The 144179-nt window shown below is 26.9% G+C and overlaps 16 protein-coding genes and 1 pseudogene across 20 annotated transcripts; 6 read left to right on the top strand and 11 right to left on the bottom strand.

Moving 5' to 3' along the window:
- Positions 1-10158: 10158 nt before the first annotated feature.
- Positions 10159-15174, bottom strand: LOC132926788 (uncharacterized). Its single transcript, XM_060991190.1, has 5 exons — positions 15006-15174; positions 13468-13674; positions 11933-12087; positions 10862-11098; positions 10159-10465 (listed from the first exon to the last, which is right to left on the bottom strand). Exons 1-5 carry the CDS (start codon positions 15079-15081, stop codon positions 10460-10462), a joined length of 681 nt encoding a protein of 226 aa, XP_060847173.1. The 5' UTR covers positions 15082-15174; the 3' UTR covers positions 10159-10459.
- A 6595-nt stretch (positions 15175-21769) lies between these two features.
- LOC132927990 (uncharacterized) lies at positions 21770-28688 on the top strand. The gene is made up of 13 exons (XM_060992538.1): positions 21770-21946; positions 22042-22109; positions 23169-23240; positions 25981-26171; positions 26235-26468; positions 26532-26573; positions 26658-26759; positions 26826-26972; positions 27046-27225; positions 27295-27471; positions 27585-27832; positions 27901-28078; positions 28529-28688. The coding sequence occupies exons 3-13, from the start codon at positions 23191-23193 to the stop codon at positions 28645-28647; spliced, it is 1668 nt and encodes a 555-aa protein (XP_060848521.1). The 5' UTR covers positions 21770-21946; positions 22042-22109; positions 23169-23190; the 3' UTR covers positions 28648-28688.
- A 3085-nt stretch (positions 28689-31773) lies between these two features.
- On the bottom strand, positions 31774-33685 carry LOC132927251 (uncharacterized). The gene is made up of 4 exons (XM_060991750.1): positions 32687-33685; positions 32384-32482; positions 32124-32320; positions 31774-31987 (listed from the first exon to the last, which is right to left on the bottom strand). The coding sequence occupies exons 1-4, from the start codon at positions 32738-32740 to the stop codon at positions 31843-31845; spliced, it is 495 nt and encodes a 164-aa protein (XP_060847733.1). The 5' UTR covers positions 32741-33685; the 3' UTR covers positions 31774-31842.
- Positions 33686-36171: 2486 nt separating this feature from the next.
- Positions 36172-40451, top strand: LOC132927248 (uncharacterized). Its single transcript, XM_060991747.1, has one exon. The coding sequence runs from the start codon at positions 36179-36181 to the stop codon at positions 39710-39712; it is 3534 nt and encodes a 1177-aa protein (XP_060847730.1). The 5' UTR covers positions 36172-36178; the 3' UTR covers positions 39713-40451.
- A 2074-nt stretch (positions 40452-42525) lies between these two features.
- On the top strand, positions 42526-43158 carry LOC132927250 (uncharacterized). The gene has a single exon (XM_060991749.1). It carries the CDS (start codon positions 42526-42528, stop codon positions 43156-43158), a length of 633 nt encoding a protein of 210 aa, XP_060847732.1.
- Positions 43159-44290: 1132 nt separating this feature from the next.
- LOC132927249 (uncharacterized) lies at positions 44291-45176 on the top strand. Its single transcript, XM_060991748.1, has one exon. The coding sequence runs from the start codon at positions 44291-44293 to the stop codon at positions 45032-45034; it is 744 nt and encodes a 247-aa protein (XP_060847731.1). The 3' UTR covers positions 45035-45176.
- A 3994-nt stretch (positions 45177-49170) lies between these two features.
- On the top strand, positions 49171-54915 carry LOC132926662 (uncharacterized). Of its 4 annotated transcripts, none has more exons than XM_060991039.1 (12): positions 49171-49329; positions 52308-52536; positions 52611-52733; positions 52929-53108; positions 53194-53274; positions 53369-53419; positions 53513-53593; positions 53667-53732; positions 53897-53962; positions 54043-54287; positions 54346-54505; positions 54669-54915. In XM_060991039.1, the coding sequence occupies exons 2-12, from the start codon at positions 52338-52340 to the stop codon at positions 54797-54799; spliced, it is 1383 nt and encodes a 460-aa protein (XP_060847022.1). In that variant the 5' UTR covers positions 49171-49329; positions 52308-52337; the 3' UTR covers positions 54800-54915. The 4 variants fall into 4 exon arrangements, with proteins under 4 accessions (XP_060847022.1, XP_060847025.1, XP_060847024.1 ...); XM_060991042.1 differs by having other exon boundaries at positions 53369-53410; XM_060991041.1 differs by having other exon boundaries at positions 52318-52536.
- Positions 54916-55517: 602 nt separating this feature from the next.
- On the bottom strand, positions 55518-56158 carry LOC132925752 (gastrula zinc finger protein XlCGF49.1-like). The gene is given in 1 exon segment (XM_060990119.1): positions 55518-56158. A coding segment is annotated over 1 exon segment (630 nt). The 3' UTR covers positions 55518-55528.
- An 8867-nt stretch (positions 56159-65025) lies between these two features.
- On the bottom strand, positions 65026-81795 carry LOC132927748 (protein crumbs-like). Of its 2 annotated transcripts, XM_060992335.1 has the most exons (23): positions 81425-81795; positions 77339-77697; positions 77059-77245; positions 75903-76028; positions 75733-75834; positions 75536-75652; positions 75332-75449; positions 75120-75258; positions 74836-75046; positions 70466-70585; positions 70005-70213; positions 69409-69577; positions 68322-68555; positions 68016-68252; positions 67873-67953; positions 67654-67803; positions 67443-67591; positions 67292-67373; positions 67105-67218; positions 66880-67039; positions 65879-66064; positions 65589-65808; positions 65026-65334 (listed from the first exon to the last, which is right to left on the bottom strand). In XM_060992335.1, exons 1-23 carry the CDS (start codon positions 81444-81446, stop codon positions 65113-65115), a joined length of 3714 nt encoding a protein of 1237 aa, XP_060848318.1. In that variant the 5' UTR covers positions 81447-81795; the 3' UTR covers positions 65026-65112. The 2 variants fall into 2 exon arrangements, with proteins under 2 accessions (XP_060848318.1, XP_060848319.1); XM_060992336.1 differs by lacking the exons at positions 74836-75046; positions 75120-75258; positions 75332-75449; positions 75536-75652; positions 75733-75834.
- A 6572-nt stretch (positions 81796-88367) lies between these two features.
- LOC132924536 (THAP domain-containing protein 2-like) lies at positions 88368-90073 on the bottom strand. Its single transcript, XM_060988904.1, has 3 exons — positions 89872-90073; positions 88901-89100; positions 88368-88597 (listed from the first exon to the last, which is right to left on the bottom strand). Exons 1-3 carry the CDS (start codon positions 89934-89936, stop codon positions 88497-88499), a joined length of 366 nt encoding a protein of 121 aa, XP_060844887.1. The 5' UTR covers positions 89937-90073; the 3' UTR covers positions 88368-88496.
- Positions 90074-96158: 6085 nt separating this feature from the next.
- On the bottom strand, positions 96159-96954 carry LOC132928074 (uncharacterized). Its single transcript, XM_060992641.1, has 2 exons — positions 96663-96954; positions 96159-96263 (listed from the first exon to the last, which is right to left on the bottom strand). Exons 1-2 carry the CDS (start codon positions 96877-96879, stop codon positions 96178-96180), a joined length of 303 nt encoding a protein of 100 aa, XP_060848624.1. The 5' UTR covers positions 96880-96954; the 3' UTR covers positions 96159-96177.
- A 9675-nt stretch (positions 96955-106629) lies between these two features.
- On the bottom strand, positions 106630-108649 carry LOC132925753 (uncharacterized; annotated as a pseudogene).
- A 6825-nt stretch (positions 108650-115474) lies between these two features.
- Positions 115475-116236, top strand: LOC132925754 (uncharacterized). Its single transcript, XM_060990120.1, has 2 exons — positions 115475-116005; positions 116138-116236. Exons 1-2 carry the CDS (start codon positions 115475-115477, stop codon positions 116234-116236), a joined length of 630 nt encoding a protein of 209 aa, XP_060846103.1.
- Positions 116237-117001: 765 nt separating this feature from the next.
- On the bottom strand, positions 117002-118238 carry LOC132925755 (uncharacterized). The gene is made up of 2 exons (XM_060990121.1): positions 118233-118238; positions 117002-118000 (listed from the first exon to the last, which is right to left on the bottom strand). The coding sequence occupies exons 1-2, from the start codon at positions 118236-118238 to the stop codon at positions 117002-117004; spliced, it is 1005 nt and encodes a 334-aa protein (XP_060846104.1).
- Positions 118239-131020: 12782 nt separating this feature from the next.
- On the bottom strand, positions 131021-132424 carry LOC132925756 (uncharacterized). Its single transcript, XM_060990122.1, has one exon. The coding sequence runs from the start codon at positions 132422-132424 to the stop codon at positions 131021-131023; it is 1404 nt and encodes a 467-aa protein (XP_060846105.1).
- Positions 132425-133189: 765 nt separating this feature from the next.
- LOC132923978 (uncharacterized) lies at positions 133190-133946 on the bottom strand. Its single transcript, XM_060988020.1, has 3 exons — positions 133707-133946; positions 133418-133577; positions 133190-133352 (listed from the first exon to the last, which is right to left on the bottom strand). The coding sequence occupies exons 1-3, from the start codon at positions 133905-133907 to the stop codon at positions 133222-133224; spliced, it is 492 nt and encodes a 163-aa protein (XP_060844003.1). The 5' UTR covers positions 133908-133946; the 3' UTR covers positions 133190-133221.
- Positions 133947-134430: 484 nt separating this feature from the next.
- LOC132928061 (uncharacterized) lies at positions 134431-139671 on the bottom strand. The gene is made up of 6 exons (XM_060992624.1): positions 139494-139671; positions 135699-135880; positions 135450-135629; positions 135308-135358; positions 134623-134736; positions 134431-134555 (listed from the first exon to the last, which is right to left on the bottom strand). The coding sequence occupies exons 2-4, from the start codon at positions 135874-135876 to the stop codon at positions 135309-135311; spliced, it is 408 nt and encodes a 135-aa protein (XP_060848607.1). The 5' UTR covers positions 135877-135880; positions 139494-139671; the 3' UTR covers positions 134431-134555; positions 134623-134736; position 135308.
- Positions 139672-144179: the final 4508 nt, after the last annotated feature.

Raw genomic sequence — 144179 nt, forward strand, 5'->3', positions numbered from 1 at the left:
GTCAATTCTATACACAACACAGTTTTGGTAAAAACTAATATAATATAATATATAATATATGTATTATTTAAACATTAAACTATAGATAATGTATTATGAAAATAACATATTTCATTTAATCAATGAATTATTATTATTAGATAATTATATTACATAAGTATATTATTCATTTAAATTATTTTTATTTTATTTAAAAAAAATTGTTGATCCCTTATATTAATGATTAATATTAATTTTTGTGTGTACACTAAAAACCGATTTCTGGTGTATAAAAAAAAATGTTTAATTACTAATTAGAGTGGAAATCAATCATTTACCATGTATATAATTGCAATGAATGAAAATAGCACTATAGCGAACACGAGCGAGGCCTTTATCAAGGTATAAATGGTAAAATGTTATAAAAGTTGTTAGGTAAAGTAATAAAATATTTTATCAAAATTATTAACTTGTAATTTTTATATATCTAATATATCAAAGGTGCGCCTACTATATAATGTTATTACTGCATATTGTTATATTGACTTTTATAGTCATCCCAATGTTATATTTAAATAAAACAAAATCAACATTATCAATATTCACCAATATCAATTATTAATTCCGATATTTTCTAGTGAATGTTTATAAAGAGTACAAACTTAATGTTAATACGTCAACATTCACCGCGATTGCGGACATTCATAGTAAAATATATATTTTATAAACATTAATCACGGTTTCCGAAGAAATATTTTGAATTTTAACTAATAAGTAAGATGAAACAGCGTATAAAAGTAAAAATTGGTGTGCAAATTAAAAAAAAAAACCAACTATTACTAATAATACATTTTTACCATTAAAATAATAGGTACTTTTTGAATGTATTTTGAGTAACATTTCAGATTTTTATTATTCGCATGATATATCTTACGTTATTTTTGTTGTAATTTATTACAGGGAAATTGGTCAGTCTTTTTGCTATCACCCGCATAGTAAAAAGTAGGTACTTTATTGTGCATAATATTTAAGTAGGTATTACATTAACTCTTTAAGACTATATTATGAGTGAGGAAATTAAGAAGAAACCTATTCACGTACGACAGGTAAATGGCAACCGTTCGTTTTTAACTGTATTTTATTACACCGAAACCTATGTCGTATTGCGGAAGATGTCGGACTTGAAATACACGCGCGGTAATTTACATACAATATTTAGATATTAAAACATGAAATTTATATTCTGTGCACGTGCGCATTACTATTATACATAGGTAGTATAGGCAGTATATTACATTCAAAAGTTGTCACTTGATACGACTTGTGGTGACATTAAAAGTTAATAAATAGGGAACGGACTTTAATGCCATAAAAAATAAGAAAAATGTCTAAAAATAAAATACGACTCAATGCCTTAAAAAATGCAATTTTGAACTTTTAGATAAATTTAGATAAATAGCTTGTCTAGCTTGTCTTTACCTAATTGCGTGTAATAATATGTTGTAAGTTGTATGTATGTGTGTCCATACGTGTCAACAATAATATCGTCTGGGTTTATCTGATCGGTAAAAACATAATAAATATTTATTTTTTATTTTTTTAGAATGAATGTTCATACATTTTTATCGAATTTTATCCATTCCTGTATACAAATGACTTGGAAACATCTAAAATGCACTAAAAATGTCAAAAAATGCAAAATAAAAATTACATTTTTTAATTCCTTGATGTATGAAATGAACTTTGTGATTGGAAAGCAATTGTTTTCGGACATTCGGGAAAAAAATGAAATTTGCATTCAAATCCGTTCCCTAGAAATAAAAATCGTGAGCGTGTAGTATAATATAGGTACGAGGAAAATAAATATAATTTGCGTATGGTTTTAGCGACGATGAAGAGCTTTGCCGGATGGGGCAGCTAGTGTACATCATAACCCCGTGACAACGACATTTAGTTATTATACGACGAGCGTACTACTTGTGTTTTTGCAATACGCGGGTGAGATGCTTGGTTTCTTTTCCATCCACAAATGAAGCAACGGCGTATCGGCGAGTGTCCAGTCGTGATCCATGTAGGCGCATCCGTACATCGCGGGCGCGTTTTGTATGAAAGCTACCTCATATTTTTCCCTGTATCTCATCGGAGGACATAATCGGCCACTGCGTCTCTCCTTGTCTGCAACACACGGGTAAGCAAATTATACTGTTATTATAATTTATTTCATCATCGCGTGCACCACATACCAGTGGCACAACTAGGAAAAAACGTCGGTGGGGTAGGTATTATTTATTCGTTGTACATAATTGCCATATTATAGTAGTTTTTTAGTAAGATGTTAAAAATTCAATCAGTTTTACATCATATTTTAAATATTACCTATATATTTATTTTTCCATATTTTGCGTTCATTGTTTTTATTATTTTATTATTTTGTACGTAATTTTGTCTCTTATACATTTCCTTTTTTTACAGTTAGATCTTTGTAAATTATCTCTAGGCACTCTGACAAAACATGTTTTACCCCCCCCCCCCCTCTCACACCATTCGCACTATCAACTGCTTATTACGATCCATTGTTTTTTTTATTAACATACAACCACAACGTCCACATTAATTTCAATAACTTCGGTCCGACACGTTAAACACATATGAAATATAAAAAAATTATCTTCGAGACTACTCATCCGATCTTGCTGCCTGTTAGATAATAATGATTATTATCATCAGTCGGTTCGAAAATCGAGCACGAAAGAATGTAAGAAAACACGACATTCGTCATATAGGGGGATATCTTGCACTTATGTCTTGAAACTCTATAGAAACTTTAATGTAGCCCAGTGTTTCTCAACCATTTTGGTATGAAAACGCTCAAATTTACTTTTTGTTGGATAGGCGCCCCACGACACAAAAATATCAAGTATGCGAGTATGCCATATAATATATAGTAGTAATTTGTTATATATGCTTCTATTATTGTTGTATATGTCTATTTTATTTGTTTATGTCTCATATTGTTATTATTATTTAATCAGTTCACTGTTACTTAAATTATTATTATAGTTACGTCAATTAGCGTAACAATCACTAATGTATATATTGTAATTGTAGATAGCTAATATTCTATCTCACTAGTTAAATTACTTATCTTAATTATTAATCACGCTCAAATAACCAAAAATGTACATTTGTAAATATCAATAGATGCAGATAGCCAAGGCTAGGAACATCTTATTTTTAATAATAATAAATAATAACAAAAAAAGTAATATTAAAAATCATATTTATATCTTGTGTAATTTTATCATTACATTTTAATTTAATGCTATATACTTATATTTTTTATAAAGATTATTATTTTTAAATTTAAATCGATTTTATGTTTATCTTGTTATTTTATGAACACTGACCCATAAAAATGTTTTCAACCTATAGTTAGAATAGTTACATTAATACTAAATTATTATTATATAAAATTATCTGTTCACCCTAATATACACGCACAAACAAATTTACGAATACACACACAAATATATATATATATATATATATATTACATAAAAGAGAAAAATAAATGAATTATAATTTTGTCGGTTGCCACTTGCCACCTCCGCCTCCGCATACCAAACCCACCCGCCACTACAAATACACAACACCCTATTATTATTTTCTGACAGTAAAACTCGTTTTGGTTTTTTTCTCAACAAATCACCACGATCACAAATATTCACTCTATCGCTCCCTCTCCCTCTCACTCATTCATTCTCTCTCTTTTTCTCTCTCGTGCATATACACGTATACAAAAACTGTACCATTGCCATAGTAGCATACAATATTAATATGAATATTCATTGCAGTGAAATATTTATTAAAATAACTTTTATCACGAAATATTTTATGAAACCATACAATTTTCATTAAAAAATGTTTTTATTTAACATATTATTTTTGTGTTATTTTTCTACATAAATTTAAAAACTATTGAATTGTTTATTCCATATTTATAAAATACACATTCGTCGATTAGACTTATTTAAGTAAGTATTTTTATAGTTAGAATGGTACAAAATCTGTTCAACAGGATATCAGAAAGTTATTCGACAATAACAATAGATACATATTATACTGACCTTGTTGGTTGGTACGTGTTTCGAAATCTCTGTTCTTTGTGGCAGCCACCAAGGAGTACGAAATTATAATTAAAATTAAAATTCGTATTATAGATTCCATCGCGTTTTGTGACTATTGAGAAAATGTGCTAATGTGAATAATAAGTAAAAAAAAAATAAAATGGATTTTTTTAACGGACGGAATAAAGTCAAAACGGCTGTGATTAAGACTGTGATGGCTGAGAAGAACGCAGTAGAGCACAAACCTATTGTTGAAATATAAAATGAATGTTACTGTTTGCTCACTGATGGCGAGCTACACTCTGCATGTCGTCTTAAGTCATAGCCGGGTAGTGGCCAGTTGTCGTGCCGGTCGTGGAGGGGTCCTACACATTAGTTGTGCGTCGACAGCATTATCGTATTGTATGTATATTATTATACATTATAATAATACCTAAACATATGTACACGAACGGGGGTGCTATATATATCGAACACCAAAACATGCATGAAAAATATATGTATATATAAAAAACAAATAACATAATATAAAAAGGTTTTATTTTATTAAGATGTATTTATACAATTTTAATTATTTTTTATAGCAGATTTAGGTTTTAGGGATACCTAGACAATAACGTATTATATATTTTTTTATTTAGTTTATAATAATTATATTTAATTAATAGGTTCATGGGCAAAGGTATTAAAATACCTATATTAGATATCCGAAAAGGGCTTCCATCAAGAATCCACGAAATTGTTTTTTGTACCTCGTTTGAAGTACACTGAATAATATCACTTAATTAAATCGTATAATCCATGATGGGTACCATGATTATGTCTATAGATTTATTAATTATTTCAATGGGTTCTTAATAATAAACAGGCCATCACATGTAGTAAGTAACAAAATATAAAACACTAAGATTGTAAAAATAATTATTAATATTATCACTTGAAGCATTACATTTTGACGAAAGATTTAATCAGATTTAAACATTTTTTTTTATAATTATTAACAATTTTATTATTACCGAGTTAGGCCAAACACAAATCGACGATTAGTGTGTAAAATACATTTATAACTTTGTCGTAAACAGGAAGGCCTTACCTCCCGACTTTTTTTTTTTAAAGGCTATACTGCTGTAGTTTAGTGTATGGAAATCACTTTTATATTATATCAGTAATATATTAATATTAATATATATATAATACAAGGTAAATTATTGATAGTTTATAATCGTTCAAAAAGGTTTATTTTTTGTCTAATTTTTAAGTTGTTTGTAACATAACGAATAACATAAATCGTAATTCATAAATACGTAATAGTAATGATAAACACAGACTTAAGATAAAATAAATGAGTTAGGTTTTAATAAACAAATATATAATTATAAAATAGTAGGTATTCTAGCATTGCAAAAACTATTGGAAAAATAAGTATTAAATTGGTGTATAAGTCAAAGATAGAAACGGAGTCAATAATCTTTATTGCCATTTCATATTTTCAATAGCTTTTATTTACTCATTATATCATAACCTCCATCTTTGAAAAGTTGGCCGGCGATGTACTTGTATTTATAACAAGGGTATGCTTTTAACGTTCTTCTCGAATATTCCGATAACATCTTGTGGGAAATAAGTAACATTTATTACATTTTTAAATCATCATTATCAAAATAATATATACACATATATATATAATACAAATATAAGGATGTTTCTTGAACAAACATTCTTAAGATATTTAAACATATTTATATATTGGCTTGTATCAGATTTAAAATAGTGGGTGGAATATAATAATTTTTAATGCGATATTCGTGCTGTATACGTAATCTAGATTTTTTTTAAGAAAATTGATTTATTTTACTGTTAAATTATACGTATTTACTAAATTTAGTTGTTGTTATTCAATACATACAATATGAAAATATCGTTATAATTACAAAATATAAAATTGTTTATTTGATTATAATATTTTATAAATAATATTATTACACAATTAGATCTATTGATATTATACACAATACAACACAAAAACTAATTTTTAATTATATTGTTATCAACCTCATATAATCATTTAATGATATAATTATAATTCATAGTATATGAAAAATGATTCTGAGTGGAGATAGTCTGTCAGCGTACGCTACGTAGTATATTTCATGATACGTTTATTAAAATTGCTATTAAAGTAATTTTAACATAGGCGTAACTAGTAGGGAGGGAGAGGGCTAGGGTAGACTTCAGCCACCCCCAGAATTTTTGGGTAAATATATGTGTTTATAAATATGTAAGTATTAACTTTATTTTCGCATACAATATAAAAAAGTATAATTTTTACGAATAATCATTGAAGTCAGTTGTAAACAACATTAGAAATAATAAATAATAATCTAATTAAAAAATATTTGCTATAAACATTTTAATCTAGCTCACCCTAACTTAAAGGACTAGTTATGACTATGGTAATTTATTTTACTATTAATGATACAATAGGTGGAATTAATTTTTTTTCGAAAATGACTTTTTTTTTTATAAATAATGTTCTGTGGCTAAAGACGGATTATTTACTTTAAAATGGTTCATAATATGAATAAAAAGAAAAATCGTACGAGTTCAAGATCCAATCTGTATTAATATTCTACCTATCTACCTTTATTTTCCTGATACATATTATTTACTTTGGCGCCCAATTGAACGATTCTCTTGTTTAGCTGAACGACGTGTATGGTTGGTCACACCATATAATATTATACACACGGTGTATACGCGTATAGTATACCTATTCGACATATATATATATATATAGAGATTACTGCTACCGCGACTAAGAATTTATCGACGAGGGACGAGGGCGCAAGCATATTGTATGTATGGTGTATACGTTATCGAATATTCGTATTGTTCGGAAATTTTACCCACTTCCAAGGCCGTCATTCGACAAGAGGGCGTTTACAAAATATATGGTGGTATACTATAGTATATTTCTTGCCGTTTCCTTTGTCCGCCGTATAACCGAGCGAACCACGTTTTATAATAACATGTATACGCATACACCTAACGTTATTGTTACTCATCCTCCCTCAGCCCTCCGTGCTCGTAAAATGACCGCGAATATGCAGAAATTGTTTTCACAGGATCGTAATTAATATGTGTTATAGATTCAGGTTTCGGTTTATTTTATTATTTATTTTAGTACCTATGGATAATTGTATTTAATTAGTAGGTTAGTATATGCTTACATAGATAAATATGTTATACTGGACAAGTATAATCATTTGTGTGTGTGGTGGGGGAGGTCTCTGTGTTAACGTATAGGTACTTGTTTCTCGTACAGTCGTACACCGTTTAATGTCCGCTGATAACGTTTCGACGCTAGTCAATTATCTTTTAGTTCAGTGGTCTTCAATCGGTGGGTCGCGTAAGCTTTAAAATTGTGTTGCGATAAGTCTTGTTTTTAAAATAAAAACTAAATTTATAAAATTATTTAAGGTAAAAAAATATTTTTTTTTAATTATTAAACTTCGAAAATTAATAAATGAAAATACAGTTTGAAAAATGTATTGTATTCATTTTAATAGTATTACTGCAAAGAATTAACTAATTTTAGCTTTTTTACAAAGCTTACGTGGGTCGCGAGTCCAAAAAGGTCGAAGACCACTGTCTAAGTATACAGTAAATTCATAATATAAGGTAATATACGATCCATGTATCGCTTATGATAACAAATAAAAATATTCAGTTAGGTACATGTAGCTATATAGATCTAACTTCGATATGGGCAGTAGTAAACACAATGTTTAATATGGTTTGTTTAGCGGAGCATCGCGTTTTCGAATTTTCTAAGGGCGTTCGTCGCCGACGCCGACTTCTATACATCTGCCGACATCGTACGATACGTTGACTCCTAAAACCGCCTACTTTTGGTAGGTAACCGCACATATTTAAAAGATTAAAACCGTACAATTTTTAAAATTGTTGTATACTTGTATCCAAATACCGCATCACACTTATTATTTTGACTACAAAAGGCTCGATAGACAAATAGTATTTAAAAATTCTATAATCTATTAATTATTATATAAATAAATAAATAACAAAAACAATATAATAATAATAATCTAAATAAAAAAATGTTTATAGGTAGTATTCAAATTAAAAAAAAATTTAAAGATTGATCGGCTAAAATCTATTACCGACATTTTTTTATCCGCTATTTAGCAATAAAAATATAGTGTGTGGTTTTAACCACTACCTACTAGTTTGCAGTATTTTGTTATACAATGACCGATAAGGTGTGCGATTTTTGTTTATTGGCCTTTTTGGGGTCGAAATCAAAAGTGTGCGATTTCGAATGCAACTATACGATATACATATACATATAATGTAATATATACTAAAAAGTATTATTGGTTTTAGTTTGAACTTTTTTTGAAGAACTTAGTACCTATTAATTAATTAATTTCATATTTAATTCTCAAGCCTCAGCTTTAAAAACTGATTATTTTATAATAATCGTAATAATAATAACAAACCAACAATGATCAAACACAGGTTGGTTATCTTTACAATATAACTACATCCGAATTGGTTCCCATACCTGAAAATTAACATCCTAAAAAGGTTCCCGATATTCTAGGTAAGCATCGGAATTGATTTCGGATAAAAACTTTCAAAAACGACGAAGTTTAATCTAATAATATTTATAATAATAACAGCAAGTTTAACAGTTGCTTCTATTCCGCACATCCAAACATCTTTCAATTCATGAATGTATTAAAAAAAGTCCAAATTGAAGCATATGTAAAATTGCAAAGTACAGAAAACTACAAAATTTTAAATCCAAAAATAAGGAAATATATTTAAAAATAATGAAGTATATAAATTAGTTTATTAAAAATGTTTTTTATACTTTTTTATTTCAATAATACACAATACTTATATATAAAAAAAAGAAATGCATGAATTAAAAAGATATTATGTTTATTATTATTAATTTTATATTTTTAATTTAAAAAAAAATTATTATTTTTATTCTTACTTCTTATCTACCACAATAAAAAAAAATATAAAAATAAAAGTGGCAAAAATCATAATTTTTAACCCGCATAATATTATGTGGACAGTACTACTACAGTAGTCTATATAAAATGAGAAGGAAAACTGAGAATGCTTTGACCTGGGAACTCGGGAACAAACTCTGATTTACCCTTCATGACAACACGGGAATTAATTTGGATACACCGTACAAAATTACTATATTAGTGTACCCATATTATAATCAATGACCGAGTTTCATTACCTGTCTGAATTAAAAGTTTCTGAAAGTATAGGTATAATAAACTTATAATAATAAATTCCTCATTATTTTTGTTATTAATTAATAATTAACTTCATAGAATTACATTATTTTAAAACTATAGTATTAGTGCTTTTTATCTTATATACATTATATTTTATTAACAAGGTTATATACTTATACCATCAGCTTTATTAAACAAAGATTAAGAATGTAATACTTGATATTCATATACTTTTAAATTAAACTCTTTCTTCTGTCGTGTTTCACCAACAATAATGTTTATCAAATCGATTAATAATAAAATTAATAAGACTAATAAATCGTTGATATTTTTTAAGTACTATAAACATTGTATTGAAAAAAAAAATACTTCACCAATACCAAAAACCAGTCTGGTGCTGAATTGGGCATGTTTGCTTTACATTATATTTTGGTAGACCACATATCAACTTAAAGACAGTCTATTATTCTTAAACATTTTTTTCTAGAGAGTTTTAATAGTATTTATTCTATTCAAGCATTGTATTTTGCCAAACAGGCAATAGGTGAAGTTGTATTAGAAGTCACCAATCACCATAAATAATTTATCAATTATAGGTTATAAGGTATCAATTAAACTAAAAATACACGAAGAATGCCATAACACTGATAACAATGAAAAATACATTATTAATAAAATTATATTTGTACCTATAAAAAAAAAAATATTAAAAAATTGATTTTGTTATGAAAATATATTTATTCTCTTCTCCTCAAAATAATTCATACAAATTTGTTTTGAAAAAAATAATCATATACTCGTAAGAGAATAAATCATAAAGGTAAATCAAGTAATAAAAAGTTAAGCAGATTTAATTATATAAATGCCTCTATTAAAAAAAAATATATTTATATATATGATGAATATGCAATTTTTAAGATATATAAATATAATGTATAATTCACTTATTGAGTTAGTAAAATATATTAAAAGTGATCTTCTATAAAGGTGGGTACCGTTGTAGTTGTAGTATCTGGTTTTAGTTGTTGGACGACTTGTTATAACTGTGCAGCCATCCTCTTATTAGACCTAAAAATATTACAACATAAAATTAAGTTTTGGACAACCAAAATTAAAATATCTATATATTTTCTGAATTACATTGCCATTAGCAACACAATAATTCTAATGATAACACTATTTTAAAGCCCAAAACAAACTATTTGTTTAATATTATAATTTTATTATTAAAAAAAACCGAGGAACTTTAAGAAAGTGTCAAGTATACACTGTCATTAAGTAACCACTGTAATTGGTGTTTTAAATGTTTGAATAATTAATAACAAGGACCTTAAGTGAACAAATCGTTATTATCTATACGAATAAATATTTAGGGTCATCTACATTTGAACTTTGGTCACTCATAAGAAATAAATATGCCTTCACACTAAACCTTAAACATTGAACAACTGGTAAGGTACTTACTTTAGGTTCTTCTTTTTTTGGGGGGGGTTCTATTAATGGTTTTCCCAACAGGTACAAGTACAACGAGCCATTGGGCCATGTTCGTCGACCTTCGGGAACGTAAGGTAAGTTATCCTGTCCCATAGTTTTTGATAGGCCGTCGCACTGACTTTCATGCATCATCCCAACTCTTGGTGCGCTGATCGCCATTCTAATTATCTTCACTCCCTCCGAAGAAGCGTCATGCACATCGTAAACCTGCGGATCAAAAGGCATAACACAGATAAAGAGAAAAAATCAATCAACTGTAACTTATATAAATAGTACAAGTACACTGAAATACCCACCCCCTCCCCCAATCAAAAACCATAAATGACATTCTGTTTCACACCTATAGATTCAACTGTAATATTAATGTTAATTACGAGTAAAATTCTAGTGTAAAGAAAACGATAACGTGCTATCAGTGTTACCACTAAAATTTGAATGATTTTTTTCATTATACGAGTATATCTCTCTTTAAAAGACCCTTGAATAGTTTTTAATTAGTATCAGTTAACAATTAAACGTCATGTTTAACATAATATCATATTATATTTATTTATTGTAAAAATACCCACGTATTGTTATTATTTGGATAATCTAACCATCAAATAAAGTTTTGTTAATAATTTACAAATTGATACAACACGAGGAGGACCTCATTAATTTGACTGTATGTCTGCATATACAATATTATGTTGAGGGAGGTGTCAGGTAAATGAGCATATATATCGTTTTCCGGTGGTATCTATTTCTACTATTTTAGTATACCTATGCCTAGCCTATTAGACCTATTGTTTGTTTATAATTATTTTTTAGCTGCTGAATATACATTTTTTTTTTTTATAATGATCTAATAGTTACCAATAACAAATATTGTATCAACAATCATCCGTCTGAAAAGTCAAAACCTATATTGTATGTATTATAATGATCATCAATCGTGTGCTTTCCCCTCTCCATAAATAAAATAATAAAATAGGTTGTTGACGAATTTGTCTATTATAATAATATGTAATATTAAATAATACGTAAATATTGTATACTCACGGCACATCTGTAGAACAATGTCGATTTGATTTCAGTATTATTTTTCATGTATGGCCTACGTTCTAATAGGGTTAGATAATGCCAGCCTTGAATAAATTCGTCAGTACTGTGCGGAAAGTATTTTGTAATACATTCAAAAACGAAGTGGTCCATAGCTGATAGAGCATAACAACAGAACAAATTACACGAGTATGATAAGTATATTTGTCTTTTATTTCTAAATTAAAATAATGTACCTTAAATTTAGGTTGGTATTTAATTAATTATTGTCATATAATATGTTCTTATGTATTAAATATTATGTGAAATATTCATAGTTCATACATTGTTTATTACTGTTTAGTGTTTATATTGTACTCTTATCCCACCGCATTATTTAATAAATAAATAAAAATGTTATTAATTAATTGTCTTTAAATACATATAGTAGTTACTAGTTAGGTATAAAATTATTAAATAAAATGCTATTCTCCAACTAAGAATATAAGTTTTAATTGCATTTTATTATATACGGAGTCAGTGGCAGATACAGGTTGGAGGTTGCACAAGGGCTCCGTCAATGGACAACATAAACATTTTGAAATGGTCATTTTTTTTATTTATTTATAAATATGATTTTAAAAACTAAATAAATACCTATATAATAGTCGGACAGTCAGTATTGAAACTTTATTCGTGTATTTTTTTTATTAATTTAATAAATAATTTGTATTAATTTTATGTGCCCTTCCCCTTAACAAAATTACTAGATCCGCCGCTGAATAGATATCTATGTCATATTACGGACAATATTGAACGTGTACCTAAAACACATAGGTACATGGTAAATTACATACAATTTAACTATGTAAATTATATATGCCATGTGTGTGCTTAAAGTAGTATATATATCTATATTATTTATTCTAAAACTGTGAAAACGAACGTGATAATTTAACAACAAATTGTAGTGACGTCAATTGGTAATTTTGCGCTTATAATCTATTTAAACACCTATATATCTAATACGTTTGGAAATGATAATTAAACTAACTCGTCACTGATAATGTGATACCTATATGTAATTAACGAGGTTATTAAATATTTTACATTATAAATGTACAATAGTGTTATCTGTGCCTATATAAATATTTAAATATGCATACAGTTATTAAGAATTCCTACACTTACTGCACACCCAAAACCTATATACCTATGTTACTGTGAATGTTATCGTATTCCAAAGTCAGTGTTGACATAATGATTAGATTTGTACTGGTTCACTAGTAAATGTCTACATTTTTTTTTTAATTTTTCAACATTCGCCAATTTAGAATTTATATGTGATATTCACTAGATGACTGTCAGCATTTATCAACTGTGGACATTCACAGTAACATAATGTACAAGAAATACGCTTAGCCCATATATTATAAATTATAATATACACATAATTTTAGCCAATGAGATCTTTACCGGAGACGCGGACCCGCACTATACACGTAACCTTTCACGTATTTTGATTTGTGACAATAATAATGATGTGTTATACGTACAAGTCAGGTCATCGCAATGTCCGTGTACACTGATTTCCACGGGACGTTCAAGCCACAAATTCAACAGTGGAGTTCTGCTCAATACCGTATCTTTTTCTAAGTAAGCGCAACCGTACATTCGCGACCTTGTTTGTATCGTGGCAACCTCAAAGTACTCTCCTAGTCCAAGTGGAGGACATGATGGTTGCTGGGCATAACCTGTGGTTTCTAGACACAAAACACAAATAAAGCATTAAACTATATGCGTATTTTATTGTTTTCATAGTTTTGTTTTTGTTTATTTCACATGCAAATATAGCTGTTTAGCGGAGATAATGTCATCTCACCAATATTATTACAATGGTCAAAGAATAGGTTATAGCATAATCAACTGTATGCTGTTGGCATTAATATTAATGTTAGAGTCGATTTATCTATTATTTATTATCTAGAACATGGATCACCAATTAGTATTTTTTTGAAGGGCCACATTAGGAATCTAAAAATGTTTCGCAGGCCATTAAAATTCTAAGTACATGTTTACATAATTTAATAATAATATATCATTAATATTTAACAAAAATAATAACAATATAATGTTGTCGTAATATTTGTTATTTATTCTTTGTCTGCGGGCCGGATAAAATGTGTTTGCGGGTCGCCATTTGGTGACCCATGATTTAAAACATATCATACGCTTTTATTGATATTTTAATTTTTAAGTAAATTATGGTTATGTACTTATATAAAGTATTATAACTTTAAAATACTCGTCAAGTCGTAACAGTCGTCAATAAAAACCTATGAGATTTTGAGCCTACATAATTAAAAAATCACTTTTACAACTAATTTTAAATTAACTTATATTTGTAAATATATATATACTCTTGTACAGTTTTTTTATATTTTTAAACAATGATTCTATTAAAATGTTGGATGGATCGCTGGAGGCAGTTATATATAAATGATCTTAATCAATATCAATTAGAATAATATACCTATATACAGTAATCATATCTGATACATAAATATATATAGACAAATAACTATGAAATATATGTTAATAAAATGTATGAGTATATAATTTACTAAATAGATTATGGTCATCAAGAATCAAGATTGTTGCTACGAGACATACTGTAATACAGATGATATTCAGATATTCTGTACACTATTTCGTATAAATTATATAAACCGCGTATTTATCAGGTATTTAAATCCATAAAACAATATTTAAATATCTTAAACATAATAAACCTTAACTTAAAAATAATAATCACAAAATCCAATTAATATTTGCTATGTATATTATTCCATTATAAAAAAAATTATTATTATTATCATAAATTAGTGGAGTAACATTGTAAAATACTGATTAAATAACTAATAACTATGAATTATAACGACTACAGAGTGTAAACTAAGTTTAAAGCAAATTAAAATATATTAAAAATATAAATCTATAATATTTAAAAATTAAATAATAACAAATCGAAATTATAAATGAGAGCAAATATAAAATAATATTTATAATAAATAAATGTATGCTCATTACTCACTTTGTTTTGTCTCGGCTGCCACCCAGGAGGATGTAATAAAAAGTAAAATGTAGAATGTTCTTGATATTGACTCCATCGTTTGTTGTAAACGACCGCGATTAAGTTTGTAATGGACGTGAATAACGTTTAAAGATTACAGTTGGACACAAACCAAAGAGTGAATTAAAAATCTGACGGTAGCACACTGATTCTGAACCGCTCTCTACATGCATTTTTATAAACTATCACGGCGGCGATCGTGCAGGTGGTGGTCCCTACCACCGATTGCACGTCAGGAGCATTGTCATATACATAATATACGAATGATAGGTCGAACAATGTAGGTACGTCACTGTATTCGTTTATTTATAAATATGTTTTGTGGCTAAAGACGAATTCTTTACTTTTGAAAGGATTCATGTACGTATGTTATTCGTTGACAACATAAATATTAGGTATAAATTAATTAAAATTAGGTAAAGTCGAAAAAATGTAAAAATGTATAATTTACAAGTTTAAACTTTAAAGTACTATAAAAATAAAATAACTATATTTTAAAATTCATAGTAAAATGTATAAACTATTTTTGGTTTACATCTCACTATTGCATACAATACCGTTAATTAGTTATTATATTAATTTTATTTATAAGATGAGTGAAATTCGTTGAATTAAAACTCTTATCATTGTTTAAAAATAAATTTAAAAAAATCAGTATTAACAAATTTAAATAACTCAAAATAAGTATAGTGCACAAATTAATTAAAAATATTTCTTACAATTTTTTCAGTTAAAATTGAAAAAAAATCATCTTTAATATCCAGAATGTTTTATACTTTGAACTAAGCTCTTTTAATAAAATATAATCAATGCAATCTGACCGCACGTGTAATAATAAAAATAAAAATAAAAATCGTACAAAATCGAAATCCTATCAGTAATAATATTCTAACTAGATAGTTAGAACCTTTATTTTCCTGATCCTTGTAATACTTATTATTTACTTTGGCGCCCAATTAAACGATTCTCTTGTTTAGCTGAAACGACGTGTGTGGTCGGTCAAACCATATAATATTATATACGCGTATAGTATACCTATTCGACATATATATATATATAGAGATTACTGCTACCGCGACTAAGAATTTATCGACGAGGGACGAGGGCGCAAGCATATTGTATGTATGGTGTATACGTTATCGTATATTCGTATTGTTCGGAAATTTTACCCACTTCCAAGGCCGTCATTCGACAAGAGGGCGTTTACAAAATATATGGTGGTATACTATAGTATATTTCTTGCCGTTTCCTTTGTCCGCCGTATAACCGAGCGAACCACGTTTTATAATAACATGTATACGCATACACCTAACGTTATTGTTACTCATCCTCCCTCAGCCCTCCGTGCTCGTAAAATGACCGCGAATATGCAGAAATTGTTTTCACAGGATCGTAATTAATATGTGTTATAGATTCAGGTTTCGGTTTATTTTATTATTTATTTTAGTACCTATGGATAATTGTATTTAATTAGTAGGTTAGTATATGCTTACATAGATAAATATTTTATACTGGACAGGTATAATCGATTTTGTGAGGATGAGTGGAGGGGGTGTCTACATGTTAACGTATAGCGGCGGTCGTCATAACCGCACACATTTGATTCACCATTAAATACGCTTTAGGAATCAAATGTGGCAAACCAAAACAAAGTTTTAATCATAATCCAAATTGTGAATTTTTGTTAGGTATCGTAATTTTTTTTGATATTGGAATAGAACTGATTTTTATTTAGACCTAATCTCGAAAGTTATTTTTATGATTTTGTGACCTTGATAAACATGATTAACTGCAAGTGTGCGATACTAAACGACGTAATGTGTGCGGTATTGAACGGTTTGATTTAGGGTAAATATGTTCATTTTAAAGTGAGTTATAGCTATGTAAAATAATACAACATTAAAATGTTCATAACTCACTTTAAAATGATAATATCAAAAACAGCATATGTCATTGTCTAGATAATATTCTTACCTTTAAATTTGATAATAGGTAAATTTACTCTAATATTAAAGCTAACATCATAAAATGTATCCTGCCGAACGGAAATTTGTTATGATGTACGTTAGTAAGACAGAGACAACACGTGCTGGTATGGCGTCCTCTTAAGGTATATTAAGTGTGCGGTTTTAAACGATGACCTTTTTTTGAAAGTGTGCGGTTATGAATGACGCCCACGGTAGTTGTTTCTCGTACACCGTTTAAAGTCCGCTGACAGCGTTTCGACGCTAGTCAATTATCTCTTAGTTCACGATAGGTACTACAGTCAATAGTCAATTTATAATACCTATTATGATATATGATCCGTGTATTGCTTATAAAAACAAATAAATAACATTCAGTTAGGTACCTACAGGTCGCCATGTAGACTATAACCTTGATATGGGCAGCAGTTAATACAATGTTTAACATGGGTTGTTTAGCGGAACGTCGCGTTTTCGAATTTTCTAAGGGCATTCGTCGCCGCCGCCGACATCTATACACCTGCAGCTGACACCGTACGATATACACACATATAATATACATATATACAAAAAAGTATCATGAAAATATTTACGACTACAGCCCCCGACGAACGAATACAACATTCCACGAAACACCGTCCGAGTTGATTTTTTTTATACTACACGCGTTGGCGCGTTGCCTGCACCATATATTATAATAAATGTATAAGCCCAACGCCCCCCGAGTGTGTTCATAAAGATAAAGGGTATAGGGATTAGGATAGGTGTCGGTGTATCGTCCGCGTAAAATTAAACGACGTGTGCTGAACATTTTAGGAGTAAAAACAGCTCTACTTGCACCGCAAAAAATATTTAATTTAATATATATTTGAGTAGAAAATTCAATCGAACGCCGCAAACCCAGTTGGATCGGATTTTTTTTTTAATCGTTAAAAGATCCCTGACTGGCCCGATTACTTAATTACTTTGCGGTGACGACTTGAGACGTTTGAACATACTTCAAATAGCGACTTCAAATTGCAGGACTTACACTCACAGTAGGTAGGCGATATAATATAATATTATTATCGTCATCATGACGTGTGCGTACATGTATTTTATTGCAAACATATTATGTGTCGAGTGTCACATGAGAAACGGTGCACATTATTATCGTCCGAGATTATTATCAGTAGGTGTCAGGTGAGTTGCGTCCGGCCAAAAAAGGTTACTCTTAAATACATTTGATTAGTTCATTTGAAAAAAAATAAGTTCATTAGCAGTTATTTTATTACGTTAAACCAAAAATGGATAAATATAAGCAAAAGAAGAATTGTTGAGTTGGCTGGTCCTTTAAGTCCCAGTTTTTAATAGCATCATAAATTAAGTATTACAGACTATTATAAAACCGACTATATTAATTACATAATTTACATATGATTCCATTTTATTGTATAAATTGCATTCCATTATTATACCACATTATAAATACTATTATACTAATAATTTACAAATTATGTAATTCAACATATTAAAAAAATTATGCATGATTAAAAAAATAACAATTTTTATTTTTAGATTTATTTCGTATAGTTGTGTAGTATTTTATTAATCATCAAAATTAACTATAAAATAAACTAAAAAATGTATTTTATATGCTCAAAAATGTAAGGAACATCACGAACATTATTGTGATACTTACTGACAATATAGACAATTATTAATTACTAAATTAATATCAGCTGATATTTTAATGAAACAACTTCTAATTATATAAAAACGGAATAGTTTTTTTTTATTATTTAAATAATCAACTGAATTTATAAAGAACGCAATGCTGAAAATATTATTCTATTATTTAAAATAATCGATGTATAGATATAATATAATGCTAGTATATAAGTATTATTAAATATTCTAGTCTCACAGTTTCACTATTTACATTAAAATAATTTTATAAGAAAAGGAAGCACCCTTTACAAATAAACTATATATATTTACATTATCATATTTAAATCAAATAGTCTGATTGAACATTAAATTATATGTAGCATTAGAAATATCATCAGTGAATATGTCAATAACAAATGTACAAAGTATCAAGATAAAATATAATTTACATCAATGTAATATTTACATTAAAACAATATTTAATTATACTAATATCTGTAAAAATTGTTTTCAATTAATATACTAGTGACGATTTAACTTATGAAAAATAGCATTAAACGCCCCTCCAAACAGATCATCGACCATAGATCAGTATACATTAATCACTGGCTCACACAGACTTATCATATTCGGTAAGCCATATTTGGCCTATAAGCTCAAATCGTCAGTGTCAATAATTTGTATAAAATAAAAAAGTTTTCATTTATATTCCTGAAACTCAATAGTTTACATATATGATTAGCAAGGTTTTGCTTTATAGAGGAATAATTCCTCTCTTGTCTTGTGTTAGAAATTTACGAACCCCTTAATAATAATTCTTCCTGCAGGAGAAGGTAACATAAATAATATATTATGTTAACTTACTGTCCTCTAACTGTTACCTAGTTTTATTTTTATTACAATTATTGCAACACATATAGTGAAACTTCCAATTAATGGTCACCGAAGGGACCGTAAATAATGACCGCTATTAGTGACAATACATGACATAACACTTGATGAGATCACGGAAAACTACCGTTACACAAAGATAACCGTTAACGGAAGTTTCACTGTAATATCTATGGATGCAAGTGGTCACGATTATTATAGCAGGTAAGAAGAACAGTACGCAATGTCAAATGAAATTTTGAGTGAAAAAATCGCACTTTATTTGTAATCGATGGATATAGATTTCGTTTCCATAAAAATTTAAAAAATAATATATATTATATAATATATATAATATATCGATATTGCTGTACTAAAAAGACTTATATATTATTCATTTAAATAAAAACATTAGAAATTATATGAAACGGTTAGAAAAAAACCAAATTGACATAACTGAATTTATACAAATACTATTATATAAGTTTTTACCATTGCCATAATACCTACGACTTTTACTAAATTATACTAACATTTTTAACTTCAATAAATATCATACCTATTCGTTTTTACCAGTGCCAACATTTTTTAATAAAAACCAAAATTTTTAATAACAGATTTTAATATCAAAAAAACATTTTTAACCTTTAGAAATATCATATACGTTTTAATCATGTGCCAACATTAAAAAAAAAAACAAAACATAATTTTTAACCTACCTGTATAAAAATGTAAAGGAAAATTAAGCTTTTTTAATTTTAATTTACGTATTTCAGTTGATTTAATTTAAAATTTCGGGCCGCAATTCGTATGCACCTCAAAATATCTCGGGCCGAAATTCAGAAGAAATTTTGACCGCGGGACGCAACTATAGTAGCCACCAAAAGTATGCAGTCTTGTGAAAACCCAATAGTATATGGGTGGCGGAGTCCGGTAGACCTTGTAAAAACTAATAATTATTAACATATGATCCTGGTAATACATTATGATGTTTGGATTGTATGTTTATAAGGTCAACTTGTGCCCATGAGTTGAAAGTTGACTCTAAAATTGGTTTGGATTCTAATCCTATTCTTGGGTGCATTGCGTTTTTCTGGCATTGAATACATTATTTTAAGTAAATCATAACTGTTTCGTGTGTTATATTGCAATATTTATTTTTCAGTTCAGTCTTCATACGATTTTGTCCTCCACGGCTTATAGCAGAATGTGTTTCGTGAAGAATATATCAAATAATTCGTCAATTTTTACGCAATACAATACAACATTTGTTTCGTTAACTGGTCCAATAAGGCATTTTTTTCTTTTTTTTTTTTTAAATATCGTACTTATATACTAAAAAATATTCCTTCATTGTTTTACTTACATCGATAATTTTTAAACACGTTTTTGATTTTTTAACTTGTTCAATAACATCATCAAAATCACTGAACCGTTGTTCATAAGAATACTTTTCATTTTTTCGTTGAAAGTTGTATGAACAGTCTGTACCCTAACAGCACAGACCTTCCCGGGTACCGCCTATATAGAGCCCAATTGATACTTAACAGGAATTTCCTGATGGGCTGCATTTCGACCTCTCCGGAACCTCCCGTGTAGTACTCAATTGATACCTAACAGGAACTTCCCGATGGGATGTATTTTAATCGTCCCAAGACTTACCCAGTAATTCCAGTTAAATTGTAACCTTAATGTATTTACATTTTATGTTTAATTTATAATTGCATTAGTAAAAATCATATAATCCTTGTAATAATATTATATACTTCTAAATTTATTAATCAACAATAAATAATATGTTCATTGTCGACGTTTGTAAATAGAATAGAATCTGCTTAATATACTTAATAATTTTAATGTGATTTTTATACGGCTATATTATAGTATTAATCATTTATTTATTGCAATCAACTTACTATATTATTATATTAGGAATATTATATTAAATTATAATATTATGATTCTAACATATAAACTGTAAACATTAAACAATATTAAAATCTATAGAATAATATTATGGCGGCATGGCTCATTACGCAATATGCGCCGATATCGCGGAGTATGGATAGTTTGATGTTTACTTGGAAATATAAGCTATTTTTATATTTTTCATGAATATTCTTAGAGTATACTTCTGCACCCTACCCACATGATAGACGACGCCGATACCATGCAATACGATAAGACTGACCAATGCGTATCTACTATTCTATTATATACTATCTAATATATATATTGTTTATGGTGTTATAACTTATCGATTATTGAATAATAAGTATTGTTATTTGTTAAGATTATTTGACTTTTATTTTTTAAACATTTACATTTCGATTTCAACCGTTCTTGGTGCTTGTCGTTTCAACGTTATTCATTGCGTCACTCCATGCTTATTGCTTATATCCACGTGGTTTATAATTTGTAAGTATAATGTATATTATTGCTATTATACTAAGGTACAATATATTATGTATTTATTGTAATATAATTTATCACACTATTTATTTTTATTTTAGCTGGCTGTTGCACAAACCTGAACAGTGAACTGATCACTGCATAAAATATAGTTGATACTTGATAGTCTGTAAGTCATTTTGTAATTATATTTATTTACAAAGTTAAATATATATATTAATATTAATAATTATTTAAAATATTCATCTATGTATAACCATAATATTAGTATATCTACTAAACGTACAATATTTAAAAAATAATTTATCTACTATATATGTAACAAAATAACAGTCGATAAAGTAAAAAAGTTATTGATACCAACCTGAATTAGGTCTATAACCAAATAAATATCTCATCACATTTTTGCTTAGACCTCTAATAATCTTTAAAATAAACTAAACATTTTTTCTTTAAATAAATATTTTAATGTTATACCTAGAAAGAACTAATTTTAAACATGGTTTTTTTACAATCATTTCTTATACTTATACTGATGAATCTTTATGTCATGAAATTAATATACTTGATATTATTTGATGGATAACAATCCATTTTAATTTCTTTAGCTAAATGGAATGTGAATTATTCAATTATCACCAAAACTAATTCTAGTTTGCAAAAAATATTAAAAAGGTATAGTTGTTTTGAAATTTTGAATAATGATTGTAGTGTTGGAGTTTTCAATTAATTTAATTCTTTATAAATATAAGCTAATATAGTTTATATAACAATATCGACTAAGGTTTACATTTTATATTATATTAATTGCATCAAAGTAATAATTAATGTTTAAAACTAAATACTAGTAAGTACATACATATTATTAAATGTTTATGGTACAGTTGACTATAAATTAGAAAAATATTGCCTGTTTATCTATCTCAGTCTTTTATAAACTGTCAAGACTTGAAATGGGTGAATTCATTAAATTTATATTCAATGGTGTGGTGAACTCAAATATTGTCAGAGACTAGCATTTTTTTTACAATTACCAAAATACCACCTTATCTACCATATACACATTACACTTCTATTAAATAAAAATGATGATTAGTTTAGTATATTACCCCACTCACTCACCCATCAAGAAACTCAAAAACAGTCTTTCGATTATTCTTTTTGCCATCTCGCTGCTTATATTATTTGTATTTTACAAACAAGTATATTTTATTGTTTTTATATTTAGCTATATACTCAAGATTAAAACCATGTCAGATTTAAGTAGCACTGAAGACGATGTAGGAATTATGGAATTAAAGTATGTATTTAATAATTATTATTATTTAGGACATAGACTTCATACAATTGATCATTTAGTTATTACATAATATATATGCAATTAACTCTTTTTGTTTATAATAAAGTATGTATTTATAGTCACTTATCCCAATATGGCAAAATATTAACAAAATATAAATTTGGTTACATACCCTGAAAAATGATGTTTAATAAAAAAAAATGAAATCTATTATGTTCTATCAATATTTAAATTTTATAATAATAAATAATCAGTTGGTTTATCTTATCTTTTTTTTTGGTAGGCATTTGTTTGTAGTAATATTATATTAAGTATAAATTCATAGTAGGTACCCATATGTAATGTAATTTTTCTAATCTAACAACATTAGGTAATTACAAAATAAATAAATGATTAAATATATCAATATAACCGAAAAATAAATTTTAACCAAGTATTAGATACTATCTAAAAATTTTTATTTAATTTTTAGTTACACTATAAATATTATTAATTTTTACATAGACTTAGAAGACCAGATAATGAAATATCAGCCAGACAATTAAGACGAAGAATTTGCTATGATACACAACTTCTAACTAAAAAATTATTTCCAGATGTTTGTACTAATAAGTCTTCTGGAATATCTGTTTCTCCTAATTGTGACCAATATATTGTTCCCGATTCATTACATGACTCAAACAATGATTTAGAGAAAAGTTATTCTTCAGAAAAATGCACAAATTATATTACAAATAATAACCAGTTGTTACAATCAAATAGTGGTTTTTCTTTGCCATCCACATCTAATCAAAACGATTTCTTGTCTGAAAAAAATGAAACTTCTTTCAGAACTAAAATAACAACCTGGGCTGTTACAGAACAAATAACTCATAAATCTTTGAATAAATTACTTCAAATTTTAAAGACTCATTCTTGCCATAGTGATTTACCATCCGATTGTCGATCTTTATTAAATACCCCTAGAACTACAGTTATAAAGGAAGTTTATCCTGGTTACTATTGGCATAATAGTTTGGAAAATGGAATACAAGATTTTTTGAAATATAAAGGTCATCTTATAAAAGAAACTATTGAATTGGTTATCAATATTGATGGGCTTCCTATCAGTAAATCCTCAAGCAGTCAATTATGGCCAATTCTAGGATCAGTTTTTGGTTTTAAAGATATTTTTATTGTTGGAATCTATCATGGAAATTCTAAAAAACCTGAAAATGCTAATTTATTTTTAGAAAGATTTGTTGAAGAATCGAAACATGTTATAGAAAATGGTATTTTTTTTAATAACAAAAAGTTAAGTTGTATAATAAAACTCATCTGTGCAGATGCTCCAGCAAAATCGTTTATTTTAAATGTCAAAGGACATACTGGGTACTCAAGTTGTACAAAATGCTGGGACGAAGGTGAATATTATGAAAGAAGAATTTGTTTTTCAGATACGGCAGGAAAAGAAAGAACGGATCGTGAATTTTTTTTAAAAAGTGATGAAAATTATCATTTAGGTGCTAGTGCTCTTGATGAAATTCCATTATTAGGCCTTGTTACCAATGTGCCATTGGACTATTTGCATTTAATTTGCTTAGGTGTTATTAAAAAACTTATTCATTTGTGGTTTTGTGATAGCCTTAAAGTAAGATTGCAATTTCGAAAAATTAAAATAATTTCTAATTTATTAAAAAACAATATATACCCATATGTGCCTTTAGAATTTCAAAGAAAACCTAGAGCATTAGAGTTTTATAAGCAATGGAAAGGAACCGAGTTTAGACAGTTTTTGCTGTACAGCGGTCCAGTTGCCTTAAAAAATGTTTTGTCTGATGAAGTATACAATCATTTTATGACTTTACACGTAGCGATCACTATCCTTTCTTCAAACAATTTATGCACTGATGAACCAAATTTACTCTATGCCCATCAACTACTTCAACATTTTGTTACATCTTTTAAAACTATCTATGGACATCACCATGTTTCACATAATGTTCATGGTTTACTTCATATAGTACAAGATGTAAGAAATTTTGGATCATTGGACATGTTTAGTACTTTCAAATTTGAAAATTTTATGCAAAAAATGAAAAAACTTTTACGGAAAGATGACAAACCTCTTCAACAAATTGCTCGAAGGATTCATGAGATCATATGTTTTCGTGAAGAAGAAACTATGCCTTTTTTGTATAATGATAACATAAGTTTCAAAAACACTCATACCAATGGTCCTCTTTTAAATAATTGTTCAGATTTTCAGTTTTCAACTTTGTTATTTAAAAATATGACATTTAAAATTCAAACAAAAGCAAATAATATTTGTGGTCTTACTTCAGGGAAAATAGTTATCATCGAGAATATAATATGCTCCAAAATAAATAATGAAAGTTACATAATCGGCAAAGAATTTTTAGAAATGAAACCATTGTATACTAAACCTTGTTTATCTTCTCATTTGGGTATTTATAAGGTTTCAAATCTTTCTATAAGGGAAATGTTTTCCTTAAATAATATTATCACAAAATACTTTTTGTGTAAAATTGATTTGGAATGTTATGCCGCCTTTCCACTTTTACATATTGACAATGATGAAAGACCTAGCTTATAAAATTTAAATCAATAATACAAGCTTAAACCCAATAGGTTAGATAGAATTTTAATTTTATTTGTTTTTCAACTATTATATAACCTATGGTTTTTAGAAAATTGTTTTTGTAAAAAAGACATTAAACTAATTTAGAAAAATTTGTAGGAAATATGTGATTGTAGAATTTATTGATGGGGTTCAACTAGTTCCATGCAATTGGATATCGTCAAACCAAAAAGGAACATTTTATCCAGAAAATATAAACTCAAAGCAATATGACAAACTGGTTCTTAATACTGTTCCATATAAGTCTTCATGGAAAACATTTTCTATAATAAAAATTTGGGGTTCTTCTGGTATTTAAAATTATATTATTGTACGTTATCAAATAATGAATTTTTATTTTTATTATTATTTAGATAACTTTATTAGGGCAAAACAAAAATTAAAAATTGCCTTGCAATTATCTGAAACTGAAGACTTAAACTCTGAGATTGATGAAGTACTTGCAAAAAAAAAACGCAGAGAGCTTGCTGCTAAAAGGGTTAATAAACAAAATATTTTATCACCAAAAAGGATCAAAAGTCAAACTACAAAAGTATCTAGTTTTTCTATTCCACCACTACCAAAAGATCCATTTAAGTCATTACCTGGTAAGTATTACTAAAAATTAAATTACTTTGTTTAGTTTAATTATGTTGTTTTATACTATAAAGTGTTAAATGCTGATCACAAACATGTTGGAAAGAATACTAGAGGTAAAATTATATTTCTTAGTAAATATCTAAATAAACAAATTGGGTACTTTTTATTATAAATTTAGTACCTATCAATTTTTCTAGATAACGAATCTTGCAGAAAAAATATTGCACATTTATACTCCCCTTCTACAAGTAAGCAAGATTGTTCAGTTGATAGAACTTATATTGAAGAAAATACTGAAGGTAAGACAAGTATTAAAGTTTAAAAATCTAAATTCAATTTTTAATATGCATAATTTCTGTTTTTAGTTTATAAATTGCCCAAGCAGAACAAACATATTTGTAATTCTCCTTCATTTACTCAAAATTCATTTCTAAATAATAAAAACAATTTGTACTTAAATCAATTAAAATTATACTCGCCTATTAGTGAAGTTAATATCACCAAAAATACTGGTATGTCTACATTATCAAACGGGTAATATAATACCTGTGATATATTTAATTTATTATTAATTACATTTTATAGAAAATGATCTGATGGCATCTCCTCCAATGTTTATTGATAGTCCAATTAAAAGTAATCAAAAAAGGAGCTTTTTTGATATGACACCTGAATCTACTAAAAAACATAAAAAAAATGTTGCAGTGAGACAACTATTTTCTTCAACACAGTCAAATATATCAGAAATAGACAATGAAGTTAATGGTAAAGAATTATAATAATTTTAAATTATCCCTTAACAATATTTGATCTAATATTAATTAAATTGTATAGACAATTATTTGATGGCAACTCCTTCAATATTAAATGACAACCCAACTATAAGTGGTAAAAATAATCTTTTTGAAAGTACACCTGAATCTGCTCATAAACATATAAAGCATGTAGCAGTGAGACAACTAATTTCTAAGACAGAGTCTGAGATATTAACAAATGACAGTGAAGCTAATGGTAAGAATTAGTATCTTAAATCATATTATACAGCTGATCTATTCTAAAAATAAAAATTGTTCTGGTATCTAAATAAATATATATATTTTTCAATTGTAATTTTATGTTTACAGTAAATCATGGTTGTATCTTAAAATTTATTACCTCAACATTACCACAACTTAATTCAAAACTCAATAAAATAATTTTAAATCAATCTAAACACGAAGAAATGCTGAAAGATATTTTAAAGAATAATTTAGTACACGATGATAGCTTTCATGACAATACTGATTTGGAAGGATTCCCGTTGAATAATTTGAATTCTTTAAAAGAAGTAGATTCAAAACTAAAGTCTGATACATTATATTATAAATGTTTGGTATGACAGTTCATAAAATGTTACACATTACTTTTGTTTTATAAAAAAAGCATACATATTTTCCCTAGGTAAAACGATTGAAAGAATTTGGTGGTAATAATGTATACATGGTGACTAAATGCATAATGGAATTTTTGATAACGGATAATTTAGGGATGCAAATATCATTAACGGGACGTGGAACAAATAATAAAAAAAATGAAAAAATGTCTCTGATTTCGTTAACAATATTTAAATTGATAACACGTAAGTAGAATTTATTAATGAAATATATTACTTTTATTGCAAAGATTATGTTATTATTACTATTAATACTTTATATTGAGAAATTGATTTATCATTTCATTTTTAGTTACATTATTAATATTGGTTTTTAGTTGTTAATTATTTAACTTGATAGCAATGAATTTGATGTTAATATATTTATGAGGATGAGAATATATAAAAAATATATAATTGAGTTCTATATGTGAAGTATATTGGTTGTGTATATATTATATTACATAGATACTTCATTTTCATATCATTAGTTTTTATTTTAAAACTTTGTACTTGATTTAAAATAATAAATAAGTGTATATTTTTAGAAAGAGTTGAATTAATAGTATGCTAATTATTTCAGTGATAGTCTATTATAATTATAATTTAATTTATTACACTTTCTAATTTTAAATAAATATGTATTTTAAATTGCAGGAGTTATAATGAAAAATGTATCCGGTTCAACGATAGTTGATGTAAATAAAGCCGTTACTGGATGGTTAAAACATGCCAAAGAAAGATATGGAAGACGAGATTTAATACATAATACCTAACATACATTATTTGTTACTTTTTTGAAAATATAAATTTACAATTATAAAAATGCATATATTTTATTTCTATTTTATTATAATACAGCATGGTAAAGCTGAATGTTGTTATTATAATATTATTAATAACATAATAACTACAATAAAAGAAATATTTACAATTTATTTCAATTTCAATAAGTATATTAAAAATTAGTTGTGATTAGATTTGCTAAATGAAGTATTTTTGTTTGAAAAATCTTTGAAAGGAGAATTATAAATAACCTCATGAGGGGTATTCCAGTATCTTTTTTTCAATCTAAAATTAATCCTTCACAAGATTCATTTAGGAAACATTGAGACCTAATTGGGATGTATGTATAACATTTTCAGAAAGTTTCTGGGACCTTAACAGACTGTTTTCAGGAATATAATGGGATACATGGAGACCATAATGGGATACATGCAGACCCTAATGGGATACGTGCAGACCATAATGGTCCGTGTTTAATGCTTGGTCCAGTTGGTTCCTGGCAGGCAGTCTTGTGGAAAGTCCGAACTCGGACATTTGGAATCCTACAGACCGTCTTGGACTTACCCAGACCGGTCCGGGATTTAAATAGGTACTTCCTATCAAGAGTCTCAGAGTCTGAAAATACAGTCCTAAGACCTTCCTGGGAGGGTCTATGTGCTGTTAGGGTATGTCAATAGCCATTTCAAATAAGTGTAGTACATACTACATATGACGATAGTTGTATACATACTAAGGTAATTATTTATATAATTTTTCGTTAGGCATGTTATTTTTAAATGTAACCTCCACCGACATTATAATAAATGTAGGTATCAGTAGTATGTATTTGTATGTTCTGAGCACTTTTGGGCAGGGAGATTTTAAAAGTTTAAGGGGGACTTTCCCCCTCAAGCCATTTTTTTTTTCCCTGTAACACGAAAAACACTGTTTTTTCAAAAACCATAATGTATGTTCTGAGCACTTTTGGGCAGGGAGATTTTAAAAGTTTAAGGGGGACTATCCGCCTCAAGCCATTTTTTTTTTTCCCTGTAACACGAAAAACACTGTTTTTTCAAAAACCATAATGTATGTTCTGAGCACTTTTGGGCAGGGAGATTTTAAAAAATCAAGCGGGACTATCCGCCTCAAGCCATTTTTTTTTTCCCTGTAACACGAAAAAACACTGTTTTTTCAAAAACCATAATGTATGTTCTGAGCACTTTTAGGCAGGGAGATTTTAAAAAATCAAGCGGGACTATCCGCCTCAAGCCATTTTTTTTTTCCCTGTATATCATACATATTGGTTACACTGTATCTTTTAAAAAAATGTTATAAATTGTTTATTTAATCCACTTTAGTTCAGTTAGTAATAAACCTTCGTTTGATCAAGTTCTGTTATTTTCTGTTAAAACATTTTTTTTGTAAGTGAATATTTTCAGTTTTAAAAAATGAATTTTCGAAAATTTAGCAACAATTTTTGCTCACTTGTTACTTTAGTACGAAACAATGTATATCCTGCACATCCACAATATACTACATTTTCATCAAGATTGAAAACATTCAATTTATTTCCACTAACTTCATCTCAAGATAAATACTCATTAGCTGAATGCGGTTTTATATATTCAGGAAAAAAAGATATCGTTGAATGTTTTTGCTGTGGACTTATCTTACATAATTGGGAAAAAGATGATAATCCATGGATCGAACACTCAAGATGGAATCCGAAATGTATATATGTTCTATTATCAAAAGGAAATCAGTTTATTGAAAATGTGATAAAAAAATACGGTAATATTAACAACATTTGTGAATGTAATTGTGAATCTAGGTCATATGATACTGTTTTCTGACAAATTGTATGATTCTAACTTCTAACTTTTTTATGCTATGGTAAATAAATATTTATTATTATAATAAATAATTTAATTGTGTTAATACATGATATAATACCTCGTGAACATGTGGCCTAGTGGGATAACGCGTCTAGTTTAAATTAAATATGTTAATGTTTATAAAATTTCAGGTTCTATGGTTAGGTAAGTAGGTAAGTATAATAGCCCTTTACTCGTTATCTGACTTGGCCACATGTTCACATTTTTTTTTTTTTTTTAAATGTCTAGACCCCCCCCCCCATAGGTTTAGTATATAATATGTAGAAGTAAATAAAAATTACTAGTTTAAGCTAAGCTTCCTACTGATCATATTCATACTTAAAAACAATAGCTCTTTACTACATTTTTTTTTTTTAATATTTTAGAAAATTATTGTTGTTCAAAAAGTGTTCACCATTGGTAGAACTCATCAACATATAATATGAATCCATCACTCGTTGTATCAAAATCAGTGTTCGATATCCGTCCTTTTAGCAAGAAAAGTGTGACGGTTGGACTTCTAGTTAATAAACAGATTTCAATTATTATATTATTAGAATGTAAATTAACTAAAAAAGTTGTAACGCTTGATCTAGAACAGTGGTGCACATTAATGTGTGAAAACAATTTTAATACAATTATTAATAATTTACATACTCGATGTAAACGTGTTAGAATTTCAGACAACTTTTTCTACTCTGTTAACGTAAACCAATCAACTATTGTTTTATATTCTAATGATAATTACATAACATTATCTCATGTTGATCTTCATCGTTTAAAACAATTACAACATTGTATAGACTTGTATATAGTTGAAAAACAGAAAAAGTTGGAATCATACCAAAAAACATTCGATACAGCTTACGCGTTAATCAAGGCTGACGTAAACGGGTTACCATTGTCTTGTCAACGAAACGAGTTTACAAACCAATATATTCAAAATTATGATTTCAGCTATAGCAATATACAAAGTGATGATATTTCATTCATGTACGAGCTATTACAATTTCATTTTAATTCTTTATCAAACATGATTTTGCAGGATTTAATAATATTGTAATAAAAAAAATATATATATATTTATGAATTATGACTTTTTCAAAATATTTCGCTATCGAAAAAAATATATCATTATTTATTAATACTGCTTATATAGTTATATATTAACTATTAATAATAATTTTTATATTATTTTTTTTTTTTTATTTTAACCTATGAATGTATTATTTTTTTTTTTATTTAAATAAAATAGACATAATATATTGTAATTAAAGTTTTATTATTTATTAAATGATTTCCACCACTATTATAAACATAGTTTATTACATATCAAATACGTGTAATTTTTTTCTTTGAATCCTTCATAAATCGGTCGAAAAGTGTTTGAACCAATTCATTTAGTTCACTCGATATGGCTTGGTCCTTTGCCTGATCGGTTATTGAAAGTTTCATCGAACACTCAGCATGTTTCCATCTATAAAAAATATTCATACAAAAATTATTTTTTATAATAATATCTTACTTTAAAAATAAATAACTATAGTATTAATGTATACTATAGTTATTTAGTTATATTCGAAGCGCGATAGTAAAATAATATTATATATCACCTGTCCTTAGAATCAACATGCTCAATGTTTTTTGTTTTATAATGCGACAACGTCCAATAGTCAGTCGATTTTTCGTCAGCAGGTGCCTTTACAATTAAAATCCCATCGTCTTGCCGAATGCTCATTGAATTTCTGACTTCGAGTGCAATTTTGTGATCTTTCATCATTTTCCCAATTTTATCTCGATAAGAAACATTCTTTTAAAAAAAATAATTTAATTATAATTTTGTTCACCTGATGGGTTATGTAAAATCACTCACTTTTTTCGATTTTTTTCCATTATTTTTTTTCTCACATACCCTCTTTTGACCACCCGGTTTTGTTCCAGTTTTTCTATCTTGCGCTTCTATCATATCCACCTATAACAATATTTAAGCGATTAGTTAATGTTTTTTAGTTTATACACAGTTTTAATTAAATGTTTAATAATTTCAACATTTAAAAAAGTAATAGTAACGTTATATTTATCTTTACCAACTATGGCTTAATATTTGATTCTATTTAAATATAAAATAATATATCTATATAAATATATAGACATATTTTTTTTTTTTTATACTTACATCGCTTACAGCAAAGGATTCTTCATCATCACTCCTAAATGAATTGACCGACATTATTTAGAATGAGAAGTACTTAGAAGTACTTAGAAAAGTATTTTAATTTAATAAAAAAATAGAAAACTATTTGTATAAAAACATGGACTCGCTGTAGACTCGTTGAAGTAGACTGAAAAAGTTATATCAAAAGGCTTCCTTATATATGTGTTCTCTCCCCGGTCACAAGTAGTCTGAGTTCATTATACGACCTCACCCTCGTTATTACATTCTTCAAAACCAGATTTCTTTTTTTTTTTACCTATTTAATACATTAATCAATAATAACCTTTTCTTATTTACAGATAAGCAGATTTCATAGTTTAATATATAATATGTAAATAACTCAAATTAATAATAGTTCTGAGAATTGCCAGTATTTTCGAAACGTGTTCGACTGTTTTTATTTAAAGTTCATTATACGACTACGACCTCGCCACTATATAATCTTTAAACCCAGGGTTTTTTTACCTATTTACTATATTTTGACATTTAACAATAATAACAGGTTCTTATTTGCAGATATACAGATTTCATTTTTTTTTTTTTAGTATATAATGTACAAATATTTCAAATTAATAATAGTTCTGAGAATTGACAGTATTTTCGAAACGTGTTGGTCAATGTTTTTATTTAAAGTTCATTATACGACTACGACCTCGTCACTATATAATCTTTAAACCTAGAGTTTTTTACCTATTTAATATATTTAACAATAATAACCGGTTTTTTTATAAAGTTCATTACACGACCACGACATCATTACTATAATCTTCAAACCCAGGATGTTTTTATCTATTTAATATATTTTGGCATTTAGCAATAATAACTATTCTTATTTACAGATATACAGATTTCATATTTTTTAGTATATAATGTGCAAATATCTCAAATTAATCATAGTTCTGAGAATTGACAGTATTTTTCGAAACGTGTTCGTTAATGTTTTTATTTAAAGTTCATTATACGACTACGACCTCGTCACTATCGTTATATGATATAATCTTTAAACCCAGAGTTTTTTTTTACCTATTTAATATATTTTAGCATTTAGCAATAATAACAGGTTCTTAATTACAGAAATGCGGATATCGTATTAAAATATAACCTCCGACTCTGTAAACATAATATGAATATCATAAAAAAAATAGTATACTTTCTATTAACACAATTGATTATAAGATTTTTAAAGAGATGGAAAATTGAGTACTATATAATAAGGAAACATTTTTTTAAAAACATTCAGTTTTATTGTGAACACAAGTATACGCAGAACACCAACATTTTTTTTTCAAACATCTACAGAAATTTAAATGTAAGTACTTATTGTTATTATTTCAGTTTTTATTGTATTATATAAAATTATTTATAATGAATCTAAAATTTTTTTTTTAAAAAATAAATAAATAGTTGAATATAATACCAACTTTTATCATAATAACGCTACAGTAATGTAGCCTATATTATACGTCAGGTAACATTTTATTTAAAACAAAATAAACGATAATAATATGATAAAATTCAATATTTTCGTTCTTAAGGATAAAAGAAATATCGATAATATTATAACCATTAAAAGAATATTAAAAATGATCTAATACAAGTTTTTTTTATTTTTTTAAAATTTTTTCTATCGGTCTATTTTATTTAAATATTGTCTATTAATGAAATAAATTAAACATTTTTTTTTTAACCATTTTTATTACTAGTAATAGTCCTAATCTATACTTAACAATAAAAAAAATATATAATATAAATACTTATAAATTAAAGAATAATACAATGGAATCTCAAATCAAATATGTCAACACATTAATCGAGGAAAAATTAAATCAAAGACAGCAAAATGATGAATTTTCAAATAGAGAGGAAGAAATTAAAAAAGAAAAGATTAGAATAATAAATAAAAATATTCGTCAGGCATATAAAAAAAAAAATACCGAACCTAGTAGAAATAATAAATTTAAGAGATGAAAAAAATAACATTTTTAAGCGAGTACAATTATACTAATTATATTGGTTTACAATGCGATAGACGCATACGCAAAAATTTATCAAATTTGTATGATCAACTAGACGATCTAAAAAATGGTAATTGCGAATTTGTTTCTATATTAAATTATAATCGTCCGATTTCAAATCACTAGTTATTCAATTAACCATATTTAATTTAGTTTTATTTTAATGTTATTATTGATTAAACTATTATTAATTGTTATTTTTATAAAATAAAAAAATAAATATATCAACATTCTGAATTATTTTTTTTACTTTAACAAAAAAATAAAGAATATTAGGTATACACTGAACCTAAATAGAAAATAAACATTGCTAATGATATGAAACTGTTTTAATATAAATAATTATAAAGATGAAGATAAAAAGTTTTTTTGAAAAGCGGAAATTTAAGTTAATCACAGAATAATGAGTACTATTTGTATCAACAATAAAATAAATATTAAATATTATAATTATGTTTTTCAAAAAATACTGTCCATTTATAATAAATAGCATGTAATACATTTGGTTAACATTAATTTTCAATCTTAACTCGTCAACTATTGATATGAAATAAGACAAGTATTGTTTTTGTAAATAGTTCATATATTCGTAAAATTTTCATAGAAAATGACCTTCTGTAGATGTGGTCGGTTGTATGAATCAATGAATCTAGCGTACAGATGGCAAAGCTCCAGTGACTTTTATAGTTCCACATTACACTCGTTTTGTGTGTCGCTTAGACGATTCGTTAACATTTATAACCGACCCGAATCCGATAATTCGGTGGCTACAACGGTGTGGAATAACATATGAAACTATTTTAAAAACTAAGTTTTATTCGAGTCAATAGTTGGTTTGGTAAAATATATTTAAAAAAAATTTTTCATATTTTTTTAGATAAAATATATAATACAAAAAAATATTTTTTATAGAAAAAATGGATTTAGAAATGGATTATGCACATCCATTATTTGATCATATCAAAAACGAAATCAAAAGACTAAAAAATGAAATGGATAACAACGAAAAACAAGAAATACTAGATCAGAGAGAAAGAAAAACTGCGCTAACTTTAATTAAAAGAGACATTAAAATGTTAAAACATGAAAAATTTTTAGCAAAAACATACTCATTTGACACAGAAAAAGAAAAAAATTTAAAAGAAAGAATAAAAAAATTAAAGGAAACACAACAGCTTGTGAAAAATTATTATGCCCTTTATTCGTATACAAGTTTTGAAAGAGATAATTCAACTCATAACCTATGCAATAAATTTTATGTATTATTACGCGACATGAAAGCACTAACAGAACCTATTGATTTTATTAATTAAATTTATATTACTTGAAACATTAGATATTATTTATTTTACTCAATGATTTTTTTTATTTAATAAAAATAAAATATTTATATATATTTAAAGAGAAAAAAAAATGTTTTTTTTATTATAGCCTTACTATGAAAAGAAAAGTAATTACAAAATATCAGCGTATGAATACGTCGGGAACCGGAATGATTGAAATCGAGAGATTTAAAAAATGTTCAAAAACTTTCATCATCAAGAACAGCAAGAAATATACAGACTATAAATCATTTTTTAGTTATATTTCAGATAAGCTAATTTCTAAGTTGAAAAAATCATGTTTAAATACATCGATAAAATTTAATATACATGTTGACACTGTTTACGAACGTCCAGTAACCCATGATATTCAGGATATGGCTTTTAAAACTTCAAACATTTTAGCATGTAGTTCATCTGATTTTACTATTTTATTGAACAGAATGTTTAATAAAATATTAACTGAGGAATCAGAATTTATTGCAAAAGGTTCAGGTTGGTCACTTGTATCAATAGATGGGTTACAATTAAGAATTAATTTAGTAAACCCTTTGAAAGGAAGTTCATATATTGATTTACCTATATTTATAAAAAAAAAAAAAGCCATTATAAATGTTAGAAATAAAGATGAATATTGTTTTAAATATTCTATACTTAGCAAATATGATAAACGTTCGAATAAATCACGATTTAACCAAACGTATTTCAATATTCTAGAAAAAAAAAGTGGATTAAATTTTAAATGTATTGATTTTCCGACACCAATAAAACAAATAAAAAAATTTGAACGTCTAAACAATGTTTCAGTTAATATTTATAGTTTAAATAATAAAAGTAATATTTTTCCTTTATGTATAAGTAAAATAGAAAGAAAAAATCATTTTGATCTATTTTTATACAATAACGATAAAACATTACATTATTGTTATATTAAAGATTTCTCAAGATTTATTAGAAGTCAGAAAACTAAAAATTGTTCTAAGTTAATTATTTGTAAGAGATGTTTTACAATTTTCGGGAATAAACCGTGTAAAAGTAAACTTTGGGGTGAAGAAGGATTGATTAAACATAAGCAAATGTGTGATAAGAATGAATTAGGAAGACCAATAATGTTTGAAGAAGGAAAAGATGATGAATTCATATATTTTAAAAGTTATAAAAAAACCAATAGAATACCGTTTGTTATTTATGCTGACTTTGAATGTATTTTAAACCCTAAACAGACTATAGAGTTGAATAAAAGTAGTAAAAAATCTAAGGTTTCTAAAACCCATATTACTCATTTACATGAAATTATGAGTTATGCGTTTTATGTAAAAGTTGACTATGACAGTATAACAGAAAAGCTATTGCATCAATTTAAAATTCCAACAAAGATAATAATGTATAGAGGTAAAGATGCAGCAAAAAAGTTTATGGAAAATATGATCGATATTGGAAAAAAGATAAATGATGTATATGAAATTAATATACCAATGACTACATTGACTGAAACGGAAGAAAAACAATTTCAGAGAGCGGAGGTTTGTGAAAAATGTTTATTATCTTTTAAAAAAAATAATTTATTAAAGGTTAGAGATCACTGTCATTTTACTGGTAAATATAGACAATGCCTTTGTCTTAAATGTAATTTTGTAATAACTAATCCATCATTTGTTCCAATTTTTTTTCATAACTTATCCTACGATAGTCATTTTATAATTCGAGAACTTGGTTGTGATAATAATGATATCCATGTTATTCCGAATTCATCAGAAAAATATATATCCTTTAGCAAAGAAATTGCTCCCAGATTTAGTATAAAGTTTGTTGACACATTCCGTTTTATGGCCTCCTCATTAAGCGAACTTGCAGAAAATTTGTCTGAAGATAAATCAAGGTTTAGAGAAACTCTAAAAATATTTTCTAATAAAAAATTAGATTTAGTCACACGAAAAGGGGTTTTTCCTTATGAATATATTGATAGTTGGAGTAAATTAAATGAAACTCGTTTGCCTCCGAAATCTGTATTTTATAACTCTTTAAAAGATGAAGAAATTAATGATGATGATTATTCTCATGCTAAAAAAATATGGAGAGTATTCGATTTAAAAACTTTGGGTGAATATAGCGACCTTTACTTGAAAACTGATGTAAGTATATTAACGGATGTATTTGAAAATTTTAGAGATTTATGTTTATCTACTCTTAAACTAGATCCTGCTCATTATATGACTGCTCCAGGATTTGCTTTTGATTGTATGCTTAAATATACTAAGGTTAAATTAGAAAGATTAAAAGACTTTAACATGCTTTTGTATTTCGAAAATTCGATCCGAGGTGGAATAACTCAATCAACTAAAAGATATGCTAAAGCGAACATACCAAACATTAAAGGTTTGAACTATAATCCGAATAAACCAATTACATGGTTAACGTATCTCGATTGCGTGAATTTATATGGAAAGTCGATGTTAACTGAACTACCTTTTAAAGATTTTGAATGGGTTGATGACTTGGATATAGATGTTACAAAAATTCCAAACGATTCAAAAGTTGGTTATATATTAGAAGTCGATATTGATTACCCTAAATATTTACATAAAAAACATAACGATTTTCCATTTTTACCTTTAAACGAATGTCCTCCAAATTCAAAAGTTAAAAAATTAATTACTACGTTATCACCGAAAAAAAATTATATTATACACTATAAAAATTTGAAACAAGCAATTGCTAATGGACTTAAATTAAAAAAAATTCATCGAGCTATCCGATTTTCACAAAGTAAATGGATGGCCTCATATATTGAACTCTGTACAAATATGAGAGTAAAAGCTAAAAACAACTTTGAAAAAAATTTTTGGAAGTTATTAATTAATAGTGTTTTTGGTAAATGTATGGAAAATGTGCGTGCTAGAATTTCTTTAAAGTTGGTTTCATCAACTAGAAAAGCAAGTAAATTAATGATGAAAACTAACTTTAAAGATAGAACTATATACTCTGAAAATCTTATGGCTATTCATCAACATAAGGAAACTATTAAATTTGATAAAGCAATTTATGTAGGATTCGCAATTTTAGATGTTTCAAAAACATTTATGTATGATTTTCATTATAATGTAATGAAAAAAAAATATGGTAACAAAATAAATTCTTTATACTCGGATACAGATTCTATGGTATATGCTATTCGAACACACAATTTTTTTAATGATATAAGATATGATTTATCACCGTTTTTTGATACATCAAATTATCCTATCGATCATTATTGTTTTAGTGAAATTTATAAAAATCAGCCTGGTTATTTCAAAGATGAAATGGGTGGAAAAATTTTAAAAGAATTTGTTTCATTAAGACCGAAATTATACGCTTACAGAACTGTGGACGACATTGAGGTAAAAAAAGCTAAAGGTGTAAAAAAATATGTAATTGAAAAACATATGCAATTTAGACATTATAAAGAAATATTAAATGCATATATAAACCATAAAAATGTTGATGATAAACAAACATGTAGAAACATGAATTTTATTCAATCGAATAAACATATCGTCCATTCTAAAACAATGAATAAACTTGTATTAAGTGCTAACGATGATAAACGTTATATAATGAATGATGGGATTAAGACACTAGCGTATGGACATTACAAAATTAAAAAATAATAATAATAATAAATAAAAAAATAAATTACATACATTAAAAAAAATCTTTATTTTAAAATATCTGCTGACGATATCCACGAATTATGACTTGAATCGAAACCCATCCATTTAACAAGCATTTTATCTTTAACTTTTTTTATAATACGCTCAATTAAAAAGGTGTTCGGGAAATCAGTTAATTTAATTTCTTGTTCATAAAAACCTCCTAGAATTATATTATTTGATTCATCCTTTAGTTGATAAGTTATCGGGTTTGTATGTAAAACTTTTGTTATTGTAAAAATTTCCGTTGTCCAATTCGGTGTATATCCTTTACTAAATATATGTTTGTATTTTGATATTCTCACTTTATCATTAATTTTAAGTTTTGGTTTATAAAATGTTTTATTATCTATTTGTACATTTGATTTAATTTTACTTGTATTCATTCGAGCTTCATACGGTGTACACTTAATTGTTCTATGTTTTGTATGATTATAATTATAAATAATTTTTGTTATTGTATTATACCAATTCCATGTACCTGTTGCAGTAAAATGTTTATATATATTATTTTTAAGTGTTCGTATAACACGTTCACCAATTGAACACTTGATAACGCTATACGAACTGTAATGTTTAATTTTATATTTTTTCATTAAATCTTGAAATTGATTGTTATAAAATTCTGTACCATTATCTGTTTGTAATAATTTTGGATTAGCTTGTTTTAATATATTAAACATACCTTTTGTACATTCTTTTCCTGTTTTATTTTTCAATGATTCTACCCATACATATTTTGTGTATGTATCTATAACAACTAAAATGTATTTAAAACCAAGATTTTGATTGGAATGAGATTGCATGTCCATTAAATCAGCTTGCCAAAGGTCATCCTTAAATCGTGTTATTACACTACGTCTAGGAAATATTTTTCTTGCAGGTCGATGTAGCTCATTGGCTATACACTCTAATGTAGACATTATACTATTATATTCCTTTCACGTAATTCTTCTAAAATAGATATGATTTCATTATTTACACCAGTATTACCAGCAATTCGAGATGATGTTATAAGATTTAATCTAGTAACTAATTCATTCGGATCATCATAGTACACTAATTGTGTTTGAGGTATTACATCTTTATATAAACCGGAACCTTTCTTAGTCGTTGGCGATAAACTAAATTTAAATAGCTGACCTGTTGGAGGTTCTGTAATTTTAGAACTATTCGTAGGAGAAGAAAAATCAAATGAAGCATTTTTTATGTTTGAATCATCAATAACGTTTCTTCGTTTAGCGCTTGAACTAGATAAAAAGTTATCAAATTGTTTTAAATTTAATCGGGAATTTGGAGTTTTAATTTTTGCGTTATTAATTTTTAATATTTCCTCGTTTAATTGTTTTTCTTCAATTTTCATTCGTTCATAAAGAGGTTTTACAACATTCATCCATTTGAAATATCCTGAAGTTTTAGGTTTCCCGTCTGCTTTTAAAAAGACTTTAGTTATTTTTAAAATATTATAATATGATTCCATGTCTTCCATAGTCATATTTTTTGGTACTTTTTCACATAATAAAGACCAAAGTCCTTTAGTCCAAGGATAGTAATTATCGAGCAAGTGTAATTTACCGTGTTCGAAAGTAACAGGCATATTTGATATTTTAAGTTGATTATTAACCGCATCGTAATGCATACCATAAGATTTATCATAACGTTGTGATTTAGGATTTGAAATTAAAAAATTGTCAAACGATGAATTCAGTACACTATCGCTATCTTCATCACTAGCGTACACGGTTTCTTCTTTTTTGATAGTGTCGGAAATATGTGAAGTGTTTTTTTCTGACAGTGTACTCAATGGTTCCAGTAAAGGTTTAAATGTATCACGAAAATAGTTATCAGAATCTATAATACCACGCTTCATATCCATTATTTTACGTTTGATATTTTTTTTTGATGTTACCAAATTTTCTAACAAAACTTTGTCTTTATTCATTGCAAATAATAAACTTGATATAACTGCTTCATCCGACTTTAGATAATACTATGCAGATTTTAATACTATTACAACTGTATTTATATTATTATTTTATTTTAATGAAAGAATGGAAACCACATCTATATCTACCTTCATTCATTTCACGTGTTTTATCGATAACCATAAATCCATAATCATTATGATTCCAACATAGATGAGAAATTTTCCGAAATTCAGAGAAATCCATATCTGCTGATGAATGGTCATTGAATATATGGCGTAAATTCGTATCATCTTGTTTAAGTATTATTAAAAAGTTTGAGTTATCTCTTACTAACTGTTTTGGTATTTTAGAATATGTTTGTGCTAAATAAAATACAGAACTAGCACCTGAATGTCTACACATTGAGAAGAATTCTCTAATTACAGATTGTGGATCACAAATCACGTCATCAAAAATTATGATAGAATTTTTCTTAGTTAAGTTTGGTTTTATAACTTTATCAGCACTTGAAAAAATGAAAAAATTGGCACCTTTTATATCATCTATTATTTTTTTTAGTAAAACATATTTTTCTTGATTAGAAGTTTTAGAGTATAAATAGATATTCTCAAATCTTAATCCGTTTTCATGCGTGATTAGGTTATACATTATATTTGTTTTACCTGAACCACTAGGACCAACTATAATAGCACGTATAGTATCAGGTAATAATGGTCCGTGTCTTGATGGTTTCTTTATTATTTGAGCATCTACATTTAAAATATCTAATTTATCTTTCTGTACAATCAAATCCATTTTCTTATAAATACTCTAGAATTTTCAAATTATAATCAGTTATAGATAATGCGTTCAACACGTAAGTGGGAATCAGATAAGACTGGCAAAGGTTTCGTAAATTTCCTTATAAATAGTCTCCCGTTTGAAGCCCATGTTCCAAAATATCAGTATTGTGGACCTGGTACGAAATTAAAAAAGAGGTTAGATCGTGGCGATAAAGGAATAAACCCATTGGATACTGCATGTCGTGATCACGATATTGTGTATGAAACTAGCAAAAATTTAGAAGATAGACATAACGCTGATAAGGTGTTAGAACTCCGTGCTTGGGAAAGATTTAAAGCAAAAGATACACCTAGAAAAGAGAAAATTGTAGCGTACGCAGTAGCTAACACAATGAAAGCTAAAAGAAAAATAGGTATGGGCTGTAAAGGTAAACGGGGACGTGTTAATAAAATAAAAAATGGGACACGAGCTGCGATAAAAAAAAAAAAGGTTAAGAAAAATTATAGAGGTAAAAGAATGATTCTAGCACCGGGTCAGACAGGTGGTGCAATTCCCTTAATACCTATTTTCGCAGGATTATCAGCACTTGGTAGTTTAATGTCTGGAAGTGCTAGTGTATATAATGCAATCCAAAATTCAAAAAGAAAAAAAGGTAACGGATTAAAAAATAAAGGATCAAGAAAAAAAAACTGATGAAAACGTTACCTAACAGACCACTTACATCTAGAGATATTATAAAATATGTTACAAAGTTTAATATCAATCATTTCCGTGGCGTCTTTTCACGAGATGACTTGCCTAAAAAACCTCATCAGATTGAATGTGGTATATTAAACTTAGACGTATCTTCAGGTGATGGAAGTCATTGGGTAGCGTTTTATAAAAATAAAGATAAAGTTATTTATTTTGATAGCTTCGGTGATTTACCTCCACCAATTGAATTACAAAAATACTTTAAGGGAAACAAAATTATATATAACTATTCAAATTATCAAGATTATAACACATTTAATTGCGGACATTTATGTCTTGATTTTTTACAATGTATGAATCAATCACATTAAGTTTGACAGGTAATGATACTACATTATCTGCAAATTATTTTCCATCTCTAAACGTCAACGAGGACTCGGAAATAGCTTTGATATGTTTACAAACGTTTAATTCATTTCCGAACATAAATTCAACTAATAACAGATTGGAAATAGAAGTTATCGGAGACACAGATAATAGATTTATTGAAAATGCGAAATTTGTATATGAATTTGAAGAAGGTTATTATGACATTGATGATATTAACAATAAAATTGGTAAAGAGTTATTAACCTTTAATAAACTAAAGAGAACATATTTATCATTCAGTATGATTATGGATCATATAGATTTTAGAACACATATAAGATGTGATGGAAGGCTATATTTTGATATTCCAAACAGTATAGGCTCTGTATTAGGGTTTGAAAAAAAAAAATATTTTTCACGCGATGATCTTCACCGATCAGAAAAAGCTGTAAATTTGAACACAATTAATTGTATAAAAGTATTGTGTAATGTTTCACAAGGTTCATTCAACAATCATCTTCAAAGTCATTCAATTTATGAGTTTTTTCCGACCGGTAGAACAGGAACAAAAGTGACTCAATCACCACTAAACCTTATATATTATAAACTTAACAAAATAAATATCGATTCAATAACTATTCAATTAGTTGATCAGAACAATAAACCGATTGATAATTTCAAGGAGACATTAACAGTTGTTCTACATATTAAACGTCATGGATCTTAAAACTAATTTAAATTTAAAGTTTTTCTAGAAATAAATATGTATGAATCAATCACATTAAGTTTAACTGGGAATGAAACCACACTATCTTCAAATTATTTCCCGTCTCTAAACGTGTACGAAGACTCTGAAATAGCTTTGTTATGTTTACAAACGTTCAATTCGTTTCCAAACATAAATTCTTCTAATAACAAATTTGCAATACAAGTAATAGACGAGTATAATAATAATAATAATGAAAATATATGTTATATTGCATTAAAAACGGGATGTTACGAAATTGTAGATATTAACCGTCAAATTAAGAAGCAAATAAATTCTTACAATGAAGAAAATGGTACAAAAATAACATTCGATATTTCAGTTGACCATAATGATTTTAGATCATACATACAATGTAATGGTATAATTATGTTTAATATGATTAATGGGATAGCACCCATATTAGGATTTGAAAAACGAGACTATCCTCCGGAGTATGTAACTCATCGATCGGAAAAAGCTGTAAATTTAAACACAATTAATTCTATAAAAGTGATGTGTAATATAGCTCAAGGATCATTCAACAATCACCTTCAAAGTCATACGATTTACGAGTTTTTTCCGAGTGAAAAGACTGGGACAAAAGTTGTTCAATCACCGCCAAATTTAATATATTATAAATTAAATAAAATAAATATTGATTCAATAACTGTACAATTAGTTGATCAGGATTTTAATCAAATCGAAAATTTTGGTGAGACATTAACAGTTGTGTTACATATTAAACGTTACGGTTCTTAAGATGGGATTAAAATTCAATATAAACCCATTACTTCACGTTAATCGAGCTAGTCACACAACTAAAGTGTTACCGATAACACCGACTAAAGTAAAAAAATTAACGGTGAAAAATAAAAAAATTTTAAAGGCTCTTGGTTATAAACTAAATCATAATGCCTGAAAGTGATATTTTGGATATAAGTTCACGGTTCGAAACGGATTCTAAAATTACGAAAATTGAATATCATTCATATACACCGTATACAACTTCATTTAATAATAATGATGAAATACGTATATCAATCCAGCAAACAGATGTTTATCCGTATCTGCATGAAAGTTTTATATTTATAGAAGGTTCAATATCAGATGCTACAAAAGTAAAACTTTCTAATAATGGTTTTTCCTATCTTTTTGAACAAATACGACTTGAAATCAATGGGATAGAAGTAGATAGCACACGTGCACTTGGTATTACAAGCTCATTGAAAGGTTATCTATCAGGTACGCCAGATAACTTTAATTGTTATGAAAATGCGGGTTGGATTTTTAAAAATAATACAAACCCTGTAAATGTTAATGGTGAATTTAGTGCCTGCATTCCGCTGAAATATTGGTTAGGTATATTTGAAGACTTTAAAAAAATATTAGTTAATTCTAGATTAGAACTAATATTAACTCGAAGTCATAGTGATTTAAATGTGCTAAACGTAAAAACTAGTGGAAGTGCTACTTCTGGAAAAGTTGTTTTGAATAAAATTGTTTGGAAGGTACCACATATCACTGTTGATGATGAAGAAAGGTTGAAATTATTAAAACTTATAGAAAAAGAAAAAAGTTTGTTTATCCCGTTCAGATCTTTTGAAACCTTTGAATATCCTGAACTCGGGACCACTAAAAAAGTTGTATGGAACCTGAAAACTGCTTCGAAATTAGAAAAACCTCGTTTCATAATAATTGGGTTACAAAAGGGGCGTAAAAATTCAATAGAAAAAGATTGTAGTGTATTTGATCATTGTAATCTAACAAATGTAAAAGTTTTATTAAACTCAATAGCTTATCCGTATGATAACTTAAATTTAGATTTTTCTAAAAATAATTTTACCTTATTATATGATATGTATACATCATTTCAAGAATCATACTACGAAAAAAATATTCGGAACCCAATATTAAGTCCTTCTACTTTTCTAACAAACGCTCCAATTGTAGTTATCGATACTTCGAAACAGAATGATTCAGCAACAGCTTCATCAGTAGATGTTCAACTAGAAATTGAATCATCAGAACCTCTTACAGGTGTAACTGCTTATTGTTTATTAATTCATGATCGTATTGTAGAATATGTACCTTTCACTAGAGAAGTAAGAAAACTAGTATAAATAATTTAGAATTAAGGATGTATAATATTTGATGAAAAAACATATTATTAAATTATTTTTTTTATTTTAATCAAACAGTGTTCTTATTCAATAAAAAAACAATTATTTTTTAAAAAAAGTGTGTAAAAATCAATTCTAGATGTGTTTTTTCGTGTTACAGGGAAAAAAAAATGGCTTGAGGCGGATAGTCCCGCTTGATTTTTTAAAATCTCCCTGCCTAAAAGTGCTCAGAACATACATTATGGTTTTTGAAAAAACAGTGTTTTTTCGTGTTACAGGGAAAAAAAAAATGGCTTGAGGCGGATAGTCCCGCTTGATTTTTTAAAATCTCCCTGCCCAAAAGTGCTCAGAACATACATTATGGTTTTTGAAAAAACAGTGTTTTTCGTGTTACAGGGAAAAAAAAAATGGCTTGAGGCGGATAGTCCCCCTTAAACTTTTAAAATCTCCCTGCCCAAAAGTGCTCAGAACATACATTATGGTTTTTGAAAAAACAGTGTTTTTCGTGTTACAGGGAAAAAAAAAATGGCTTGAGGGGGAAAGTCCCCCTTAAACTTTTAAAATCTCCCTGCCCAAAAGTGCTCAGAACATACAAATACATACTACTGGTATCTGCGCCTTATCAGCTAGATATCTGTGCCCGATAAAGTTTTATTGGGTTACCCATTACCCAATTAATGTTATTCACTAAAAAAGTACAGATAATTTCCACATTTGTTGCTAAATAACGTTAATAGCCGTCGAATAACGTTATTTTCTGATATAACACAATTTACCGTATTCTATGTATTCAATAATGCTATAAATACGATCACTATATTGATCTATTCTATTAAAATTATCATATTATCATATTATTTACTAAAAATTAAATTAAATAAAATAAAAACCGTTTATTATACTACGTACTGAATGTAAAGATTCATTAAAGAACGGGCATTTATGTCACGAGTCAAATAATCATTTAACTGTTAAACATTTTCAAATTAACCGGTTTTTTGTTAATGCATTATTTATTTTTATGTGTCTAAAAAATGTGTACTTATATTCACCCACACGGCATTTTTCAATGAAAGTATTTGAATAAATATTTGTTTTAAATTAAATTTTAAATATTTAAATTTTAAAATTTATTAAAATTTTAATAAATATTAAAAGAAAAATATTTAAATTTAAATATTTAAAAGCATTTAAAAAAATATAAAATAATTAATATTGAATTATCGTTAAATGTTAACATTTTATCAATTTATTAAAATAAATATTTAACAAACACAATTATTATTCAATGTTAAAAATTAATATTGATTTAATTTTTAAAATATATTATTTAATAAATAACAAAACCCAATTTGCATTAAATATATTAATTATATTTTCTATGCGAGTAGGTTTTTTTTTTCAATTTTTTATTGCAAGAATTTATAGGAAGTGTACCGTAAAAAAAATAAGATGTATGTATTATAATATTCAGTATTGTATGAGTTATATGACTATTTGTCATCTATTTAGTCGTGTACTACGCATATATTCCGCTATATATTATTGTACGTACAGGTATAATATGTTTGTAGAGTTTACTTTATTTATTAAAATTATAGAGCGATATGAGCGAAGAACATATTGCGTATCCATTACATTATATTGTTATAATATAATAATTTCGTATATTATATATTATTATGTCCCTGCAGTAGTGCAGTTTTCATAATTTTAATTTAATATTTAAATAATTAATTAACAATGATATATTATATAGGTAATAGGTATGGTTATAATAAGGAGTGAATGTAATAAAAATAACTTAAAATTATTATAATTTATTGGTCGGAGGTTTTATCTAAAGTTTACGTGTAAGACATAAAATATGGGTATGTACCTACATAGAATAGGTATTAGAATATACTAAATTTACCTAATCGGATTGTTTGCTCACAAAATCTCCTTTGTAAAGTCGATAACATAATATATTAGTTGTAAGTGTAAATAGTGTAATAGCTAGTGTACCATAAAAATAGTATTTAATATTTATAATCAATGGCAATATTAAAATATCCACACTAGTAAGTAGTAAGAAATTGGAATTGGGAAAAATATTGTTTAATTCTAGCTGAAAATCGCTACAGAACGCTCAACGTTAACTATGCGTAATGCCGTAATGCCGTAAATCATCGTAATGCCGTAAGGATCGAAGACCGAACACGACCAGACGCAAGCAAAAGCTGCCGCCTGCCAGCTGGTCTCATTTGTATCATCTCATATTATGTGTGAATACAACTACCCATATAAAACTGCACGTTTAATTTTGAGCGATTACCTATATTGTATTTAATTACGTTTTAAAAACGAAGATTCGAATCGCCTAGTGTGTAATCAGCTCTATTATAAATTTAACCGGGTATTTTGTCTGATATTACTTTACTTATAATAACACACTTTGGGCATTACTATTAATATTATATTGCATGTTTTTGTATAATAGTAACTATTGTAATAATTATATACGATAAGACCGGTTGGTATATAGATATAAACTTCAACGGTTCGAAACCATATTTATATTATTATTATTGGTCTTTCCCCGAAATACGAACACAGTATTATAATATTACATAGCAATAGCTAAATTTAAGTAAATGTTGGTAATTCTTCAGTTGTTTGTGTTAGTTCGTGGCTTCGTGCACTCGTCACTCGTGTCCCTGGCCTCTGCGTACTTGCTAGGTTTAAGTAATAATTTTATTGTTGTTCGCGTGTATATCGGTATCAACATTTAACACTATATTGTAGGTATATAAACGGTTTTTCTTTATTTCACTACGTCGTTGTCGTCGTCGTATAAGTGTACCGCGTCCGACCCGTCGTCGTCGTATATTAACTGCGTTTAGTGCATTATTTTATTTTTTTTTTTTGTGAATTTATGTCATTGAAAATAAGGTAAGTATTACTGTTACTAAGTAATAAGTATTATACTTAGATACCTATAATATAATGTAATGTATAGTCAGTACGTAAAATACTCAAATGTATTTTGATTATTGGCAGAAGCTTATTTATTAATACCTGCCTATAGCCTATAATAATTTGATTTTTAAATATATTATACTGTTGGTACTTAATACTTATGCATTTTAAGTTGTACCTACTTGTATTACACTTTAAAATATAATATTATGTACTTATCTAATTTTTAAAGTGGTAGTATAATAATTATTTATTCTACCAGTTTTGTATTATATTTAAAAATGTTTTTATTATCTGCTGTGTTTGTATTTTATTAAGTCTAATAATTTACCTATTGTTTGGTATTGAACCCTGTATTCTATATTTCTCAATTCACTATTACTTTTACAGTTTATTTGAAATTCATTGTATTAGAACTTCTAATTGTATTCTTTGAAAAGCATATTCTATACTTTATTATGTCATATTCAACCATTAGCAAATCTACTAAGCGCAGAAGGTATTTAGAGGAATTAGAATTGATAGAACTGGATAATGAAAGTATTCATAGTGAACCAGAAAGTATAGTTCAACCAAATGTATCTAGTTGTAGTGCCAGTTTAAATCTAAATTCCGAATCAAACTCTTTACTGTTACCAAATCTAATTCATAATTTACCTCACTTTGATAGTAATAATATCTGTGATGATGAATATGATGCAATTAGTTTTTCATCCAATTCTGATATTGAGGATGAGGATAAATTAAGTTTTACTAATGAATATCCAAATGAACATCACTCCCTAGATAATGAAACAGATTCATCAATTTTAAACAATTTAGCTAAATGGGCCGTATCTTATAATATTTCTCAAGTTGCTTTGAGTGCATTATTGAAGGTTTTAAAAATGCATAAGTGTCATAATTATTTTCCTGTAGATGCCAGAACTATATTAAAAACCAAGTCATCTGTTCAACCTTTGCAAGTACAGACAGTGACACCCGGTAGTTTTTATTATTTCTCAATATGTAATAGTTTGAAGAGTATTTCTGATTCTGACTATGAATATTTTGTTGAAGACAAAATCAAAATAGTTGTAGGGATTGATGGTCTGCCCTTGACCAAAAGTTCATCTAGCTGTTTTTGGCCAATACTTGGATATGTTCGTCATCCTGTTTATAAACCTCATGTTTTTTTAATTGGGTTATATTGGGGTAAAGATAAGCCTCTCAACTGCAATCCTTTTTTGTTAGAATTTGTGAATGAAACAAAAGCATTATATGAAACAGGGTTTCAAACAGCATTTGGTATAAAACAAGTAATTATAGATACTATATGTTGTGATTTACCAGCAAAGAGTTTCATCTTAAAAACTAAAGGACATACTGGTTATTATTCGTGTACTAGGTGTTTAATAAGTGGTTTTTATTTTGAACATAGAGTCTGTTTTCCCGATACAGATTGTATTACTAAGAGAACTCACTTAGATTTTTTAAATAGAACTGATGAAGAATTCCATATGACTGATGAAGTTTCTATTATCACTGAAATACCTGGTATAGATATAGTAAATAGTATTAGCATTGACTATATGCATCTAGTTTGCTTAGGAGTGACAAAAAAATTAATTTTGTTGTGGCTTGGATGCATTAAAAATGCACCTGTTTCGGTTAGATTGCAAAGTAAAAAAGTCAATGATATTACTAAAGAACTACTTTTAGCATTGAGACTTTCAGTATGTAGTGATTTTTCTAGAGTTCCTCGGGGGTTGAATGAAGTTAATAGGTGGAAGGCAACTGAATTTCGTCAATTCCTTCTTTATACTGGCCCAGTTGTTCTACAAACCATTTTAAATAGTGAATACTACTTACATTTTCTTTCTTTACATGTTAGTTTTCGAATTCTTTTAGCACCAAATGTTAGCACAGACCTTGTTAATTTTGTTGAAAAATTATTAAAATATTTTGTAGACAAATTTCGTGAAATATATGGTAAAGAATTTATGTCACTTAATGTACACAACTTATTGCACATTGTTGATGACTATAAGAAATTTGGTGCCCTCGATAGTTGCTCATGTTTTCCATTTGAAAACTACATGAAAACTCTTAAAAAAATGATAAGAAAACATGAGAAACCATTGGAGCAGGTTATAAAACGATATCATGAATTTCAAATGTTTGGTGAGTATGAATTGAATGCAAGGTCTGGGTCTAGTATCAATATAAAATATTTAAAAATATATAGCGGTGGACCATTGCCTGAAGACTGCATAAAACCGGAATTTAAAATTGCTATAAAAGATAATATAAAAATTAATATAAAATCATTTTCTGATGCTTACATAGGTTATACTTTTGAAGGCAAACTTAATATTTTTAAAGTTGTTAATATATGTGTTCATAAAAGTAGTAAAAAAAAAGTATTTGTAGCTCAATCATTCAATACAATTCATCCGTTTTATGAAAAACCAATTAATAGTATGAAAATAGGTATAGCTATTGTGAATGAACTGTCTAATCACCTTATTACAATTAATATAGAAACTTGTGATTTTTCAAAATATGTTATTCTAAACAATAGTCTTGGTAATAAAGTTGCTTTTCCTATTTTACATTCATCTAATAACTAGTACAGTAATTAAGAGGTTGTAATTAAATTGTCTATATTATATAATTTAGTTTTTTTGTAAATATGCTCTTAATTTTAAATATTAATATATATAGTAATATTGTAATTAAATTATTTTGAATACCTATTATAATATGATAAAATACTTTATTACCCTATTATAGTGGTTGAGCTTGAATAGTTACTTATTATGTTTTGTTATTTTAAACATTTAATTCTTTAAAATGATATTAGTATTTTTAATTTGTTCCTGATATTTATATTTTAAAATTATGAATTTTGTTGACATAATTTATTTTTCATATCTGCCACTAGTTTTGTTAATTTATTAAAACTTCAGTTGTTTTTAGTTTTTACAAGCATTGAAAAAATGGCCACATATTCTGTTGTTCATTTTTTTGGAGATAATAGTGTAGCAGCCGTTCCAAGATTTTGGTATTCAGATAAAAAAAGTACTTGCGCATGGCCAAAAAAACCTCACAATACCAAAAAATTGATCGAGCAATGTAGCATACCCAACAAAATTGAATATGAGTATTTAGAAGCAAGAGTAATGAGCTCAGGAATAGGTAATAATTGTGTAATTACAAATATAATGTTTATAAGTTAAAATATTTTATGTGTGATTTTTACTTTTGATTAGAATCTTTAGCAGCTGCAAAACAAAAAGCTAAAAAAGCCATGTACATTTCCGATCTTGATGAAGATGAAATTAAACCTAAGACTAAAAAACTTAAAACATCAATTGATTGCCCCGTTTTTTCAGGTAAATATAATAGTAAATAATTAATTAATATTATTTATTAACATATATACTTCATTTGTACAAAGTTATCTATGTATTATCTATTGAAAAAGCTATATAGTGTTCTAATATTATGTATATCAATAGAATATAATATGATTTATACAGTAGGCATTTTAATTACTAATTAAATTTCTATGAATAAATGATTTATAGAAAATTATATTGCTCCTGAAAATCTGTCCGAAAATTCTCTACATTTACCTGGAAGTAATATAAAGAAATGTGAAACTGTAGTCAGTCAACCTTTTGCTGCTTCAAAGCAGCCTTTAATTGATAAGTCACCTGTTTCAATTAGTGGTTGGTCACCATCACCTCTAAAAGCTGCTGCTAAAGGTAACTTATTATAAAATAATAACTAATAAGCATCCCCAAATAAATTGTCTATAAATAATTACTAAACTTTGACTGATTAATATAGACCACATAAAAAATGCATCTACGGATAAAATATCATTAAAAACAATCGATTCATGTACTAAAAAAGTTATCTCCACTACAGGTATGTTCCAAAATATCAGTATTAAACGATAAACAATATATAGTTAATAAAGTGTGCAAATGGTTAATAATATTTCAATTGATTTTCTTTTTAGTTTCAAGAAAACTTGAATTTGGTGATTATAAAGACAAACCATGTAAATATTGTAAATATATTTACAAATATTAGCGTGATATATTTTTATATAGTATAAGATTTAGGTGCTTACAGTATATTACATTTTTTTTTTAATTTACAGACAACAAAAAAATAAATTTTGACATGCTGTCAGATGAAGAATCTTTTGGAACACCAATTATGAAAAATAAAGTTTCTCCATGTACGTTTATGCGAATTATTTGAAATCAATTATTGGATATATAATAATAATAATATTTATTTATTGTTTCTAGTTATAAACAAAGTTACACATAATAATGAACAAACATTAAAGTCCAATACCAATGACCGAAAAAAAAGTAAAAACAAGATTAATATATACCTAGTTATAATCACGGCATTAGAAGATCTACTAAGACCGTGGTTATAAATTAGTTAATTAAAATAACATTTTTTACATACAAAAATATCTGATATTCTATAGTGATATTATAGTGTTTTTTTTTCAATTGCATTATTATAGGTTGTACACCATTACAAACAATTGATAGCGGTTCTCGAATCTGTAGTAATTCGGCAGTTGATAATGGTTAGTTTATAGTATAATGGGTCTATCAATACCTAATAGCAATTCAAACTGTATTACTTTAAACTTCAAACTTATTATAGGTACTCAAAAAATATTGAAGTCTATATTAAAAAATATGGTATACATTCAAACTGACATTAAACATCTAAGTATGCAACAAAAAGAAATTCTATCTAAACTAGATAGTACATCAATGTTAAAAAACAGTATTAAGTGTTCATCTAACAATGAATTCTTAGACAACTTCAACTGGCCAATAAATGAACTTGAATATCTTGAAGTTATCGAAGAAAAAATAAAAGATCAAGATATGCGTGACTATTTGGTATGCAAATAATTAATTAACATTTTTTTTATAAATTACAATAAAATGTTTGTTTTAGGTAAATGACTTGTCACATTTGGGAGGAAATTCTATAAAAGCTATTATAAAGAGAATAGTTTATAAATTATTTACTGATGTCTTACTATCCAATTTTTCATTTACTGGCAAAAAGGGGAAACAGAAGTTTTGTAAACTAAATTTATGTTCTGTTATTTTTGGTAAGAATAATACAGTTAGGTATCTAATTATTAATATACATTTAATTTGACCTGAACATTAAAAGCTATTAATGTAATAATATATCATTACTGTTATGATAGCAGTTCTAGATCATAAACTTTTTTTATAACTTAAATTACAGATATATGTACTTGATTTTAGATGCTGTTAAAAATCAAACCAAGGTGAAGAATGTCGACCAAAATGAAATGGAGGAACGATTGAAATACCATTTAGCACAAGCTCCGTTTAATGTAAAAAGATTAAATGATAAAATTAGTGAAAGTGTATAATTAATGGTTAATAAGTATTTTATATTGTAATAATTTTATTATATATATGAATAAAATTAATATATAATAAATTGTTCATACATCAAAGTAATAAAATTGTATATTTCTAAATTAAATTCTTCAATTTTCTAGTAAAATATTTAATATTATAATGTTAAAGTGTTCAAGAGAAGGGAGGTGTTATACAAATCTTAATAAATGGGGTATAATTAAAAATAATGAAATAATTATTTCCAAGTGCGTAATACTGATACATTTTTGAGGGAGTTTGAACCCCAAAAAACCCTTTCTAATGTATGGTTTTGTTAGTATTATGTATTTATAATATATTTTCTGTATAATAAATGAATACATATCTATAAGGTCTAAGGTTAATGCAATATTAAAATATAATATTGCTGAGGTATTACAAAGCAATTTTAAATAAAATTTAGTTTTTAAAGTTGGTTCAACATTACAAAAGGGTTCAAACAATGAAATTTAAACTTTAATTAAGATTTAATAAACATTTATTCAAAGAATTTTAAATGTTGATTTAATATATCTTTATTCAATATTTAATATTTAATATTTAATAGGCTTTTATTAAATATATCTATGTTGTGTGGGCAATAATACAAAAATAAAATTACAAACGTCCATGTTTCGATATAGACTTTGAGTCGTAGTTTATTTTTAATAAATAACTACACGAGAACACGAGAAAAAAAACACAGAAATACAGCTATATCATAAAAACCAGTCGACGTGAATCCTCTGATGTGCTATAAGATTATTAGAATGATTGAACGATTCGCCGCAAATGTAGCACAAGTATGGTTTTTCTCTTGTATGTCATTGGAAAATATGTGTTTTCAGACTATTTTTATGAGCGAATAATTTTTCACACGAGTCACATTTGTATGGCTTTTCTCTCGTGTGAATTCGGCGGTGAACCGTTAGACTACTGTTATGAGTGAACGATTTTTCGCAAACTTTGCACTTGTATCGCTTCTCCCCAGTGTGAATTCGGCAGTGGACCGTTAGACTACTACTTTGAGCGAACAATTTTTCACATACTTCGCACTGGTATGGCTTCTCTCCCGTGTGAACTCGGCGGTGGACCGTCAGACTACTGCTATGAGTGAATGATTTTTCGCAAACTTTGCACTGGTATGGCTTTTCTCCCGTATGAATTCGGTGGTGGACCGTCAGACTACTATTTTGAACGTACGATTTGTTGCAAATTTTACACAAGTATGGCTTTTCTCCCTTGTGATTTTGTCTGTGGAATTTTAACTCACTATTATTGATGAACCTCTTACCACAAACGTTGCACAGATACGTGTTCTTGTCTATATGCATCCACAGATATGCCATTATATTGTAGATTTAAGTAAACTTACTTTTGTCGTAAACAGCATACAGGTATAGCCTCTTACGTACTTGTCATTAATACATGTGAAATTATTTATTTTAATTGTTTGTTTCGTGATATATAATAGTATACCGATTAATAGTCAAAAACTTGTACTTAATTCATTTATTTTATGAAATAACAATTTGTGTTAGTTACTATACCATTTTAGAGTCAACGTCAAATGAACTGATAGATGGTGACTCCGCCCCTAGCCGACGCTAGGCAATCGAAACGGTATTTTTAAGCAACGTTTACACACAGCGAGTTTACAACTACTAAATAAATTCGAAAAATGAAGAAAAAAAAGTAAACTACGAAGATTTAGTGAGTTTGGTTATACATACGTATTGTACATAATTTGGGCTTTAAGTTTAAAAAAATTAATGGAAGCTGAATTTTTTTAATGAAACGTGGTACCTACCAACTGTTCAACCTTCACCCATCACGAGGTCGTTTGATATTGACTATAGTGTTCTGTTTGCAATCAAAAATAAGTTATTGATATATCATCTAAGTTTTAAACCAGTGTTTTATATTACTATTTAAGTATTTAAGGAAATCAATTATAAAATATGTAATTATTAATAATTAATATATATTTCTTTCAGAGGTATCTGGTCAACTGTCTATATAATATTTTTAATGACTGTTTATCATTACTTATTACTGTAACTTATTTGTAAAACGCAAGTTTTAAAATTATTGTAATAGGTACGTTATAAAATATATATTTGCGTTTAATTTTAAATTATGATGGTCGTGCAATAACGTCATTAATATGTACTCAATCGATTGACACATAATTACGATAAGCAAAACAATTATATTAATAAATTCTATATTATGACCAAATATAAATATACCTAATTTATTATGATAACCTATAATCCGACTAAGTGCAGGTTTTTTTAACTGCAATAATTGCATTAGAATATTTTGGTAGAGTGTAGCTTTATAATCCCCGATGGTCCTTGTATTGAATTCTCTTCTCTTAAAAGTATTACAGCGATTCACTTAATGGAAAGGTATAAGTACATATCTTCACTCGATATCGAGTTTGGTAAGTTTCCATACGAAACATAACAGGTAACAGATAAGTGGTTTGAAGAGAATTGTTACACTAACAAAAATATATCAAAATGTGCTTTCCTACATGGCGATAAACTAAAGATTACTGCATTATTTTCTGTATTGTACAAGTGCACTTAAATATCTGTTATCGAGTGTTCTTACCCTCAAGGTACTTTTTTATATTTATGTTATGCAATTATATTATACTTACTATTATACAGGTAGCTACACCCTCGACTATTTTTCTTTCCTTTTGTTAGATCGTCCCTCCGTCATAAAAACCATAAATCAGAGATGACAGCGGACAAAACTACATACCCACATTTTTCTGGTATTATACATTTATATAGGTGTACCGTCATTTCGTCGCGGTAACTTGGTCGCGCGTCAATTAGACGCATACGACATTTCGCCGCACGTAATTTTGACGCATACTACATTTGGTCGCGCGTCAATTCGTCGCTTATCGATGTTGGCAATAATTATATGACTATACGTCTATACATACTACATAGTTGTATAAGGTTAGTTAATGTATTACCAATTTAATATAAAATTCAATATTTAATAATTGATTTTTTTAACATTATAATTATTTTAATTTAATATAAATATAATGGGTACCTCATGTCACAACTAGAATATTCATTATTTATAAAAATTAAGTAAAATTAAAAAAAAATATAGGAAAAACGAAACTTATTATTTAAAAAAATTAAAATTATGGGCAATACCTAGTAAAATTTCATTTAATGGATGATTGTCAACATTTGAACATACTTCCAAGAGTCTATTTCTCGACCATCACGCTGGCTTTTTATAAATTGTAAAGACATATTTTATTTTTATAGTATATTTACTGTTTAATAGATATAGTAATAGTATAGGATGTTATAGACTGTTTTGGTATACTATTCGATACAGACTAACTGATGCTAAAGAATCATATATTATTAAAAAGAAAACTATAAAGATACGATATCAAACATATAATAACAACTATATATAGTCAAAAAATTATCGCCAACATCGATAAGCGACGAATTGACGCGCGACAAAATGTAGTATGCGTCAAAATTACGTGCGGCGAAATGTCGTATGCGTCTAATTGTCGTGCGATAAAATGACCGCGACGAATTGACGCGCGACCAAATGACGTATATCCATTTATATAGTATATCATACAACAAAGGAAAACATTTCGATTTTTGGTACATTATTATAGCAAGCGGCAGCAGTTCGTAAAACGTATCTAATTGTATTCCGTTAAATTCTAAAATCCACCTGATATACCTTTCAATAACACAATAAAAAAGAATATACTGCCCACTTTGAATATATGTTACCCTCTTCGTTGTCATTAAATTCTAAAGTCAGATTGCTATGGTCAGTAGACGGTTAAATACATCTATTGTACCTATTTCAGTTTACTAAAGAAATTTTAACATTCAAACATAATAATCTATGTTTGCTATTTTAAAATATAATACATAATAAGGCATATTTTTTGAAAATTAATTTATATTTTGCAGAATTTATTTTATAATAAACTAATTTTAACTCAGTATTTAAATTTTTATTGGTGAATTTTACCATACTAAGAAGTCCTATATTATACATTAAACATAATGCGTTGATAATTTATAGATAAAAATACTTATTTGCATAATCTTGAACAATCAATAAATGTATTGTACCTATTGAATTTTAACGAATATGTATTTTTATCAATAAATATAATATATTATATAATTATAATAATATGTATGAATGTGTTATCGCCAATTATTTAATTTTGGTAATAACGTGTATGTCTAGCTAATAGGTATTATGTCATTAATGTCTAACATTAGTTTCTGATATAGTAACTCCTATGCATTAATAACAGACAATAATATAGGTACCTAGGGAATATTGTGAATATCGAACATGTGCGGTATAAATAAATTTTCTGCGATTTAGACTACTATTTTTTACCATTTTTACTTAATAATGTACGATTGTTAACGTACCTACGACACGACTTAAAATTATATTATTAATATTTGATAATAAATAATGATCAAATTTTAGAAATTTGGAACGCAAGCACGTTTCAACTAACTAGGTAATTTCAATTAACATTTTTATCAACCCTAGTTGAAAAAGACTAAAATTATTACTTATTAGGACTTGGAGTAATACGAAAAATTAACGTTATTTCTTACTCAAAATCGCATACACTATACAATATTACAGGCTAGTTATAGATTATAGAATAGAATAATTCCTATATGGTTCGAGAACCAAATTAGGGTAAAATATTTCGTCATTTTAAAACATACCTTCATCATTTTATCGGATACACTATAACTAATTATATACGATCCGTCGTGTGGCCAAGTCCTAGAAAATATTAAACTAATATCTATATTATTTTAATTTAATATAAGTAGATTAAAATTACAGCAATTGACTGAAACGAAAATTAGGAAATGAATATGCATTATTGTATGCAAAAAAAGTCTGAATTCCCACCGTTATATGTACTTGACCTCATGGTCGATGGGTTCAAATAATATATATCTTTTTCTGAATGTTAGAAGGGATATAACTAAAACATTTTTTTTTCTTTTAATAAATAGAATACAACTATCGGCTGTAATAAAAACAACGGAATATATTAATATGTATTCTTGTCAAATACTTCTTTGTATTGCCATGATATTTTTTTTTCTTGGGTTTTATTTAATTGACTGACTTAAACACCATAAATTAGTTGATGGTTAACATCGTATGTGAAATCAGTATACGTTTCTGACTTAATATATATATATTATATAATATAACAACAACAAAACTAACGTTTATTTCATATTGGCACCAGACTAGTCAGACCCTATTATTTAGATAGGTATTTCAATTTCATTTAATCCCAAAATGTTATAGCCTGTCGTGACTACGCAGGTGGTGAGTTTACGGAAATATCTACACATTAAACCTCAAAATTGATTTATCTTACATTCTTACTATTGTGTTTCGTTTTAACAGCAAACGGAGGAACCTATTGATATAAAATCATTTTCGACGTTTGACGGTCCAGATATGCAATTGGATGTGGCCACTAAGTAGTAGGTACTCATAAAAGTAATGTTTTTGTTTAGTACTGCTACGTGCTTTGCATCTCAGAATTGTAATAGTAAATACGTAATAATAATAATAATAACACATTAAAATGTTTATTGAAGCATAATAATATAACAAACGGTAGTAAAACTGTTTACTAAACACCTGAATTATAGGAATAACCAAAATTAAACGACAACATCAAAAGAAAGAGATGGGTCTAAGAAATCTAGCCTACCAAATATACACTAGCTCCAAAAATTATAAAACTATATTAATCCCTTGTTAAACAACGAATCAGATTCGTTTGTATCAGAACTACGCAGTAGCAATACGAATGAGTATTAGTGTATTACCATATATCAACATGTAGGTACGGACAGGGCTACATCCTTGCACAACCCACAATCTATTTAGGTCATTGCACTTCCACATAAATCCTAAATTGCGTAATAATGTGTGAACACAAACGACGCATATCAGTTGACCAGAAGGGACAGGAGAAGAGTAGTTAGTGAAGAAACCAACTATATAAGATGATCCAGGGTCCTGGAGAGCTGGAGAGAACTCCGACAGACGTGATTTACCAGAGCCAGCACAAGCAAGTCAATTGATAACACGAAATAGTTGGTCAGACTTAGTCTAATTTTCTTACAAAATACACTTAAAATAACAATTAATTAAACTTTGAATATTTTTCAATAAATATACACTTTAAAATTATTATCTGCAAAATTTTATTTTATTAAACCATGGCTACAGTGTTAAACTACCAAGGCACATCGATTGTTGATTGACCCACTACAGTATAATAACTAATAGCGTAGATACAACAATAAAATGAAATAGAATTGGCGAATTGGCTATAGAGTTCTATATTATTTCACAGTTTGTGAAAAAGAACAACAAATAAATACAAGAAAATTAAATTCATTTTATTCTACGATTCGGTGTGGCCAGACGTCGATAGGGAATTCGAGACAGTTAAGCAAAATTAATTTAATATTACACGACAAAACCAACTACAAAATAAGTCGTACTATATAATATGATATTAAACATAAACAAGAAAATATTTATTCTATAAGTGACTATTTCATGATAAAAAAAATGATAAACTCCGAATACATGTAAAAAGCTCATACCAAAATTTAAGGATCTGTGCAAAATACTTAAAATACTGTCCAACGATATATATATATATATATATATATATATATATATATATATATATATATTGTGGCTGATATTGAAGGATATCAAAAGGATATAAGTGTCGTAAATATTTTTAAATACGGTTATTGCTGCCCGAGACATAAAACCATGGATTAAGTTGTAACGGAGCCGAAATACCGGCGTAGGTACCGTATTAACATATAAAGAAATGACTAATAATTATTATGATTCGTAATTGTATTTATTTTATTTATTTGTTTTGTATTATTTTATTATTATTATTATTCACTTTAGGTGTCTATGAATAGTAATAGTAATATGTATATTAAATTGAGTGTGTCTCGAACATCTAGGGCCCTTACCGCGGAGTAGATTTTAAAATTTTTATAACATAAATTCATAAAAACTAAACTATAAGTGTTTACCTATTATAATATTACCTTTAATAATTTGGTAAATGCATTATACAAGGAAATGAGGATGATGCAGTTTAATTATTGGGGGGGGGGGGATCTATAGTCGGATTCAGTCTGGTGCAATAATCATAGAGGTTACAACATTGGGGACAAATACTCTTATTAACTAACTTAAGCTACGGAAGTTCGGCGATGTTGAAAAACGATGATGGTTACAGATAACAGATACTAATGATGCTCGAAGACCTGGGCGGTCTATAACGTATAAAATGTGTAAAATTATTTATTAAAAATATTTTTAATAACATCCTATGTTAAGTATGGTAAACAACATATTTTTATTTCTCTCTAAAAAATTTTAATTTCACCTCGTATTTTACTAGGTACGCAGAGGAGTTTTTTTTAGGCTCGAGCATCATCCGCAAACTGCAGTATATGTGTAAGAGAAAAAAAGACCTCTGTAATAATGTTCCGGTTCCTTATATCTGATTTAGAAAATATAATACAATAATTTGTGATGATTCATCACTGATGAATAATATCTTTATGGTACTCCATAATTTTTTATTGATATGTACATTATAAAATTACACTAATTTATGTAGTTATAAATTATTATAGTTTATAACTCGGATTAAAGATAAAATATCAATAAAAGCCTATGAGATGCTGTAGATCATATGTATATCTTAAAGTTTAATAATAGATAAATTTATTAATATTAAGAGTAACCGAGCAAAATTGATTCTGTTAAATGCAGATTTTCGATATTGTATATTTCTGAGAGAAAACTAATGCTAGCTCTGGTTGTAGTATTAACTTTTTCTAAAAGAATTAAATAAATAGTTATCAAAAATATCTAATGTCTCTTCTCAGCACCCCACACACCATTTACCAAGATGGAAATGGAATACAACTTTGTTATTCTGGTTTTTATATTGCCATCATTTATTTTATATCTTGACTACATATAATTTTATTTTGTACTGTACCCAATTAGGCTAATTGTTTCAAAGCCGGAGTTTTGCTGTTTCGTGGACTGCATTTGGCTAGCATTACTAGTAAACAAGAAAATCGAAACTTGGGGATCAACTGGAGGACTTTGGTAAGAACACACTCAAAAGAATTATATGATATACTCAAACAATAGATGACATTTTACATTTTATCTATTCTATGATGTACATTATACACCCATTCACAGGGTTGGTTAATCCTATATGGTATTAATTATTTAGGTTACGACTTACGGTAAAAATTCTCATTTTTAAAAACGATCTAGTAAAGGAGAGCTCGTTCGTTTGGTAAGGCAACGGCCGAAAATGTCGGTATAAGAATTGGCATGAAAGCGAACCAAACAGTAAATCATGCAAAGATTGCGTAGAGTATTGGTATAATGGTATAAGGAAACTAAAAGTTTAAGGTTTGCAAAAAAGATTTCTATTTTATATGTGAATTTAAATAAATAAAATTAAAATTAAAATTGCTACATGATTGTAATAAAAAAAAAATGTTTATTTTACACAAAAATTATATGTACTGGTAGCCGTAAATTATTGTAAAAAAAAAAAAAATAATTTTAAAATATGAATAATACTTTATATTACTTTATAGTTTGTCAAACCAATACAAAATATTTATTAAATACAATGTATTACAAAAATAATTATAAGTTGATGAAAATAATTTTGTGTTTAATCGATTATATATAATGGCATATAGTACTGATATAAAAATATACAATGGGTGCACACTTCACTTTTATAGTGAGTTAAAAAAAAAAAAAAAATACAAACACTTACACAAATATTTTGTTTGAAGTCCACTCAAATATAACATATTAAATATGTAACACACAACTTTCAAACAGATTTAATTTTGTTCAACACAATCTAATAAGGTTAAAAAAATCAGAAAAATGTCACAAAATACTAAATAGTAAACACATCTCATATTAATCTACTGAATGTTGAAGACCCAAAATCATTTTTAACACTACAATCTTCTATATACCCTTTTAATTTAAATGTATCAAAAATGTAAGTGATATTACACAATTACTGTGGACGGAATAATTAGACCCTAAAAAATATAATTAAATACAATGTATAGTTTCACGGTATATATCATAAATAGTAAGATGATTATTAGTATTGAGTAAGCAATAACATAATGTAAAAAAAAATATTATCGGCAAGCTTATTTTTTATAAAAAAAAAAAAGACGATTTACTATTGAGCACCAAAAAAATGTAATTTCAGTTAAAATACAACTTAATATTTTATGATGGTAAATAAATTGGGTTGCTTTATACTTTATGTTTCAAAATAAGAAGAAAATTAAACAATAAAAAAAAATAAATTACAATTATCATTTTTAAAAAGAGAGCTGGAAATGTTCGTTCAAAAATTATAATACAAATTAATATTTATGAAAGCAATTACATGATATACTATAATTAAAAAAGTATTATAAAATAAAAAAAAGCTTAAAATCGATCTTTTATAGTTGAAATATAAATCGTAAATGAACACACCATCTACTTAATAATTAGCTATTCAATTTAAATAGATATAATATAAAAATAATATTTAGTAATACATAATAATAATAATAATAATAAAATTTAAAAAACCAGCAAGTGATTACTTTGTTTCAATTTTTGAAGCTAAAATAATTAAAAAATAATAATTTACATGATATATATAAATGTTTTGGATCTTATTTTAAAACATTTTTGATAAATACTTTTTTTTTTAATAGTCTTAATTTAAAGTGCAACTTTATTATATAACAGACTTATTTTTAAAAGTACTATGCAAATATATCAAATAATATTTTGTTAAATTGAAAATATATTTTAATATTTCATTAATGGTTTTGGAACAAATTGAAATATTTTAAATATACTTATTAAATACAATACTTTAACTATTATAAATTATTAACAATTATTTATAAGAATTATTATTTAAAAAAAAATGTATGTAGTTAAACTTGTACAAAAAAAAAAAATATTAAATTAAGTTGGATGATAACCAATTAATTAGTTTAACATATACATAAGTAAAAACAGAATACTGTTAAAATGTATAAAATATTATAACTTATTGAACAATTGTTGTTAAAATAATAAAAAAATATAATTAGATAAGTCGTTCTTTCGGTGGTGGTTTCAATACATTGTCTAATTCAACTCTAGAATTGCAATACTCTAGACAGCTTGGGTTATAAGCACCTCGTGTAGCTCTTTTTTTTCGCGCCATCATAAATAGTACAAGCAAACTGCCAATACCACCAATAAGTAGAATAGGTAATATTGGGCCGACAATTAATGCAATATCTGCATAGTTGTGAATGATAGGCAGCTAGAATAATAAAACGTTAATGATAAATTATATAAATTTAAAAAATAGTGATAAAATTAAGTTCAAATAAATAATATGGAATAAGTATTTTCTTCAAAAACTAGCATTAAGAAACATCAGATAGTAAATGTTTAGACTTTCAGTTTGTACTACAACATAACCAACATTAAGTATAAATATATTAAAATTTAAAGCAATTATCATCTTAAATTAAAATAATTCTACATTGAGTTTTAATTATCTATTTAATTAACCTTTTCACATTTATGTCCATGAAATCCATATGGACAAGTACAATTATAGCGATGTTCGGTCTCGTCAAACAAATATGCTCTACAAGTACCATTGTTTAAACATGGTTGTGGATCCTGACATCCAAATAATTCTACAGAACAATTTTTACCACCATATTTCGGTATACAATCACAATAGTAACCATCACGGCGATCCATGCAAGTTCCGTGATCACAAGGTCTGCAAATAAAAATGTTAATTCAACAAAATTCAAATAATTCATTAAATATAAATTATTTTAAAATCATACTTGAATCTTTCACACTCGTTAATTTTAATTTCACAATATACACCTTCATAACCATCTTTACATGAACATGTATAACCACCGATTCTATTTTCACAAACTCCCCAATGGCATGGATTGCTTTCACATTCATTAATATCAATTTCACACTTAATGCCTGTTGTACCAGGTAAACATAAACATTCAAATCTGAAATATTTATTGGAATTATAAGTATATTATGCATTATACAATAATATAATAATTTATACTTAAGAGAACTTTATATCCGCATATGTTGTCTCTGTCTTACTAACATATATCATAGTAAATTAGCATTCAGCAGGACACATTTTGTGATGTTAGATTTAATATTAGAGTAAATTTACCTATTATCAAATTTAAAGGTAAGAATATTATTATTTAGAAAATTATAATATCAATAAAAGCATATATCATTTTCTAGATAATAATATTCTTACCTTTAAATTTGATAATAGGTAAATTTACTCTAATATTAAAGCTAACAACACAAAATGTGTCCTGCTGAATGCTAATTTGCTATGATATATGTTAGTAAGACTGAGGCAACACATGTGTGTATGGCGTCCTCTTGATAATACATGGTATTATTTACTATAGACTATATTATAATCACTGCTTATAAAAAATCAACTTTTAGACATCATAATACAATAACGAAACTTAAAAATCTTTAATTATAAACAAATTTATATTAATTAAATATGTTTGGAATTGGAACGACATAACAAATAAAATTAAACAATTATTATATTTCCTATTATGTTTGTAGTGAATTAGTTATTTGGATACTTTATAAATATAAAACAATTTACAAGTCTAAACTTCTATTTAAACAAATATAGTAGATGTTTTTTATTTAAGAAAATAGGTAAAAATAAAATAACTATAAGTATATTAGATAAACAAAAACTATTTATAATCAACTGTTTTGTACAAACTATAAAAAATAATGTAAAAATATCTTCTTAAATTGTATTTACCCATTAGCTGTAGCATAATTGAACTCTTGGTGAAATATAGCTGATAAGTTATTGTTATCTTTTTGATTGTATAAGGATACATTAGAATGTTCAAGACACGTGCCCCCAAATTGGCAAGGATTACTTTCACAATCATTTATATCAACTTTACAATTTTTTCCTAATACAAATAATTGAAAAATATAATAATCAAAATTAACATCGTTAATAATAATTTACTATTACCTGTATAACCAGCATAACACTTGCAAGAATAGTCTTTTATTCCATCTATACACGTGCCATTATTCTCACATGGGTTATGTACACAATCATTTATATTCAAGTCACAGTGCTTTCCTACAATAAAAAAATGTAAACACTATTGACTATAGCATAATGATATTTATTTATTAATAATAATTGTTCATGCCTTCAAATCCTGTATTTGTACAATTACAATCATAACTGTTAAGTTTGTCAATACATAGGCCCATATTCTGACACGGGGAAGACTATAACCATAGATTTATTTTAATTAAAACATCTATTTAATTTTATTAAAACAATATATATATACTAACTTCACAGTCATCAATATTTGTTTCGCAAAGTTTTCCTGTTAAGCCAATTGGACACGAGCATGTAAAAGATGCAATATTATTAATACAAGTAGCACTATTTAAACAAGGATTCGAGTTACATTCATTGACATCAATACTACAAACTTTACCTAAAAAAATAAAAATAAATCATTACAATATATATTTTTATTTAAATGTAATCAATACATACCAGTATATCCCAGAGGGCAAATACAATTAAAACCATTAATTTTATTCTCACATGTAGCACCATTATAACAAGGTTGTGACAAACATTCATCAAAATCTATATCACAGTTATCACCAGAAAATCCTGGACGGCAAAAACATTGATAACTCCCTAAATAAATCAAACATAATATTATATAAACATTATTATAATTAAATATATAATATATATTTAACAAACCAATAGTATTAACACAAATTCCATAATTGCATAATCCTTTGTTAACTTCACATTCATTTATATCTTGATCACAATTGATACCTAAATATATATTTAATAAAAATGAAAATTTTGAATATTTAAGTATTTATTATATATTTTACCTGTAAAACCAGACATGCAATGACAAATATAACCATCTGGGCTCTCTATACAAGTAGAATTGTTTTTACAAACACGATCTCGACAATCGTTTAATAATTTTGTACAATTTTCTCCTGTATATCCTTCAGGACATATGCACTCATAAGTATTAATACCATCAATGCAAACTTTTCTGATTGGACAAGTTCCCATTAGACATTCATTGATATTTACTTCACAATTTGTACCTTCAAACCCTAAAATAAAATATTTAAAAGAATTAATAACCTAAAAGTTAAAGATAATTTGAATGTATTTATTTTTACCTGGAGAACACTTGCAGTAATAATCATTAAGTGATGAAGTTTTATGTATACAAGTACCATTATTCAAACAAGGGCTAGGATTTTTAGTACAAGCATCAAATGGTAATTGACAGTAAGCACCCATATAGTTATTGGTACAATTACATTGAAAACCATTGATAAGATCATGACATATTCCACCGTTTAAACATGGTTTGGACATACATTCATTAATAACTATTTGACATGTCTGTCCTATAATATTTTAATTTCATAATATAATATATAATTTTAATATAGTATTAAAATGTGTATAATATCTAAAAATAATAGAAAAAATAGAACAGTTTATTTTTTAGCTGAATTTATACTCTAATTAACATTAGAAGTATTCTTGGCAATGGCTAGTTTTTGTCCGAGGGTGCACAAGCTAAAAAACTAGGGTTATTTCTTAATTTAAATAAAGTATAGTTAGAAAATTATTTAAAATTAGCATTATTTATTTTTTAAATTAAATAATTACAATATGTTTAAACTGACTTATATACTTAATTAATACATGTATATTGTATATATATTATATAGGTATATAATATTTATCTTATAATGATTAATAATGATTTGTATTAAACATAAATATCTGTAGTTGTATACTTAAATGATATAATAATCAACTTAAAATAAAATGATAATAAATTATGTTCACAACATTTTCTGAAAGAATATGAGTGCACAGTTATTAATTTTATTATATCCTAACAGTACAGCACCCACCGTCACCGAAATACTAAATGCATGTAACCCTTACATCACATAAGTTAAATGTTTGTTATATTCATATTCTTTCATAAAATACAGTATAGGTGAATGGTTTTAAAATATTGCTATACATAATGAGAGAAATATAATATAGGATATGTGTATTGTTTTATTCAATTGCAACAATATTTGACATAGTTTAACTTTAATTGTAACAATATAATATTATTTGATTATTTGATTCAAAAATGCAATTAATATGAAATTGTAAAATAAATAGATCATTATTTATATTTATATACATATTTAAAAAAAGCCAAATTATATTTAATAGAATTTTTATTATTACCAGTAAACCCTGGGGGACATTCACAATGGAAACTATCAGCTTGTCCTGCTAATAGAATACAAGTACCACCGTGAGCACAAGTGTTTGGATTGCAAGCATGACCAGGATCATGTTGATTACATTGTTGCCCAGACCAACCAAGTTCACATTCACAATAGTACCCACCAACCTACAAATGATAAAATAATGTTAGTGATACTTTAAACGTGTAAAGTGCTGTGATATTTTTTTTTTAAAAAAGCATACAAATATGTTTAAAAGCAGTTTTGGTTATCATTATACTTAAAGTATTGCTGAATAACATAATAAACACCAATAAAAGAATACTATAAAAGAAGCATTATATTACGAATCAATTATATTCTATTCTTCCATATTTAACACATATACCAACATACAAGAAAGTACCAAAGTACTAAAAAATCTATAATATATTTATCTGAAAATATGAAAATTCTTAAAACCAATCTTAAGATCCTAATACATAAATTTAAAAATGTTGGTCAACTATACTTTAACTAAATGACAGCCGTTTTTGCATAAAAAAGAATTAGTTTTTCATTATTAAAGTGCACTGTTAACATAAATAAACTCACATGATCATGACAAGACACAAAATGCTGACAGGGATTAGCATTACATTTCATAGTAATTTCACAATTTCGACCAGTATAGCCAGTAGGACATTTACATTCATAATTAGATCCTTGGGATATACATGTGCCAGAATTCAGACAAGGCATGAGCACACAAACATCATCAGCATGCGATTGAGCCACTATATTACCATGCTCACAAAAAGCGCCTGTAATAATATTGTCTCCAAACTATACCCATGCAAATTGTGCAATAATGAACTACTATTTATTTTTAAAACTTCTAATATTAACAAGTGGCAATAAACATTTTAAGTCTTTGATTAAAATTAGCTAACAAATATATAATTATATACATATATTAAAATCATAAATTAACTGGATAATAAATTCCTAAAATAACTACCTATTCTAGAAAAAACAATTTAATTTTTATTTTTTTATGTATATAAAATAAATACCTGTAAATCCTGATGTACATGAACAATTAAACTGGCCATTTGACAATAAGCCACACAAACCTCCATTTTGACAAGGATGGCTACTACAAACTGTTATTTCAGTACAATTAGGAGGAACACCTAATAATTAATTGACAAGTAAATTAATTAATATGAGATTATATAAACAAAAAAAAAATTACTTATGTATTTTTTTTAAATATAAATTATTTTTCAATTAGTATAATTGCTATGTTCAAATTGAATTTAAAATAAATTAACCAGTTATTCATAAGATTTTTTGTGTACTTTACACATTTAAATATTTTTTTTTTTTAATATACACCGTATTATTGTGTTAAATGGTATACACTACACACTTACATACATTTCATTATTTAATTTAAATATTACAATAATAAAATATTATTGTTGTCATTTAATTGTATTTAATGAATGGGTAGTATATAACAGCAAACACTTTACAATAGGTGATTATTTTTATCAAATAACACTCATTATTTCAAAATTTAGTAAAATATTTAAAAATATTTTTATTACATAATTTCCAGTCAAAATAAAACAACCGCTTTTTTTTTTAATTATACTTTTATTGCTATAATTTTTAAGTTTTTTACTTTTTTGGATGATAATACACATTTTTAATTTCTGAATCAGAATCAGAATATTTTTTGGAGTATTGACATAAAAATCAAAATTCAGAAAAATAGTTAGTTGTAATAATTATTTTAAGTTTAGGTGAGTCGGTGAAATGATAAGAAGATACTTTGCAAAATGTTGGTCTATTACTCTGTTTACCTAAACCTTAAATACTTCATACAGTCATAACTAGGGCCCGGAACTTGATGCATTTGCATCTTTTTTTCCAATGCTTACATTCAAGGCTCGTCTTTACAGAAATTCGATTCATGAAATATACAATTTAATGGCACAATTTTTATTTTGCATTTTTTTGCATTTTTAGGTAATTTTATGCTTTACGATCATTTTTTAGTATTTTTAGTGCATTTTATTCATTTTCATACTTTTTTTTTTATATATATTTGCATTTTTCTTATTTTTCTTGTTTACACTTTATTGTAACATATTCAGTTTACATTAGCTTTTTGATTATCGACGTTCGTTAGATTTACCATTTGTTGTCGCAATCTATGATTATTATTTTATGATGAACTGTAGGCAGATACTATTTTAGGCCCAGTACACACGTGTGTTATTTTGAAGTACCGTTTCCCCTTCATTATCGCAATGAGATCCGATAATCGCACGAGACGTACGATAACGCAATAGTGACGGATAGACGGATGGACATTTTATATTTTGCAGTGTAACATTGTGAATGTGAAAGACGAATGTGTTTATTTTATTGATTATCGACTGCCGCGACAGACTTCGAGTAATATATTTATGAAATTAAATTAATTTATTGTATAAAAATGCCTAAATACAAAGTTTCGGATAATTCTCGATTGAATTCATTTGTAAATCATTTTGGCAGAGAAGTTTTTTCAACCGATGGCATTGTATTATTTTGCAAAATTTGCGAGGTAAAAGTGGCGGCTGACAAAAAATTTACCGTCGAGCAGCACATTTCACGTAAAAACACGTTAATGGAGTTGAACTGAAAAAAATACAACAAGAACAAAGTACAAGTAAAATTCAACGTTTAATTACCGAACCATCTAAGAAATCGTCTTTTAATCATGATCTGCGTGTCATGCATTATTATCTGCAAATATTCCAATGCAGAAATTACAGAACGAGGAATTTAAAAATTTTCTGAAGAAATATACGAATAAAATAATTCCCGATGAATCCACTTTGAGAAAAGGGTATGTTTTTCAGTGTTATATAGACACTATTGAGAAAATTAGATCTTACGTAGAAAATCAGAAAATTTGGGTAACTTTAGATGAAACTACGGACATTGAAGGGCGCTATGTAGCAAATGTTGTTGTGGGAACTTTAGAGTTGAATGGGCCCGGAAAACATTTCCTAATAAATACAGAAGTCCTAGAAAAGGTAAATCATAGTACAATTTCAAAACTGTTCGATAGATCCCTTCAAATTATTTGGCCCAATGGTATTAAACACGATCAAGTACTGCTTTTATTGAGTGATGCTGCACCTTATATGGTCAAAGCAGGTAAAGCTATTAAGGTATTTTATTCAAAGATGGAACATGTAACATGCTTAGCTCATGCCTTACATAGGATGGCGGAAGAAATCAGAAAACATTTCCCAAAAGTCGATCAACTGATATCAAACTGTAAAAAAATATTTTTAAAGGCTCCTTCGAGAGTACAAATTTTTAAAGACCATGTACCTAATATTCCATTACCTCCACAACCTGTGCTAACTAGGTGGGGAACATGGTTAACGGCAGCCTTTTATTATTGTGAACATTTTGGTATGATTAAAAATATAATCACGAAACTAGACAAAAATGATGCGACTTCCATTGAAAAAGTAATTGATTTGATCGCCGATCCAGATTTAGTATTAAATTTAGTTTTTATCAAATCAAACTTTGGATCGCTACCAAATTCAATCACACGATTAGAATCGTCAAATATATGCCTTGCCGATTCTATAGTAATTGTAGAAGAAGAAAAAAATAAAATTCAATTAGCAAAAAATATAGTTGGGCGCGAAATTCAACATAAATGTAAAACTGTTTTAGAAAAAAATAGTGGTTATAAAACAATGCAAATTATTTCAAAAATATTGGAAGGTCAAGAGGTGATTGCCAGATGATTTGAATGTAGATGACATCACTTTTTTCAAATATGCGCCAATTACATCTGTGGAAGTCGAAAGAAGTTTTTCAGTCTACAAAACTTTACTATCGGACAATCGCCGATCTTTTTTATTTGAAAATATTAAACACACTTTAATTGTTCAGTGTAACAAATGTATTGTTTAAAAGTATTTAAGTAAATTAAATTTAAGTAGTAATAATATTTTAATTAAATAATAATTTTTAAAAATGTTAAGTCATTATTCATTATATAGTCATTTTTTGTATTTTTATGGTCATTTTTTGTTGTTTATAAGTTATTTTAACACTCTTTTTGTGTGCATTTTTTAAAGATTTTTAGGTCATCAAGTTCCGGGCCCTAGTCATAACTAACTAGTTTACTATAGCTAAATTATGCGGATTTGCCCATGCGTAGTTTTGAACTAAAACATAATTATTTATATAATTAGGTATCTATAATATACGCATCAATATTGAATAAAACCAAAGTTTCTTAAGCATTAAACAACAGGTCTTGCATTTTCTTAAGTAGCAATACAATTTCAAATAACAGAATATTCAGGGAGTAATTTGCAACAGCTTAAGGAAAAAAAATTGTAAAATTATTCAAATGCCTTACTTATAAACGTTAACATTTAAATACAATATATACTCTTCCCTCAGACAAAAAATAGGCTACATAGAGTCATTTGGGGAAGCATTTGGAACAACTCTTGAAAAAAACAGTGTTGTAAGAAACTTGTTACATAGAAAAGATCTGTTCTTTTATATATATTTATACAAGGATAAACTATGAAACCAAATTTTGATTTATTAAATGAATACCTATAAAAATATTCTACTTTAGAACATGAAATTAAAAATGTATGTTTTCATCCAAAAAAGTAAAACTTAAAAAATATAATATTTTTTTTTTTCAAATGTTGTTTTATTTTGACTGAAAATTATGTAAAATATTAATAGATTTTGAAATAACGAGTATTGTTTAATAAAAGAATCACTCTATATATTAATGATAAAATAAATATAAATACTAAAAAAGCTATAGGTTAAATGACTAATAATTTGATCGTAACACCAAAAATAAGAATAGAACAACTATAATTGTTAAGTTCGCAATGAAGTGTTTATAAAACATTTAAACACAATACCATGTATCTTGGGACATCACAAAACTATATATTTTAATATATACTCAGACGAGAGTAAAACAACAACTACCCAGTGCTCACAAGTGCTATATTGTAGCGGACCACTGTAAATGGTAAGATCATTATTTGACAACATCATCAATTTATAAATAATAATAAGAACTTAATAATTATAAAAAAAGATAAAATAGATCAACATCTAACAAAACTTTATCAAACAATTGGGTTAATTGTTAAAATATGAGACTACAAATATTCAATTTTTTTTTTAAGAAATAAATTATATAAAGAATAATTATAGTTATTAACTATTAGTTAAAGCTATAAAAGTATATAATGTATTAAATAAATTATGTGTATTAATATATAATATGAATTTTTATTCACAAACAAAAAATGTATTAAAGAACAAAAATAATAGGTGGTAATATGTATATAAAGATATAGTATTTATTTACCAGTATATCCTGATTTACAATGACACGAGTGTGACGCTATACCATCAACACAAATTGAGTTTGTTGGGCATACAGCAGTTTCACAATCATCCATATCAATTTCACAATTTCTACCTACAAATCCTAGAGCACATCGACATTCATATGTTCCAACTTGATCTCTACATTGACCACCATTTTGACAAGGATTTGATATACATTCATTTAAATCCTTTATAATTAATAAAAATGAAATTATAAACTTATACTATATTCAATATTAAAGATTAAAAGAAAATGTTTACTATTTCACAATTGATTCCTCCAAATCCCAATTGACACTGGCAAGTATAACTTCCATAGTTATCAAAACATACACCCTGATTGAAACATGGATTTATTTCACACTCATTAATATTTGTTTCACAATTTATTCCTTTATATCTAAATGCCAACAAATAAATATTAAATTAATGAATTAAAATATTAAATATGAACATTTTTAGTACAAATTTACCCAGTTTTACTACATGCACATGTATAATTATTCACACCATCAACACACACACCTTCGTGTTGACAAGGACTTGACAAGCATTCATTAATATTTATTTCACAGTCATCTCCTTTAAATCCTATGGTAAAAAGAAAAAAATCCATAGAACATTATTAAATAATTTATAACCATTTTTTTATACAAAAATTATAAAAATTAATTTACCTGGTGCACAAATGCATTCATAACTTTTACCTCCTGATGTTAATTTACATGTACCATTATTTCTACATGGATTATTATAACAAACATGTGCAGATATTTCAATTTCACAAAATTTACCTAAACAATAATATTAAAATAAATAAATATGAGCAATTAAAATCATATAAATAATATTAAATTAAATATCAATAGTATACCAGTAAATCCTTGGTCACAATAGCATATAAAACCTTCACCATATTTTATTTCTTTACACAGACCATACATACAACGATTATTATGTTTTGCACAAAAGGATCCTGAAATACACTAGTTGTTAAATTGTAATTCATAAAATAGAAAACTAAAAATAAAATATTAGATTTACCATTATCAATTTCACAATTATTTCCAGAGTACCTAGGTTGACAGATACAATGGTATTTATTTTGCCTAGGAACACATACTCCATGCATCATACAAGGAGCATGAGAACAATAGTCAATACCCGTACCTGCAAATTAATAATTAATATTAAATACTAGGTACATAAATAATTGGTACTTATTGGTGATTGTGATACAATTTTTCAGTAAACTCAATTTTGTTATCTACAAAACCAAATACAGTGAAACCTTTAAATACTGGACACACTTGGTCGTTGAAATTGTGACTGCTATTTAGAGGGAGAAATAAAAAATTAAAATTATAATTAAAACATTGATTTATTTATTTAAAGTTATTTATACATATACATAAGTACATAATAAATTTAATTTATTTTAATTTTAATTATTATGTATTTTTAAAAATGCGAAGGTAAAAGGATAAAAAAATTGATAATATAAAAATTACAAAGCTAACATATTATATTAAAAAAATTTGTTACTTTAGATTGTTTTGTATTTTGACACGAAGTAATTTTGTATGTTAATGCATTTTCTAATTCCACAAAGTTACGATAGAAATGGTTAAAATCAAAAGTTAAAATACCATAAAAGTCTCTGTTATTTAGAGGTTTTCCTATAGAAAAGTAGGGGAAATGTGCCCATTTCCCAAGAAGTGTCTGTTAAGGGAGGTTTCACTGTAATATAATTAGGTCTGTCTATCGACACTAAAAGCGTAAGGTATATATCAAAAAACCAATTTCCAACAACACATAAGTATTTTACACATTTCTAAAATAATATCAGTTTCTTACATAAAATTAGGATTTGTGACCCATATACGTATACTCATTTCTTCAATAAAATAGTCAATACTGTCAAAAAAGTCGCAACAAATTTAATTTTTATGAAAAGCCTCAAATTTTTTTAGTAAAAATGCACATTACACTAAAATAATTTATTTACGATTTAAATTTTATTGGGCAGATCTACTTATATTATTTTGTCTTAAAGATTTCAAAATTATATTAACATTATTATGTTAATAATGCAGTATTAATTTATGGTAATTGTAATAACATAACGAGTACCAAAAAATTGTATAAATAGTCATGGTAACCAATAAGTACTAAATCATTAAATATTAAATGTACATACATGACTGACTGTTTAGAGGACAATGTCCCCAAACAACTTTATAAGCTTGATTTAAAGATGAATTAAAAATAAAATTTGGACCTTCTAACAAACAACCTTCAAAACCATCTCCTACTCTTAGCACAGATTGATCAGTTGTAATTTCAGAATTTATAATTTCTGAATTAAATGTTGAATTTGCAATAACCTAAACAAAAATTAGATATATATTATACTTAAGTTTTTTAAATAATGTTAGATTACTTTAATTTTAAATACACATAAATAAATAGTTATTTACTTGTTGTAAGCCATCAACAGATATTGTTAATTCTCCAAGTTTATAAATCATATTAACATTATGCCAAGAATTATCAAAAAAATCCCCCTGGATTTTTGAATCAAAATGTTTGTTTTGGAAAAATGAAGTAAATAACAAACCATCACGAAGAACATCTACTGAGATTTGAGTAAATGGCAAGTCTTGTGTTTGAGAAAATATTTGTCCTCCAGAACATGTCCTAAAGCTGAATCCTATATGTTTGTACAAAGAAATGGGAGGAAATAAATTTAACCACGATGAACTATTGAAATATCCTTCTCTATAAGTGCCTCCAGGCCTCTGAGTATTTGTACATATCAAATGAACAAATACATTTACTGAAAATAAAACATATATTTTATTAGTTCCATGTTACATTATAAAATATAAATACAATATATATTTGTTTTAAATATTACTTGATTATAAAAGACATTTACAATTTGCATATATAAAATAATATAATAAGTAAACATGTTGACAATTAGAGCACTAAAACTGGAAAACGTGAAGGAAGAGAGCATTTATCGACACTACTTCCAATTTCTGAACATAGGAGAAATTAGTTGTTATAGTTAATTTAATAGATCACGTTTATATTTTAGATGATTAACGGGGTTGTCAGGTGTTGTGCAAGAGGAGAGTTTGGATATGGGGTGTTTTTGCATGGCTAAATGAGATTTTGTGAATGCACAGGAAGCAAGTGTAGACACTTTTAATATGTTGAAATCATGATGTAGAGTAGTGGTTTCCCAACCATTTTAATTGTGTGGACCATCAAATTTGTTAGAAAATCTTAGAGATTCACTATTGACCAATAGCACACCTATATACGTATGCATATAAAATATATAATATTATTAATAGGGTTCGAATTTGAAGGCTACATAATCAATAAAAAAAGCATTTAAAATGTAAAAAAAGGCATTTAATTTATATAAAAAGGCAATTCATAAATATACTACAAAATAAAATAGTGAACATTTTTTAAACACTTTTAAATGCACACATTTTGAGCAAAATACAAATTACAAACAATTTTAAATATTAACTTACTTGAGTTATACCAGTTAATTTAATGCAAAATAAACTAGTTGGTATTAAAAAAAAATTGACTACCATGTATTTTGATAAGCTGTCTTCAGAAAAACGGTTACGGTAGGGCTCAAAATATTTTTGTACATCGAAAAGGATCTTTCTACGTCCACCGAAGTTATCAGGGCGTATTTCATACTTAAATAATTATCTAAATTAAGATTGCTACTAAAATAGGCATTTATAAGTACAAAAGGCAAAAAAAGGCAAAAAAAAAAGATCCATCGTCTAAGAAATTAAATGAAACACATTTTTGTATAAAAATTATTTTTCTATTATGATTAATAAAAGAAAGGCATTTGCCTTCAAATCCGAATCCTAATTATTAAGTATATAATAATATTATTTTAAATATATATACGTTATTAATTTTAATATATTGTTTGTGGCCTATTGGTTGGGAACCGTTAATGTAGAATACAATTATTGCTGGTGTACCAGAGAGCATTACAGAGGAGATATTATGAAGATTTATTGCTTGAAACGATTAAAATTTGATTAGGTTTGAATTTTTAAGGTTCCCAGGTGCAATATTCAAAATATAAATGCTAAAAAACCTACATAAATTGTAATAGTTCTTTCCAAAATTGTTTATTTATCTATTACAGATTAATAATCCATATTTCAAAAAGATTAAAATAAAACGGATGGTATACTTTTTTTTAAACTTAAAACTAATAGACAAGAATACTAACTCTTTATTGATTATTTTACTATATTTCCCGTTTTAATATTTTACTTATTAGGAATATCATTTTTAGTTAATCAATTCATTTACCTAGTCATGATAAACCTGTCACCTGTCAATCTATTGTATTATAGTACAAAAAACAAATGCCACTGGTTATAAGTTCCACTTTGTATAACAACAATGAATGTAATTAATTTTATTATAAATAAAATTAATAAAAATACTCTATTGACCTGACCATACATTTTTACATGAACTACTTCATGTTGTACATTGGTTAAATTAATATTGTACCAAATATTAAACTAACATTTTTACTTGATTAAATTAAATCACATTTACATACTTTTGATAATTATTTAAGGTGAATTATCCACAATATAAACATAAAATAGTCAAAATATTATCATCTACATTGAACAATATTATGTCAGTAATGTATTATTCAATCTAAATGATTCCAGGCCCAGATTTAACTGGAGAAATACTGAGAAAATCTTGATGGGCTACTCTAAATCTGGACTTGAAAAAGAGTGCAAATTATAAATTTATAAATAATATTCCTTGTGAGTTATGTATATGTACACAGTAATAGTGTATAAAATAAAGTTTAATTTACACATTAAATATAAATTAATAATTTAATCAATATAATAGAAAAACAATTAGTGGTGAAAATATATATGATAAACCACAGAATAATCCTAAAATGGGATTTTAAATAAATATTCATAATGTTATTTATCACTAATTAATAACTAGTCTAGTCTTGAAAAAATATTTAATGAACATCAGGAGTTAAATGAAGATATTTTATGTTTAGATTCACAATAATCCAAACATTTTTAAGAACAATTATAAAATCAAATCAAAAATAACTGTTGGACCTATTCACATTGAACTCTATTACTTTATCTTAAATAGCCAAAGTTAAAACAAATAGCTACCATATTTTTGTAAAAATGAAAAAATTTAACTTCATGTAAGACCAAGAAAATATCAACAGAAAAAAAGATTAGTTCTTATTATTTAGTATAATTAGTGTATTTCATAATTAGACATTTAGTAAATTGCTGAAATGGATGTCTTAAATTGAAATTAAATAATAGATCATTGTAAACGATGCAAAACAATTCTGAGTGGTAACTATCTGTAACCCTATAATTCTGAAGATGTTTAATTATACATTTAAATTACTATTATTAAATAATAATTTATTTTTCTAACAGAAATAAAGTAGGTTCAATTAAATTTTGCAAAATAAAATTAACATATTTTATTATAAAATAATTATTACTACAGTAAAAAGAAATTTGATAAGAATAGAATTGAAAAGTCAACATCAGTAAAGCAACAAATAGATAATAGTGAAGAGGGATTTTAGAAGCGGTAAAGGATCGTTATGGTTGACCTTAATAAGTCGAAGAAGGAAAGATTATTTCATATACTATTACTGTTATTAATTAACCTTTAAATACTGTAAAACAGTGTGATTATGTTCATGATATTTATATAATAAGATACATAAAAATATTATTAAATTGCCATTATGCGTATAGCAAACAATAATAAATGCTATAACGCAAAGTTTCAATTCTGATTAAAATATATTTTATTTTGAAATACAACAAAACAAATTAACGTAAAATTTAATCCAGAAACGTAATAAAAAATAAATATAATGAATATACAAAATATAGAGTACCTATTTATTTTTTTGTATACCTATATATGTAATCACAGCTTTATGACGATACATTAACCATACCTTATAAGGAAATAAAATCAAAGTTTTATATAGGTACCTAACAAAGTTAATTTTTCAAGTATTAAGTATACTAACTATAGTAAGTGAGTTAGATGTGATAGTTATGTAAAATATTAAACCTTTAAAATTAAAATAACAATAAAAACCTACGTGATGTTTTATGGTAGTAACACGGAAACAACACAAAATTCATATCATAAATAAGAATCATTATTATAACAAACTAATAAGCAATAATATTTTTCTTCAATATAATTAAAACCAGTAGACTCAAATGTATAGGACTAATGTTCAAACACTCAAAAGGACATTCAAAATTGAGTTTACTTAAAAATAAAGTAATTCAATCAGATGTCGACTGTTCAGAGATATTCAAAACCAATAAAAAGTGATAATCCCCATAAAGCATTCAATGATCATCGATACCATTTATTTTTCTTGGACATTTTAGGAATAAACACAATGTATCAAAAACGTCAATAGTTCATGTCAGTCGACAAATACTACTCACCGATTAAAATAATGGACCGCATTGTATTTCTTCAGTGTTTACATAGATGTAGGTAATATAGTTTGATCGTGCACGACGTCGTATTAATTGTTGTTGTACGTGTCGCGGGAGTGTGTGCTACGGCATTCAGATGTACAGCAACAATGGAAGTTTCCCGGCACAAGCGAAAAATATTTTTTTAATGATAAGAATACACGCATACGACGTAGATATGTCGGTTAATTTCTCATATAAAAAAACAACCGACTGCCATCAACAAAAATTACACACCACTACGGAAGTCGAAAAGTAATAACGCAATGAGAAAGTATGAGTGTATGACACCGTACTCTGTAATTATCAACTTGTGTTATTATAATAAACGTGGATAATAGAATAAGGAAACCAAACTCCGCTTCTGATAACGTCCCAAAATGAGTCGCACGATTAAACGGCCACAGGTGGCGCTGCGTATAGGGTTGTTACTTTAACCCGCCTAGTATAGGGATTATTCATTCTAGTCTTCATGATAACAAGAATTAAGAATCAACAAATAGCGATAAACGAAAAAAGATAAACATTGGAATTTTGTTTTTGTTTGATTATCAAGAATTATCAAAGATAATCAAACTCAGTTTTTTTATTGAAATTGCGACGATGATGGATCAGTAATAACAATTAAACATATTTTTCAAACGGTATTTTCTGAATATCGTTTTGAAATGATCCAATGATTCAATTAATTGTATACTTAAGTACCTATATATGGATATATTACATTATTTACGATCGCATTTAAAACCTATTTACTAGTATCTCTATCAACTTTTTTTTATTATTACTTAATCACAGTATCTATAAATTAAAATTATAATATAAAGCGGTTTTACGGTACTCACTAAGCATCGAACGGGTTGTGAGTTTAAAATATTTTTAGAAGGTTGATTGAACTTGTTCGTGTACTCGTGTGATATAGTAAAATATTTATTTACCCATAAAAGCTTTATACCACGCACAAGTACACTAAATGTATTATTAATTATAGCTATATATTGATATGCAGCGGAAATATATTTTATACTTAATCAGCCCTTATTTTAGAGTGCAGTACAGAAATGCATATGTAATAAATGAACTAAAAAAATGTTTACGTGTATTTACAAAAGTTTTTAAAGGTTTTACTTATATGCAAAACAAAATGTGCAAATGTATAAGACATGTAGTAAATATTTTAGTATAGTATAAGTACCATATCACAATATCACTACTACAGGAATACAAATACAGTTCTTTTATTCCAATAGATAAGTATAGAAACACTTCATATAGTCATATATATTCAAGGATGCCCGCAAGGATGAAAGGGATGGGCAACTCCCCCTAGCTTTTTTGCTAGTTAAAATAATTATATCCAAATTAAATATTCTAAAATCCTAAAAATCATTATTGCTATACCAAAGTGTACTGATATTTGATATAATTGTATAGTCGATAGATATACTTTGTGATAATAGAATTCCGACAATTTATTATCACAATATACGATGATGTATGCCCTATGATTTCAAATTAGTACCAACTACTACAGTCGATCATTTTTGTGAACTGTGGTTATCTAATCATTGAACTGGATAGTGTGAATGTGTGATACTGTGATTTAATGATAAAAATTCAAAATAAACTGATTTATCAGTAATCGAAAATCGTAATTGATCATTGTAGTATGGCTGCCATGCTCTTATCATGATTACGTTATCACTTATAGGTGGTATAAACATTTGATTGTTATGGTTACGGACAATTGTAGTTTTTAATTTTTACTTTGTATTTTAAAGTTTTAAATATGCCAACTGTTAGTGCCGTTTATGGTTGTACGAATAAAACAACAAATAAAAATATATCCTTTTACCGTTTTCAAAAAAAAAAAAAAAAATGCGGCACCAGATCTTCAAAAACTATTAGAAAACCATAGACATATAATAGAATAGACCAGGAATGATAGCCGTTTTACATGTAATACATTGAAGCCACATGTGTGTGAGAGAGACAGACAATGAGCGGTTTATTCATGGAAGAAAATGTCTTTGTTTTGCCACTTTTTTTTCAAAAATGTGTACTTTTTATAGGTCGATATACCGGTATACCGTATTTTTAAATTTTAAATTCATAAAACGGATTACCAAAAATTTTGATTATATGGAAAATCCAAAAATAATTAATATATATCATATATGTACTAAAAATAAAACAAGCTCATTGGAAACCCAAGGGGGATATATCATATATATATATATATGATATATGATATATCCACCTTGCGTGTACCTATAAAACTAATAAAATGAAATAACATTAAAAGTTATAAGAATTTTGTGGTATTAGACGTCGAAATGTTAATCTGATAAATGATAAGTATTCTTACATTTAATTTATAATGTTTATTGTTTATAAATAAACCAAAATCCCATGATTGTTATCGTAGCTATTTCACGGAATTCCTTATGCAGTTGTTATGTCCACTAGCTACCGGCCGGCGGCCATTGCGGCATTGCACACTACACAGTACACAGTAAAGCGTAAAACACTGTACGTTGGTTTATTATGACGTTATGTTATTTATTAATTTATTATGTCCAAGTTGTTCAATAATGTTTATAGTATTTTATAAGTATATTAAAGTCGAATATTTCTCGATTCGTAAAATATTATTAGAAATGTCTAATGATATTCAAAATCAATCAACATGCATGTGTGGTAAACCCCGAGGAGTTCTAAATTCCACTAATTGGAAACGTGACGTTACCTCGTGTGAAATACTGAAAATTAAGATTATATATATTTAAGTTTAAATTTAGATATATTATCCGACTGTAAGTCCATAATAACCGTGACCGGGTAAGTAATAATTTAAACTATTTCCAAGTTAAATAGGTATTACACTAGTACCTTTATAGGAAAGTATATAATAATGAATACCTATTATAATTTATTCAGATAGGCATAAATTGTATGTAAAGATTTTTCATAATTGTTAATTTTTTTTATTCAGAAATGATTGAATCAGTTCAACTAGTTAGAGATCGATGTCTGTGAAGGAAGTAGTACAATTTTTTACAAAGGCAACTGAATCAACAAACTTTACAGGTACATAGAATACTTATTAAAGAAAGCTCTATTATTTAAATAAAAACAGTTTTATAATCTTATAATGGTTGATATTTTTTTTATAAGAATATGACCTATTTTACAGTATAGATACCTTTAAAAACATATTAATATTTATAATTTTTAATAATAATAAAAAAAATAATAGCACAAATACTATTTAACTTACCTAGTGTACACCAACACATTTCTATTCAAACCTCTTTTAAGACAATCATAAGTGTATGAAGTGGGAGGAAATTAGTGTTGTAAAAAACTGGAGCCGTTTGGGAATAATCAAACAAGGGACGGGAGCTGTTTGAGATTCGCCGATACTATGTATCAGAAAAAAAAATAACTAATTAATAAACGTGATAATATTATATTTGTATATTTTATAATAGTAATAATTTAATAATTATTGATGTTTAAATAAAATTAATTTAGTATAATAAGTACGTATTTTATTATCAATGTCATTAGTACTAGAGTTAATATGATGCAAACGTAATTTACAATAAATATTTATAATTATTTTTATGAGTTGAAGTACATGATTATTTAATGGTTCTTGATCTAGTATATGTGATGAAAGATTTGTGAAATATTTATCGATATTAATATTTTTCATGGTTTCCAGTGTTATTTTATTAATAACATTGCTTTTGTCAATTGCTTTAAATTGTCTGATGGTGCGCTCAGCAATTTTACAAATTTGAATAACATCATGACTAGCTTTGATTAGTCCACCTCGATTCTTACAATCCAAAAGTTTTGATTCTGATGATCCAACTTCTATTTCTGCAGCACATATATCACATAAAATTGTTTTTTTTATTTTGCGAACAACAAATCCTGAAATATAAGCAACAACATCATTAATAAAATTGCTATGTTGATAAATAGATAATAAATTATTGTCTTCTAAATTTTCCGTTCCTGCAACACACAATAAATCTAATAATTCTGATTGAGTATCTTTGACTTTATTGTTGCTACTAGATACTCTAAGTATTGTAGTATCGTCTAATGCCATACAATTCGCATTGGATGATGATTTAATTTCAGAATGTACAATTATTGATTTGTAAGCTGCTTCGAATTGGGAGACTGTAGGATTATTGTTAAATCCTCCCTTGGCCCGAATAGCTGAAAAGAGCATTTCTATATGGTCCTGACTGAATTTGTATGTCAAAATGAAGCTAAGATATTCTGTATCAATTAGCTCCATTACTAAATTCTTAAGACTAGTTAAACAAATAATTAACCCTAGAAAACCAGTTTTTCTTTGGGAATTTAATATTGACCGCTGACCGCATTTTGGAAATTTTTCATTACATTGAATCCCAGCTAAATAATCAATTGATTCTTCAATGTATTGAAAAATTTCGATTTTTGTCATTTTATTAATGGATTTATTGTACGTTCCCTTACTCAACAAGTTTCTTGTGTTGAGTATATCGAAAATGTTATTGATACGTAGACAGAATTCAATTGTTGCGTCAGCGCCTTGGAAATTGTCTAGTTTCAAATCGTTCATACAAAATGAAATTGCATTAGCTACACTTGTACTAAAAGTTTGCACAGCGAGTCTAACTTTCATTTTTTCTTTAAAATAAAATATATGGCGATTTCTTAATTTTGTAGCAGCATGTAGTCCACTTTCATTCTGAAGGTTAACAAGATTTATAAAGTAACTCCATTTAATAATTTCTTAACAGTTTAACCATATGACATGGATCAAGTATTATTTGAATTTTTTCATTTGTATTAGGATGCAAAAAATATGGTTTTAAATCTGGATATTGCAAATTGGCTCCTAATTCAGATGCCATTGAAAGATTATTTGCTGCACCATCAAAAGTTAAAGTCTTTATAATAATCCCTGTAGTATCTAGTTCTTGAAGACAACTAAGTATGATATTAGCCTTTTCCTCAGCACTAATTCCATTTATAAGGTAATAGGCGATTGGTACCTTCCAGTTAGTGTTCATACCGACGACTAGTATGACCAAAGCATCTTTTGCATAAGGTAAGTTATCCATTTCTTCAGTTTTGCCACCTAAACCGAAATCAACATACCCCTGATGTCGTGTGCCAGTCCAGTGAACATGTTGCTTAATACTCATTTCGTCAATTATTAAACAACCATATAGTTGTTTACCATTTCCTTTCATTTCTTTCACTTTTAATGCAATTGCTTGAAAAGATTCTTTGGTCATACCAGGCAAACCATCTAATTTTGAATACCATTTTCTAATGGTACTCACATCTGGTAAAGCATTACTGAATATTGTCCGAACATAGCTGTATGCAGAAGGTGAATAAAAATGTAAAGTCATGGCAAATTTTCTTAAGATTGGACAGATAGATTTTCCTTTTGATAACTGTAATTGCTTCATAAGCAGTTGTTTTTCCTCTTCAGTGCCAATATTCTATTGAAAAAAATTGTAAATTTTAATAAATATAATATATAAATAAATATTAAATATAATAGCTCAATAATTATCGTGAAAGCATAATTTCATGCGTAGCAGTGCATATTAGTTATTTTAATATTTATATAATTAAAGATGTAATACATAATAAATATAGCTTAATTATCGTGAAACCATAATTTCATGCATAGCAGTGCATATTAGTTATTTTAATATTTATATAATTAAAGATGTAATACATAATAAATATAGCTTAATAATAATTATAGCCTTAAGTACACAGCAGACATGTCAAAAACACTTACAATTAAAAATTGTCCATATAATTCATATTACACTATAGTAGTAGCAGTGTTTGACAAGTTTCTTATAAAAAGAATTCATTCCATTCTTTATTTCTAAAAAAAATAAGAATTTGATCCTTGGTTGTTCTTCAAAGAAGAATGAACTAGAATAAACTAGTTCATTTTTTAGTTCCAAATAAAAGAAAAATTCTTATTTAATCATCAATGATTTTTTTCTTAGTGTATATATACAATTACACTTATACTAAAACTTAAACTTATGCTTAATAATAATACTGGTTAAATGAAAAATAAAAATATTCATATAATAACCAATTAAATAGTGTAAGTTATTAATTTTTTAGTTAACTTTTTAATTATACATACCTGAAAGTACAACTTTTTATAATTTACTATTTACTTATTTTAGTTAAAAGGTATAATAAATAATAATAATGTACTGATTCATAAAAAAAATTATATACTGATCATGTAGATTTGTTCTTCATGTCACGTATCGTGTTTGATAGAAATATATATTTAGCCTTAAACTCATTTGTAAATTAATTACCATTATTATGTTATTATTATTTTGTATCTATATTTTCATTATTATTGTTTTAATTTTTATTATTATTATTATTATATACTAAAAAAATATAAATCTGATAAATGATGTAAATAAATAATGTAATTACAGATTCATTATTTAGTATTTATTGTTATAACAATTAATGTTGCTAATCAATAACCAAACAATAACAAATATTGGCAATACACAAACTAAGAAAAAATATATTTTAATTTCAATTATTTAAATATTTGTCTAAATTGAAACTTGAAAGAAATGAAAATTTCTTTTTTTTCCTTGAAAAAAAGAATTTGTTCATTTCCTTGTTCTTTTTCTATCAAAAGGAATATGTTCAACGTGCAATTCCTTAAAAAGGAATCCACCCGTTATGGAACTCGTTCCTTCCAAACACTGTGTAGTACTAGAATGCATTTTCTGTAAAATTGAATTTGTTTTTTTTATAAATTTTTCACTTTTATTTATTTTATAAGGTAAAATTGTAAATAAATCATTAATCACCTTTAAAATATGAGTATAACTAGCATTTAATTGACAATCTTTTTTCAGTTTATCAACTAATGTATTCAAACTACTGATTTTTGACTCCAATCTTCGATTTTTTTGTTCAAGAAGTTTTATTTTCTGATTTTTCTCATCTAACATTTTGATATGTGTGCTCCAAAAAAGTTTTCTTCTTCTTGGGGTTTCCAAGTCTTCTTCCGAGAAATCTCCAATATAACGAAAGTACTTACGTTTACTAAAATTATAATAAAATTGATAATTAATCAATAATTTATAATTGTATTTCTTACAAATATATTACTTGGTATGAGTTTCAGTTTTGTCTACATTTATAATCGTTTTCTCAACAAAAGTAGTACTATCAGATATAATAGATATATCATTTGATATATCTGATAGATGCTCATTTGAGGTAGAAGGATTACATATGTATTCACTTGGAGAACTTTGGAAATCTATTACACAGAATAAAAAACAATGTATCAATAATATATATGTAAAAAGTAAATAAATAGATACAGGTAACTATTTATGTTACCTGAAAATAACGAACGACGGACGCCCATCATTTTTGTTGGTATAGCATCTGGTTTCAGACGCCTTAGTTGGTCAGTCTTAATGAAATCATTATCATCAAAATGATTACTACAAATTCTTGTATGTACAGTTGGTGTGAAGGTATAGTTCATATTAAGGTTCACAACCCATTTGTCACAAATTATAGTGTCTTTTGGAAATCTACATGAAGAGTATAAATAAAATATATAATAAATTAAATAACTAATTTAATTTGTAATGTATATAGGGCTCGGAAGTTTATGCATTTTACATTTTTTATTTTTTTTGGAACTTTATAGACGATGCTCCCCTGGCCAAAAATATATTTCATTAGCATGTGAATTTGAACAATTATTTTTATTTTGAATTTTTTTTTGTGTTAATGACTTTTTAAGTCATTTTTACTGATTTCACTTTAGTTCTTATTGTGTTTTGTTGACCATTACGCCGATAACTTAATTAAAACATTAAAATTACCACAGACTAAGATACAATTTTATCAGATTAGTCGTGTTGTAGTGAATATTTTATACCTAATTTATTATTTTTTCGTAATATTTTCGAAATGCTGCAAATTAAAACGTCGGTTAGTGCTCGTCTATGTCTTTTATATTTGTAATTTTTTTTATTTAATTTTTAAGGATATTTTTATGTCATATTTTGAGTAATTTGTAAGCTTTGATAAATGTATATAGAATTTTATATTAAAATAGAGTACAATTTCAAAAAAAATATATTTTTATTAATTTAAAACAAATATTAAAAAAAAAATAGGTCATTTTTAAGGACATTTTTATGTCACTTGCATTTTTTTAGGTAATTTAAAAAAAATTAAGGTCATCAACTTCCGAGTACATTACATCTAAATGTTCTAGTGAGTAAAGGTGTACAACGGTTATGGTTATGCATTTTATGTATAATAAGATAGAAATGTATTATTTGAGTTAATACTTGTGCAATGTAATATCGTTCTCATTGGATCTTTGAGATTTGCAAATGCAACATTTTTGTACCATTGTGTTTATTTGTACGAAATAAAAACAGAAAAACGTGGTCAAAAGTATTTTGTGTAAAAGTCAAAAAATTATAAAACGTGGGCTAGTGGTCGTATTCTCGTGAGAATTCAGCATAAAAAACAAACCATAATAAATAAACAATAAAAATTATACTCTTATCTATCGACCATCTGTATTATCAGTATTATAACGTCTTTGGTAAAACCGCAGTTTTATAAAGTCATGTTCGCCTCATATATTTCGTATCATTCCTGGTCTATTCTATTATATGTCTATGTAGAAAATCAATGATATTAAAATTTACCGCCCCTGGAATATTACCACTTTTTGCCGCCCTTATTTTTCGCACACCTCGCACACCTAGTTTGCGCGGCCCAGATCATAGACATATTAATAAATCAATAAATGTTTTAATATTTAATATGTCTATGTATAGAACTGCATGTTTACACAAAATAAATATACGACAATAATATAACATAACGATAAAATATATAAATATAAATTCTAGGCAGCTTGGTTTGGAGCTCTGTATTCCCAAGTGTCATTATATGTCTTTCACGCGTTCTCATAGTCCCATTCGGTATGATTATCTAGTTGATGGTATCAGCTTAAGTTTATCTGGTAGTCATGTAGTTGACCTAGGTGTCACATTTGATCGGATTTTAAGTTTTAATCTCTATATTGAAAAAATCACGTACAAGGCTTTAAAAATGCTTGGTTTCATAAAAAGAATTTCATCTGAATTCAATATGTGTAGTTTTTTAAAAGCGCTTTATTGTGCATTTGTACGATCCCACCTTGAATACGGTGTAGTGATCTGGGACCCCCAGAATTTACGTGATTCTTGCCAAATCGAGAGTGTTCAGCGTAAATTCTTGAAATATGCATCTTTTGTACTGCATATTGACTGCCTTCCTCACGATTATACACCAGTTTTAGTGAAATTAAATTTGGAGACGTTGAGTGCTAGAAGGAAAAAGGCACATTTGGTTTTCTTGTCGAAACTCATAAGTGGGGGTCGCTCCAGATATGTTAGGGAGGATTAATTTTAATGTTCCCGGTGCTAATTTGCGCAACTTTTCTCCTTTCCGGGTCCCATTCTGTGCGACAAATTATTTATATAATGAACTCATTTTGCGTATGATGAAATTAGCTAATGGATCTGATTACCTCTAAGCAACTTCTTGTTCTTATTATTTTGTATTATATTATTATTATTATCTGTTAAATATTATGTATGTATTAGTGAATTATTATTATTAATTATTATATTATTATGTCTTATAAGTGTCAAGGGTCTGTCCCGTTTACTATTAATAAATAAATAAATAATATTATATTTATATATTTATTTATATTTTTTAATATTTTTTAATATTTTATAAATAAAAAATATTATTAAATTAATATGACACAACTAAATTATTACGAACAAAAATACCACTAAAATGTGTATTAGTATATACATTTATAAATAAACCAACTTTGGTTACTAGTTAAGGAAAGAGAAGGAAAAATTTCATAGGCGATCAATTGTTTTCAAGTTATTAATAGAGGTGTGATATCATAATATTTAAAATATGAACATAAGCTATAGTTTTCGCATATGATTTTCGAGTTGATTAAAAAAATCCTAAAATAATTTATACTTGAATCTTGAAAAAAATTTAAGTATTTAAAACATTTTTCTAATATATTTTGAAGTAATTATTATTAGCCTGGCACGCACGCCGGGCCCCAGTACCATGGGTCCTCCTAACCCCCCCCGTGAAGGGGCCCTGATGGGCAGTGATAGGTAAAATGGGGCCCCTACGACTTGGACAGAGTAATATTTTATTAAAACAGGTAAATAAGATGGTGGTAGATAAGAAAAAGTCTAGATTAATTTAACTATAAATTATTTTTATTTTTTTATTATTATTATTAGGGCCTAGATTTATATGCTCTAAAAACCTTAAAAATATTGATTGTAAAATATGTATTTATGCCCTTAATTTGTAGAAATATATCCTTAAAACTAAAAAATATGCTAAAAAAGTCTAATTTATTTATTTTTAATATCTTTACATAATATTATATTATATAATGATAAATTTTCAAAGGTTACGTATGTCGTATATTATAATTTTAATCTGAAAAAACAATAACGAAAATATTTCTTTTTTTTTAAATTCAGTATTTGGTTAAATGAAAAAAAATACATATCAAATGCAAATTGTATTTACTGTAAATATAACTACAAACACGTATTTAATTAATTTTATCAACATATTACATATTATGCATTTAAAAACCGTCTATATGCAAAGAAAAATCTTAAAATACAAAAATATGCAAAATAAAACTGTATTTCAGATCTATTGACTATAATTAACTTATTTAGCTACTTTTTGGACAGTTTGAAAAAAACATATTATAAATACATAAAAATCCAAGCCCTAATTATTACTATTAGTGAATATCCTTTGATTTTTCTCGAAATAAGTTTATTTATATCGGTAATAAATATCGATAGACGTAGCCTTTCGGCTCCCGTTAAAAAAAAAGTAAATTCCCAAATGGCTCCCGTCGAAAAAGGTTTTACGATAATGTAAATTCCTAAACAGTTCCTAAAAAGAATTTTATAAAACAAATTCTTCCTCACTTCATACAGACTGTCTCAAAAGAGGTATGGTTAAAAATGTGTTGGCGAACACTGAGTAAATTATAAAAATTATATAAAAAAGCATGTACCATCGTATGATTGTGAATTAAATTTAAAGGTTAAAAATATAAAACATGTATATATATATATTGAAATATTAAAAAAAATCAAAAATTTTAATTATTGGTAAAATTTTTTGGCAAAAATGGACATCAGCATTAGGGTTGTAACAAATTGGTGATTGGCATTATGTTTGCGGAAATCACTTTACAAGTGATAGTTATAGTTTAAGTAATTCTAGAAAAATATTGAAGTCTAATGATACATCATTGTAGAATATTGTATTTTATTTATTAATGAAAATTAAAGTATAAAATGTAATAAACAAAAACTTTTATTTTAGCATCGATCAATGTTTAGATGATGAGTGCAAGACTTTGCACACCAATTACTTGTAATTTTTTTGTTAAAAGTTAAAACTAAATATAACCATTAATAGCATTACTGCACAACATATTAATTACCTATGTCTGTTTTTTAGTGCCAATGCTGTACATTCTACTCCAAAAATGTTGAATAATATGTACGTATTTTATTTATAACTGCAAATAAAAATTTAAAAAAAATTTCTTTTTAGTATAGTTCATAATTCAGATGATGAATGTTGCTCAACAGTCCCACGTGCATGAAGTTAGTCCCCCTACTTTGTCCTATCGAATCCGGACCACTGCCAATTTTTAGCAACTTTTTAGCAACTAATTGCAACCGACATAAAAAAATTTGCAACCTACTGCGTCATGGCGAAAAACATTTTTTAGATTCGGGGGGCTAACCAGGTTTATTTATAACAACAATATTATAAGCACAAAAAAATAATGGTTCAAGAAACATATTTTCATATTAATAGTTTTGTACAAAACATTGTTGATGTTTCCCAATTTCCCAATTTTATCCTAATGAAATTGTAAAACCAGTAGACTGTTTTAGGAACTACAGTTCATTTTACTCCTCATCCATCTATGTACAATAATGTGCATAGCTACAAACAGAAAGTTATATTTTTAATGATCTATTAGGTATTTAGGTCCTTGGCTAAATGGGCCCTTAACTATTTGCTTGCACACCCACCAATATATACCAAGTTGCGGCACTGTTCAAGTAGCCCACCAAATTCATAATACAAAACTTATACCGGTGGTAGGTATGAGGTGAAATATAAACACTTAATTCATCATAATGCGAGTTCTATTAATAAACGTTTTGTATTATGAGGGTATTTTAATTTCAAGTTTCAACGTAAAATTACACTCTTGTAAATATATTAAAATAGATAAAATGATTGGTCAATATAAATGTATAAATATAATCGTGTTCTATTGAAATACTAAATAATCAATAATTACTGTTTATTACTTTATCGTCTGCAGTCTAGCTGGACAGACGGCTGCTTTTCAGTTTTTACTAGTGTAACTATTATTTTTATAGTTTCCAAATTATAATGGCATGTAAGGTAAGTTTTTTTTTGTACAATATCAATATTAAATACAATTTTGTCAATACTATTGTATAGACCATTAGAGGTAATAATAATTTATTTTATTTGTAAAGAACTAAAATAATAGAATATTTAATGTATGGTATGTTTATTTACTATAATATTATTTCTTTAAGCTATTTATTATAATAGAATTTTTAATGAATGGTATGTTTATTTAATATAATATTATTTCTTTAAGCTATTTATTATAAAATAGATTTATATTACAACAATAATCAAATTGGTGAGTGGAAGAACAGTTCTAGTCCAAAATATATCATTTAATTTTTTATGAATAGGTTCTATTAAGAGGCCGTCACAGTAGGAAAAAATCGACCGTAAAACATGATTTTATTAATTCCAATAGTGCCCAGGCTTAGTTGGTTGTAGAAACATGATTTTGGTTACAAATTAAATGTGAGAAATTGTACTAATAACAATGGAATAATGGAACAGATTTTTGAAATTTGCCTTCAAACCGATTTTATTTATATTTAAAATTTGTTAAAATTTTAAAATATAAAAAATTTTATATAAAATCAGCAATTTAAGATATAAAAATTCTGTCCCAACAGTTATTAGTACAACTTCTCACGTTTAATTTAGTACTAAAATCATATTTCTACGATTAATGACACTTGAGTATTATTGGAATTTCAAAACCATATTTTTGTAAACATTTTTATGATTTTACGGCCGTCATGTGCTGGTATTGCAAATACAGCGGCAGTGTTCTAAAACCGTACTCATTCCCCCCACTTCGCGCATACGCAGCGGTACCTCATCAAAGATCGAAACTGGTTATCTAGCCGAGCGCAGTTTATAAATACCCAGATTATCGATAAAGAAAATAATAATATGGCCCGTGAATGTTATTTGATTTATTTTGATTTAAGAGGCCGTCACAGTAGAAAAAAATCGACCGTAAAACATGCTTTCGTACTTCCAATAGTTCTCAGGTCTCGTTGATTGTAGAAACATGATTTTGATATAAAAATAATCACGAGAAGTTGTACTAAATATAATAACATTATATAATATATTGACGTTCATAGAAAATAAACAAAAACAATTTGTAAACTTAAAATGTAAATAATTAAAAAATAATTTAAATATTTTAAAAATGTTATCGTGTTAAGAAAATTCTAATATAAACAATCACTTAAAATGTAATAATGTCTTGTATCTACGGTAATTTGTTTTATAGTTACACCAAAAACCAAAATTGATTTTTTGATTTTATCTAAAATCGATTTCGCGTGAAAATTCCTGTTTTTCCCTGTTCTTTAGAAAATTACTAGGAATTTTTAATTTTGACCTTCCCAATGCACCAACTTGATTCACTTTCCCATCGAACAAGATACTGAAGTTTTACATGGACACAAATAAAAAAACTAAAATAATAATAAAATAATACACACATCATTGTAAAATCAATACATTGATCGCTTCGCTCAGAATCTAAAAATATAAAACATGCTTAAAATGCATATAAATCTGAAATCATATGTTTCAATCAAATTCATCGTTTTCGAAAAAATAAATTTAGGCTTTTTGTGTGACTAAAACAAATTATCGTAGACACAAATTTTCACTGATTGTTTATACAGTGTATACTCATTACTCACAGTAACCAGTAACTCGATCCTTGATAACTATCTAAATTCTAGACATCTCAAACAAATAAAATTCCCCTTCAGATAACAATAACACATATGCTGTAGCCAAGGGGGCTATATCCTCCCCCTCCCCATTGACCGTATTTTTTATATTGTTTTGAAATATAAGATTCTGAACGGAGTGAAGAATGTATTGATTTTACAATGATAAATATGTTTTTTTTTGTTTTCGTGTCTGTCATCACGTTTTTCAGGAGTAAAAATAATGCTTTAATTTTTTACTTCAGCCCCTCTTTGAAAAGGAAAATTAATTTAAATGATACTTTGGTGGGTCAAAATTTCCAGTACTTTTCAAATACGTAAAAAAAACCTAAATAAATAACTGAAAAACGGGAATTTCATAAATTTCGACAAAATTGAAATTGAAATATGAAAAAATTATTTACTTCTTCCAGAGTTATAGCCCATGCTAAAGGTTGGTATCCAATCTGGATTTTTATCGTCATTGTAATTGGCTGGTTTACCTTAAAATAAAATTGAATAAAAAAAATCATAATTTATATTATACTTGATGAATATTTGTTTAATAATATGCTAACAACCTTATATTTTGTAGTGTAGTAATATTTAATAATTTATTATAATAAAAAAATGTAACTTATATAGCAGCTATAGGTACTTGAAGATTATAGTTATTATTAATTTATTCTTATGTTTGTCCACATAATCAATTATGAGTTAGTCTATAGATTAAATAGCTCTTATACTATAAAACTTATAGTCCCTACTATATAAAGTCAGTCTCAGTTATACAAGTATGATTATTAAATGTAGTCTGTAGATGGATAGGTAGCATATTAGTTAAAAACAAGTACCAAAGCAGTCACTAAGTAACTATTGTTTATTTCCAACAAAATATTTACCAGATTTAAAATGAACTGAACAAATCTTCATGTTCTTCAACTGACTATCATGAACATCAGTTCTGTGTAATGCGTTAAGCCACGCTGTTCGCTGTTTTAATATTTGTGTTTTTAAATCTGAGGCAACATTCACTTTAACCTTTGGAAACCGATAAAATGACAACGATTTGTCCAAGGTTTTGTTTCCACAACCGAAAACAGCACAAATAGTCGGCATTTTAAATAATAATAACGACTTTATTAAGAAACTACAAATTAATTCAAAGCTGAAAACAGTGAAAACGTAGCAAACTACAACAGTATTCGTTGTTTGTTAGACCACCAATTTGTGATAACACATGATTGATAAGATAACGTAATTGTTTATATACAGCCGTATAGTTTTACATCCACGATCTCCTCTTACCAATTAATTAATATGATACAAATATTCTGTTGTTATCTAAGAGTATTTACAATAACTTCGATAGCATTGCAGCATCAAAATTTAAACGTAAGTATTAATTTTTATTAATTTATTTTATTTGTAATACCTATAGTTTTGAAAAGGTCCGAAAACTTACTAATACTCATTCAATGACACGTTTTACATACAAATTGATAATAAAAAACATCTTCAGATGTGTCTTAAATTTACTACTTTATGTTATAAATTATTATAATCCTGCATACATTTCCGTAAATGACGTTTTACTTATTCAGGCCAACTTGGGCCATTGTTATTCAAACCTGGTCCAAGTTATACCTAGGATAAATTTAAACAAGTCATTTCCTTTATACAAGACTAACCTTACGTAATACAATTTAGTCTAAATAGTAAACATAAAAAAATGTTAAAGACTGTGATTTGCAAAGAGCTGTTGATCTCGTTAAGAACGGTGTTTTAACTGATCGTCAAGCAGCAAAGCAATTTGGAATTTCAAAGTCTACAAGTGTTAAGTAATAAAACTACTATTTCCCTAATATACAAAAAATCACAAACTTTTCAAAATGAGTTTTCCTTTATTAGGTACTCTTAACTAACACAACTGCTCAGCTAATACTAACTGTCACAGAACAGAATGAACATTTATTAACATGACCACTTTAGTACATATATATGTATAGACATGGAATACATTTACAGTCCAGCCAACATCATTTTAACACAAGTAACAGAAAACGAAATAATAAAAATTTGAAGCCGGTATACAAATAATTAAATCATATTTTGCTATTATTAATATAACTATGTAGTCATTAGTTTTACTTATTCAGGCCAAATGGGCCATTGTTATTCAAACCTGGTCCAAGTTATACCTAGGATAAATTTAAACAAGTCATTTCCTTTATACAAGACTAACCTTACGTAATACAATTTAGTCTAAATAGTAAACATAAAAAAATGTTAAAGACTGTGATTTGCAAAGAGCTGTTGATCTCGTTAAGAACGGTGTTTTAACTGATCGTCAAGCAGCCAAGCAATTTGGAATTTCAAAGTCTACAAGTGTTAAATAATAAAACTACTATTTCCCCATTATAAAAAAAAACACAAACTTTTCAAAATGAGTTTTCCTTTATTAGGTACTCTTAACTAACACAACTGCTCAGCTAATACTAACTGTCACAGAACAGAATGAACATTTATTAACATGACCACTTTAGTACATAATTATGTATAGACATGGAATACATTTACAGTCCAGCCAACATCATTTTAACACGAGTAACAGAAAACGAAATAATAAAAATTTGAATCCTGTATACAAATAATTAAATCATATTTTGCTATTATTAATATAACTATGTAGTCATTAGTTTTACTTATTCAGGCCAAATGGGCCATTGTTATTCAAACCTGGTCCAAGTTATACCTAGGATAAATTTAAACAAGTCATTTCCTTTATACAAGACTAACCTTACGTAATACAATTTAGTCTAAATAGTAAACATAAAAAAATGTTAAAGACTGTGATTTGCAAAGAGCTGTTGATCTCGTTAAGAACGGTGTTTTAACTGATCGTCAAGCAGCCAAGCAATTTGGAATTTCAAAGTCTACAAGTGTTAAATAATAAAACTACTATTTCCCCATTATAAAAAAAAACACAAACTTTTCAAAATGAGTTTTCCTTTATTAGGTACTCTTAACTAACACAACTGCTCAGCTAATACTAACTGTCACAGAACAGAATGAACATTTATTAACATGACCACTTTAGTACATAATTATGTATAGACATGGAATACATTTACAGTCCAGCCAACATCATTTTAACACGAGTAACAGAAAACGAAATAATAAAAATTTGAATCCTGTATACAAATAATTAAATCATATTTTGCTATTATTAATATAACTATGTAGTCATTAGTTTTACTTATTCAGGCCAACTTGGGCCATTGTTATTCAAACCTGGTCCTAGTTATACCTAGGATAAATTTAAACAAGTCATTTCCTTTATACAAGACTAACCTTACGTAATACAATTTAGTCTAAATAGTATCTAAAGTTATATTTTTAGTTTTGTACAGATGGGTAGATGTCGGAGAAAAATTGTTGGTCGAACATAAAAAAATGTTAAAGACTATGATTTGCAAAGAGCTGTTGATCTCGTTAAGAACGGTGTTTTAACTCAGCGGTTCTCAACCTTTTTGAGTTCGCGACCCCCTATAATGTCACCAAGATGTCTAACGACCCTTTTGTAAAGTAAGCATTAAAAAATTGAATAAACTGTTATTGTATTTATTTATGTATATATTTTACAAAAAAAGTAATTATTTCGACTTACAGATAATTTTAAATAAATAGGTAATATAATATTAAATTTAAATTTTTTTTCGTCTTAAATATTTTACAAAAAAAGGTATACTATGTACATTTGAATATTTTTTAATTTAATGACTCTTTTGCTGTTGTTGATTTGAAATAATTTTGTCAATCCTTGGCTCAATAGATTTGGATAGACTTATTCTCATTGTTGGCGATATATCCAGCCGATTTCTCGATTTAGTTTTAATTGTAGTCATCGTAGAAAATCCTGCTTCGCATAAGTATGTCGTTGAAAATGGAATTAACTTTTTTAAAGCTTCCTCTGTCAATGCAGGATACTCAGATTGAATTTTGATCCAAAATTTACTTATGTTTTTATTACTATGAAAAATCTGTTCCAACTCTTTGTCTGAATACAACTCAATTAATTTTTCTTCATTTAATGATGATAATTTATTTTTTTCTGATTTAATAAATGGATTAATAACCCATAAATTGTTTAAACGAATATCTGTCGTTGGATCAAAATATTTAAGAAATTTTTCTTTTAGTTTTAATAAATGAATCGCAATAACATTTTGCATTTCATTTATTTCATTTTCATTTATTATTTTTTCTTCCACCATATTAAAAAAAGATGGGAACATATCAAACGTAAGCTTTTGTGATCTTTTTTCCCAAAGTTCGATTTTGTTAAGAAATGCTTCTATTTTATTGTTTGATGTAAAAATATTAGTATAGGACCCTTGTAAACTCAAATTTAAATCGTTGAGAATAGAGAATATATCTGAAAGATAAGCAAGATTTGCTAACCATAAATTATTTTCAAAATAATCACCCAAGGGTGATTTTTTATCTTTCAAAAATATTTCCACTTCGGTTTTAAGTTCAAATAAACGAGTTAAACATTTTCCCCGTGATAAGTTTATTAGGTTTTAGAGATGCATTGGCCAACACCATACTACATATAATACATTGAGGTAAATCTATATTATTTTCACGTAAACAAGTAAACCCGTATTCGACGTAATTTTCATTGCAGTTCAAAATTTTTGTAGTTAGTTTTACCTTTTTAAGTGGTGGTCTTAATTCATTTTCACTAACATCTGAATCAGGACCGTTCACAATTGCTGAAGATGAATTTGATGTTGAGGGTTGTTTAAAAAAATTTGACAAAGATGTTTGCTTACTCATTTTTTAATAATTAGGTATTGAATAAACGTACAATATGTACAAATAGCGTATAACTTATAATAACAATACTTTACCAGCGAGCTGGTGTACGACATACAACTGACGAACCACCGATAAAATACTCAGAACATCGCGTAATCGATTATATTGTCATCTTATCTGTAATTAGCCTTGCATTGTATTATAAATAAATAGTACGTTTTTATCGACTATCGGACTATCCAAACAAAAATATATATATTTTAACACTTACTATTAATAAAATTATAAGATTCTAAGTGAAACATTTTTTTTCCCACATGAATTGGCGACCCTAAAAAAATTGTTGGCGACCCCCAAGGGGGTCGCGACCCCCCCGGTTGAGAATCGCTGTTTTAACTGATCGTCAAGCAGCAAAGCAATTTGGAATTTCAAAGTCTACAAGTGTTAAGTAATAAAACTACTATTTCCCTAATATAAAAAAAAACACAAACTTTTCAAAATGAGTTTTCCTTTATTAGGTACTCTTAACTAACACAACTGCTCAGCTAATACTAACTGTCACAGAATAGAATGAACATATATTAACATGACCACTTTAGTACATATATATGTATAGACATGGAATACATTTATAGTCCAGCCAACATCATTTTAACACGAGTAACAGAAAACGAAATAATAAAAATTTGAAGCCTGTATACAAATAATTAAATCATATTTTGCTATTATTAATACTAATAATATATTAATACTTATCTATTAGTTATTATGAATTATAATTCAGAAAAAGTTGACATGCTTTTTACATATTGGGAATGCCAAAAAAATACACGTCTTGCCAAAGAAACCTATGCTCTTCGTTATCCAAGTAACTATGATTTAACAATAAATTTAATTTTCTCTGCTTAATTTCTCATAAAATAAATACTCTTTTTCATTTATAAATTCAGATAGGCAGCATCCATCACATACTTTTTTTTATAAACTGGAAAAAAATTTGAGAGACACCGGTTCTTTTTCCAAACGAGTTATTAACCAACAACCAAGACGAGGAAATGCTATTGGAGAAGATATTGAGGTGCAAATACTAGCTTACGTGAGAGCAAATCCTAGGACTTCTATTCGTCATGTTAGTAGAGAAATAAACATTTCATTTGGAGTTGTTCAAAAAGTTTTGAAAAAACATAAAATGCACGCTTATCGTGCTGATTTAGTTCAACATTTACGCGAAGGTGACACCGAACGTAGAATTACGTTCATTGCTTGGTTGGAAACACAGGTAAACGAAAATCCTTATGTTTTAAATTACATTCTTTGGACAGATGAATCTAAGTTTACAAATAATGGAGTTTTAAATAAACAGAATCATCGCTATTGGGATGACCAAAATCCTCATTGGACATTTGAGACCAACAATCAAACTGTATGGGGAACTAATGTATGGTGTGGTTTAATAAATGGTAAACTATTAGGGCCATACTTCTACGATGGCACTCTTAATGGAAGACGATATAACGATTTCTTACTAAATGAGCTACCTAATATGTTAGATGACCTTCCACTAGACATAAGAGCGAATTTAATATTCCAACAAGACGGAGCTCCAGCTCACAATGCAAATATTGTTCGGAATTTACTCAACGAATATTTTCCAAATCGGTGGATAGGGACTTATGGAGCAGTTCAGTGGCCACCAAGGTCACCAGATCTTACACCACTAGATTACTTCCTATGGGGTCATTTGAAAACGGTAGTGTATGCCAATCCACCTACATGTCTTCTTGAATTGAAAAACAAAATAATTGCTGCATGTAATCAAATTACAGAGGAACAAATTATTTCTGCTATTAACAGAGAATTTTTAATTCGTGTTGAATGTTGTGTACAGCAGCGATTCTCAACCGGGAGGTCGCGACCCCCTTGGGGGTCGCCAACAATTTTTTTAGGGTCGCCAATTCATGTGGGAAAAAAAATGTTTCACTTAGAATCTTATAATTTTATTAATAGTAAGTGTTAAAATATATATATTTTTGTTTGGATAGTCCGATAGTCGATAAAAACGTACTATTTATTTATAATACAATGCAAGGCTAATTACAGATAAGATGACAATATAATCGATTACGCGATGTTCTGAGTATTTTATCGGTGGTTCGTCAGTTGTATGTCGTACACCAGCTCGCTGGTAAAGTATTGTTATTATAAGTTATACGCTATTTGTACATATTGTACGTTTATTCAATACCTAATTATTAAAAAATGAGTAAGCAAACATCTTTGTCAAATTTTTTTAAACAACCCTCAACATCAAATTCATCTTCAGCAATTGTGAACGGTCCTGATTCAGATGTTAGTGAAAATGAATTAAGACCACCACTTAAAAAGGTAAAACTAACTACAAAAATTTTGAACTGCAATGAAAATTACGTCGAATACGGGTTTACTTGTTTACGTGAAAATAATATAGATTTACCTCAATGTATTATATGTAGTATGGTGTTGGCCAATGCATCTCTAAAACCTAATAAACTTATCACGGGGAAAATGTTTAACTCGTTTATTTGAACTTAAAACCGAAGTGGAAATATTTTTGAAAGATAAAAAATCACCCTTGGGTGATTATTTTGAAAATAATTTATGGTTAGCAAATCTTGCTTATCTTTCAGATATATTCTCTATTCTCAACGATTTAAATTTGAGTTTACAAGGGTCCTATACTAATATTTTTACATCAAACAATAAAATAGAAGCATTTCTTAACAAAATCGAACTTTGGGAAAAAAGATCACAAAAGCTTACGTTTGATATGTTCCCATCTTTTTTTAATATGGTGGAAGAAAAAATAATAAATGAAAATGAAATAAATGAAATGCAAAATGTTATTGCGATTCATTTATTAAAACTAAAAGAAAAATTTCTTAAATATTTTGATCCAACGACAGATATTCGTTTAAACAATTTATGGGTTATTAATCCATTTATTAAATCAGAAAAAAATAAATTATCATCATTAAATGAAGAAAAATTAATTGAGTTGTATTCAGACAAAGGGTTGGAACAGATTTTTCATAGTAATAAAAACATAAGTAAATTTTGGATCAAAATTCAATCTGAGTATCCTGCATTGACAGAGGAAGCTTTAAAAAAGTTAATTCCATTTTCAACGACATACTTATGCGAAGCAGGATTTTCTACGATGACTACAATTAAAACTAAATCGAGAAATCGGCTGGATATATCGCCAACAATGAGAATAAGTCTATCCAAATCTATTGAGCCAAGGATTGACAAAATTATTTCAAATCAACAACAGCAAAAGAGTCATTAAATTAAAAAATATTCAAATGTACATAGTATACCTTTTTTTGTAAAATATTTAAGACGAAAAAAAATTTAAATTTAATATTATATTACCTATTTATTTAAAATTATCTGTAAGTCGAAATAATTACTTTTTTTGTAAAATATATACATAAATAAATACAATAACAGTTTATTCAATTTTTTAATGCTTACTTTACAAAAGGGTCGTTAGACATCTTGGTGACATTATAGGGGGTCGCGAACTCAAAAAGGTTGAGAACCGCTGGTGTACAGCACCATGGTGCACAGTTTGAACAATTTGTTAGATAAGTAAAACTTGTATGAATAAAAATAATAATATTTGTAATTTTATTTTTATTATTCACGTATTTATTATTATTAACTAAGTATTTTATAATCTGTTATACCCGTGCAAATAACATAAAATCAGATCGCTATAGCTCGGCCATTTTTTAATTTAGAAAAGAAATTCAACCACCAAAATTCATTAAAAAATACAAAAAAAATAATTTATGGTCAAAAATAGGTCATGCCATTTAAAAAAAAAATTATTGTGCGCATGCGCGAAATTAAATGTCACAAAAATAGTCTAACTATTTAAAAATGTGTATAATAATGTTTATTAGTTAGCCAACAAAACAGATTTGAAATATATGAAGCCTGCACATAGTTATTGAGTGTTTCCACTCATCGTGATCACACTGTATATGAATAGACATGGAATACTTTTACAGTCCAGCCAACATCATTTTAACACGAGTAACAGAAAAAGAAATAATAAAAATTTGAAGCCTGTATACAAATAATTAAATCGTATTTTGCTATTATTAATATAACTATGTAGTCATTAGCTTAGATATTTTCTTTTTAAATTTATTTTGTTGATTTGTTGTGTCAACTGTCTCATTCTCATGACTATGTATATATTAAATATATTGGTAAGCACATTTTTCTTGTGTTCATTACACGGAAATGTAAGTTTTATGTTTTCGCTAAAAAATCTTCGTATGTATCTTCAAATACATTTGGTAACTCAGCATGTATTTCAAAGCACATTTCATTTAATTTTATTATTATGTATAAATTTTTATTTGGGTGTGTCAAAAATCCTCTTGTCTTCAAATTTACAAGATCTGCTTCTGGGGCAACAACTTGACCATACTCAGGTTTTAAGCTCTTTAAGCATTTTTCACATTTAATGTGTTTAATTATATTTTTGTTTATATACCTAATAACAATTATTAAATAAAATAAAATGTATATAAATAAATACTGTTTACCCAGCTAAAAAATATACAACATATTCAAAAACTGTGGAGGAATTATCAAAATATTTATGGTCTTGAAAAACATCATCAAAATCCCAAATACCTTCTTCAACTATGGTATCAATTTTCTCTTTTAATTTGCTTATTTTTAAGTCTCTTATAGATTGGTCTTGTTTATTCATTATTTCTTTCATATCACTGATCGTTATAACAGGAACGTTCTCTTTAAAAATAAGTTGAAGCCAATTATATATTATTATATTATATTTATGATGATACATGTTCACATAATTAATTTTTTTTTGTACCGTCCAAAATTGTGCAATTCCCCGTTTTATATGGTTTTATTAAAGAATAAACTGACAGTATTCGGTATAACTGTAAATACGTTGGTGTGGACGGATGGTCATTAGGTCCTGCCACTTGCCTTATAATACCAAAAAATTTCTAAAAAAACAATGGTAATTACTAATTAGTAATTACTTGGGTATTATATAGTAAATACATTTTATCTAATATTTTTTTCTTTAGATTAATGATAGATAAAAAATTATTTCTAAAAATTCTTGGTTTAATTTAAATGTTAAGACATATGCAAATCTACATTCATTGAGCAAATATTCTACCAAGTCTATTGTTGATTTAATCGTGATTTTTAGGCCCTCTACGGTTTGTTTGGTAAGAAACATATCATCTGTGATAAGTTTATTTCTTAAATTTTGATCCCAATCATTAAGCCATACTAAACTTTCTTTTAATACCTTAAATGAAAATAATATATTATAATATAATGATAGTTTTAAGTAGGGAATATTCTTTTAATTTTAATGTTTAAGTGCTCCCCTTCAATTGTATGTCAATATTTTATATTTTATATTACACAACCACGATTTTACATACATGCAAACACTTAAAAACACCACACAACATAACATAAAATAAACCTCTAAATCGGAACTTTTTTTTTTTAATTCCTTCTCCAGGAAATTTTCTATTCAAAGCATCGAATAAACTATTCATCATCAGAGTAAATTCGATGGTCTCATCACAGTCTTCAAAACCCTCATAGTTTTTACTCTGGTAAAATTGAATTCCAACAGCCATTGATGAACTAAATATCTAAAAAAAAAAAGTAATAATTTTTATATATATACCTAATGTTAAAACATTAAAAAATATACCTGTGAAGCATATTTTACTTTCATCTTTGACAAATTGTTTAGTTCTAAATGGTTTGTTATAATTTTAGGGCAAACTTAACTTTTGTTAAACTTTTTGAATCATGAAAAAATACATTTTCATATATATTCCATTTTATTAAAGATTTGTTAGGATGAATCCAAAAAAGAAAAAAATATAGTTATAAATATACACAAGGTTATGTTTTTATACTTATTGAAATTTGATATAAACTTATTATTGATTTACTTGTAATGTTTTTTTTTGTGCATTATCTGTTTCTAACAGTTTTCAACAAATGTGGAGCATCAGAAAAAACAAAAAATTTTCGGTTGCCATCAAACAGATTTTCAAATGAATTTTTAAAAGTTTTCTGTTTGGCACTTATACCTAGTGCACTCCACATTCCACATTGTACGATTTGTAGACACACCATCGCTAGTGATGCCAATTACTTGTATAGTTGTATACAAGAATTTTCCAATAACAAAATGGCTTTTAATATATTTTTAGCCAAATCAATTCCTGTAACAAATATTACTATAATATACATTTTATAGTATAATTACAACTTAAAATTACCTTTTACAGGTCCCTTGGAATTAAATACTGAAATAGGCTGATAAATATTATCTGCTAAACTTTGCACCATCAAAACCAGTCTTTCAAGCCAATATAGGTCAATGTTCTTGTATTGACTGAAATACTCTCTCTTAAGATAATTTCATCAAATACAAGAATAATTTTCCTTTTGAACTCTGTTTTATTTGCAAACGTTTTCTTTAATAATTTAAAAAAATCTGGTTCAAATCCACAACCTATCTTAATGGCCAACAAATAATTACGTAGTTTTTGTACAAGGTAGTGGTAGTATTTTTTGCTCTCTAAGATATTTATAGCCACTAGCTGAATTTTGATGTATATAAATCTAAAGTTATTGAGTATAGTTACGGGAATTTACAGATGATCTTTAAATGGTAGTAATTATTAATTACTATCCATCAATCCATCTATCAATATAAATGATTATACTAAAAATAATAATTACATAAAGTTTATATTTTTGTAAACTATTTTTAAGTATTATTATCCTTATTATAGTGTAATAATTTTAATAACTCAGAAATTACTCGTTAGACTTGATTTAGATTTTAGATACATAATAATTTTTAAGAAAATCATCAACTAAATAATTTAAAGTAAAAAGGGGGGGGTTCTCATTTGAAAAATATAAGTCTGTATTGCTACAAGATACTTCTTAAGTAGTAAAAAAAATATCAGTTAAATATATGTTTATTTTGTATAAAACAATTTTAGCTCTCCTAAAATTCAATAAAATCACCACTTATGCTGGTGAGTGGTGAATCCTATATATATATACATTTATATAAATATATACGTTTAAAAGTTCGTATTTGAATATTGACACGGTACGCAACGGTCGCTTGTACAAAGTACAGGCACCGCAGCGACCGGTCTGCACTTTATCAACCGCCACCACGGACAACGACGACACGACATCGTCGAATCTCCTACCAAGCCGCAAAGGCGCAGCGCCGGACGGGAAGACAAGTCGGTCCGGACAAGTACTAGCCGCCTGATATCATTCTCTTTTGCAACAACCGTCATACCGACTACTGCACGGTCGTTATTATTTTTACCGTACCTACGCGAAAACCACATTTTTTGAGTGTCAGTTATTTTTTATTGTAAAAAAACCACTCGCACCACCGTGCGTTCGTACACCGTGTACATCCGCGACGCTATTGTTTTTTTATTCTCCCGAACGTTTCGTTCGTCGTCGCCGTCCGACAATTACCACGTACGCCACACTTCACGTGTTGTTCCGTCGACCGTCGTACACCACTAGCTCGTGTCTTTTTTTTTTTTTGGTTATTTTAAAGTTGGTGAGTGGTGACTGAAAGTCGCAAGCGGCGAAAAGGAAATTAGAGGACCAAATCAATAGGTTTTAGTTAAATTTGTCGTCGCTGACGAGTTAGTAGATTTTGCGTCGTACCACCAACAGTATCTGCCGCAAAATACAAGTATGTTATTATGGCAAATGCGACTATAAAGTATCTGTCAACAGCAATTTTTAATCGCGTCATCAGCAAGCAAAACAGTGCCGTGATTACGTAAAAGGTAACCGTCATACTTGGCATGACGATAATCAGTATTACTGACGCAACCAATATCGACACACCGTTTTGTTTAGACGCCAAAAACGATACCACCATGCCAAGGCGCAGGGCGGGACAAGTAGGTCCGGACGAGTACCGGTCACCGGGCATCGTCCTTTTTTGCACGAAACGTCGTACCGCAAGAATTGTCATAATTTTTCTTACGCCGACACGACCGCAAAATCTCGCATACACCAAACACGTCATTATATTTTTATTGTTTCTTTTTTTTTTCGGTGCATTACATATCACGCGTAGGTACTTGTAACGCACGAATCTCGCTAGTGACATTTGGTTTATTTATGCATAAAGGTATCATACGGGTACGCTTGATAACAACCGTATCATTAAATTCGTTGCTATGTTCATACCGTATAAATAATAATTAATATAAATATAATATAAATAATGAGTAAATTGTAAAAATGATGTATAATTATGTAAATATAAACATAAAAGTAATATTTCCTTATTAAAAATTTTATTTATTTAAATATAAGTGGTCAAACTTAGATTTGCTTATGTTAATTACTTCGTCAGTACCATCTTTTAAAAAAATTTTATAATTAATTCTTCAACAGAAGACATGATGTTCGTTTTACATACTTACACCTTTCCTTGTCTTCGACTCCAGATTTCCATTCATTAAATTCTTTTAAAAATGTAAATAATTATCAGTTGGGCGATTGTAAACTCAGCCCGGATAAAAATGTTTTTATATAATTTTCTTACAATATTTTTAAGAACCATTTAGCATTACCCAGAGGACGCCACTAAGAGGCAATTCTCATTATCCTCCAAACATTATTTTCATTTTGGTATTATTATTCAAAGTATGAAAATCGTTATATAACTGTATAATGTATTTATGTAAATTTGTAAGTGTAAAAAGTGTAAAATAAAATGTATAAATCTATTGTTTTAAGTAAAAAGCCATGTGTTTAACGTATTAATTTACTGATATTTCCTTATTTTTATATTTTGTAAGTGTTTTTTCTAAGAGTTCTCCTTTTTTTTAGTTTTTGTATTCTGAAATTTAAATGGTGCATCTAGGCTGTTGATTTTAATGTACGTTTTGGTTTGTATTTCTTTTAATTTCGCAATGACGCAATATATATTGGGGTGAATGGAATTGAAACTTGGATTAACATTTTTAGTCTTGGATCATACAAGTAGATGAGTTTTTACTTTTTATGTGCACATGAAATGATTCACAGGCATTAGTTATTATTTATTATTTTCAGATTAAATTATGTCGTACTTATTATATTTTATTGGTTAATATTATCGGGCCGAGATTACAACCGACATTTTTTATTACCTGAAATTTCCGAGCCGAGTTTACAATCTACCTATTTTATTACCTAAAATTTTCGGGCCGAGTTTACAACAAAAAAGGTAATCGCGGGCCCAGTTTACATTTGCCCTATCAGTTATATTAGAAAGTCTTAAAAATAATGTTATACCTACTACAGATAATATCCACGTATCTTCAATTATGTTAACATTTAATTTATTGTGTACTATATTTATTTCATGCATAGTTTCAAGATGATTACTATACATCTTAAATGTTTTAAATATTTTGTTTTAATTTTCAAAAGAACATATTTCTTTATAACTTTATGCCAGCTGCATCTCATTTTTTAAGTGGTTTATCAAACATTTTCTATATAAAATAACGTATTGCAGTTATTATATGTATAAATATTTTTTTCATATTTCAAATGTTTTGTTCTCGTGTGTTTATTATAACCTGATTTTGAATTGTATTGGACTTCACAAACTTTACAAATGAACATATTACAAATTGATCATACTAATATTTAAAAAAATTATAAAATATATAAATGTAAAACAAATTTTGAAATTAAGTAATTATTTTTATATTATCACTTCATCACCGAAAACAATAAAAATTACTGAAACACTCAAATGTAAAAAATTTACTCAAAATAGCAAACTATACTAAATTATGATTGAAGAAAGAATGTCTTTTGTCAATTTGTTAGGAAAATATAAAATACCAGGTTTGCAACAATTCTTTATTTATATTTTTCATGTACCTTCTATAGTATTACATTTATTATATTATAGTACTATACTATAATAAGATAATATATTTAACAGCTTAAAAATACTACATAGTATACATTATGTCATGTCATTAGTTCTCTAATAGCGTCAATGTCAAGATGGTACACAATAGATCTTATTGCACCCACATTGTATAAAGTTAAATTTTAAATATCAAACTTATTGGGTACTCTACAATGATGGTACCATAAGCAGAAATTGGAGGGGACTTAGGAGGCTTAGTTCTAGTGAATTAGCTGAGAGCTCTCCAAGTATTTCAATAGACCCCCCCGCCAAAAAAATAAATCGAAGGTAAGATATTAGCACCTGCGGATCACTTTACATTGGATTATAATAGCCCACCTAAAAACCCAATCAAATGTCCGCCTATGGATAGTATCTACATTGTATAAAGTTATAATTCTGTTATAAACGACTAGTCCTGAACAATCTGGTCCTTTCAATCCAAATGCCTAACCTAATCAAAGCTTGGCATAAATCTAGTTTAGGGGCCAAGCGATGTTTTAATTTTTTGTTATCGAAACTCATGTATCTCATCGAGTTAAGAACGATGGTGCAATTAGAATTTGTCGCTCTCATTAACGTGACAGTCGCGGATGCGGGCTGACCACATATTATTATATTTTAGTACACAGTACTACACACATACAAACTCGGAGGCGACGTTAGACAGTCTCTGACGTCATCAGTACTTTGTCGCCGTCTGTAATGGGACCGTACCACTTTTTCCACATTTTTATTTTTCCAACAACAACTTTTTCCAATATTCAAATTTTCCTAATTACTATATTTCCCAATGTTCAGTTTTTACCAATTGGAAAAAATAAATATTGGTTATAGTGGTTTTTAGAAAAAATGTGCATTGGAAAAAGTGAAATATAATTTTATGCTACTATTTTCATTAACCTATAAATTATTTGATTAATTTCCCTCCAATAAAAAAATCCTAATTCATTATCAATTATCAGATGTCATCAAAAATCAAAATTAATGACTTATGATACGATCATAATAATTGAGTTAAAGTTTAAGACTACCTAAATAATTATCTCCATCTATTTTACTATTCTGTAATAAACATCAAACCATTTAACCATGACGCTAAGCTACAGAACAGGTCTACAAAAATTCAAAATTGTATTGATTGAGAAACAAAAATGGTATGTGAAATATAAATAGTTGTTCAAAAAACTAACAAAATATTATTAAGTTCGTAATTATAAAAATCACTCAACTAGTTAATTATAGCTTAAGACTACATCTGATATCTGAATTAAATTAAATATTTCACGATACACCAAAGTTTTCTTTCTAATGACGCCTTGCCTTAATCACACGTATTCTAATAACTTATAAGTTATAACTTATAAGTCAATACTTGTAATTGAATTTGAGCACTTAGCCTGACTTTAAAAGCGGGTAGTGCCCATATTTATTATCGGCCTTCTGATGTCTGATCAACTATTTTATAACCCCCTTTTCTTACATTCTTCTTCTTCTTCAGCTTATCGGCCCATTAAGTGCCATCGCTGCCATCACAAAACCTCTCCATTTCTCTCTATCGTATGCGTCGTTAAAAGATGACGCTTCCTCTATGTTTTTTATATCTTGAGCTATAACGTCCACCCATCGGGTCCTTGGTCTTCCTAATGGACGTTTTTTATTTATTGTGTTAATTAAAACTTCTTTTATTACTTGTCCATCCGCTCTCCAAACATGACCGAACCATTCCAGACGCTTGCTTCTTATATATGCAATAATATTTAGTCTGTTATATAACTCCTGTAGTTCTTGATTATTCCTTCTTTCATAAGTTTGCGATTCTGCATCGAATTTCGGGCCGTATATATTTCTCAGTACTTTTCTTTCGAAGGTCATTAGCCGTTTGCTGTCTCCTTTGGTCAGTGACCATGTTTCACTCGCGTATGTGATTATTGGTCGTAGATAGCTATGATACAGTAGTGTCTTTGAATTACGTGACAGTAGTTTTGATTTAAGGAGTCTCATTATGCTATAGTAGCATCGATTGCCACATGCTATTCGATCATTGATTTCTTCATGCATGTCGTTGTTGCTATTTATGTTAACACCTAGGTACTTAAATACCTCCACTTTTTTGAAACTATAATCATCTACTGTTATGTGGTCTGTGTTTGGGCTTCTTCTTGCTACCATTAAGTATTTCGTCTTTTCCTCATTTACACGCAGCCCTATGGTTTTACTTGCTTTCAAGAGTTTGGACGCAGTATTCATGACTTCATCTCTAGTTTCTCCCATTACCACAATGTCATCAATGTGATAGAGCATCACCTTGTCTAAGGCCTGATTTTACCTCAAAAGTTTCAGACATTTCTTGAAGGAAACGAACTCTGCACACAGTTCTGTTGTTACACCCTTTTATAAGACTTACGTAATTTTTAGGAATGCCTAGTACTTCCAGTGCTTCCCATAGTTTGTCCCTATTAATGCTATCATAAGCTTGCTTATAATCTATAAATATAAGGTGCAGTTCTTTATCAAATTCATAGAACTTAGCCATTATCTGTCTCAGTGTAAAAATATGGTCCAATGTCGATTTACCTTTTCTAAAGCCGCTTTGATACTCCCCGACTATTTCGTTAACATATGGTAAAGCCGCTTTGATACTCCCCGACTATTTCGTTAACATATGGGTTAATCCTTTCTAATATTAATGACGTATACACTTTGTAACACGTGTCTAAGAGAGATATACCTCTGTAGTTCTTTGTTTTGGTCGGGTCCCCCTTTTTTAATATAGCACATATTACTGCAGTATTCCAGTCCTCTGGGAGGATTTCTTTATCCCATATAATTGAGATCATTTCCATAATTTCTCTTCTTATTTCAGTACCACCTTTTCTTACATAGTGTAATTTAATTTTAAGTATATTTTTTTAAATACTTTATACTAAACAGGTACTAGTAAATTAAAATAAAGTATAATTATTTAACAAATATAATAATTATGAATTACATAGATAGAAATAATAAATGCATTTTATGTAGGTACTTAGAGATGAGACATTCGTCTATTAACCATATTATTGAATTCATGTGTTACTGCATCTAAATCTACGTTTGATATCATTTCTTGTTCTGTGATAAGCAGTAATAATAACTCCAAACGTTCATGACCCATTATACTGCATAATTTGTTTTTACTATGGTTAATTTTTAAAAAACGCGTTCACGCATACTGCTAGTTACAAATATGATTGTAAACATTTTTAAAGTTTTAAAAACACAAGTATATACTATGAATCCATTCATAAACAACTTCACTAGTAGCACCATTTAGTTTCATTACATTCTGATAAAATTAAAAGGTTCATTTCAAAAAATAAATCTTCCTCTGAAACCTTGGAAAATGTTAACAACATTTTTGTAGTATTTTGAGTTATATTCATATTTAACATGCATCCATAGCATCAACCAGGACTGCTTAAATCTTAAATTAATCATAATGAATTAAAATTTAATTTAATTATTTAGGTAGACTGAGACTAAGGCTCTTCGGCTTATCTCGGCACACCCTATGTTATGAGTGTTATGACTGTACCACTGTTAAAATGTTAAAATAAATAGGTACTAGTTTATAAAAAAAAAATCATAGAAAAGTGAAACTGTTCCAATGAATTATGCATATATTTATTATACTTGCATGTCTAATAATTTTAAATTTTAAAAATGTAGTAAACAGCAAAAATTTGAATACGGTAGGTATCTGGGCAGCTAATAATTATTATTCCTAGAGATAATGGAAGTAATTACAAAAGTTAATATAATTTTTTTATTAAATTGTATTGTTTAATTAATTTATATATTTCTAGACTCATTAGTATACTCGGTTGCATCCAAAAACCGCACACTTTTGATTTTGACCCTAAAAAGGTCGATAGCCAAAAACCGCACAGCTTATCGGTCATTGTATACAAATTGCCGTACATTTATAGTGGGTTAAAACCGCACACTATTTTTAGTTATAATAGTGAAAAGATAAGATTATAAGATATGTACTATTCAATAATCAAGTATTTAGTTGTCACTCGTTATTAGGCGGTCTCGATTCGATTAGTGTACCTACGTCTATAATTTAGTATTAAAACGTTGATATCTTAAATTTGTATAATGGATTTTAAAATTATTGAAAGTAATAAAGGGGGAAAGTGCTTATTACTTGACGATTTTAAATACCGAAAATGTCGAGTTAATATTAGTGGAAATGTTGTTTGGCGGTGTTTTATTAAAAATTGTACATCCTCAGTTACAACATGCAGTCAATTGAAGAATATATTAAAAATAAATAACACACACAAACATGAACAGGTGGATACTGTGAAAATTCAAATTCAAGAGGTACGTAATGTATGTAAACGCAAGGCTTGTAATGACATTTATGAAAGACCGCGAAAAATAATACGGAAAGAGGTATTATCCATAGACAATAATGCAGTTATAGGAAGCAATGACATAAACTTAATAAGGAAGTCGATATATAATGAACGAAGGAAACTTTTACCAAATTTACCGAAAAATTTGGAGGACGCTCTAAACTTTGTTTCAAATAGCGATATTTTAACCTGCCAAAATGAAAAAATGACCTTCGTGTATAAACAAGATGAAATGATTATTGTTACGTGTAAAAAAAATATTGAATTTTTATGTAATCATTGTGATGAATACTTGGCTGACGGTACTTTTACATACAAACCAAAGTATTTTTATCAACTGTATACTATACACGGATGGAGCAGAAATTATTATTTTCCTTTAGTACATTGTTTTTTACCTTCTAAAACTGAATCGTGTTACTTAAAAATGTGGGTCAATATTAAAAATATATGTTTGGAGTTAAGACAAGTTTTAAATATAAACATTATCCATCTCGATTTTGAGATAGCTGCTCATACGGCTGTGCAAAGCACATTTTCTGGAGTAACAGTTAAAGGCTGTAGATTCCACTTTGGTCAAGCTTTATGGCGGAAAATCCAATCAAAGAATAACCTTCGACAATCATATAATGCTAAGCAAAATGAAACTGGTGAGTGGCTAAAAATGTTTTTTGGATTACCATTTTTACCAGTACATGAAGTCACTGATGCATTCGTTGATTTAATGTCCATATGTCCACAAGATGCATGTTCTGAATTTGGAGACTACATTCTTAACACCTACATTGAAGGACAATTCCCAATGGAAATTTGGACCCATCCAATCAATGCAAATATAACTACAAGGACTACGAATGGAGCTGAAAGATTTCACCAAGGGTTTAATTCTGAATTTTATTCTCCGAATCCATCTGTATTTATGGTTATTGATGTTTTAAGAAATATTCATATCGATACAGTGACACGTATGAACCAGTACCATAAGGGAATTCAAAATATAATCCGTCCAATTGAAAAACAAAAACAAGTTAGTAAATAGGTACATAATAATAATATTTTTGATTTTTAATTAAATTGTATTTATTTTTAGGAGTATTTGTTTCAATTTTGGGAAGTATTTTTACGTGACGGAGATCGTATGCAGTTTTTAAAAAACGTCGGCAGTCGGTTTCAGCCAATCAAACTTTGAAAGTTTTAAATTTTTTTTAAATTAATATTTTAAATTTTTGAAATTCCTATAAATTTTTAGTTTTACATTTTTTTTTTTTAATAATTATTTTAAATTATTTAATATACACATGTTTAAGTTGACATTAATTCATAATATTAGAGGTATACAATTTTTAAATAAATACATTTTTTTGAACTATGAGATTATAAATATGAATTATTGATTTAAATTATGAATTATACATATACATATGCGTTTTTTGTTTATCGACCTTTTTGGGGTCAAAATCATAACTGTGCGGTTTTTGGATACGACAATTTTTATAATTGTGCGGTTTTGTCCTGTATTTTATCAAAAGTGTGCGGTTTTTGGAGTCAACGAATATTTTGTATCGCAGTATTTTTATCTCTCTTTACGATGCGATGTTTCCAACGTAATACGTATGCAGTTATTTTTAATAATTTTGCTAATGATGAATATTTCGTAATTAAATTTGTTTCTTCTGTTTGGACCAAAGTGACAATCTGATTTTTTCTTTCTTCTAGATCGTAATTTTTTCGTAAGTCTCCGCAATTTAACGTGTTTTTTGTCCATTCCGATTTTTCTTTTTTTATCCACGCAAGACCCTCCCACCATTTAATTGATTAGGACTGCAGCCACGTGATATAATATCAGCGGGATTGTCTTGTGACTTGACGTGATTCCATCGATCGGCTGACGAATAATTATGAATTTCACCGACTCTGTGCGACACAAACGTTTTCCACCTTGACGATTGTGAATTTAGCCAGGGTTTACTATGGCCGAGTCGGTCCAATAATACTTATTTTTTATTTTTATATTTAAAATCGGTATCACCTTTTCTACCAGCTGTATTAATAACACGGCAGCGCAAAGCTCTAATCGGGCTAGCGATACTACCTTTAAGGGCGCTACGCGTGATTTCGCGGCGACTAGCCGCGCTGTGCAGTTGCCGTATTCGTCCGTAGCCTTTAAGTAAATGCATGCCCCATACGCGCAAATTGATGCGTCGGCAAAACCGTGCATTTCGATTTCATTATTATTCTCGACGCCTATTATTCTTCGTGGAATTTTTATATTTTCAATGTCAGTTAACTCTTCAAGATAATTGCCCCATTCTTCCTTTAATTGCGCCGGCAATACAGCATCCCATTCTAATTTGTGTTGCCATAGCTTTTGCATTAGAATTTTTGCGGTTACGATTACAGGACCGATTAATCCTAACGGATCGTAAATTGTCGCAATGGTAGACAATACTTTTCTTTTCGACATCGCCAGGTCGTTAGTATAATTGCGATTACTAATTTTGTACTGATAAGCGTCCGTCCGAGGATCCCAGTACAATCCTAGCGTCTTTACCGCGGTGCCGTCTATATTTAGGATGAACATTGGATCGTCATTATTATTCGATATATTTGTCAATAATGCATGCTCATTAAATATCCATTTTCGTAATACGAATCCAGCACTGTTCATAGTGTTTATCACCTCCTCTCTTAAATTAACAGCATCTGCAATCGTGTTGGCGCCCGTTAAAAGATCGTCCATATAAAAATCGGACTTAATCGCCCGAGAAGCCAACGAGGTTTTTTCTTCACATTCTTGCGCTAATTTTTCGAGACACGCGGTGGCCAAATATGACGCGGGTGTTGTTCCGTACGTTATCGTATTTAAACAATACTCTTTTAATTTATCGCTGGGTTGTGATCGCCATAATATAGTTTGTAATGACCTATTTTCTTCGCTTAGTGCTAGATCAGACTAGCGGTTTATCGGCAACCGATAAAAACGGCGCTACCGAACCGCAATCGGCACGACCGTTCAGACTGTGCGTTTATCGGCTGCCGATCACCTTCAGACAAGATTAAAAAGCGCGGGAATCGTTGTTAATTTAAAATTAAATTTTAATTAGTAAAGTTAAATTTTGATTTCAACGAAATTTACTTAATATTAATATTTATAATCGTTATGAATTCATGAAAATCAAACTTGCCAACATGTTGTTCGACGGTTCAGTCTGTTCAGTCTATCTGTCCAACAAACGTGTTCACTTGTACCTACATTTAAACGCATATTATATAATTGTAATTATTAATATTAATATACTGTATCTTGTACATAAAAATTAAATCAATAGTGTTTTTACTTTCCATTATTTAAGAAAGACATTTTAAATCAGGTAAGTGTTTATAAATTCAAAATATAATTGTTTTAATTTACAAGTGCAATATATTTTAATTGCAATTATAACTATACATAGAAATGAGCTCTCTCCTGGAAATAATTTGTGCGGCCGATTCTACTGGTGAACTCGAAGAACCAGTACAGAAGCACAGAAGATATTGGGTCCATCCATTACACAGTAGTAAAGAATACGACATGAAATTTCAATTATTTTATGGCAATTTAAAAAAATATCCAGAGAAGTTTTTTGATTATTATCGAATGTCAATTCAGTCGTTTGAAGAACTATTTGAAAAGGTCCGACTAAATTTAACAAAAGAAACTACGCACCTCCGAAATCCTATAAGTCCGGAAGAACGGTTGACGGTGACTTTGAGGTAATACATTTAAACAATTTTTAATATTAGTTTTATTTTTATTTTTTCATTTACGTTATCTATATGAAACGTATAATATGTAATGACTATGACTAAAACACATCACATTATTTATTTAATATTAGCTGGTGTAATAAGTAACTGGAAAATTAATTCTTCATTTGCTACAAAAAAAACCTCCCTCTAGGTTAGGTTAGGTTATGTTCGACTTAGAGTGTTCCTTAACCACATCAGAAAAAAAAGTTAACTATGATTATAATTATTAAATCTAAAGTGAAATACTAAAATGTAAATAATACATTTGTTGAGAAATTTTGTATTTTAAAGCTTATGCATCTTATAAATAAAATGATTTATCAAAAAATATTATACTGTAAAATATATTGGAAATTTAATTTACTTGAAAAAACATTCGATGAAAAATTACGATTTTCATAACGGTTTAGGAAATACCAAAAATGTCTAGAATTATTTAAAAATGTATTAAGTTCAAACTTCAACTTCAAGTCGGCACGGGTTAACTTTATTTGATTGACCTAAAATTTCTTGCAGTTCATTTTTATATGTATACACATCGATTTAAGGGGTGAGACCAATAATATTTTGAAATTCAAAAATTAAGGAACACCCTACGAACATTGTTCGTAATACCATAATTTTTACAAAAAAAAAATAAGTTTTTCAGGAACAAATGTTTTTTTTTTTAAAACACTCAGTTGTAAAACTAATAAAACTTTGCTTCGCTCGGTCAAGATATATCCAAAACTATGTTATAATATTATAAAAATGGACAGCGATACTTATTATTATTGGATACCTAGGTACTTATATTAAAACAGTTATTTGAAATAAAAGTTTATTATTTATTTTAAATATCATTACAAAATTGAGAACATCTTTTCTTCCAATCACAATATCTTTAAATTTATAAAAATAATAACAAGAACATAATACAAAACATTATTGTATAACTTTCAATATTGCACACGACCATTTTAGTGGAACCAGATTTTTGTGTTGATATTATAAAAGCATGTTGTGTTCTCCATAATTTTGTCCGAAAGAGAGATGGGTATAATTACGATGAAGAAACTGATGTGCATATTTTGGAAAATTTGACAACACGTGGAAGAAATATTAATAGAAGTGGAATAGACGTAAGGGATAATTTTGCTGATTATTTTATGGCTGATGGAGCGGTACCTTTCCAATACAGAATTCTTTAAAAAAATGACATAATTTATTTTATTTTAACCTATACATCCCAGATAGCATTTTTCTAATGATAATATCCAATTAATATCATATCTTCATTACAAAAATAATAATATCAAAAAAATATTAATAAAATTTCAAATAATTATTTTGAAAGATAATATTATAAAAATATTAATAATATAACATCATAAACAAGATGATAAATTGATAATCTGAATTAATTATCATTATGTTGTTAAAAACGAATTGTTTAAAATATATTTTGAATATTATAATATTATGACATTATAACAGCAATAATAATATTATAGTCTGTAAATATGTTTAATATAGTATCAAAACCGAAATATCTAAATTATATTTTGAAATTATTAATATTATAATATCATAATTGAAATAATAAACTAGAATTCTAAAAATATGATTATTTTGCTATCAAAAACTTAATGTCTAAATCTCATTTTGAATTTATTAATATTATGGTATAATAATTGAAATAATAAAATATTATTCTGAACATATGATTTTTATGTTATTATAAAACTAAACTAATTATAAAATATGATTTTTAATTGTACCTGAAATCTGAATTATATATAAATAATATAATATACATTATATATTATGTATATATACATATATGTGTGTGTGTGTGTGTGCTCGTATTGAATTGTAAATTATTGAGAAAACAAAAACTGTTTTATATCTTTTAAATCGTAATAATTTCCCACTGTGTTTTAGTCATTATGTAAAGTATATAATTGTCCATATTGCAGTCATTGAAATAGGGCATTGTGTATACATTGACAGGGACTCGAGGCATTACACACATACACAGTCGTAATCGTAATACATATAACAATATAGCTACAGCCTACAATAACTATTTTTGAACACCCAAAACCACCAGTCTGGGCTATATTGACTATATTGTATAATATTATACGTCTTTTAATAAAATATAATAGCGTATTTATTATAGCAATAATTTACTATTTAGTTGTGATCGACGAATGTTTTCGCTGATGACCTTGGGAATATAATATGTACTTATAGTTTGTTTTCGTATAAGGGCCATTTGAGCCGTTCTCGCGCGACCACGGACTACGATAGAATTGACTGGAAACAGTGGAAACGATAATTCTATCTTCGTCCGTTCTTGCGGTTCTGAGCGCGACGAACGATCATTATCAGTAGTGCAGTGTGTTTATTATTCACTTTTCTATTTTTAGTTAAGGATTTTAAATTTTGTTGGAAAATTGAACGGAGCGTGGCGGTTGCGATAAACAAACCGGTATCGGCGGTACGTATATTATTTATATCATTATTTTTATGATTCGACATTTCAACATAACCTACCATTATTATATTATCTAGTGTGACTGTAAGTTTTGTTTTATTGTCTCCAGCTTGAGTGACGATTATTTTACCGTATAATACTTAGTATTACTTACTATAGTGTTGTCTATGATCTTGCTACAGACGATTTATAACATTTCGTTTCTCGTGTGCACTGTTGGCACTTTGGCAGTATTAATTGGCACTTATTGCGGTGTCTATGTGTACATATTTTCGAAAAACCCGAAGTTTATAAATTGTAAGTATCCGCTTTACATTTTACTACCCACGTGTTTGTAATGTACGGTATTATAGGTACCAGTTATATTTATTCAATTTTTACGTTAACAATTTGGCATAGGCACCTTTTTCATTAAATGTTTTTCTTAAATATATTATAAATGATTAAAAATAATAAAGGTATAATTCTAGTTTATGGCCCAAGCTCGTTTTTAAAAGTTATTATTGTTAATATCTAATGTTTATCAAGTTACTGACTACCATATGTAAAATATTGGCATCCTCTTTAAACATGCTAGATACCTATTATACTGTAATATTGTTTTAAAATAACTAAATAGTTCCAATTGGCAATTACTAATATCATTTAGGTGTTATCTTTAATTTTGGCTTATTTATTTTAAGAATAAATTATGTACTCTTGTATAATACCCACTATTAAACACCTACCTAACTGATATTTGATTAGACTTTTTTTTATTATTATTTACACCTAATGAATAATTATAAAAATATCTATAATAAAAACATAAATTAATAATTCTGTAACAACTGTTCCCTATGCATATTTAGAATTTTTAAAACAATAAATAAACATTAAATAGTTTTGATTCTAAAATACTTTTTTCAGTTTGCGGCTCTTATATTATTTAAACATGCCATTTCATCAAAAAAATTTTAATCTGAGTGTTCGATCCAAAAGAAGGCGGGTAGCAGAAGAATTAAAAAATAGTGTTCCAATAAATTTGGTTGACCCTGTTTTGTCAACATCTAGTACATCGGATAATGTCACTACCACTTCACATTTAAATTCTAATTCAGACAATATATTATTTTTACTATCCAACCAACCAACCCAAAATTCCAGTAATCAATTAAATGCAAGTCATATAATTATTCATCATGATTTAAATGATAGTCAAATCATACCAAATAACTTAAGCATGTATCATTCTGAAAAACATAATAAATCTCATTTAATTGATGAAAATATAAATTTTGAACCATCAGACCTGCCATCTGATGATATTAAATGTTTAATTAAAAAATGGGCCATAGAATTTAATATACCTCAAATTGCCTTAAATATGTTATTGAAGATTTTAAAACGACATAAATGTTTTATTGATTCTTTACCTCTTGACTCCAGAACTTTGATGCAAAATAATAATAAACATTTGGGTATTTCTAAATTAAAAACTATAGAACCAGGTTCTTACTACCATTTTGGTATTGAAAATGGTATAAAATTAAATATGGTTGATAATGTTAGAAATGCATCTGTTATTGAAATTGCTGTAGGGATTGATGGTTTACCGTTATACAAATCGAGTTCTGACCAATTTTGGCCAATTCTTGCCTACATTCGTCCAAATGGTCGTGTCTTTCCGGTAGGAATTTATCATGGGAAAGATAAACCGTCAGATAGCAACAAATTTATCTTAGATTTTGTTGAAGAAGCTAAATTATTAATGCAAAATGGTGTTAAAATAAACGGAAAAATGTATGATTTCCGTGTTAGTGTATTATGTTGCGACGCCCCCGCAAAATCGTATGTTTTAAGGACTAAAGGTCATTCTGGTTTTTCTTCATGCTCCAGGTGTGAACACGAAGGAGAATACATTCAAAATAGAGTTTGTTTTCCATACTTAAAACCAGAAAGATGTCCCCCCAAACGTACTCATCAAAATTATATAATACGGTTAAATGAGGATCATCATATTAAAAATAATTCAATAATTGCTACATTGCCTAATTTTGATGTTGTTTATGGGTTTTCTATGGACTATCTCCATTTAGTTTGTCTAGGTACAGTCCGTAAACTAATTAATTTATGGATCAAAGGCCCAATTAAAGTGCGTTATCCTTCATGGAAGATAAATGAAATGTCGATTTTAATGAACAATTTAAAAATTAATATCCCTTGTGAAATTGCCCGTAAAACTAGAGGTTTTGATCAAGTTAATAGGTGGAAGGCCACAGAATTCCGTACTTTTTTGTTGTATGTAGGTGCTATAGTTACAAAACCAGTTATATCTGATTCTCATTGGAAACATTTTCTCAATTTAAGTATATCTATGATCATATTACTAAGCCCAGATTTCAGTGAATATATAAATTATGCTCGTAAATTATTAGAATCTTTTGTTGAAAACTTTCAAATCTTATATGGTAGTTATTTAATTTCACATAATATACATGGCTTAACACATATATGTGATGATTACATTAATTTTGGTCAACTAGATCAATGTTCAACCTTTCCATTTGAAAACTATATGGGTACTTTGAAAAGAATGTTGAGAAAACCAGATAAGCCACTGGAACAAATTATTAATAGATATAATGAAATGGCTTCAATCCCTTATAATACAGAGAAAAAAGATTTTTATTTTTCCGGGCCCCATAATAAAGGTCCATTATTGGATAGTGCAACTACTATAAATTCACAATTCACCACTTATAAATGCGATAGGTTTACACTTAAAACGCATATTGAAGCAGATTCTTATGTTTTAACCAAATATAACAATATAGTTAAAGTTTTTAACATTATTCAAGTTGGAAATGAAAATGAAGCTATTATAATATGTAAACAATTTATAAATCCTTTCCCCTTATTTAAAAAACCAATTGAGTCAACACGTTTAAATATTTATGTGGTTAATAAATTAAATGATGAATTAATTTTATTTAATATTAAAGATATAAAAAAAAAAGTTTGTGTTTTCCCTTCTGGTGAAAATTTAATTGTTTTTCCATTATTACATTCTTGTTATAAATAATAAGTGCAGTTCTAAACTCTGTAAAATCTAGATACATTTTTAAACTATAAAATATGTTAAACTCTAAAATGTAATTTGAATTATATAATTATTATTTATTATTATAAATTATATATATGTATACAATACACTTCAACCAGTTTAATACTTTTAATTATATTATACAATTATAATAAAAATACTCTGTATCTTTTTTTTTTTTTTTTATTTATTTGCTTATTATTCTTTGTAAAATAAATATTTAGAAGTTAATAAAGGGTTTTGTTAATCGAATACGGGCTAAATAATCCATCAATCCCTTTACCCAATCTCATTCAAATGAACTATACTACTAAAATTGTTTTAGATAACTATATCATACATCAGTGGTTTTCAACCTTATTTGGATCGCAACCCCCTCCAATTTTTATTTTTTTGTAATGCGACACCCTTAAAAAAATAACGCTGTTTTATTCATCAAAATTTGATTAATTATTGATAAAATATTTATATGGTATACAATTTTGATTAATTTATAATACAACATTATTTTAAAACGTATTGTTAAGCATTCACAGTAAATTTAAGTATAAAATACATCAATAAAATTTTAACAATGTACGATTTAACTTGTTATTAATGTGTTAATGGGATACTTGAGCTAAGATTACACACACTCCTTGGCATGTTATTGTATAAATATAGAAAAAAAAATTTCTTTATTTTATTTTTAAATAATATGGAAAAATCATTTTATCTATTATTTTTGACAACCTCTAAACCTATCATTTGTGACCACCAAAATGAAAACCACTACCATACATGAGGAAACCTTCAATTATATCTTTAATATGATATTTATAGGTAATGAGAAACACATTTTAAGGTGTGTTACATTCAGATATTAAAGGGGATATTAATGAAATATTATAATTTGTAATATGTAATAATGTTATATTGATATGTATAAACTTAATCACCTATTCATTTTTATAATAGATATAATTCCATGATGTGGTCAGTAATTATTTTTGAAAATGATAACTCTATTGAAGCAGTTCCATCAGTTTGGTATCGTAAAAATACATGCGCGTGGCCAAAAAAAAATCAAAAAAAATATATTGAAAAACAAGTTATACCAAACAAAACAGATTTTTATTTTTTAAGAGCTCGTAAAATTGGGAAAGATGTTGGTAAGAACTTAGTAGTAGATAATTTAAAATAGCAAAAATTAAAATGTAATTAGTATGAAACAAACATTTATTATATAATAATTTAATTATACACAGGCTATCACTGTTTTATAGATATTAGATACAATTTTAAATTTTTTCTAGAAAATTATCTTGATGCTAGAAATAGAGCAAAAAAAGGAGAAAATACATCAAACTTATCTGACAATGTTGATGAAAGTGTGAAAAAACGAAGAAAATTAAAGAAAATATTTTCAAATAAGAAAGATAATTGCATGTGGAGTCCTTCTACTCTCACTCGTGAGTATCAGTATTACATAATAATATATTACAAATTTTAATGTTTTCATTTTATTTAAAACATTATTTTCATATATTTGCTCATGTAATTGTATATTGTAATATACTAGCTAGCATTAAAATTATTTTGTTTTCAGATTCATCATCTGATGATACTGATAATGATGAAGTACATATGCCAAATATATCTTCATCAGTTCCTTCAGGTAAAAATACTTTGTAATATTGTACGTTATTGTTATAAATGTATGCAAAAATAAAGACATGTAGTCATTGATTTGTGAATAATATATTATGTAAAAATAAGTATTACTTTAAAATAGATGAATCATATTCTTATAGATAAGTTGTGCTTATTTTTTATTTTTTTTTTGTCATACAACAATAATTTAAAATAATATTGTAGATGATTTAGTATTCAAATATGTTATAGGAATCGAAAAGACAAGTCTAGGCGAATCATCGAAAAGAAAACTTAATTTTGATGAATCACCACCACTTATTATTCATAATTATCAATCAAATAATAGTCAAACAAACTTTAATATAATGTCAGAGCCTATTGAGTTTCAATCTGCATCTGTTGACAATAATATAGTAGTAGCTGCTGGTAAAATTTTATTTTATTTTAATTTATTATATACTTATTGCATATCTAGGTTTATACGAAAAAATATTTTCTGTGAACTGAAAAAATATTTTCTGTGAACTTGTGATTAATTTGCATCTTTTATTTTTAAAGATAACACCGATGTTAGTCAAAATGTTGAAGACATAGTAAATAACATTATTAGAACGACGGCTTCACCTTTTAAAGTGACAAATATTAATGATACAACGACAATAGAAATAACTGAACCGTATATTCCACTGCCATTGACACCAGCTGGTTTGCAATCTTTTACAAGTGATTCATTAATTGGTAAGTACCAATGTGTTGAATTTATAAAAATTATAATTAAAAAAATGGGTAAAAAAATATTTTTTGCAGATAAAGTAAACAAAATTAATCGTACAACCTTAAACACATGGTATGAAATAAAATCAATGAATGAAAAAATCGAAAAATTGGAGAATAATTTATTTATGATTAGTAATAACCGTATGCAACTACATATTGATGACAATTCTTTTGAATCTATGAATACATTTGAAGTTATGATGTCTGTTTTACCCATAGTAAATGAAGAAAGTCTAACAACATTTGAAAACAATCTTTTAGATAATAATTTAAAAAAAAAAATAGTAAGTTTTAGTGTTTAAAAATGTATCACTATTATAACTATAATTATATTTTAAAATTAATAAAATGCTTTCTTTAGGTGTGTGAGTTATCGCGTTTAGTAAGGAGTACTATTCAAAGTACTACTCGTGCTATATTAAGATATTTATTTGATGATTCATTTTTACAAAGCTATAGTTACAAGGGGCAAAAACAAAAAAAAGTATTTTCAACTTTAGCCCTTTGTTCAGTGATTTTTGGTATGTATGTTTTTTATTATAATGTAAGGTTAACCATCAATAATCAAATTTATGTGTAATAGATTACAAATTTTCTAAGATTTATAATTTTTTCTAAGATTTTCATTTATTATATCACTTATTTCCAAACTATGAAAAATAGTCATTTGAGCTGTCTTACAATCTACCTTACAACAATCTATTACTATAAGAATATTCATTTAAAAAAAATTATGTAAATTGATTAAATTAATAGTTTTAATTAAGTATGTATAAACATATAATGATTTGTTAAATGAATATATTGATTCATAAATTGTTATTTAGTACAATCTAAGTGTAAACATTGCCAAATATAGGTATAGACACAATTACTTTACATTGAACCTATTATTTTAAGTTGATAAATAAATTCTGTAATATGAATGTATTGATGAATTCTGCCACTGTCAAAATCATCAAATAAATAGGTCATCTCAAATTGTTGTTTTACTAAATACAATTTTTGATTCACTATTATAAAAAGCATAATCTAAAATTAACTGTCCAAAAAATTGATGGTGATGAACTTAAGAATTTTGAACTATATAATAGCTTTATAAATTAACTCTATTAAAATTAAATTTCTTTTAATTGTCAGTGGTTAGTTTTAATTTAATTTTTTATGTTTTGCTTAGTGAGATTTAAAAACAGATAGAAATGTATAGTTATAATTTTCTCTTAAATAATATGTTTATTATTTAATAAATGTATTATATTTTATTTGTTTCAGAATCAATTAAAAGTATTGGAAAATTTAAAAATTACAATACAATAGATGTAGAACAATCAATAAAAATTTTTATTGCAGGTGCAAAATTCCGAGAACAAAGTAAATTAAAAACTAACAGACACAATCATGCAGAAAGCAATCAAACAATATAATAAATATATTTATTATACATACTTTTTTAAATCTATAAGTATATAGTAAATAAAACAGAATATAGTTTAAATTGTTTGTATTATTATTTCTATTTTTCATTAAAATGTCCTAACTATATCTATGTGTTTACTTTAACCGTAATAGTAATAATAAGTTGGTATAATGAATTGATTTTATTATAGAAAGACAAAAAGCTAAAATGAATACAAGTGTATATTAATAGCCATAGGGGTGAGAAATTAAAATATACAATTTGTATGAATATGTATTTATAACTTTTCAAATAAATAATTATATAGTGAGCAGTTACTAGAATTGATCAAAATATAATTAAATCAAATTTGGTAAACTATCTAATGAAATTGGGAATTACAAATTATGGGTATTTTTAAAAAACTAATATTTTTATGATGGTATCTAATTAATATTAAATTAGTATAACTTTAATAATGATTTTTTTATGATACTAATAAAACAATAATAAATTGTCCGTAAAATAATATTTAATTTAAATCAAAAAAAGTATGTTTTATTAATATTATTCAAATATTATTTACTTGTCATAAAATTTAAAATAATTTAATAATGTAATTCTGACGGCCAAATAGCGTTTTATTGATATATTAAAAACATTTTTCTGATCAAAATTTGATGAAAAAAAAACGTTTTCTTATTGATAAAATAAAAAAAATAATAATATAAAAATGTTAAAATAACGTTTTTATGCTATCTGGGATATTATTTTTTTTTTGTACTTATAATATCACCATTTATTTGAATTTAATTGTATACATTATAATATGCATTAAATAATATTATTATATTTTGTCTAATAAAATGTCATATTATACCACAGTATTATATTATATTATATTATTTATATTATATTGTATTATATTATACAGTACATGATACATTATAACATAAGAAGGTATAGTATATTAGTTTAGTTGTGTAAAAATATAAATAATAATAATAATACTATTATTACTTACGATCTTTTATTATTTATTTGAATTATGAATACTTACTTTTACTAATTTGTTCAATAGTATTATTTAATTTATTTATTTATAACTATTTAATCTATTTATAATCATATGATTAATTGTTTTGTCTTACCTTTTTCTTTTTTTTTCAGCAGCTTCTAAGTTACCCCATTCCAAATTGTATACTGCTTCGGCTACTTTCAACCAAGATGCGATTTTTAGGTCCCTATTCATATAATCATTTGAGGTCATATCCCAAATACACGAATAGTTTTGAACCTCAGTTATAAGTTTTTCGGTTGAATACATGTTTATTATTTTTTAATATTTAAAAAAACTGCTAAGTACTCTATTCAAAAAATAACGGTAACCGAAAAACGCTCAGTGTAGACGGCCCCGTATAAATGAATGTACACACATAGAAATCTGAGATCAAATTAACCACTAAAAGTGTCAAAGTTATTCACATTTGAACGTCGTTTTTGAGCTAAGGCTAGTCTGCAGTTAATTTAACATTAATTAGGTTTAAATTTTTTAACACTCGTAAGAACGATTATTGGCATTTTTAAACGCTTGTTTTAACATCAAATAATGTCTATGTAACTTCAATATGTTTTAAAATCAAAATGGACTGTTGTCAAATCAACACCGCTATAAGTCAAACTAAATAACTGATGAATGCTTATTTAACAGTTGGAAAAACTAAATTGGACTTAAAATAAAAATTAACTGTTGTCAAATTAACACCACTATAAGTTAAATTTAATAACTAATACATGCTAATTTAACTGGAGAAACAACTACACTGGGTTTAAAATTAGGTCAATTTAACACTTCTCTTGTGTGTTTTTAAGACTACATGGGTGTAATTCAAAATTTAAATATTGGTCAAATTAACTTTAAAATAAGTTTATTTTAAATATCAATCTGTAGTTACAAAATAATACTTTTATTTTGAAAAATATATTCAGTTATAAAAGTTAATTAAACATTAATAAACTAGGTATTTAAAAATTAGGTAGGTTTTATAAGAAGTAATAATAGTTAAAGAAGAAAATGTGTTTATTATATGCATACCAAATTTACTATATATACAATTAGTTATAAATAATTATTACATAATACATAATATATATCTTACACAAACATAAAATTACAAAAATTAACATAAGACAATTATATATTTTTTTACACTATGTATACATTAGTTAAAAAGAAAGATGTTACAAACAATTCATTTTATTCTATACTTTTAGCTATAGCACATTTTCATTTTCCATTATAGCTCATTACATAAAACATTAAAAAATTTATTTATTAATTACATAAGTACAAATTAATATAATAAACTATACAATTAATGAAATCAATTAATAATAATAAAAAATAATACATTATTTGTACATAAATTATAGATAATGTATATACAACATACAAAATACACTATGTTTAGGTTTAGTAGTAAAAGGTACATTAAAATTAATACATTTAAAGAGCATACCTTAAAGTGGCATAGCTTTTATTGTTTCCTAGAATACGTGATATTGTAGGTGTAGGATCACATAATTCAGTAACATAGAAACCAACTAAATTAGTATCTTTAGAGTTATCATCACCTTCTATTTCATAGGCGTGGAAATGAGAATCATATCCAATAGTACTAAGAGGTTTTAATAAAAAATAAGGAACTTCACATTCTCCTACAAGCATAAAAACAATTTCACCAAATATACTACCATCCAAATTGGTTTTCATTACAACTAAAACCTTTTTTGTATAGTATATAGATTTTTACTCTAGCCATGATGCTTTATAACAATTAGTTTTTAGTTCTTCAGGAAGTTGTGCAATTATTGTATGAGGGAATTCTGAAGAACAATTTATAATTTTTCCTAAGCCAAGTTTTAAGTTCTTATCACTAAAATTAGTACCCAAAAGTAGACGATTGACCATTTGCAACTGTAATTTATATGAGATAGTGTAACCAAGATTTATTCGACAAGGGATAGCATTTGCTAATGCTTTCAGAGTTTTATGCTTAGCCTCAAAACGCAAACTAGATGTTAAAGTAAATGGTCCATTTTTTCGCAAAATATGACCATAGTGAGTGAGCATATGAAATTTAGGTTTTAAAGTACTTTTAGACAAAAATAAGTATAATTTGTTATGTTCAGAAACGAGGGAATCTAATAAAAAAGAACTATCTTTTTGTATTTTCCGAGCACAGCATAAGTTAGTAATTTGAAGAAGAAGAAGGTAAAGTTTCCAATACTCTGATGATCTAGGTACCAATTCACCAACCATCAGACTAAAGTACCTAATTAAACATAGCATTTCTGAAGCTGACATTATTATATTACCTTTTTTGATATTGGACTCACGGATTAATGGAGGTACATTTTTTCGTTCTGTAGTGCCATAATTAAATAAACATATTCGGTTATTTAACTCATTTAGTGTAAAATAACCCTGCTCAATGAGACCTGAAATAATTAGTGCCATATCATAACGTGCCACACCTTCCGGGATGTCATGCATGCAATCACAAACTAAATTTTCAGTAACATGAAAGTGCTGAATTTTATGAAAGATACATTGTTCATGAACACCAGTTTTATGTACATTTTTAAGTTGAACATCAGACTCATAATTAATTGCATTTCTAAGTGAAAGATTTGATTGACGACACATTCGTTGAAGTTCTTGTTTGGGGGACCTACATATCCGACAGTAAAAATTAGCTGAAAAACTCTCAACAAAGCCTAAAATGGAATTTAAACCAAAATTATCCCCTAAAACTAAACCTAGAGAAAAATAAATTTTAATTTCTTTACCATCAATACTAATCATAATACCCTCTTCTTGCAAACTTTCTAATTCTTTTATTAGAGCTGAAAACATTTGTTTATTAGGAATAGATTGATATCCTCTATCTTGTGTGTGAAATAAAAAAGCAGGAAATATATTATCTAGTGAAGATAAGTATTCTGGGGGGAGCCCAGCAACTGTGTAATAAACACAACCCATTTTGTGAATACCAGAGTGAGATCCAAGAGGATTTCCCATTTCTACATCATCGTAATAAAGAAAAATAGGGAACACAAACTGTTTTTTAAACTTGGATCTCATATTCTTCCATGTTGAACCATCTAAAAATGAAGATAGCACCTCTTTATTGTTTAAAGAATCATCCATATATTGGTTGACTAATTTAAAGACATTAGGTAATTCAAAAAAATATTTAAGGTTTTTTTTCATGGATAGAAGCAGATAGCAAAAAAAATATTTATATGACATTGAAAAAATATTTTGTATGTAATGAACATGATTATATAAATGTTTTTTTTCTACATTTTTTTGATTACAAAAATGTTAAAATAATATTTATAAAATAATGGTTGGCCACTAAAGTTACATTTTATAAATATTATTTTAAGAATATTATAAGAACATTATTATAAGAATATTAAAAGAACATTATTATAAGAATATTAAAAGAACATTATTATAAGAATATTATTAAAATGTTATCAAAATAACATTTATAAAATATAACTTCAGTGGCCAACCATTGTTTTATAAATATTATTTTAATATTTTTGTAATCAAAAAAATGTAGAAAAAAATATTTATATAATCATACTTTTTACATACAAAATATTTTATCAATATCATATAAATAATTTAAATTAGTTTAAAAATTATAAATGATTATATTTTTACTTTAGTTCTATTATAATAACGAGTATCAAAATATTATTTCAAATGGTACCTTTTTATTATTATAATACAATAAAATAATTTCCATTTTTTTTATGCAAATTATATATTTTATTATATATTCTGTATTAGAATCATGTGATTAAATACAACAACAGCACCAATAAATTATAACACTAATAATATAAACTTATATTAACAAATTTATTATTAGAGTAGATATATTTTACTACAGTCATAATCATAAATAACAATGATTACATTTAATATTATTATAATGTATTTGATTGTAGTTCCACAATTTTGTGCTCTCTAAATTTCGCACCAGCTATAAAAATTTTCATAGGTTGTTCCACATCAATTTTATCGTGCTTTTGATAACGTTTCATGTTTTTCACAGCATCTAAAATTTTAAACAAAGTTGTAATATTTCTGTATCAACTTCATAGTAAAATGTCTATAATTTACCAAATATAATAGAGCTAGCTCCAAGAGTTGAAAACACTTTTTTTTTCTTTTGCCCCTTATAACTATACTCTTGTAGTAAAGTGTCTTTGAAAAGAAAACGCATCATAGCCCTTATGGTACTTGGTAATGTATTGCGCACATAACGGGCAAGTTCAGCCACCTAAAGCATAAAATTATGGAAAAATTATACTTAGGTAATTTAAAATTAATTTACACAATTAGTCATTAAACCCATATTTATATTTATTCATAAATAAATATATAAAATTAAATATATATAACAACTCACTAATTGTATCCTATAATTGTTATCTAACAGCTTATTTTCAAATGTTTGAAGAGCATCTTCATCCTCTAAAGGAAAATCACTGTTTAGTGATATAAATAAATCTGATACACTTGCATCTTTGTTCAATTCAGCATTGCTGTTCATTGTGTTGTTTCTGATCATTTCTTCAATTTTATCAATCTTTTCATGAAGTGATCTCATTTCATACTTCAAATTTAACACGTTACGGTTAATTTTTTCAAGAGTATCTAAATTCAATTTAAAATATCCGGAATTACTTTATTGTTATCTTGATAATTTTTGGGCCTGACACGAAATATCATAAAAATATAAAAATTTTTTTTAACTATATATCTTTATACCATCACAATGTTATTTTAAAAACCATTATTTACCATTATTATGAAATTTACTTGTTTACATTATTATATAGTAGTATTTGATAAATACACTTTTAAATTTTATTAGATAATAAATAAAGCAAAACAATATGATATTCTTTAATATGAATAGATTTAAAATTAAAACTGTAATTGTTATTTAATTTTTTAAATACTATATTATTATTTTAAAATAAACTTTATCACATCATCAGTTTCCTGGCCATACAAATAAAATATTTATTGATTTTTTATTGCCATGAAAGAAGTTTGGGAGTACCTCAAATTAACATAAATAATAAATACATACCACTTTTATCATTGAAGACATTATTTATCTGCTTTTGACTAGATTGAGAAGTACTTGCAATATAATTTTCATGAGTCACCTTAAATGGTGATGATGAAGTATTAATGATTGACGTAGTATGTTTGTTACTATCAAAAATTGAAATTTCTTGAATTTGATCTGAAATAATAATATATTGTAAATTCTAATTAAAATTTAAAATAATTTAGTAAATCAATTTATTTACCAGGATTTTTGAGTTTTTGAATTTTGTTTGACATAATATATGGGCTACGTGCAGAACAATTGCCGAAGTCTAATTTTTTCCTTGCTGAGAAATGTTTTGGCGATGACAATTTACCTGTAATAATATGTTCTAATAAGCATTTAATATTACTAAATAATAAATGTATAAATACCTAATACTTAAAATCATCTAAAAGTATTTATTTACATCATTATCAATATATATAATATGTACAAAGCAAATACTATATTATATTTAAAATATAACTAACTAATTTATAAGAAGATAATGGAGTTATTGAGTTTAATAGAATATTCTATAAGATATTTAAATAATAATAATAATAATAAAAATATTTAAGAAATATAGATCAGATTCTCACAGATTTAATAACTAGGTAAATCATTATCCAATAGTAATATTAAGTATCAGAAATTAATTTTCATAAATTATTCAATAACGATATCATCAATGAGTATAATATAAATTAATAAAGAATTAAGATTATTATAATTATCTTCCTAGTATAAATTGAATTAAATTAAATGGCCTGGTAAATGTAATTTTAAAGAATTAACCACAATATTAATATTTTATATGGCTATTGGTAATATATATTAATGAGATGAGGAAAACATGATACATTTTCAATTTTTCAAAAATGCAAACATAACATTAATTTTACCTTAAACAGTATTTAATGCTGGAGAGTATAGTGGATCAGTATCACTATCATCTGAAATTACAAAATATAATTTAATTTAATTTATATAATTTAATCTCATAAAATTACAAAAATAAAGATAAATTCAAATTTATTTATTTACCATAAACATCACCAGAATCTGGGCTCCAGAAATTTGCAATGTCTTTAGTTTGTTTATCAAGCGATAGTTTTCTTTTCAATTTAGGTTTATTTTTGTCATTTTCTTGAGAAGATTCATTTGTGGACAAATCAGATGTTAGTTTAGCCAGATTAGCTTTTTCCTCGGCAATTTTATAATTATCTGTATATTGAATCAAAGAAAATAATATAATTCAATTAAATTGCTGAAAATTTAAAAACAAGTTCATACTTAAATCTTTTCCTAGTTTGCGAGCACTTAAATAACGAAAACATTTTTCATTTGGCGATACTTGACTATCTATGTATGATCTTAAATTTTTTTTTGGCCAAGCACACATTTCATTGTTAAACCAATTTGATGGGACAACTTCTACGGAATTGTCTTTGAAAGCAACAATTGACCACATTATACTATAATAAATATTTTTCCTTTAATAATTTCAAAACCAACAAAAAATTTTTTTTTCAAGTTAAAATATAATATAAATAAAAAAAATTAGGAATGTAAGATTTAACACATAATAAATATAAAATTATCTTGATACTTATAATTATAATAAAAAAAAATTATAATAATAATATATTAAGTACAAATATTACAAGTATTACAAGTAAAGTTATAAAAAGGTTTATATTTTGGTAGAATGAATAATTGGTAGAGCAATAAATTTATTGTTATTAGGTAAAAGTATAACTTTTTTTTTAATACTACCAATTTCATACCAATTAAAATTATTATACAATTCATCAACTATATAAATGCCTAATTTGGATGATTTTATAGGATTATTAAACATTATGTGTTTGTTTTTAAATTTTTTACATATTAAAATAACTTCATTTAAATTGTTGTTGCATATTATATTAAAAACTTTTACAACATCATCATCAGTAGTTAGAAGGTAGGAATCAGCTTCTATGTTTGTTTTTATTGTCATTGTTTCCAATATGATACAGGTAAATTGGTTTCCTTTCAATGCATTTTCTAATATTGGTCCACGTACATGTGGTCCACTAAGTTGATATGGAGCAATTTGAGTTTGAATTTGAGTTTTTAAATTACAGATTTCATTATAGCTTTTGACAATTTGTTGCAAAGGCTTATCCGGTTTCCTCAACATTTTTTTTAGAGAACCCATGAAATTTTCAAACGGAAATGCTGAACAGTTATCAAGTGGTCCAAACTTATCATAGTCGTCACAAATATGTGTCAGGCCATGTACATTATGGGATATCAAATAAGAACCATAAATATTTTCAAAGTTTTTTACAAAATTGTCTAATAATTTTCTGGCAATATTGATAAATTTAGCATGGTCTGGACTGAGCAGTAAAGTCATTGCTATACTCAAACCAAAAAAATGTTTCCAATGTTCAACAGTCAATACATTTTTAGTCACAGTTGTACCAACATATAACAAAAACATGCGAAACTCTGTTGCCTTCCAACGGTTTACTTCATCAAGCTTACGAGTTTTTCTGGCAAACTCGCATGGAATATTAACTTTAATATCTTCAAGATGTTTTGATATTTCTCTGATTTTCCATGAAGGATATCTAACACTTACTGGACCTTTGATCCACAAAAGAATCAATTTCCTAACAACACCAAGACACACTAAATGCATGTAATCCAGTGAAAAATTGTTTACCACATCAAATGAAGGTAATGTTGATATGAGATATACATTACCAACATGATGGTCTTCATTGGATTGCATTACATAATTTTCATGTGTCCTCTTAGATGGACACCTTGTAGGCGAAGTAAAGGGAAAACACAATCTATTTGATAAATATAAACCTTCATGTTCGCACCTTGAACACGAAAAAAATCCACTGTGTCCTTTAGTTTTTAATAAAAACGATTTTGCTGGTGCATCACAGCAAAATGTGTCTATATACAAATTATACACTTTATTATTAATACAAATACCAGTATTATTTAATAAATGTGCTTCGTCAGTAAATGATTTAATAAAACTGTTGCTATAAGCAGGTTTTTCTTTGCCACAATAAAGTCCAACTAGAAAAACTTTATTATTTTCCGGACGAATGTATGCTAGTATAGGCCAAAATTGTTCTGGATTACTTTTAAAAATTGGTAACCCATCAACTCCTACCACAATATGGATATCATTATTATTTTTCAAACATTCTGGAAAATTGTTTTTAATACCATTCAATATACCAAAATGGTGATATATTCCAGGTTCAACAGTTTCAAAATTATAGGGCTCAACAGTTTTTGATTGCAAAATAGTCCTTGAATCTTTAGGCAAATCTTTAAAACATTTATGTTGTTTTAAAACAACTAATAGTTTATTTAATGCATTTTGTGGAATATTAAAATCAACTGCCCACTTAGCAATTAATGTACGGAAAAGAAAAGTTTGATCATATGTTTCATTTATAAAATAATCTTCATCTTGTTCAGATTCTGATGAAGATGAAGTAAATATTACGCTTGATTTTTTATTTAAAAACTCAAAAGTTAAATCTTGATTTTTTACTATTTCTTGAGGGTTCTGATTGGTAGAAGATTTGTCAATTGTTAGTGGTTGAAAGCCTGATTGATTGTTTGTTTGAGAAGAAAAATTGCTATTTATTGTAGTAGGACCATAATTTGAATCACCCATAACAATTCCATTATCCCTTTCTAATTCTTCTTGAATTCGTCTTCGTTTTGATCGAGCACTTAAATGAGATTTTTTTTCAAAATCCATCTTACAAAATCTAATAGAAATTAAAGCAGTAGTTCCCATAAAACCGCAATAATATATATATATTATTGTTATTATCCATAAATAATAATTGAATAATTTGTGTCCAATAAGTATATAATTATAGTATGAATAAAAAAATATGAATAGTTAAAATTGATAGAATTTATGATAAATATTAAGTTTTAAACAAATGTCTAAAAATTATATGTTTAAAATAATATTTTTGGGATATATGTACTATATTATGTACCTACTGCACTGGGTATAACTTTCACGATTTAAATATTTTATAATATGTAGTAGGTGCATTTGGGTATATATATATTATATATATATAATGGGTTTACACCCAATAGTACTAATGTGTGATTTAATAATATTTCACAATTTTATACTTCATGAAATATTATAATACTATATGCATATGTAATATATGTACCTAAAATGTGTGCATATATTCTTCTATGAGTATTTAGTTGGATAATACATATAATAGAATAAGTGAGACAACTTTTTATTTCAAAATGTAAAACAAAATAAAAATAAAATCTAGTAGTAAATAGTACCTAAAATTAACTACCTATAAAATAATAGTACCTAGGTAGGTACTCAACTTTTTAGATACCAAATAATTATTAAATCAATGACAAATAATTTTACACTAATTTCTAACAAGAAATTAATTAACATTTTCTTCCCCATCACTGAATATTAATAATAATAATAATAATAATACAATCGAGTAAACAGTTGAAATAACTATATAGTGTTATGTTGTGTAAGAACAGTTTATGAATTAAATAAAAACAAAATAAAACATAAAACATTAAAAATTTAAGGATCATATAGGTACCTAGGAATTTACTGTTTCACTCTATTGTGTTATATATTTATATAACAACTAATATGTTAGTTAAATACAATTGATAATTTATTAAAAGAAAACTTTATCCATTATATTATACACATTAAAACTAAAATAAGTATGTTGTACGTACTACGTGCAATATATTTTAAGATTACTTACACATTACTAATGGATAGGAATAAGTATATTAATTGAGAAATGTATATAATAAAACATTTTGAATAGATAGAAATCAGATTTTTAAAGAATAATAATATAGGTACGTACCTATTATTAATACTATATATTATACTATATATACTATTTATACTACCTATTTGTACCTACTACCTACCTATAGTAACAACTTACAATTGTATTTAAATAAACAATAAAAAAAATTAAAAATATCAAAAAATTAAAATTTGTATGTCCTTATTATATTACTTACCTATAAAACAGTTGTCTGGGTAGACACTTCTGTAGTTTATTGAAGACTGAAGTTATAATAATATAATGATAATTAATAGCCAAAGTGCCAAAGCTAATCGTAATATAATAATATTATTTCACCAAAGTAAAATGTAATGTGCACAATACCGTAAAATCTGAACAATATGATACATATAGACACGGAGTATTTACGAGTAGCGGCTATACCTTCGACGTTCCATGGAAAAATAACAGTGAGAAGATATGTGTTTATTGTGACTGCAAGACACACGGACGGTTATTACTGGGAAAATCCTAAATCGGGTAAATGCATTCGTTATCATCGTCTTCGCCATCGTCCGATAGCCGTATTTCTAATTTTAAATCAAGGTGGGGAATAATTTTATACTTAATACAGATAATATTTTAGTCGGTGTCTGACGACTATTATTATATATTTATATAACAATGGTTACTACATTGTTAACACTATTTTTTTTATAGACCAACTATGCGATTTTAAATCGGTTCGATTTTATTCGCTTAAACGTTACAACACAAAGCATATAATATAATCAATAATCATTTTACGCAATTAAAAGCCGCAGCAGATATCATCATTACCTATTTTAATTATTTGATATAAAAATTAAAACAATCGTGGAAACACGCACTAATACATTACTACATATGTAATGCAGACCGTGGACGCGCGAATAATAACTTCAATTGATTTGAATATCTTATTCTTTCAAAATTAGTAAGAACAGTATTTAAGTATTATAAGAACTACGATAGAAAAAGATTCCTTAAAATCCATTGTAAATAAATAGGTACTCCAAGAGTAAAAAAAGCTAGAGGTCCTCGGGAGAGGAAGAGGAAGTCTAATATAAGACCATAAAAACATAAAATCTATTGTCTTATACACATAAAAATACATATAAAATTTAAATAGGTACTTTAAAATTAAAATCCCAGTCATAATTATTATAAGACAATAAATTTCTTAATATCTTACAATATAAAAATAATATACTACCTATCAATATTATTTTAGTATTTCATTTTTAATATTATATTAATCAAATATTAAAAATATAATTTAAACAACCCATTTTTGATAACGCAATGATAATATATTAAGAATATTATTTAAACAATCCATATATATAACATAATAATAATGTATTCAGAATATTATTTTATTATTTCGATTGTGATGTCATATAATTAATACATTCATAATATAATTTAAACAATTCGTTTTTAATAACATATTAATAATATAAACAGAATATTATTAAATTATTTCATTTATAATTTCATATTAATAATATATTCATAATATTATTTAATGAACGATTATTTAATGTTATATTAATAATATATTCATAATATTATTTAATGAACGATTATTTAATGTTATATTAATATTTTTCTTATAATATAATAATTTTAATGAAAATATAATATTAATAAAATATTATCATTCCGAAAATGCTATCTGGGAGATAAGCTTGTACTGGTACCATTAAAATTTTATCATGACCTTCAACAGTTTTTTTTTCTTTTGTATATCCAACAACAATTGTGTCTGGTTTAAAGAAAACATTATGTTTTAAAAAAGTTTTGGTTTGGTGGTATTCAGTTTTAACACTGGAAAATGAATTTTCTACAACTTCAAACATATTTTCAATTTCTGAATATTTTGAAGAGTTAAATTGCCTCATAACTAATAAAACTTCTTTTTTAATATATACAATTAAATCACTAGAAAACATGTTTATTATTCCTTCAATTATTTCTTGTAACAAAGATCCAGTTACATTTGATTTAGTCATTAAATTAGCAACAAAACTTAACACAATTTTTTTATACACACTTTTATTTTAAATGGTGGTAAATTTATTATTTCAGTATCATGACTGTCATCGGAAGAAACTAGTTCATTCAATAGAACTGATTGTTCAGATAACTCATAATTTGTATGAGTAATAAAAGTAGTAAAACTATCCAAATTATGAAATTGTGTATAGTTTATATTTTTATTTAAAGGGTCATTTGTAATTGTTGTATATTCATTTGATTCTGAATTAGTGAATTGAGAAAAATGATTTTTATTATTTCCTTGGTTTTTGATATGTGATCTATTTAAATGTTGTCGGAATTTGTGTAAACCTCGAAAATCACGGTAACAAAAAGGCTGTTTACAATAATAGTATGATTCTTTACCTAAGTTATGAAGAATTTTTAAATGATAAATTAATTGAGGTATACTCCTCAGTTTCAAGTTACAAAGAAAGCAAATATAATTCATAATTATATATTTAATTTACTTAAATAATATTAATAGTTATTTAGTATTTAAAATTTCAAACTTATTTGAGATAGAAGAAGTTATGGAAGATATCTGGTCATATTCAGTCTTAATTCCATAAATGTGATGTTGAAGAAAAATCCATGACTCGTAACATTCGCGAGGATATGCACAATCAAGACCAAAGTATGCTTTAAAACAAGCATCTATTGCTTCTAATGGACTGTTGAATGTCCACAGTTGATCATCTACACGAACGTAGCTTTGACTTATAGAACTTAAATCTTCACCCACTAAGTAAACGAAAGGCTGTATAGTACAACCATATTGGGAATATTTATTTTGCCTTTGAATAATTTCTGAACTTATTTGTGTTATATTCTGTGAAAAATAAAATATATAAACCTGATTAAACTAACCAATATTTATACCACTTAGTTATGTAATTTTAATGTTAATGTATACTTTTATTATATAATATGAATATTTTAAATGGGTATAACATAACTTACTGGAACAAATGTAACAAATGATTTGGTAGATTCTTCCCAAGATGGTTTCCAATTTTTTTTCACACCACTTGCATCACATTTTTTAATAACAGTTTTTGTTGGAATAAGATATGGAATCAATAAAAGTTTAAGAACATCAGCAGTCTTGTGATCTAAAAATTACACATAATTTTAGTTTAAATCATAATAATTAAATATTTTGTGGTCCTCATTATTAATACACGTCTTAATATGTAAGGTTACATGTATATTATGATCACACAAAAGCTAAATAAATAAATAAATATGTAATTTATTTTTTATTTAACATTGAATTGAAGTCTAATAAATTTAAAAATATTAAATTATTAATTATTACTACTATTATGAATAATAATAATTTTTTTTTTTTTAATTATCGACTATCAATTATTATACCACAACCACACCAGAAATGATCACTTAATTTATCAATGAATAAATTAATTTAGTCATTAAGTAAATTTAAAACTTTAATGTAAAATTATACATTGTAATTGAGTCTAGTTACAAAATAATTTACCTTCATGCAGTTGCACCGAATCTAATTTGCTCAATAAATCCTTAGCATGTTTGTCCTTGGTAGAGCTTCTTCTAAAATACTAATATATTTAATACTGTAGACCATTTTTTTTGATAAGCTTGGAAGTCTGTGAACAATGATTTCTGTGATGGATATTCCAAAAAAAAATCTTCAGAAATCTACATAAAAAAAAAAAAATAATTTAATGAACCCCTAAGTACATATTATATGAATAATTTTTAAAATAAAAACAAAATTGGATAACACTTACTAAGTCATGACCTTTAGGACTTCTTAAAATGACCCACGACTAAAAAACGTCACTGAGGTTTCGTTTATTACCAGTTGAAACTTCAGATTTTCTGATTTCATGTGTCAAAATCCATTTTTCTTTTACTTCTATAAATGAAGAAGAAAGTCCTTCAGTCTGAAGCCATTCTTTTGCTTTTTTAATATCACCTAAGTAAAGAAGTGAAGTGTGTAAATAAAGTGTATATTTTATTTAAATTTTAAATCAAAATAAGTACTTACTAGAAAAATCGGTAGTAGATTCAATGTTAGATAATGGACTAGACTTTCTTCTATCTAACTCAATAGCCCCCACACTTCTCAATCTTCTAGCCACATTTTTCCACCGCTCAACCAATTTACCTTTGGCATGCGTTTGGTTAGAACCTTCCGCTCTTGCTGGTAAAAAGTAAACTCTCTAAATAATGCATCACCAAAATAAAATTAATTAGTGATAAGATACAATTTACAATAATAAAATAATAAGCAATACCTATATAAAAACTTAAAACATAGATATAGTAGTATAATTTTATCAACTACATTTGATTTGCATCAATGAAAAATAATTAAAATTGTAAAATAATATATATATATAATCCAATATAACTTGACTGAATTAAACTAGTAGTTTTTTTTTACATAGGTATGATTCTTTATGTATAATGAGTGTCATTAATCTACTACTTATAAAATGCTACAATTTAAGTCCTAGATAGCCATAATGGTTGTGTTAATTTAATAAATAAATGGAAATAGCAAATTAGGATACAATTTAATTTTAAAAATATTAACCTATACCAACCTGTTCTTTCAGGTATTAAACTTGATATTTTTCGGAAAAATAAATCAGTGCCCCTAAAAATTATAAGTATAAATAAAATGCATTAATGTAGTGTACTAGTGTCACTGTGTCACCCTAATAGCACTGGAACTTTTAAGGAATTCCGGAGGAACTTTCGATGGAACTTAAGGGAATATTAAAGGAACTCCTTTTTTATTCCTTGTGTATTCCAAATGTCCGCATCTAGGGAATTCCATAAGGAA

Source organism: Rhopalosiphum padi, chromosome 3 (genome assembly GCF_020882245.1).
Source record: "Rhopalosiphum padi isolate XX-2018 chromosome 3, ASM2088224v1, whole genome shotgun sequence".
Classification (NCBI taxonomy): Eukaryota; Metazoa; Arthropoda; class Insecta; order Hemiptera; family Aphididae; genus Rhopalosiphum; species Rhopalosiphum padi.

Excerpts from the sequence above, each read along its gene's own strand:
- LOC132926788 (XM_060991190.1), bottom strand. The coding sequence starts at position 15,081 with ATGGAGTCAATATCAAGAACATTCTACATTTTACTTTTTATTACATCC. Across the intron at positions 13,675-15,005 it reads GGCAGCCGAGACAAAACAAA|AAACCACAGGTTATGCCCAG; the intron begins GTGAGTAATGAG and ends TTTTGTGTCTAG. Across the intron at positions 12,088-13,467 it reads ACATTGCGATGACCTGACTT|CTATGGACCACTTCGTTTTT; the intron begins GTACGTATAACA and ends ATGCTCTATCAG.
- LOC132927990 (XM_060992538.1), top strand. The coding sequence starts at position 23,191 with ATGTCAGATTTAAGTAGCACTGAAGACGATGTAGGAATTATGGAATTA. Across the intron at positions 27,833-27,900 it reads CATTATATTATAAATGTTTG|GTAAAACGATTGAAAGAATT; the intron begins GTATGACAGTTC and ends TATTTTCCCTAG. Across the intron at positions 28,079-28,528 it reads AATATTTAAATTGATAACAC|GAGTTATAATGAAAAATGTA; the intron begins GTAAGTAGAATT and ends TTTAAATTGCAG.
- LOC132927251 (XM_060991750.1), bottom strand. The coding sequence starts at position 32,740 with ATGTCGGTCAATTCATTTAGGAGTGATGATGAAGAATCCTTTGCTGTA. Across the intron at positions 32,483-32,686 it reads AATCCTTTGCTGTAAGCGAT|GTGGATATGATAGAAGCGCA; the intron begins GTAAGTATAAAA and ends ATATTGTTATAG. Across the intron at positions 32,321-32,383 it reads ATGGAAAAAAATCGAAAAAA|AATGTTTCTTATCGAGATAA; the intron begins GTGAGTGATTTT and ends TTTTTTTAAAAG.
- LOC132927248 (XM_060991747.1), top strand. The coding sequence starts at position 36,179 with ATGAAAAGAAAAGTAATTACAAAATATCAGCGTATGAATACGTCGGGA.
- LOC132927250 (XM_060991749.1), top strand. The coding sequence starts at position 42,526 with ATGCGTTCAACACGTAAGTGGGAATCAGATAAGACTGGCAAAGGTTTC.
- LOC132927249 (XM_060991748.1), top strand. The coding sequence starts at position 44,291 with ATGTATGAATCAATCACATTAAGTTTAACTGGGAATGAAACCACACTA.
- LOC132926662 (XM_060991039.1), top strand. The coding sequence starts at position 52,338 with ATGGCCACATATTCTGTTGTTCATTTTTTTGGAGATAATAGTGTAGCA. Across the intron at positions 53,109-53,193 it reads TCTAAAAGCTGCTGCTAAAG|ACCACATAAAAAATGCATCT; the intron begins GTAACTTATTAT and ends TGATTAATATAG. Across the intron at positions 54,506-54,668 it reads TTTATGTTCTGTTATTTTTG|ATGCTGTTAAAAATCAAACC; the intron begins GTAAGAATAATA and ends ACTTGATTTTAG.
- LOC132927748 (XM_060992335.1), bottom strand. The coding sequence starts at position 81,446 with ATGCGGTCCATTATTTTAATCG. Across the intron at positions 75,450-75,535 it reads TGAATGCATTTGTGCACCAG|GATTTAAAGGAGATGACTGT; the intron begins GTAAATTAATTT and ends TTTTTACCATAG. Across the intron at positions 68,556-69,408 it reads ATGTCCCCCAGGGTTTACTG|GACAGACATGTCAAATAGTT; the intron begins GTAATAATAAAA and ends AAAATATTATAG.
- LOC132924536 (XM_060988904.1), bottom strand. The coding sequence starts at position 89,936 with ATGGTACAAAAATGTTGCATTTGCAAATCTCAAAGATCCAATGAGAAC. Across the intron at positions 89,101-89,871 it reads AACGATATTACATTGCACAA|ATTTCCAAAAGACACTATAA; the intron begins GTATTAACTCAA and ends CTCTTCATGTAG. Across the intron at positions 88,598-88,900 it reads CCGTCGTTCGTTATTTTCAG|TAAACGTAAGTACTTTCGTT; the intron begins GTAACATAAATA and ends TTATAATTTTAG.
- LOC132928074 (XM_060992641.1), bottom strand. The coding sequence starts at position 96,879 with ATGCCGACTATTTGTGCTGTTTTCGGTTGTGGAAACAAAACCTTGGAC. Across the intron at positions 96,264-96,662 it reads TTCAGTTCATTTTAAATCTG|GTAAACCAGCCAATTACAAT; the intron begins GTAAATATTTTG and ends TTTTATTTTAAG.
- LOC132925754 (XM_060990120.1), top strand. The coding sequence starts at position 115,475 with ATGTGGGTCAATATTAAAAATATATGTTTGGAGTTAAGACAAGTTTTA. Across the intron at positions 116,006-116,137 it reads GAAATATTCATATCGATACA|GAGTATTTGTTTCAATTTTG; the intron begins GTGACACGTATG and ends ATTTATTTTTAG.
- LOC132925756 (XM_060990122.1), bottom strand. The coding sequence starts at position 132,424 with ATGGATGATTCTTTAAACAATAAAGAGGTGCTATCTTCATTTTTAGAT.
- LOC132923978 (XM_060988020.1), bottom strand. The coding sequence starts at position 133,907 with ATGAGATCACTTCATGAAAAGATTGATAAAATTGAAGAAATGATCAGA. Across the intron at positions 133,578-133,706 it reads ACAATTATAGGATACAATTA|GTGGCTGAACTTGCCCGTTA; the intron begins GTGAGTTGTTAT and ends TTTATGCTTTAG. Across the intron at positions 133,353-133,417 it reads AGCTAGCTCTATTATATTTG|ATGCTGTGAAAAACATGAAA; the intron begins GTAAATTATAGA and ends TTAAAATTTTAG.
- LOC132928061 (XM_060992624.1), bottom strand. The coding sequence starts at position 135,876 with ATGTGGTCAATTGTTGCTTTCAAAGACAATTCCGTAGAAGTTGTCCCA. Across the intron at positions 135,630-135,698 it reads CAAACTAGGAAAAGATTTAA|ATAATTATAAAATTGCCGAG; the intron begins GTATGAACTTGT and ends TTCAATATACAG. Across the intron at positions 135,359-135,449 it reads AGATTCTGGTGATGTTTATG|ATGATAGTGATACTGATCCA; the intron begins GTAAATAAATAA and ends TTGTAATTTCAG.